This window comes from Arachis ipaensis, chromosome B10 (assembly GCF_059453495.1).
Source record: "Arachis ipaensis isolate K30076 ecotype BB chromosome B10, ASM5945349v1, whole genome shotgun sequence".
Classification (NCBI taxonomy): Eukaryota; Viridiplantae; Streptophyta; class Magnoliopsida; order Fabales; family Fabaceae; genus Arachis; species Arachis ipaensis.
In genome coordinates, this window is record NC_142435.1 from 11,874,069 (window position 1) to 12,018,247 (window position 144,179).

The following is a 144,179-nucleotide window of genomic DNA, read 5'->3' on the forward strand; positions in this document are numbered from 1 at the left end:
GAAAATAATCTTCTTTCACTAAGAACCACTTCCACCATGCTATTCCCCTGTACGTTTATTGAAGATTTCATGTTATAAGCTTCAGAAACTTTACTTTTGTGTGTAGTATCAGTTAGTTTTAGCTGTTCTTAAGTAGAAAGAACTAGTTATTTGGACACTCTAAACATGCAAAATGCAAAGGGTAAGTGTTTGTATCTTTTATATTAAAAATCAAATTAAGATAGTATGACAATCATATATAAGACATTTTATATATATAGTTTAATTTTCATATATTTACACAAGTTCCATCACATATTATGTTTCTCTAAGTAGGAAAAAATAGAAAGAAACTGTCCAGTCATTTATTTCTTAACTCCAATATTAAAATGGTATTAAAATTCTTCCGAATCAAATCTAACACATTTATTCCAGGTAGGTTTTAACTAACTGATGCATGCGCATCATGTGTGTTTTTGTATGTTTTTTCATGTTAAAAACTAATTCTTAATGTCTAATTATTAAGTATTTGTTGTGCTTAAGTCATATATTACTTTAATCTCTTTGATTTGATGAATTTTGTAGAAAATAATAGAAAAAGAACAAAAAGTACAAAACATGCTTAAAAGAAGAAAGAAAAAGTTTGAACATACTTTAGAATCCCATAAAACATGCAAATAAATGTATGAAGTGTTCATATGATAAGCCAAAGAAAACGTGCATTTGATACATTGAGTAATAAATCCATGAAGCACGCAGTGTGAATATGTTATTAGCATGGATCCATAAAGGCAAGCATGAATGGAATAAGCAATGAAGAAAGGAAGGCACTGGAACTGGCGTTCAGAAACCAAGCGCCCGTAATGAAGTGAGGGCAGCGCACAAAGTGGCGCTCATTCACTCAATGCCAGAAGCAAATCTGGAGCATGTCTTGGCGCTCGAAGTAGCGCTCGTTTGCACGCTCAGTTACTCAACGCCAACGAAAGTGGTCACGCGTACGCGTGAAGATGAAGATTTATGCCCCTGGGAGTAAAGACCTGGTGCTGAGTTTGGCGTTCATTTGCACGCTCGTTTACTCAGCACCCGCAACGAAGGCCACGTGTACGCGTGAGGAAGAGGATTTTTGCCCCTGGGAGTGACCTCCTGGCGCTCGAACTAGCGTTGAGTTTGGCGCTCGTTTACTCAGTGCCTGCGATAAGGGTCACGCGTACGCGTGGGCGACGCGTACGCGTGACATGTGAAACCAGCGCCAGGATTAAAAGGGCGCTCAATTACTCAATGCCAGCAATGAGGGTCACGCGTACGCGTAGACGACGCGTACACATGACAAACGAAAACTAGCACCCAATATAAAGGGAAACCAGCGCCCAAATCAGCGCCCATACATGCTAAGTGACCCCTAGAGCTTCATTTTGGTTCAATTAAATTCACTCAAAGTCCACTCAAACTTCAAGCAAATAAGCCCACAATTGACAACCAATCAAGGCCACAAGAATCATCTAGAATAGTTAATTTTCATTTGATTGTAATTCCATTTGAATTTATAATCTAGGATGGCTTATAAATAAGCCTTAGTTTTCTCATTAGGACATATTAGGGAGGGGGTCTTCGAACTCCTCTCTTCTCACCCACACTTCTCTTCCATTTTCTTTCATACCAACTCTTATAAATATTTAGTTATGAGTCACTAACTCTTTCATTTGGGAAAGAGAGCTCTATTGCAATTTAATGGATTGATTTAATTTCATTCTTCATCTTCAATTCTTCTTTCATTGTTTCTTTAGAGAGAGTCTTTGTGCTTCAAAGATCTAATTATTATCGAGAGAGGGATTAGATCTATTTGAATTCTATGATGAACTTGAGAAAGGAGTCATAGAATTCAGTTTGAGACTCTTCTCTCATAATTCTCTTGATTGATAATTCTTATTCTGGTATGTGACATGTAACCACTTTGATTTGATATCTTGAGGGTTGTGTGGCATTTGAATCAGATATTAAACTTATCTCTTCTCATGAGCAATTAGATCAAGAGATTGACAATTGATCAAGTTAAGAGAAATTAAATCACCAAGAGATTCGGGTTTGATTACTTATGATTTGCCAATAGATCAATGATTGCATGATTGAAGAGGAGATGAGAATTGTTGATCCTGAGAATGTAATATCTCTTAATCCCAATGTTCTTTTTTATTCTTAATTCTAGCTATTTATTTTCTTGCACTTTACTTTCTAGCATTTTACCTTTCCGTTATTTACTTTCTTGCACTTTATTTTTTTTGCACTTTACTTTCTTGTACTCTACATTTATGTCATTTACTTTTTAGCCATTTATTGCTTTCTTTTAATTTCTAGTCATTTACATTTCTTATTTACTCATCATTCCAATATGAACCGTCTAACTAGAATAATCAATTAACTATTACTTGTTTAATCCTTTAATCCTTGTGGGATCGACCTCACTCTAAGTGAGTTTTATTACTTGATATGACCCGATATACTTGTCGGTAGTTATGCAGAATTAATTTTCCGTATCAAGTTTTTGGTGTAACACCCTAACTATCAAAATGTCATGCTTCCAGTTGCGTCACTCTGATAGCTCGGGTATTACGATGACTCTTAAAATATTTAATACTAAAATATGAACCTGTTTAAAATTAAACCGTATTTTTTAAAAGACCGTTTAAAACAAAACATAATTCATACTTACAACCATATACATACATATACATAGTATTAACTTACAAGCTTTACATAAAATAAAATCTATCCCTCTTACAAATTGTGAAAAGTTAAAGGCGAGGGAAACATAATATCTAAAACAATACATGTTAATCATGTAAACAGAAAAGTAACAAGCTCTTCCGAATTTCGTCGTCCATATCCTGAAAAAGAAAAGTCCTGTAGGGGAGTGAGAACATTGTCCTCGCTGATTCTCACTATGAGGTTAGAGAATTTCTATAATAAAATACGTAAAAATAAAACTTTTTAAAGTACAGTGATCGATAGCCGCCTTATGTATCTTTTCAAAACCAAAGATTTATATTCAAAAATCCAAAATCCATTTTAAAAGAGAAATATGTTAATTCTTCAGAAATCCAAGACCTTTTTAAAAGTTTTTCCTATACAGCATGAATAACCAAGCTGTTCCAAGCATAGGTTCATTAAGTCTATGCTGAACCAGTTTAGTTTTTCATACTTTACTAAAGCAGAAACACAAACCAAACACGTCCCTTTGCCCAAACAATTCAATCAACGTCCAATTTATCACAATCCACTCAATTTCAGTCACAAACACAATCAAGCAGTTACATCAAGTAGAGCAATTAGCAGTTAAACATAATTATTCAGATAGGTAAACCAATTACAATATACACACCCAAATAATGTAACGTAAATACATATGATGAATGCCTACCCTATGGCTGATGAGTCTCATCTGTCGGTTATAAAACCAAACCTGACATGTCCGGTAGCTAACCCTGGACAGAACACCAAACACGGAGTAAGTGGGACAACGTTGCAACCCTTGCATCTTACCCGCGTACTCGGAGCAGGGGACAACTTCACCCTGCCTCTTACCCAGGTGGTGTTAAAGTTCTCGACCACAGTTCCTTACTGCTTCCGCAACAACAGCCGCAACCTCAGCAACTCTAATCATGGCACGCAACAACCGAAACATAATCCTAAAGCATAACGTTGCAAGGACCTTAGAAACATATAACAGAATAGCAACTATAGAGGTTCGGGATGAGGAAGAACTTACTATACTTATGAATAAGCCAGAGAACAAAGCAGTGGTAACTCCGGTGATGACGCAGCAGCTTGATGTCGCAAACGACAATCATAGAACTCAGCATGCAAGACCCGTAATTCGATCCTATGACACCAAAACCTCAGATCCTTAAACAACTTAAAACAGAAATACCGATTCAAAGGTTCTGGAACAAAATGCTTACCCAGACAAGACAGAACGGCTGAACTGAAATAGCGGTAACTCCGATGGTGGTTTCGGTGACCACAACCACGTTCCCAGTGACCCGAACGGCGGCAAAGGAGTTCAACAGCGACGGCGCATGCAGATCGGCGATGGCAGCAACTTCTGACGGCGACAGGAGCTTCGGTGACGACTACGGTTCTTCCCGGCGGCTCCCTCTCGCGCATCCCCTCTTCTTCGTCAGTGACGTCGATGACTTCTCGGTGGCTTCCCCACGGCTCTGCTCGACGATGACGAACCCAGAAGTGGCGGCGATGACGTGCAGCAGCAGCCCGCAATGATGACGATGGCGGCGGCTCTGCACAGTGACGACGGAGGCTTCGAGGATGGCGACGCCTCCTTCTCCTCGTGCGGCTCTCTCCCTTGGTTCTGGCCTTCCTCGCGAGGGCGACGAGTGGTGCGGTGGTGGCTCGAGTTGGACGATGGTGGCACAAGCAACAGGACGTGGTGGTGGTGTCCCTCCTCCTTCCTGTTTGGATCACAGCTCCCTCTCTTCTCTCCTTCCCCTGCTTCCGTCTCTCCTTTCTTTCTTCTTTCTCTTCTTCTTTCTTTTTCAGCAACCTTGCTGTGTGTCTTGGTGAGGTGAGGGCTGATGGGGGAAAAGTGCGGCTAAGATTTCACTTGGGATAAAGGAAAAATTGTGGTTTAATTAGGATTAGGGTTTGTATATGGAATTGGGGATTTTGAGGTTTAATTTGAAACTAATTGAATTCTTAAAATAATTTTAAAATATTATTTATTGTATTAAATTGCTATTTAGTTTTCACTCAAATAATCTAATTGAAAATATAGTACAATATAACTAATTTTCTTTATTAACGAAACCTAAAGTATTTATTTATAAAAATATTATCATTTAAAAATCTTATTATTTTACAATTAATTTTATAATTTAAATATAGGAAATAATTCAATAATTGTAAAATTAAATAAAATTCTAATTTAAATAGTCAAGCATAATTATTTTTGAATTTCTAAGACTTTAAATTATAAATAGAAAAATAATCCATAATTATAAAGTTTTTATAAAAACTTTAATTTATTTCAAATCCAATTAATTAAAACTGCCTTTAACTATCTTTAATAAAATAATCTTTGAAATTAAAACTGTAATTAAATATATAATACGACATTAGTTCATAATAAGACTTTTCAAAAGTTTCGGGTCTTACATTCCACCCACCTTATAAAAATTTTTGTCTTTGAAAATTAAAGTAATACATATAGCAATACATAGTCTTAGCACTCTACTTTTTAAATACCTTTTAGAAAAGTAAGAAATTTTGGCATATATATATATATATATATATATATATATATATATATATATATATATATATATATATATATATATATATATATCAAATACCGAATTACCATAAGATTTAAATATAAGGGTAAAGTATGGTGTAAGGCAGAAGATACAAGATAAGCTCGATGTAAAAAGTTATATGGTTTCAAGACCTTACAAAAACTTGAAGGAACAAAATAGTGTGCAAGTTAAGATAGGCATTCACAAAACAAAACGGTAGTTAATGTGGCAAAAAGCTACAAAGCAGGCTGGTATCAAAACAATGGATATAACATTCTCTCACATATCTTTTACCCACTTCATAACTTCAACTTCTCAACTCCATCAATCACCTTATAACCCCATAACTGGTCATAAGCCTAACGCCTGAAAACTTTATTCGCGAGAAACGAAACTCCCACAACTTCTCATAACGTTGGACACTTACCGCTTCACCTTCCATATCCACAAACCACGTCCTAAAGAACTAACGCGTCACATTACTATACCTAAAGGTCGCACATGACATTAAAATAAATCTCGGGTTTACTCAGAAGAATACAAGATCTTAGAAAAGAAGGACAAGTGACAAGGACAGCACTCACAAGGATTTGAAGAACTGTTGAGATCTCAATAAACAAGGATATACAAGCAATGAAGAATGTGACGAAAATCAAATCACAAGTTTAAGAAAGGACCTCGAATTAAGGAAATTCAATAGGAACAATAAGAAGAAAACAGTGCAGCAGTTTGCAACAAAATCAACCCGTGTCAAAGAAGTATGAGATCGTAGGAGAAGAATAACTAAAGCCGCTGATAATGCTCACAAAATTTTAAAAGTATAATTAGAAACGCCTTCGAATACATTATTCATGAAGAATGAAAAACTTTGAGGAAATCATTTGACGTTCCGAAAGAAAAGTACGCAACAAACATTTTACAAAATAATAGTAAAAACATAAATGTTGCGCTGTTTTAGAACAAGTTCAAGTTGAAATAGATTATGCAACATTTGAAAATGAAAAACTAGTTTGGCTAAGAGCAAAACATTTTTCTCGAATATCTTAAAAGGTGTTTATGTGCATAACCAAACAAAAACATGCATAAAAACTGCAATTTAGTTGGGAGGGAATTAAGTTTCATTTTGAGAAGAAAACCTGAGATAAAGTTTTGCCCAAAGAGGAATGGGGGATGCATTACAAACAGGCAGGTTTTGAACTACATAAGGAAGCGTGTGCTGAATTAGAAATGATTTTATTAAAATTTGAAGGAATAGTTGTGGATACAGTCAAATAAGTGAAAAATTGAATCAAAATCTTCTTTGAGAAGAAACTGAAAGAAGAACATTCAGAAAGAGACCACAAGGAATAATGTATCGCGCCAAAACGAGTTCAGGCAAAGGAATACAAAGTTAAGGACAACCTTGCACGAGAATAATCCGAAACTTCTTTAAAAGGTTTAAAACAATGCTCCGAGAGGATATTTTGGAGTCATAACCTCACGAGGATGTTCAGGAATATTGAGATGTACTAAGAAGAAAATTAATTCACATTTCGAAAAAGACACTCAAATCAAGGGAATTCAGACAGGATTTACAAAGCGGTCACATCAAACAAGTTTATAGATGATCCAAAAGAATATGAAACTCACAAGGAATTCAAACAACGGAAAATTCTCAAAGATTCCAATTGCTTTTATGTGTTAAACGAGTTCAAGGTGACATAAAAAACACACAAGTCAAGAAGAGGAACTCTAAATAACACAGGGAAAATGTCCAAAGAATTTAAACAGACACATGCAGTTAAAATCAACCGAGAATGCATGTGAACAAAAGAACAAGCTTGGAAAATAATCAGTTTACCTTTCAAGAAAGAAATCTTAAATAGAAATTTTAAAGCAAACCATTAAAGAACAAGATAAGTAAATGAGTAACCTCGAGAATTAACTCCCAACGTTCCCAAAACCCACGATTCGCGTTACCTACAACTCGTATATCGTCTATGATAATCTATTAGTGCTTTCATATACATAATCCACTAGTTATTAAGCCGGCCAAACTCAGGAATTATGCAATGCAAAACTAATGACATTAATGAATAGACCGTCATGTGTATAAAGCTCTAATTCTCGTTATCCGAACAAGACATATTACATGATAGACACTCAGAGTATGAAATTAAAGCATAGTCGGTCCATTCCTCAGGCTCTATAGGAAAGACCACTCTGATACCATAATGTAACACCCTAACTATCAAAATGTCACGCTTCCGGCAGCACCACTATGATAGCTCGGGTATTACGATGACTCTTAAAATATTTAATACTAAAATATGAGCCTGTTTAAAACTTCAACCGTATTTTTCAAAAGACCGTTTAAAACAAAACATAAATTCATACTTACAACCATATACATACATATACATAGTATTAACTTACAAGCTTTACATAAAACAAAATCATATCCCTCTTACAAATTGTGAAAAGTTAAATTCGAGGGAAACATAATATCTAAAACAATACAAGTTAATCGTGTAAACAGAAAAGTAACAGGCTCTTCGGAACTTTGTCGTCCATATCCTGAAAAAGAAAAGACGTTTAGGGGAGTGAGAACATCGTTCTCGCTGGTTCTTACTATGAGGTTAGAGAATTGCTACAATAAAATACGTAAAAATAAAACTTTTTAAAGTACAATGATCGATAGCTGCCTTATGTATCTTTTCAAAACCAAAGATTTATATTCAAAAATCTGAAATCCATTTTAAAAGTGAAATCTATTAATTCTTAAAAAATTCAAGACCTTTTTAAAAGTTTTTCCTAGACGGCATGAATAACCAAGATGTTCCAAGCATAGGTTCATTAAGTCTATACTGAATCAGTTTAGTTTTTCATACTTTACTAAACCAGAAACACAAACTAAACAAGGTCCTCGGCCCAAATAATTCAATCAACGTCCAATTCATCACAATCCACTCAATTTCAGTCACAAACACAAGTAAGAAGGTTCAAATACAATCAAGCAGTTACATCAAGTAGAGCAATTAGCAGTTAAACATAATTATTCACATAGGCAAACCAATTACAATATGCACACCCAAACAATGTCACATAGATGCACATGATGAATGCCTGCCCTATGGCTGATGAGTCTCATCTGTCGGTTATAAAGTCAAACCTGACATGTCCAGTAGCTAACCCTGGACAGAACACCAAATACGGAGCAAGTGGGACAACGCCGCAACCCTTGCATCTTACCCGCGTACCCGGAGCAGGGGACAACTTCACCCTGCCTCTTACCCAGCTGGTGTTATAGTTCTCAACCATAGTTCCTTACTGCTTCCGCAACAACAGCCGCAACCTCAGGAACTCTAATCATGGCACGCAAGAACCGAAACATAATCCTAAAGCATAACGTTGCAAGGACCTTAGAAACATATAACATAATTACAACTATAGAGGTTCGGGACGAGGAACAACTTACTATACATACGAATAAGCCACAGAACAGAGCAGTGGCAGCTATGGTGATGACGCAGCAGCTTGATGTCGCAAACAACAATCATAGAACTCAACATGCAAAACCTGTAATTCAATCCTATGACACCAAAACCTCAGATCCTTAAACAATTTAAAACAGAAATACTGATTCAAAGGTTCCGGAATGAAATGCTTACCCAGACAAGGAAGAACGGCTGAACTGAAACAGCGGTAACTCCGATGGTGGTTTCGGTGATCACAGCCCTGTTCCCAGTGACTCAAACAGCGGCAAAGGAGCTCAACGGCGACAGTGCATGCAAATCGGCGACGGCCGCAGCTTCTGACGGCGACAGGAGCTTCGGTGACGGCTACGGTTCTTCCTAGCGGCTCCCTCTCGCGCGTCCCCTCTTCTTCGTCAACAACGTCGATGGCTTCTGGGTGTCTTCCCCATGGCTCTGCTCGACGATGACTGACCGAGAAGTGGTGGCGATGACGCACAGAAGAAGCCCGCGATGATGACGACGGCGTCGGCTCTGCACAGTAACGACAGAGGCTTCAAGGACGGCGACGCCTCCTTCTCCTCCCATGGCTCTCTCCCTCAGTTCTGGCCTTCCTCGCGAGGGTGACGAGTGGCGCGGTGGTGGCTCGAGCTGGACGATGGCGGCGCAAGCAATAGGACGCGGTGGCAGTGGCGCAACTGCAGTGGCGGTGTCCCTCCTTCTTTCTCTTTGGATTGCAGCTCCCTCTCTTCTCTCCTTCCCCTGCATCCGTTTCCCCTTTCTTTCTTCTTTCTCTTCTTCTTTCTTTTTCAGCAACCCTGCTGTGTGTGTTGGGGAGGTGAGGGCTGAGGGGGGAAAAGTGCGGCTAGGGTTTCACTTGGGGTAAAGGAAAAATTATGGTTTAATTAGGGTTAGGGTTTGTGTATGAAATTGGGGATTTTAGAGTTTAATTTTAAAATAATTGAATCCTTAAAATTACTTTAAAATATTATTTATTGTATCAAATTGCTATTTGGTTTTCACTCAAATACTCAAATTGAAAATATAATACAATATAACTAATTTTTTTTATTAACAAAACCTAAAGTATTTATTTATAAAAATATTATCATATAAAAATCTTATTATTTTATAACTAATTTTATAATTTAAATATAGAAATATTTTAATAATTGTAAAATTAAATAAAATTCTAATTTAAATAACCAAACATCATTATTTTTGAATTTCTAATACTTTAAATTGTAAATAGAAAAATAATCCATAATTATAGAGTTTTTAGGCTTTTTTATTAAAATAAGTAAAGAAAAATCATTATTTCCTCAAATAAGTTGTATAGTAAACAGCAAACGAAAATTTTTTCATCTAACGAAACTTAACAGAATATGCAAAAATTACCACACCTTGTCGCTAATGGAAAAGTATGCGGCGTCGTCACATCTGGTGCCCAGAACGATAGCCTGTAATAAATCCACGACATTAACAACGTATGACAGCCGGCCATACCTTCAACGGTGTAGTCTGTTGCCAAGCACATGGCTCGATATAGCCAACAAAGACATGCGCTACCCTAACTATAAGTGCTGATGGCATCAAAATCAACCAGCAAAGGTAGGTAGCGAACGTGGACCGTGTTGTTAGCCTTGTCCGGTAGTAGTACGCCACCCAACAAATACAGAATGTAACAACGAGCATACTGAATCATGACATCATCTGCTGCGTCAAGGGGCATCTGTTGAAAATGAGTTCTGATCCACTTCAGCCTTATGTTGTACTTCGTTATCCCTACATGTCCGGGTGGAACATCACCAAGTAGCTCTTTGCACCATTGCCATATATCTCTCTGGTGAAATTTGCTCCATGACCTTAGAGTACTACTAACAGACTTGCCATCAATGGGTAACCCTAACTGCATTGCCACATCCTCTAGTGTTATGGTACACTCACCCCACGGGAGGTGAAATGTGTGCGTCTCAGGACGCCATCGTTCAACAAATGCACTTATCAGCGGATTGTCATACTCAAAACGCTTTATTAATGACACATAATAGAATCATGCTCGTTGTAAATATGGTTCAAGTCTCTGCCGCCTCAGATCCATGGTTGGATCCGCCGGCTCAGACGTGAAAACATCAACAAGTGTGCCATGCGGGGTCAGAACACGTGCGGGCTGCAACAATGAAACCAGAATACCACAATTATATTTACAGTAGCAAATATTAAACAATCATCGAGACTAATAACAAAATTAACCACACATGATCACTACAACTAACCTTATGAATCAAATGAGCGGCAATATGAACTTCGTCTAATCGATTAAAATTTTCTTCCACGTTCATACCACCACCGTTGCCCATGTTACACTCTTTTCTATTCACACCACAATACAAAAATATTAGGCAAAAGACATTTTTTTTTCCTTCTTCTTTTCCACGGTTTGTAACTCCTAACACTCCCTACCACTATTTTTCACTGCATGAAGTACTTGGTCCCCTTCCCATCTGCCCTTTATATACACACCAATGCATCAACCCCACGCTTGCCACCTCATGCACCCAATGCATGCATGTACGGGAACTGTTGCACTGGAGAGTTGCAGCCTTCACTAGACACCAATACCATTTCGTTGCTGCCGCCATTGTAGTGAGCATTTCGTGGCCGCCGCATAGGAGATAGTCCACTTCACGTGTGCCCAGCACGCCTTGGTCCAATTCGCGGTCGCCCAAGCTGAGATGCCCATCTCGCTGCCGCCGCCTTTGAAGTGTGCCATTTCATTCATGCCAGACTTGAGTTGGACTTCTAGGCAGCTATGTCAGATAAACTCTCCATTTCGTGGGTGGCTGGAGTGAATTGCAGGTCAAACCCATTTCGTGGCTGATTGGCTTGAAATGGACCTGCGTATTCCGGAAATTATTTTCATTCATGCGTATTTGAGGAAATAATGATTTTTCTTTACTTATTTTAATAAAAAAGCCGAGTTTTTATAAAAATTTTAATTTATTTCAAATTCAATTAATTAAAACTGCATTGAACTATCTTTAATAAAATAATCTCTGACATTAAAACTGTAATTAAATATATAATATGAAATTAGTTCATTATAAGACTTTTCAAAAGTTTCGGGTCTTACATTTGGCGCTGTTGCCGGGAATTAATTGTGATTAACAAACTACCGGTTGGTTGATTTTCTAGATTAGACATTTTTTTTAATTTTTTTTAACTTGCTTTTGCTTCTTTATTTTCTCTTGCCAATCAAGTGTTTGTGTTATTGCCTCACTAAAAATTTCTTATTTGTGACATAAGGAACTTCAATTTCTCTTGGTGATTGTATTTGATACAAAGTATTTTCAAGTAAGAATGGAGTTTACCTCACATTTTGATCAATCGTATTACATGCGATATTGCCCACCACCACAAAATGACTCATGTTACCATCCTAATGGTGGTTAAAAATATCAACAAGGAATGATGGAGTTTGAGCAATCAAATGAAATGGAACACTTTCCTGAGCCACAAAATAATTCACATGAATCTAACAACTACCCAAATTGTGGCTGGGGAGGAGATTTTAATGTCCCATATTCTATTCATCAAGAGTCATCATCACTTGATTGTGCCTTAAATACATTCATGCAAGATTATCCAACTACACCTCATGATATTTCATATCAAAACTCTTCATCACTTGAATATGCCTCAGCACAAAATTTCTTCCAAAACCCATACGATTTATTTCAGCATCCACAAAATTCATTTCACTATGCACAAACCTCATTCCAGAATCCACAAAACACATTTTGCTACCCACAAAACTCATTTCATACCCCTCAAAACAACTTCACCACAACACACACATATCCACAAAATCATCTCCAACCTTCTTCTCTTGAGCTAAAAGTAGAACAATTCCTTCAAAGGTCCAAAGACTCTAGGGAAGAACAAGAAATCACCATTAGGAAGATTGAAGTGCATTTAGACCATATTGCTAAACACTTAGCAAAACCCATTAATGTGTTCCAAAGTGATATTGAGAACATCCCAAAGGAAGGCAAGGTCATGAAGGGAGTGGTGCTTAGCAAGGAGGATGAAGACCACATGGTGAGTGCAAAGGAAGAATTGGAAGAACAAGGAAAATAGGCACCGGTATCAAGTGAAATTCCAATGAAGAAGGAGGTGGTGGAGGCATATAAGCCTAGGATTCTATATCCACAAAGGCTACTTGAGGTGACAAAGCAACATGCAAATTCACTCCCAAAAGAATCAATGCAAAATCATGCAGAAGGAAGGGATGAATAAAATCAAGGAAGTCCACATTCCCATGAAACAGAGAGTTGCATAAAGGGTGAGTTCATTGAACCACCAATTCAAGAGGTTCTTGATGAAGAGGACACTCCAACCATCACACAATACCCAAGTTTTGAAAACAAAGAAGTGAAGGCAATCAACAAAAGTACTAAAAAGAGGATTGTGACCAAGAAATAAAAGACCATATCCATGAAGAAGAAAAGGTCAACAACAAGCAATCCCACCCCTAACCCAACAAGCAAAGCAAATCAATCCAATAACAAAAGAATGCTTCTGGGAGGAGATCAAAACAGGGGACTTCAGTTTTTTCCTCTTCTCCCTTGAAGTCATTTCTCTTAACCAACTAGAAGAAGAGGAAGAAATTTAAGAACCACATGTCAAGCTAATGACATTAAAAGAGCACTTGTTAGAAGGTAACCCAACCGTTGGTAACATTTTCTTTCTTTGCTTAGTTCATTTTCCATAATTTGACATGAGATTGCATAGAATAAGTTCGGTGTTTCCATGCAACAATTTGATTTCAAAATCTTCACTGGGTACTTGCTTCAATTTCAAATGAAAGTGTCACACTAATTTTGGTGTTGTCACTTATCCTTCATGCAAGTACCATGCACAACCCACTTATTAATGCAGTCACATTGTCTCTGTTTTCTTTCTTGTGCCTTTATTGTTATTCTTAATTTTGTTTGCTTAAACACATGCATTACTCACATTTCATTATTTAAGACATTCATGACCCATCATAAATCTCATCACCACTGTTTTATTTGTTTCTTGAGGACAAGCAATCATTCTAAGTTTGGTGTGGGAGGGGAAGAATAGGAGGAAAATGACAACAACAATGATAAAGAACTACAAGGTGGTAAAGTTTCTTTTCCTCTCATTTATTTCCTGTACATTCAATTGCATGATTGTCTTCCATTTTTTTTATATGCATGTGTGTTACTCCTTGTGAATAAGCATAGTTTGATTTTTGAATTGTAATATGTTGCTATGATATCATGACTTCCATCTTGAAATTTGTGAGTTCAAAGCAATTAAGCATCATGATCATAAACAAATAAGGTAATTAAAGAAGAACCTAGCATGAGCATATGAGTATTGGAAGGCTCTAGCATGACTATTGTTGCTCAAATGCATTTGAATTTGTTTGATTGAAGTTTTCATCTAGGACATTTTATGAAATTTTTGAAATCTTGAAAACCTTGTAGAAGCAAATCAATTAAAGTCAAGTAAAGAAAAAGGGAAAGAATGAGAAAGTTGAAGGCTCTGAGTACTAATGACAATTGATTAGTTAAGTACTTGTGGTGTTTATGTATCAAGCAAAAAGCTTGAACAAAAAATACTTAGAGTCAAGGCTAGGCTCAAGTGCAAAGCACTCCCTTAAAACTCAAGGCTCTGAGCATCAATGATTAGAGAGTAAAAAAAAAGAAACAAATGAGCTTAAAGAGTTCTCTAGTTATATGCTTGTGGTGCTTATGTATCAAGTGGTAATACTTGAAAACAAAGCATGTAGAGTCGAAGTAAAAAACAAAATGGCGCAAAGCACCCAAGAAGCTAAAGATGAAAAGCTTGCTTCAAGGAAGGAATATAAAGAAAAGATTTCATAAAGCGAGCTAGATAGAAGCATTAATCATTTAAATTTCTTGTTTGTTTGTTGCAAGCATAATAAACTAGCCGACCATGAACATGAAATTGCTACTCTTCCCACCTTAGATTGTCAAAATTTATTGCATGATTCTTTATTTGCTTGAGGACAAGTAAAGTTTAAGTTTGGTGTTGTGATGCATGCGCATCATGTGTGTTTCTATGATTTTTCATGTCAAAAACTAATTCATAATGCCCAATTATTGAGTATTTGTTGTGCTTAAGTCATATATTGCTTTGATCTCTTTGATTTGATGAATTTTGTAAAAAATGGTAGAAAAAAGAACAAAAAGTACAAAACAAACTTAAAAGAAGAAAGGAGAAGTTTGGACACACTTTAAAATTCTATGAAGCATGCAAATAAATGCATGAGGTGTTCATATGATAAGCCAAAGAAAGCATGCATTTGCTACATCAAGTAATGAATCCATGAAACACGCAGTGTGAATCTGTTATTAACATGGATCCATAAAGGTAAGCATGAATGGAATAAGCAATAAAGAAAGGAAGGTGCTGGAAGTGGCGTTCAGAAACCAAGCGCCCGCGTAATGAAGTGAGGGCAGCGCTCAAAGTGGCGCTTGTTTTGGCGCTCATTTACTCAACGCCAGGAGCAAACCTGGAGCATGTCCTAGCGCTCGAAGTAGCGCTCGTTTGCACACTCAGTTACTCAACGCCAGCAAAGGTGGTCACGCGTACGCGTGAGGATGAAGATTTATACCCCTGGGAGTAAAGACCTGGCGCTGAGTTTGGCGCTCGTTTACTCAGCGTCCGCAACGAAGGCCATGCATATGCGTGGGCAACGGGAAGAGGATTTTTGCTCCTGGGAGTGACCTCTTGGCGCTCGAACTGGCACTGAGTTTGGCTCTCGTTTACTCAGCGCCTGCGATAAGGGTCACGCGTACACGTAGGCGATGCGTACGCGTGACAAGTGAAAGCAGCACTAGGATTAAAAGGGCACTCGATTACTCAACGCCAGCAATGAGGATCACGCGCACGCGTGGGCGACCTGTACGCGTGACAAATGAAAACCAGCACCCAATATAAAGGGCGCTCGATAAACCAACGCCCAAATTGGCTTCTATACATGCTAAGTGACCCCTAGAGCTTCATTTTGGTTCAATTAAATTCACTCAAAGTCCACTCAAATTTCAAGTAAGCAAGCCCACAATTGACAACTAATCAAGACCACAAGAATCATCTAAAATAGTTAATTTTCATTTGATTCTAATTCCATTTGAATTTGTAATTTAGGATGGCTTATAAATAGGCCTTAGTTTCATCATTAGGATGCATTCGGGAAGGGGGTCTTCGGACTCCTCTCTTCTCACCCACACTTCTCTTCCATTCTCTTTCATACCCACTCTTGTAAATATTTAGTAATGAGTCACTAACTCTTTCAATTGGGAAAGAGAGCTCTATTGCAATTTAATGGATTGATTTATTTTCATTCTTCATCTTCAATTCTTCTTTCATTGCTTTTTTAGAGAGAGTCTTTGTATTTCAAAGATCTAATTACTATCGAGAGAGGGATTAGATCTATTTGAATTCTATAATGAACTTGAGAAAGGAGTCATAGAATTCAGTTTGAGCCTATTCTCTCATGATTCTCTTGATTGATAATTCTTAGTCCGGTATGTGACAGGTAACCACTTTGAATTGATATCTTGAGAGTTGTGTGGTCTTTGAATCAGAAATTGAACTTTATCTCTTCTCATGAGCAATTAGATCAAGAGATTGGCATTTGTTCAAGTTAAGAGAAATCAAATCACCAAGAGATTGGGGTTTGATTACTTATGATTTGCCAAGAGATCAATGATTGCATGATTGAAGAGGAGATGAGAATTGTTGATCATGAGAATGCAATATCTCTTTATCTTGATCCCAATGTTTTTTTATTCTTAATTCTAGCTATTTATTTTCTTACACTTTACTTTCTAGCATTTTACCTTTCCTTTATTTACTTTCTTGCACTTTATTTCCTTTGCACTTTACTTTCTTGTACTCTACATTTATGTCATTTACTTTTTAGCTATTTATTGCTTTCTTTTAATTTCTAGTCATTTACATTTCTTATTTACTCATCATTCCAATATGAACCGTCTAACTAGAATAATCAATTAGCTATTGCTTGCTTAATCCTTTAATTCTCGTGGAATCAATCTCACTCTAAGTGAGTTTTATTACTTGATACGACTCGATATACTTGCCTTGCGAAATTAATCTTTCCGTATCACTAACCAACAATATATATTGTAGGGTATGAGAGTGACTTTAGAATTAATTCAATATAATGAGTCTTTATTCACAGAACTATATTCTTTTGTTATGTTTCATTAGCGATCAAGAAACTAAAAAGGATTTTATTTAGCTATTCTTTTATGAAATATATATAGGTTTAAATCTAGTTGTCACAGTTTGAAGACCTCGTAACCACACACGACACCCATTCCAATTGATTATTGATTACACATAAGCATAACATTCAGTCAAAACAGTATCTCATTTGATATGAATCTAAGGATTTCCTTCCACGATGAAGAATGATGAATACACTTGATAAATTTGCTCGTCGAATCTACTATTTCGGGTTTAAGGCAAGATCGAATTGCGAGGGTAGTGTTAAGTTTACAATGAACAAATAGTTAGGGAATTATCTTTAACGAGTAAATTCCCATAATAGTCTTTGAGATTCGTGTAAATACTCAATGTAGTCTTCAAAATCTTAATTTTTTCATAGTAGTCCTCCAAATAGAGTTCCGAGCATTCATAGTGGTCCCTGGGCATATTTCTAGTGATGAGTTATCACCGGAGCTTTACGTGGCGTCGTTTCGCCAAGCTAAATAGCTTAGCTGGTACGTTTCCAATTTATACTCATATTGGTCCCTCCCTCTCTATTTAACCCTAAATTCCAAAATCCAAATCCCTAACCTTCTTTTCCGACAGCTCCCAGTCTCTGACCCTGTCAAACACCGAACGACAGCCCACTTCTTTCTTCCAAGCTCCTTCGGGACATCACCATGAACGAATTCATATGCAAAGCAAGCAATTGCAGGTTACTAATGTTCCCAATCTCAGGAGGAATCTCCCTGGACAGTGAGTTTTGCCATAGAATCAAGTTGGTAAGGTTCTGAAGCTTTTGAAGCTCCCTTGGAATAGAACCTTCTAGCTAATTCTGCATCAAACCCAATGTCTCCAAGCTGTCACACTCACTAATCTCGGCTGGTATTAGTCCCGAGAGAGCATTTAGTCCCGCCCGAACAACTCTAAGCTTCTTCAACTTGCTAATTGATTTAGGAATTCTCCCTATTAAGTTGTTGCTATATATAACTAACTCCTCAAGTGAAGCTAAGTTCCCAAGATCTTCAAGTACCTTACATTGTATATAATTTTCACAAAGGTAAAGCTTCCTAAGTTTTGTTATATTCCAAATTGGGGTTAGAATTTCTCCATGGAGCCTGTTTGTACAAAGATCTAGAATCTCCAAACTATGGCAATTAGCAAAACCATCCGGAATTGGACCAGAAAGGAAATTCTTTGAGAGATTCAACTCAATTAGCCTTGGAAGGTCACAGATTCTAGGAGATAAAGTGCCAAATAGATTAAGGTGGTAGAGTTTAACGGAAGTTGCCAATGATGAATGGGTGCATTGCTCACCAGTCCAATTGTATGGTACTCTCAGTCTCAGTCACTTCCTCTGTACTCTCTCTCGCCGCCGATCAGATCTCTTTTCCGATCTCCTCTCTTCTAGTTTTGAACTTTTCATTGGTACTTGGTGATCAATGTTTGGTTGTTGAGGAAACTTAAAAAAATAGAAATATGGAATGTTTGCATTTGCTGTGATGTGTGAACTTTGAATTTGATCTCTGTCTTCTTTGCATTTGTAAAATATAAATGACTAATTGACTGAGTTACATTTTGGCAATTCATGTGATTTCAGTTCACACTGCAATTGCTTTCCTATGCCGTTGTTAGTGATATTGCCTAATGCAGTCCACAATTGGAAGCATTCTATATGAAAGTCTAGACCCTTTTTTTCTTGAAATATGTACTTTGGAATAATTGCATTGTGTATTTTTTGTGAACAGAATAAGGAAAGTATCTCGTCTCTGTTTGCTGCATTGAGAAGGTGTCGGAGAAGAAGATTAGGGATTTGGATTTTGGAATTTAGGATTAAATATAGAGGGAAGGACCAATATGGGTATAAATTGAAAACGTGTCAGCTAAACTAGCCGTTGAAGCCATTCAACGTGGCAAAACGACGCCACGTAAGTATTCCGGTGATGACTCATCACCAGAAATATGTCTCTAATATGCCCAAAGACCACTATGAGTGCTCGGAGCTCTATCTAGAGGACTACTATGGGAAAATTGAGATCTTAAGGACTACATTGTGTATTCATGCGAATCTCAGGACTATTACGGGAATTTACTCTATGATTAAGACTTGATGAGATTCCCAAATGTCATAAAATCTTGGGTTGAACCAAGACACACTCATGATCTTTTACAAACACCATTTCCCATCAATAACCTTTTTCTTTTTATTTTTATTTTTTTTCATGGTACAGAGTTACCCTTCAATTCTGCCAAACATACAAGTATGAAATACCCATCTGAATCTCACATCCCTAAATATGTTAAACTGATTTTAAAAAAACGTCGATTCTGGCTTCCAGGGGGGTGGCAATTGGCAAAACATTCAATATAAAAGGACCTCGCAATGTCCACACTCAACTCATCCATGGGTCAAGTCAACCAAGCAAGAACTGCTAATACTTGCGTGAATTCAAGCGCTTCTGAAACATGTTTCATTAATTGTAAAGTATCATCAAGCTATTTCTTTTTTGTGTGAAAATAATTTACTTATAAAAGAATAATTATGAAAGGGGTACAAAGCAATCACATATTTACCACAATAACCCTATATATTTAACAATTAACACGGCACGGTATTCTGATTGACATCGGTACAAAAATTATCCCACAGAAGGGTAAATTCTGCAAGAACGAAAGTAAATATAGCTTTCAGCATCAAAAAGCAGGCAAAAGAATTCAAGGCATCTAACCTTTATCAAATAAATTATTTTCTGCAGATTCACCAGGCAAGAATTCTGTACGCAGGACGTTTGATCAAGGATCCCAGTTCCAGCCTCTAATGGCCAACTTGCTGCAATCAGCAGTGGTGGTGCACCGTTCATTGAGGCGGGAATGGGATGCTTGATTACCAAAAGAAACCTCAAAAGCAGTACACTCTTGTGTACTGTGCTGTACTGTACCATATTGCAGCTCACTGCAACATGTGAAAACATGAAGACACTGTATAAGGCAACGAGGACATGACTTCGACAACAAAATATATTGCAGTCCAAGATGAGTCGCTTTTGCAGCAATCGGGCAGGGCAACTCACTCCTATAGCATATATGAACAATTAATAATGGCAGACCACCAGCCACATCATCTTCAAATGTCAAAACCAGGCATTGCAAATTGAGTTGCAAAAGCTTCAACCCGAGCCCGGAGATCAACAACATCCCTACTGCTATCAAGCCCCTTCAAAACTGTCTTCTGCATTTTCCCATGCTCCCTCTGCAATACGTTTGCAAGTTGCGCGGCTCTAAACAGAAATTCAGCCATTGTCTCAAAATCAGCTTCTAAACATCCTCTTGAAGTCATGGCAGGGGTACCTGAGTAATAGAAAATAAAATTCGTCCGCAGGGTAAGTATATCAGATCAAGCATGCCAAGCAAACAAAACATTCAAGATTGAGATGTAATGAACCATCACTTACCTATTCTTACACCTCCGGGAATAATAACTCCATTGTCACCAAAAATAGCAATCTTATTCAAAGTAATATGACATGCCTCACAGACCTTCTCATAAAATTTACCTGCAAACCAAAGAGAACAAAAAAATAAATAAATAAAAATTAACCTGAAATTTACAAACTCTACAAGCAAAACTTTGAGATTGTAAAGTACTTAAGAAAGTCATCCAAGAAAGAAAAACTGTCATAAAAGTAGAAGTTCAACAATGCAAACTAGCTAATTGAGTCTAGTTGAGATGTAATGTAAGCATTATCAAACAAAGAAGCAACCAACATTAGATCATAATATGAGACAGTCATACAATACCTGTCAATCCAAGAGGCCTTAAATCCCAAAGCACTAAGTGGTTGTCTGTACCCCCAGTTACTAGGCGGCATTTCCTTCTCAATAAAGCAGATGCTAAGGCCTGAGCATTTTTCTTCACTTGATGCATGTATGCCTTATACTCAGGAGTAGCCACTTGTTTTAAAGCTATAGCAAGAGCAGCAATATGGTTATTGTGTGGGCCCCCTTGCAACGATGGAAAAACAGCAAAATTTATCTTTTCCTCAAAGTCATACTGATCACTTTCATTTCCCTGACTTAGCAGAATCCCTCTCTTCCTTGGTTTTGCACCCTTCCGATAAAAAATTATGCCTCCCCTTGGACCACGAAGACTCTTGTGAGTTGTTGAAGTAACAATATCACAATAGTCAAAAGGGTTTGAACATTCCTGTGGAGATAACAAAACCATAAAAATAAAGCAAGCCAAAGATAAGTGTTTCTTCAAAACAACAGATAGGGGCCATAAATGCAAGCTAAGCTACCATAAATAATGCATTAAGTAAAACAACTACTTAAAAGCAACAGAAGGATGATTTTTTCACACCTTGGCTGCAATTAGCCCACTTATTTGTGCCATATCACACATCAAAACAGCTCCACATTTATCCGCAATGTGCCTAAACCTTGAGTAATCCCATTCTCGAGGGTACGAACTCCCACCGCAAATAAGTATCTTGGGACGAAAATCAAGCGCCCTCTCCTCAAGCTTCTCATAATCAACATACCCAGTTTGTGGGTTCACCTTATAAGGCAAGCTCTCAAAGAAAATCGAGGCACCGGAAACTTTCTTCCCATTGGGAGTATAGTAACCATGGCTAGTGTTCCCTCCAGAGGGTGTATCCAACCCCATGATACGATCACCGGGCAATAGCAACCCGGTGTAAACTGCGAAATTCGCAGAGGTACACGAATATGGCTGAACATTGACACCCCAACACTTGGGGTCAAGATTAAACGCAAGCAAAGCACGCTCACAACACAAGGTTTCAATCTCATCGATATATTGGTTACCTCCATAGTAGCGAGCACCGGGCATTCCCTCGGAGTACTTGTTAGTCAAATGGCTCCCAAGAGCTTCCATAACGGCTTTGCATACAAAATTCTCGGAGGCGATCAATTCAATCCCTCTGTACTGCCTTCTCTTCTCCTTCTCCATTATGTCGAAGACGTCGGGGTCCGCAAGCTGCAAGGATTGGTTCCCCCATGAGCGAACCAAAGCTCTCCGTGCCTCGAGATCAGATTCGTGGGAAACGGAAACCCTCTTGGAGGAAGAGATTGAGGAAGAGGATGAGGAATCGCAATCTCTTCGCCTCTTGAGGCACATTGAGTGGCCTAGGATGCGAAATTCCTCGACGTCCCTGTCGTCTTCATCGTCGGCGGCGTCGTTGAACTCGGAATCGTGGTTGCCGTTATCGGTGGCTGTTTGGGGCTCGAGGAGCTGGAGGGGAACCGGAGGGAGAGGGTGGGAAGGGTCACGGAGGCTGGATTCGAGCTGGAGGGTGATAGATTCGTCGGGGATTGGAGGGCGGCGTGGCGGCGACGCGTGAGAGGATGAGAAGCCGAGCGACAAATTGGAGTGGGGATGAGACAAGTCCATGGATGAAAGTAAAATTGAGATTGATATGAAGTATGAACTAGGAGTGAGAGGCTAGGGTCATTGATTGAAGTGTTTGGGGGAAGATGGAGATTGAAATTGAAAACCCAAACCCTAACCCTATTGAGAGGGGAAGGGAACAAAACGGATGAATAGAGGGAGAGGGGGTGGATTTGACAGAGAAGGATGGTCGATGCCTGTCTTCGCCCTTCGGGGGATGTACCTGGACGCTGCTGCTTCTGCCTTCTATTTTAGATTTTTTTTTTTTTTTTTAGTTAAAAATGATAGTTTAATACTTGATAGTTTATTTATTTAACTTGATACATCAGCTAATATATTGTTTTGCAAAAATTTATACTAATAATAGAAATTTCTTATATATTTATACATATTTATTCTTATACATGCATGGCTATCTAATTTTATCTAATTCGATCAAATCCGTAGCAAATTTGAAATAAGGCGTGCGATCAATCTGCAATATATATATATATATTATAAAAAGATATTATAAGTGAGTGTTAAACTAATGGCCTCTCACTTAATACAAAAATTTTTATTATTGAGTCAAAATCATCAATTAATAATTTTACACTTTTATTTATATAAAACTAATTCTATTTTAGGCTCAATTTTATAGAAATGGATCCTATATGAGCGCTTTTCTTCGATATGAAATCAAGGGGGACTAGACATGTATGTGGGGCAGATTTTTGGCAGCTTTTGGGAGAAGAACACGGACCGTCCGAGTTCTTTGTTACTGAATTTTTCTCAACCAAATCGCATGGTCCGATTTGGGAGGGTGTAGGAAACAAATTTTGGTGCGTATAAATCGGACCCTGCGTGTTGCTTGAGTTGGAAGAACAAGTCGAACGGTCCGAGTTGCATGTTGAGAGTGTGAGTTAAAGAAGACTGAAGTCGGACCATCCGTTTTGGCTAGGGGTGGCTATGTTTTTTATGAACTGGGAAATGAAAACGCATGGTCCGATTTGGTTGTTTAATATTTTTTTCAATGAAGTTAACCTAGTCGAAGGGTCCGAGTTGAGTATAGAGGGCTATATAAAAGTGTGTAGCGAGTTAGTGGTAGGTTACCCGTCTTCTTCCCCTCCTTCAGCGGCTGCTTCCTCTGTTTCATTTTTTTGGGTCTCTTTCATACTTGTTTTAAACCAAAGAAGTTAGTAGTTAAGATTATGCTCTTTTTTTGGTGATTGAGAGAAATGAGTGACAAAGTATTACTAAAGGTGTATTATTTTGGTCAGATCTTATTACAAACGTCTGAAGGAGTAAAGTTTATTTGTGAAAATCCACTAGATGTTGTTATTCCTTTTATCATCTCATTTGAAGAGCTCAAATGTGTGATCTGTGAGAAGATTGATTCTGAGAGGGCAAAAAAAATATCATGTATTCTATATAGATATCCCATACCGGTATTTGGTGGGTTCGTCCAATTCCAAACCAGATATGTGACGGACGAAGCGAGCATGCAGGAGATGTTTTCAATGTATATTGAAAATCGGGCTCAGATCTCGTTCATCGAGTTGTATGTTGAGTTTGAACAATCTGAGGCCGACCGAAATATTCTACAGGAAGATTATAATAGTGACAGTGAAGAAGAGTTCGAAAGCAACTATGAATGTGTTGGTCCAGATGGAGATGAAGATCAAGGTGACGGAACTATGGATCCAGATGTGACAGAGGTGGCAAATGCACTCGCAAACGATATGCCGTTTGGGGAGCCATCATTCATGCGAGCTCTGGACTTGGAAGCCATGCATGTTCCGAAGTTTCCGGAATATATGACTGCAGGTACGTAATTCGTCGGATTAGTTTTTTTTATTTAGTTATTGAATTATTTATGAATGAATTAGTATTTATTAACCTTTATTTAAGCATGCGTTGATGTCATGTATGTGTTAGAGGTTGAACCGGTTGACCCGATCCTATGTAAATAAAAAATAAAAAATACTAAGAAGTTTAAAAAATAAAAGTGAAAGGCCTGTGTTTACTAACATTTGAAGAATATCATGTTATTTTAAACCAATATGGAACATAGAAGTAAATATTTTATTATTATTCATGTTATACACTACAAGTATTTGTTAGAAAATAATAACATAATTCTCTGCATTATGAATATGAAACATAACGTGAGTTTGTAAATATTATTTAGAGAACCGGACCGATTAGTATTTGGTTCATCGGACATCGGGGTGACGGTCGAACTGGCTGGTCTGGTCCGGTTTTTTACATCTGACGTTCATGTCCTTATTTTGTGAAAAAAGTGACATATGTAACATGATGTTAGGGTTAGATTTATATCATACTTGATGCAGTGAATATTGATTTATCTCGGTTTTGAAATATCTATGTATTTATTTAATTTTTTCCCATGCTGGTTGTCCCGGCAGAAGTTCCTATTGTCGCAGATGGTGAATTTGCTGTTGGGATGGAGTTCAGTTCCCAGGAAGCTGTTATTAAGGCGATAAAAGAGTATACCATACGACGAAGCGTAAACTACCGGGTGTATGAGTCTGAGCCGTTGACATTTTACGCCAAGTGTACACAGTATGGGTCAGGGTGTGATTGGCTTATCAGGGTTAGTCTGATCAGCAGGAAGTATTGTTGGGTTGTAAGGAGGTATAATGGTAGTCACACCTGTACCAGAGCCACCATTTCACAGGACCATTCGAAGCTGGACTCCATCACAATTGCAGAAGCAATAAAGCCATTGGTTGAGGCTGACCCCTCCTTAAAGGTAAAATCGGTTATAGCAGAAGTGCAATCGAAGTTCAACTACACCGTTAGTTATCGGAAAGCATGGTTGGCTAAGCAAAGGGCAGTAGAAAAAATATTTGGAGGTTGGAAAGTATCGTACGAAGCGTTGCCTATATGGTTTGAGGCCATGGGTCATAAGGAGCCATCAGCTGTTGTCCATTTTGAGACTATGCCTGCATATCAAGGCAATGACTTGGTCAGTGATATTCGGGTACTGCATAGAGTATTTTGGAGTTATTACCCCTGCATCAGGGCATTCAGATATTGTAAGCCAGTTGTCCAGGTGGATGGGACTCACTTGTACCGAAAGTATAAGGGTTGTCTACTAGTCGCCGTTTCATAGGATGGCAACAACAATATCGTCCCAATTGCGTTTGCTATTGTCGAGGGAGAGACTTCTGATGCATGGCACTTTTTCCTTAGTAACTTGCGTCAACATGTTGTCACTCGGGATGGTGTTGAACTAATATCCGACCGACACGAATCCATCAATGCAACTGTGGAATGCAGTAACGGAGCTTGGTCACCTCCTAGAGCTTTTCATATGTTTTGCATCAGGCATATAGAGTCGAATTTTTTGAGAAAGTTCAAGGCACCGTACCTCCAAAAATTGATCGTCAACATTGGTAACCTTTAATTTTTGTTTTATTAAGTTAATAACATAGTTACCTTCAAAAGTTTATTTGACGTATGTTTTTGTCCCTTTTATATGTTGTTATCGTTCAGGATATTCAAGGACGGTGCGGGAGTATGAAGTGCGTTACCAGCGGTTACGGGAACGGGGTGAGGCGTATACAAACTGGTTAAACCGAATTCCTCGCGAACAGTACGCGTTGGCATTTGATGGTGGCTACCGATGGGGTCACATGACGACGAATCTAGTGGAATGCATCAATTCAGTATTGAAGGGTGCACGCAATCTCCCCATCACCGCTCTTGTGAAGGCAACATTCTACAGGCTTAATGAGTTGTTCACCCGAAAAAGAACGGAAGCAGAAGCCCGAATTAATGCTGGCCATATGTTTTCTGATGTGGTGACGTCAAAGTTGCATGCAAACCAACTTGCATCAGGAAACATTCAGGTTAGTTGCTTTGACCGGCAAAACGAGGTCTTCGAGGTGCGTGAGATGCCAAGTGGATTGGAATTTGCAGTCGACCTACAAGGCCTTAGATGTGACTGTGGTGAGTTCCAGGTGAACCAGATTCCCTGTAGACATGTGTTCGCATGTTGTGCCAACCAGCGACTGGATTGGCAAGTGTATGTGCATGATGTTTACAAGATGGACCAAGTTCGGCGGGTGTAGCGAGCAAGGTTTAGGCCACTAGGTAATCCTACTACATGGCCTGCTTACAACGGACCTCGGTTCGTACCGAATCCGTACATGAGACGTGTTACGAAAGGTCGCCCCAGGATGACGCGCTTCCTGAATGAGATGGACACGCGAATGTTGTGTCGTCCTAGGCGATGCAGGCTATGTGGGGCTGAGAGACACAGCCGTAGCAGATGCCGTCAGTCAGCGGGCGCAAATACCAATAGAGATGCTCAGTAGATTCTTATTCTAATATGATATTATATATGTAGCATCATATAATATGATAAGACTTGTTCCATCTGACTTAACAACGTATGTTATATGTAACATTGTATAATGTATCATGAATTCTCCTATTGAGTTAACATCACCTGAGATATGACATTATAATAAATTATGACGACCTAGCATTATAAGATATCTGTAGCAGTATATAGTACGACATCACTTGTCCACCTGTGTTAATTTGATATGATAACAATAGTAATATATTCACTTCATTAATACGTAAAATACTCTCAGCATACAAAGTAACCAGACCATAGTCCAACTAAATAATACATAAGGACCACCACATACAAAGATCTTTAAACATAGTCCAGTTCATTAATACGTACATAAGTTAATTACACCACAACTATTTTCTCATTGACCACTTTACATCCTTCACAAAGTCTTTGCATTTCTTGGCGGCCTTTTTGAACACAGATGGAGTGTAGCGATTAGCGCTACGACGTGGAGGATCAATCGTCAGATTGTAACCTTTGGCGTTGTCATCCGGAGTGCGTGCCTGACCTGGATACAATTTGATAAACACAATTAAATATAGTCCATTGTTTCCTCAAGGCAACATAGATACCACATATCATTCAAGAAAAACCAAACAGAGATACCATTTATGACCACAAAATAAATAAGTAATCTATCATGTAAAGCAAAATACTCAATATAAATACCATCATTACGGGACTCTTCGTCCTCATCGAACTCCTCTATTTCATCATCCTCATCATCCGGGTTGTCCACTAGATACGCATCGGTCTCGTGCCCGAGTGTATTAGCATTCTCTCCAATTCTCCCCATGGATACACGGTTCGGATTTTAACTATTAAGAACTCCGCGTCCACCGTCACTCCTACTAGAGTCAACAGATACGAATCCTCCGGAAGCAACCGATGAGGTATGGTCCGGATACCTCGCATCCAACGAATACCTCCCTGGCAGTAACTCAGTTTGATGGCCATATTGTGACTGTCCTGCATCTCCAGCCATAAGCCCAAGCAACTGGCTAAAAGAACCACCCTCGCCTGGTTCAAACTGTGACATACCCCAATATTGTTGATGCTGTGGAAATGAAGGGTTGAAATATGTTTGAGGTTCATACTGGCCTGAGAACTGAGGTTGTTCCTATGGAAGCGGATTTGGAGGTGGTATCTGAGGCGAATTTGGCTCCTGTTCTTCATTGTCATCATCCATATCCTGAACACCCTCATCCATATCCTGATTTCCCTCATCCGTATCCTGATTACCCTCATCCAAATCCTGACTACCCTCATCATTCTCTTCACCCACAAGATTCGACAAATTCAACCGGTCCCCAAATTTTCCTCGGTACCAATGCATGTAAGTATCCAACGGATGCTGTGAAGGCACGGGAAGCTCAGAAAGAACGTGGTGATACCTGTTTGTCCAATGCATCACCCAACTGTAATGAGTCGGTGTCGTGGCCCAGTTAAGATTCTTAGGACCAGTCAGGACTTCTCCATGCGCCTTGTCCAGATTCCGCTCCTCATGAGGTACTCCCTGAACGAAACCTAATTGTCACCTAATCCTATCGGTAGCATGCCACTCGACACATCCAAATGACACCAAAGGAACTGTAGCGCTCCAGACAACCGAGTGCATATAGATTTCAGCAGAAATTATGTTCGAATCCACGCGATCCACACCATACGCAACCCACACAAACTGAAAAGAATAAAGGAAACTCATGATTACAACCCACATAACAATCACATTAACAATGGTTCATAAGATTTACGCAGGCACTAAACAGGAAACTAAAACTATTTTAATGAAAATTCATCTGGCTTTCCTGAAGTTCATCAAAGGCCTTCCTAAAGTCAGCTAGCTTCATATATTTATATCGTCGGTCACTACGCTCCCAGTTCCGCCACCTAACACGATACATTTAATATTGTCAACTGAGTTATAAATATTAAGATAGGGGTACATTTAATCATAATATTACCTGTTTGCTAGCGAAAAACTGCGGGGCTCCCTAGGTACCGGCGATAGATACGGCAGTCAGATCCAAGCCCAACCGAGCAGAAGTGTTAGTGGACCATCTATTTCCTTAAAGTCAACTCGAGATGCCCGGCATAACGCCCTGTAGAGGTGTGCTAGGCATGCGGATCCCCAACTGTATTGTATAATGCTACCAAATTCACGAAGCAAGGGTAGAAACTTCCAGTGCACACCTGCCCCTGATTTATCCCCAAACAAGATCGTCCCGATAAGCAACATAATGTGGCACTTGACATACCTCTGTATACCAATTTCATCAGTCAACTATAAATTTTCTTTAAGATCCCGCAGCGATGTCAATTTTATGCAGCTGCCTCTACAGTCCGACTTACGAGGTGCAACCCCGAACTGATGCAAACACTCCGCCTCCAAGGCTTCGAAACTACTCATTGTCATCTCCGTAACTGGAAGTCCATCAGTCGGAAGACCAAGAATTAGAGCCACATCTTCAAGAGTCACGGCACATTCACCAATGGGAAGATGAAACGTATGTGTGTCGGGGTGCCACCGCTCGATTAGAGCATTCACCAGTGCCTTTTGACATTGGACTACCCCAATCTGTGATGCATGATAAAAGTCGGTAACTCGTAAGTGCTCCTCCACCCTATCATTGTACCGATCCGGAGGAACTGGGTGGTCACATGTCAACATTCTCAGCTTCTACAAAAAAACATAACAAAGTATGCGTCAACTTCTTAACAGTTACTAACTCACTACTAAAATAAAATAATTTTTTAACGACAACAACTAAAACAATAAATAAACCCCTACCAAAATAAAATAAATATCATGGTTACAAAATTTGCACAAATAACTCAACAAGAAACAAGTTACTACCATAAATTCATCTTCTAAATCCTTATAAAATAGATAATTCTAATTTCTAAAATTAATTATTAACCCTAATTATTCATAACTTACTACTAATAATAATAATAACCAATACATAAATACATAATCAAAACTCTTTGCAATAACACATTTATCCTGAATAATATCTAATATTAATTAGTCATGTACTATTATTTAAACATATTTTCTCCAATTATAAATAATAATAATAATCACGCTATGCCTAAATTCTTTTTCTAACAACATTCATAACAACTAACTAACTTGCTAACAATAAAAATTACAATTAAAAATTTTAAATTATTCCTAAAGTAAGACCAACAGTTTCTCACAACAACAATAACATTTACCTTCATTCATTACAATTATAATTAATTATGTTAAAAAGATTTTAAAAAAAATTAACCCTATTTTCAATAATGATTATAAAAAAAATTGAGCTATTGGGCTCTCCTTTTTAATTTGGTTATATTTATACTAAATAATAATTATAATACAAAAAATTAAAAAATCCCAAAAAAAAAAATTTACGTCCTCTATTAAACTAAAACCCTAACATTCATCTGTGTACATTTTAAAATGTAGCAACTAACAAAATAATAATGATTAACTTACTAACAATAATATTTACCACTAAAAATTAATTAAAAATTGTCTAAAAAATTTAAAAAGATCATATAAATGCTGGAAAATACTAATAATCATTTTATTTATATTTCTAATTTGCACTTCTAATAATAATAACAACCATAAGAAGTAAATAGTTTACAATATAAAATATTAAAAAATTCCAAAAAAAATTTACGTCCTCTATTAAACTAATCACCTAACAGTCATTTATTTACATTTTAAAATGTACCAACTAACAAAATAATAATAATTAATTTACTAACAATAATATCTACCACTAAAAATTAATTAAAAAATGTCTAAAAAATTAAAAAAATTCATATAAATATTAGAAAATACTAATAATCATTTTATTTATATTTCTAATTTGCACTTCTAATAATAACAACCATAAGAAGTAAATATTTTACAATAATAATTTTAAATAAAAAAATTTAAAATATTAAAAAACAACTTACATAATCAGAATGACTGAGATAATGCATAACATGAAGCTCAGGTCGATCAACATCCTTAATTTTATTCTTCTTTGGCATGCTTTTAACTCTTCAACCATGCACAGCTGAGAGGTGGGAGAAGAAGAACAATGGGGCTTCAAGCTGAAAATGAAATGTGAGAGAGTGATATTTTCGGATGGTGAGATGGGTGAATGCATGAGTAAGTGTTTGGTTTCAGAGCACCGTTTGGGGAGCTGCTGCAACGCGACGCGTGTCCTTCCCGATATGAAATCAGACCGTGCGTGTGCTAGTCCTGAAATCGGACGGTCCGTGAGGTTCTTAGAACTCGGAGGGTCCAAGTTGTGAGAAGCCTGACACCACAACCTCGTGCAGCCCCTATCTCCCCCATAATGGTGTCCAACTCCACTCCATCTCCAATATTGAAAATAAAAAACGTCTATTTTAGTGATATATAAATACAACATTATATCACAATATTTTATTTGTGTTATTAATTTAAACAAAAAATTTTATATATAATTGAACATTTAATAGTTATATTGTGTATGAAACGATTGTGTTGTTTGTAAGATGATTATGTTGTTTATATTAAAACATTTAATTTACATACTCATTAGGTTATATAAGATATTGAGAATGAATGAGACAATAAGATGCTGGGTTGAGAAGAGAGAGAGGATGAAAATGATGCCGGGAGAGAATCTGAAACCGACAGCGAATGCTTGATGCACGACAACAACAGAAAACAGATAATTGATTAATCGTACAGTAAGTTGTGCCGTTGTGATGATTCAGTAGATAGATAGAAAAATGAAGGCTACAGATTAAAAAAATTGGGTTATCCATCATGAATTTTAAAAATATTTGTGGTAAATATAAAAAAAGAATAATTATTATTGAACCATATAAGTTATATTCATAAATTATTTACTGTGTATATCTAAAAAGCTCAAAAGAATTGAATTTATTAAAAACACTCATATAATAATATTATATATTTGTAAAAAACTCGCAAAAAAATTAAATATTCATAAATTACATGTGAAGTAAAATTAGAATTAAATTATTCTCAACCTACCAATAAAATTAAATTTTAATAACAAATTTCATTTAAATCTTATCCTATCCTATCTCACCTCTAAATAGAATCACTGGCTTCTTCCAACTACTCAAATTTACTATTTGGATATACGAGACAAAACTTTACTTGCGTAAAGGATATAATAATCCTTGTAAACTCCCTCAATCCTAAATATATTACAGGTCAGCAAATTTCAGATGGATCTGACCTACACCATTGTCGTCTATTTAGTATTTACAATTTTACATGAATAATGGAAATCCATTGCACAAGTCAATTACTAGTAACATTGATCTTATCACGTTTGTCTTTTTAAATGCAATCCATAAATTGTTTACCTTTCTTCTTGGGTCGTGCATGCCCAAGACTCCAAGCCTTCAGAGTAGTGAGAGTACGAAGGATCCGACTTTGTGGATTAACAAAGGCCCATTAATTAAGGCCCAATTGTAAGTTTGTAACGCACAAAAACTGAAACATAAGGCCTAATGGAAGCATCTAAAGTTTTCCCAAAAAAACGAAAACCATAAGCAACTGAAGATTTATCCAAACCAGAAGAAAAAGGGGAAAAAGTTGAACGAGGTGTCCCAAATCCAATTTCCAACTTCCAAAACGAAAAGAAGCGACAATTACGTGACAACACTCCACACTTTATGACGTTATGCTTGTTTTACCTTTGTTTACAAAAGTAGAATTAGTTCATGTTCACGTCATTTACCACCACAAATATAAGTGGTTTATTCTTTTTTTATTGCCATCTACCATAAGAAATTAAGAATGTGTGCGCGTAGAATGCAGTCCAACATTCTCTTAGCGTGCGTTTGGTTACTGGGTGTGTTTACTCAAAGACATAAACATAGAAACACACGTTTTTTATTTAGTTAGTAAGACACAAAATTCTAATGAATACGAGAAGACACAAAGACATACAAAGACATAAAATTTGTGTATAACAAGGGGATAATGCTAGGTAAAAAAAAAAAAAACAGTCAGAATTTGTCTTATTTAGCATTAATTAATTGTCACAACAATTAATGAATGCTAAATAAGGCAAGTTATGCCTGTTTTTGGCTAATTTTCTTTGGTTACCAAACATGGAGGGTGGAATACTAAACTTGAGCACACTATTTTTAACATTTAATTTTCATAATTATATTTCAAATTCTTTTCCTCTCTTTTTATATATTTTCCCTCCCACTTCCAAAATACAGAGAGTTTAACCTCTCATCTTCTCTTCTTGTCACTTCGACCACCACCGCTTCTCCTCCCGTCATACCACTAGTCTGCCGCCGCATCTCTTCCTCCTTTTCTTCCACCCAAATCACTGCCGCCTCTCTTCTTCCTTTCCTTCCACTACCTTTCTTCCACCGCCTCTCCTCCCTTTCTTCCACCCAGACCCCGCTACCACCCCATCCCTTCCTCCCTTTTCTCCTCCCTCACTTTTTTTGTCTCTTCACGGTTATCTCTTCACTGTGTTGTTGCTTCTGCTTCACTTCTCGTCAACAATTCAGATCTGCACACCGTTCTCTCGTCTGTTAGCATCTTTTCAGATTCGTTATCCGTTCTTCCGCACACTGTGTTTTTAGATCCGTACTTTGTAACTATGTTCCAGATCCGTTCTCCCTACTGGCACTATTTTTTTGTTTTTGTATAATTTAATTTTTTATTTGTTTAAATTTTTGTGAAAATAATTTTGTATTAATTTTGTTAGATTGAATTTTTTGGTTGATATTTGTTGGATTAAATTTGTTATTTAGTTTTAGATTATTATTGGTAGTTATTTTTTGTTGAAATGGTGGCTAATTGTTAATGGTGATAGTTTGGTTGAGATAGTAGTTGTGTAGCGGTGGTACTGATAAGATTTGCAATAAGCGTAATATTGAAATTTAACGTGATTGTGATTTGTGTCTTCTGTTTTGTATTTGTATACCAAACAAGTTTAAAAAATTTGTGTCTTGTTGTGTCTGTGTCTTCAGTGTCTATATCTCTATGTCTATGTATTGAAAGATACACAAAACAAACGTAGCCATAGAGCCTGAGGGACGAACTAATTATGCTTTTGTGCATTCTCTGTGTATGTGTCTATGTGCTATAAGGATATCTAACTGATATATGTGGCATAAACGTTCATGAGCATGCATTTGGAACTTAAAGCATTAAACTTGCGATATTGAGATTGATCAACTTGATATCACTTGTTTGGTGTGTATAGGGACCAGATGTCGACTCGCGGACTCGGTCATAGGCGAGATAGAGGCAGAATAGGAAATGCTATTCCCGAACTAAGAAGGGAATAACCCTGTAGATTTCATGGCTGCGATGGAAAACATGGCTGTGGCTATGCAGGCGACAGCCGAAGCGCTGGGACACCAGATGAACAATGGGAACAATGGAAATAATGGCGAAGACGGCCTTATGACGCTTTCCTCTTTTCTAAAGGTTCACCCTCCGACCTTCAGGGGAACCTCAAATCCCACCGAAGCGGATAATTGGATTCAGGCAATGGAACGGGCGCTGCAGGCTCAGCAGGTTTTCGAAGAGCAGTGGGTTGAATTTGGAACTTATCAGCTGCAAGGCGAGGCTCAGTTTTGGTGGCAGGGAACGTGGCGTATCCTGCAGCCAAACGATGTTGTAATCTCTTGGGAAGTGTTCCGCACATAATTTTATAGAAAGTATTTTCCAAGCTCAGTCAGAAACGCCAAAGAACTTGAAACATTTCAATTAAAACAAGGCCAAGTGACTGTTGCTGAGTATAATAACAGATTCTAAGAACTGTGCCGATTTTCTCGCATTTGCCAAGGTGCGCCTGAGGATTTTGCAGAATGGAAGTGCATTAAGTGCGAGGGGGGCTTCGGAGTGATATTCTGAGCTTTGTGGCACTAATAGAGATCAGGGTGTTTTCTAAACTTGTGAACAAGAGCCGAATAGCTGAAGAATGTGTGAGGAACGCAGCCATGGAAAAGAATGATAACCGGGAGTCTCGCCGAAGAGACCACCATCAGAACTTGGCACCAAGGAGTCAAGAATTCAAGAAGACTGAGAACTACCGACCAAATAGGCAGCATAAAAACAAGCAAGGTCTGTGTTACCGGTGCGGATCACCAGGGCATCTAGTTAAAGACTGTCCTAATCCATGTGGGGAAAACTCATGATACAGATCGAGCACAATCACAAGGTTAAGGTAATTGCAATCCCCACATTTAGGGAGCAATGTAACATCCTGGGGTATCATAATTACTCATAGCCTAAGATAAGGAAGAAAAATCTAACAGTAAAATGTCAAGCTTAGTGTAGGACTTAGAACCAAACCAAATCGTTCCGAGTAGGGTATTACCGTCAAAGCTTGCAGAGTTTAGTGAAGTTTCTGGTTGGCGTTGGGCGAATGATCAAGACTCTTAGAGATAAGTGAATCAGAGGCATAGGGCAATAGTTTATCCACGTAGGAGGGCCCAAGGTGACGGTGGGTCACAACGAGGAGGATGTAGGCTGAAACTGATTTCTGAAATTTATTTGCGTTATCGGAAGTGAGACATCGCACTTATCCATACTTAAGATAAACCAGAACTGTAGGTGTCAATCCTAACAACCCAAAACCGCGAGGAAAAGGCATGACATAGATTTAGCTTTTAGCTGCAAATTGATCAGGTGGCGAGAGAGAGAGAGAGAGAGAGAGAGAGAGAGAGAGAGAGAGAGAGAGAGAGAGAGAGAGAGAGAGAGAGAGAGAGAGAGAGAGAGAGAGAGAGAGAGAGAGAGAGAGTAGAGATAAAGATTAGAGCCGAGGGCCGAATCATTCATAGTTACCTTGTGTACCATAACACCGTTAAAATCGGCAGAGCTTAGAGAGTCAGATGAGATGGGTAATAGAAACGAAGTCCGTTCAATTAAGCGTTCCCAGTGTGAAATACCGGTGATGTCAAAGGAAGAGGAAGAAAACAACAGAAAGACTTTCGATAATCAACTTACTGTAGTTTAATCTAAAAGCCAATTACAATATCACATTTGTCAAATCCTCCGTATACCATGGTTACATCACAAGTCAGCAGCCCAAACATTTCCATACTCATTACTTGAGCTTATTTCAACACTATAGTTGGCTATTTAGTATCTCTCCCGATCCTACTTCTTAGTTCATAGCTTGTCTACTTTTGGAAGCCCTTTTAACATTTAAAGCTGATTATTCTTTTAAAATTATTCAACTCCTCTATGCCTCAGCTTCACTTTCTATCTTGAAAATGTGCACTTGTTCTCAACTCACACGCAATCAACTTTCACCACAATCAACCACAAATTCACCCCTTACAATGCCATTAAACAAACTAGAACCGATCTTACCACAAGCCTACTCACTAATTCCCAACCTTATCAGCTCTCGTCATTTAGCCATACAAGACAAATATAAGTAACCCGCGAGTACCCGATAAATGTTGCAACACTCGTAATGAATTGGCCATCTTCCGAATTTTTACTCCTTACTTGCACGAACCTTGTCTGGACATACTTATGTCAATTCTGAACTTGAGAAATTTGTTGTGAGCGGAGTTGCTCACCTTTGCAATTTTTATTCTTCAGAATTCAGTTGAGACTTACTTGACTCAAAATTCCTTGATTTTCTCTCTCACGATTTTAAGATCGAATTCCTCTCTTACTATGAATCTTGATTTTTCTTCTTGTGCGTTTTGTTTATCATCTTGAGACATAGTACGGTCATCATACCAGATGTCCTTTTTCATTACTTATGAACTATGGTCGTGTGATGTGAACGTCTCTCAGCTTGATGTTTTTCAGAAGTTGCCTCGAGCTCGGTAAACATCTTGTATAGTTTCTAAAAATAGCCATCAGGAAGATAACTCATTAAGAGCAAAACTTTTAAAATATGGAAGATGGAATGCGTAGTATACCACAACAAGAAAAGATCTTTAGCTTTAATTTTGTCGACCGTGTTGTATGCGGTTCAATCGACGCATATGCACTGATTATTTAGATGCTCCAATATAGCAAGTTTTCGAACTTTGAGAGGAGAAAGCAACCTTTGTGTCGAGATTCATCACATCTAAACCTAATGATACATTAACCAAGGACTTAGGACATGGGTGGATGCAACCTTATGATGCCATGACGACGCCCCGGTAGAAAAAACTTCTAGCAGTAATCGAAGAATTTAATACCATTAGGTATTGTGAATTGAATGACAAAAATCCATCCACCTTTCACCTATCGGAGGAAAAATGACCAGGGTATATATTAAGGTGGCGTGATACGTTAGTCACTTGGGTATCGATCTAATCATGAGGAATTTGACACCTAAGTCTTAGATTGACAACAGAAACAACGGAGAAGGGATCACTGAATTCGAACAAAGATTTTAACTGCGTGAAGCTAGCAGGTAAAGAGAGAGGGAAGGCCTAGATAGTTGAAAAAGGGAAGTTGTACCTTCTTGGAAGATATCTCAACAAATTAGGAACGGTGAGCAGTTGAGACCAAGTGATTAAGACCGAGAAGTATTGAATCCGAAACGAGACTACTACCCACACTTCTTTTCAAATAACTGAATTTGAATTTTGAGGACAAAATTCTTAATTAGGTGGGTAGGATGCAAACCCCACAAAATTAGCGAATAATTAGCCAATAAATTAATTTTTAATAAAAAATTATAAATGTGAATATTATATTAAATTAGGATAGAGCTCATTAAAACGAGAATTTTGACACCAATTTCAAAGAATTTGGCCCAAGATTGGGCCGAACGGGCCAAATCGGTTGAACCGGGCCTAAAATGGGCCTAAGGCCCAACCTATTGGCCCAATAGCTTAAAGAGGAGAGTTCTCCTCTTCTCCCATTCAGCAAGCCACGCTGAAACACACAAGGGGGAGGAAGAACATAGCAAATTTCCCTAACCCTTGTTCCAAGTTCAAATCTCCAAATCTTCTCGCTCCGAGCTCCGATCGCCGCACAGTTTGCGGCCACCACGTCGAGCTCTACGAAGCCCGGTGCCCAATTTTGGTAAGAAACCTTGACTTCCATCTGAGCCTCTCATTCTCTTGGATTTTTGAAATTTTGGGGCTTTGGTTATTGAAATTCAATGTCTTGATGTTTAGGTTCAAATTAGCTTGAGGGGAACATACACTCTTGCTTGTGTGACGCTTGGATAAGGTGAGGATTTGAGAACCATAGTAAATTTCTTGAATTTACGTATTGGGTATTGAATTTGTATATGGATATGTGAACAATGTGAACTTAGGTGTTTATGCATATATTGGAACTTGATTTTGGACATTTTAGGCTTGGTGGAGGATTGGTGTTAATGCTTTGGTAATTTTTGGACTTGTGGGGATGTGTGGCTTCGGTGATTTGCCTTGGACAATACATGGAAATCAGCCAAGGTATAGTTTAGGTTTCACGTATGTAATATATAATGTCGTGTGAAAACTTAGGCTAGAGAACTATAGGATAGGTTGGAATGTAAATGAATGTTTGTTGCTTAGTATCTTTGTGGTAAATTGTGATACGTGTTGTGTAATTAATTAGATGACTATTACTAATGATAATGTCAAATTGTAAATTGATGAATTGATGGTTAATGGCTTGAGAATATGAATATATGAGTTGATGAATTGATGGTTAATGGCTTGAGAATATGAATATATGAGTTTAGGATAGTGAATTATGATTTTGTTGATGTATTTGGAAAGGGAATGTATGGTATTGGTGATTATGATATGGTAAAGTATGGTGGCTGTTGTGGTGTTGAGGAATGTGTGTTGTGCTGAGGATTTAGGAGTGTGGTAGGTTGGATTGAAGTTGCTTATTTTAAGAAAATTGAGGTTTTGAACTTGGTATGAAATTGGTTTTTGGCCAAACATCGGCGAGCCATAACTTGGCTTCCGGTCCCCCAAATGATTTCAAACTTATTTTATGTGAAAATTGGGTTCGTGAAGCTTACACCGTTCAAAGAACGGATGAAAAATGATTTAAAACGAAAAAGTTATGCGTGTCGGAAGTTTGAGGTTAAAAACTAAAATTCTGCAGCTTTTGAAACTTAGTGAAATTTTTGGAAAAACGCATGTCCATGTGTATGCGTGACATGGAATTTTTGCGTACGCATATACCTCCTTCGCGGATAAACGCTACTGCTTGGTTTGCATGCGTACACGTAAAGTGGGATGCGTACGCAAAATGGCCTAAATGCACCCCCACGCGTATGCGTGACATTTCAGTAGTGCACTTCCACATGTACACATGGCCCACGTGTACACGTGGCCCCTGTTTCAGCAAAATTGTATTTTGTGTTTTCAAGCCTAATTTCAAAATTTTAAACCTCCGTTTTCATTCTTTTAGCCCTAAACTATAGTAGTAAGTCTAGTAATGAGCTGAAGTTAGGAAAATGTGATAACATGAGAGTGAAGTAATAATCTTAAATGATGAATTAGGTATAATTTGCAATGATATGAGGTGTATGTATGAGACCATGCTAAACTATGGTTATAAAGAATGAATGTAAGGAAATGATGATGATAAATGATGAGATTTGGGATGATTGTGTGTGGATGGAAAGGTCGAGATGTGTATGTGGCCGAAATGATCGATATGACAAGGTCTGGGTGTGATCCCGCTTGCGTATTAACTTGGAAATATGTTTGAATGGCAAGTTGAGGACGGAAGTTCCCTCTCTTATCGTGACGAGGATGTGGAGAAGGTGGAAAGGCACTCTCCTTTGTATTGTTTCCCCCATATTCTTCTCTGGTTGCAAGGTGGAAAGGCACACTCCTTCGATGTGGAAGGGCACTCTCCTTTGTGAAACCTCTAGGAGAAGGTGGAAATGCACTCTCCTTCGTTTATGATCCTCCTGAAGATGTGCAACCTAGAGACCAATGTCTGGGTTAGCTACCAGATGTGTCAGATTCTGGCAAAGTAATCGACACGTGAGCTCACGGCCAGTAGGATAGACATTCATCATATGTATTTTGTTTGTTTGTTTGCTATGCCTTATTTGGGATTGACTAAATGAATATATATTGATAATTGTGATAATTGCTACTTGCACTACTTGTCTCCTACCTGTGCTTGCAATTGCATGTTTGTCTGTATTTGTAAACTCACTGGAGATGGAGGAATGCAGGAAAGGTGGATAGGATGAGTGTTAAGATAAAGTTTAAGTTGAGTTTAGAATTCCCTAGACACCTACCCCTTTTATGGTTTCTGTTTAGTAATTTTAAGCTTTATAATCTGAGTGTCGGCATTCTAGGATTGCCTTTCGCATTTCCAGGACCTTATATCTTATATGCATGGCACCTTTACCATGCTGAGAACCTCCGGTTCTCACCCCATACTGTGTTGTTGTTTTTCAGATGCAGGTCGAGAGGCTCCTCGGTAGGCGTCTGAACTTCTGTAATGGAGCAGTTTCTGGGTTTTATTTTGATGTATAGCTTATGTTTATATATGTACTTAACTCTCCAAACAGCTACTATATTCTATACCTCTTAGAGGTTTATGGATATTTAGGGTTTATTTTGTATTTTGGATTTGTGGATTATATATATATATGTATGTAAATATTCTCCGACCAGCCTTAGCTTCGCAGGCTGAGTTAGGGGCTTGTTATTTTGTCTCCTTGATCCTCTTATATTAACCTTTGTGTAACACCCTAACTACCAAAGCTCGCACTTCCGGCTGCGCGACTATGATAGTTCGGACATTACGACGACACTTATATTAATTAATACTAAAATATGAGCCTGTTTAAAACTTTAAACCGCAATACCGCTCCCAAAGATACTTTCGTTCGATAACGTACATCCATAAATATATACATAAATATATATAAATAATATTACAAACATAATCCAATACAATTCCTATCCCTCTTACAGATTATATCAAGATAAAGGCGAGGGTGCAGTAAACCATAACTAAAACAATACAGAGCATCACAACAACAATTAAATAAGCTCTTCGTAACTTCTGCGCCCATATCCTGAAAGGGGAAAAAATGTAGGGGGTGAGAACATCATCCTCGAAAGGGTTCTCAGTAGAGGGTTTTTGGGAATTACTGTAATAGGATACATGAAGATAAACCATACCAATGATTAATAACCATCTTATGCCTCTTTTAAAAAACAACCGTTTATAATAAAAGAGAAATCTGAAATCCTTTTTCTGAAAGAAGAAACTGTTCATTTAAAACAATATTCAAAAGCATTTCAGAAGGTTTATCTATGCTGAACCAAATTAGCCTTTCACGCATTTCCAAACCATAACCACAATACCGAAACCAACCATCGGTCCATCTCAATTCAACCACGGCCCTAGGCCCAAACAATCCAACCAACAACCAATCACCACAATCCAACAGAGTCCCAGATGCAAACACAGGAAGGAAGTTCAAGCACAAACAAACAGTTATTACAAGTAGAACAGTTAGCAATTAATCACATAGGCAAACCAAGTATAATATGCACACCCAACCAATGTCACACAAATGCATATGATGCATGCCTGTCCTTAGTGGCTGATGATATCATCTGTCGGTTATAGAGCCAACCTGACAAGTCCTGGTAGCTAACCATTGGACTGTCCCTCTGTCGTGCATCCCCAACTAGAGTTATACTCATCATAAACTTGATCATAATCATGATCCATATCCATCACCCTCACTGGTGAATATTTATCCATCACCATCACTGGTGAATATTTATGGGGGCGAGCTCATCCGGGCCTTTCACAGTGCCCGGCCACACTTACGACATTGGGTTAACAGAGCTTCGAGTCTCAACCTGGAGCACATGGTGGCTAGCCATTGCTACTACCCAGGGAAACCCTCATCTCCAATAGTGGAAGTGCAAAAATCACAATTATCAATAATTCAGCATATACATGCATTCATTCTCATCCATGGATCAACATCCATCTTAGCCATCCGGCTTACGGTTTAGTCCAGAACCAGCCAATATTGATAATCACACACAGCCATTCCGGCTCACGGTTCAATCCAGAACCAGTCAATATTCATAATCATATATAGCCATTCCGGCTCATAATAAAACAGCACTTCCACATTCAAAATCATCAAATTCATGAAATCAGCATTTAAGCCATAAATCATTTTCTCAATTCATTTCACTTTGAAATCAAGTTTCAACTTTTTTCAGCCTTGGCTTTAAAGATCTCATTTCTCAAATTATCTCAGGCTCATAAGCCAATTTTACTCAAGGAAAATTCCCTTTTTGAAATAAGCCACTCTCGGCTTCCTCTTTCCAAAACTTCCACAACCATGGAAAGTTAAAGATTTATTTCAAAGTATTCAAAATCACCCATACAACAATGGGATTTCATAACAAAAGTTTCTCGGCAGAGTCCCAAGTCTTTAGGGAAGGTCAACTTATATAAATTTCTTAAAATCTATTGAAACTTTTAAAATCATAGATTCCCGGTTCAAGTAAATAAAACTGAATTTATTATGAAACCGATCATACAAAATCACAAGTTCCAACCCGGTCCAAAAATCAACTCATTTGAAACGGAACCGGTTCATTTGAATCAAACCACTTTCAGGTTTCTTTTTGGAACCCATTTTTCTAACTCTTCCAAAATGCCTCAAACTTGATTACTCAATCAAAAGTCTAAATTCCTTTAAAATCACTAAAAGCTCCTTTTTATATTGAAATCAATATTAGAGCCTCATTCTTTCCTTCAGTGATTCAAACTGTACAAATAGTTCGTTTCTAAATAAGCTGAACTCAACGCATAAAGTTCATTAAATAAATTAAGCTTGAAAACATAAATATTCTCTTAATAAATCAATTAATACAATTTCTCAAATCCAACCCTTTTTAAATAACTTTACAAACAAGAGTAGGATTTTGTAGAAATTTCGGCAGCACCTCCCCTAAAACTTGGACTTTTGCCACCCGGTTCGGGTCCCAACTAAACCGATTCTCATTCCTTTTTAACAGCCCAAAACCAGAAATCAATTCAAAAGCAAGCTAAATCCAACAGTCGCCTCAGTGGCATATCTCAAGGAAACTATTTCAGAAATCAACTCAATATCAATCAATTTAACTCATTCCCAAAGCTTTAAAGAATCGGTTCAGCAACAAATCATTTATCAAAACCAAATCAGTGAAAGCAAACCAGGCTGAATTTCAAAGAGTATTCTATCTTTCACATCATCAAAACAATTGACTCAATTCAAACCAATCCTCAACGGATTAAACTCAGATTTCAAATATTTAAAGAATCAGCTTCAAAACATTACATTTCACAAAGCCGCACAACAATTCAGCCAAACAAACATTCATAATCATTCGATACAATCAAATTATACATAAGGCCGATACAATCACCAAATACACAATATCTCACACCAGTATCCATATGTAATAATTCCAATACACAAAACATAGTTTTTGGAAAGCGCCCCTACCTCAAAACGCAAATCCATAACCCAAATGCCTCACAGGGTCCTTTCCGCCTCAACCCGAACTGACGGCAACCAAGACCTCAGCTCCCAGCCACGTTCGCAATAACCATAGCAACACTAATCGCAACATACAATAATCAGGACTCGACCCCATGTTATTAAAACTCATATTCATTAACCGAACACAACAGAATACTAACGCGAGGCTTTTCGAAACATGATTTCTTACCAAACAGAGAACTCGGTGGCTGTTTCCAGCAACAGAGGCAACGAAGGCCAGGTGCGGCGACACCCAGTGACTCGTCCTCCCTCTACGCGACTCAGATGACCGCTGCAGCAACAAGCCGTGACTATGGTATTCTCGAAATTCAAAAGAAACAGAATCCATTAACAAGACCTTACCGGCAGTGTATTCCGGTGACGGTAAATGGCGTTTTCCGGCGGCCAGGCACGGCGGCACGACTGACTTCTCCTCCAGGAATGGCTGTGACAGAACCAGAAACAGGGGAAAGGCTCACCAAATCAGTAAGGGTTCTAATGGCGGCTTTTTCCGACAGAGGAAGCGTTAGCCTCGCGCAGCACGGCGGTTCCAACAGAGGCGGCGCCGGTGACGCAAGCACGGTCGGGTGCGGTGGCTGGACTCCCAGCTCAGCCCCAGATCTCTCGCATCTGCTCTGCTCCCAAGCTCTCCCTCTCTGCTCTACCATAAATGACGGCGACTGTCTCGGTGGCAAAGGTGATGGCGGCACGGTGAGGACGACGGCGTTAGCACACGGCGGCGCAACGGGTCGTGCTCCTCGCGTCACTGGCCCGCGCTTTCCTCCCTCAAAGTCGCGCAGTTTCTCTCCTCTGGGATCCCTCGACATTGACGACTCCTCGGCGACGGCGCGGCTAGGAGTGATGGTGTGACGAGCAGAGGCGGCGGCACGGCGTGGACGCGGTGGTGATGAAGGCTGGAAGGTGGGGTGAGGCTGGACGGCAACCCAGCAGTTGCGGCTCTGCCTCGCGTGCCCTGTCTCGCGCTCTCTCTTCCGCCCGTGACTTTGGTTCACGGCTTCCTCTCCTTCGACGGCGACACGACGGCGACACGACGGCGCGGTGGCAGTGATGCCCGCCGGCGCCGTCCTTCCTCTTCCCCTCTCCACTTCTCTGATCTCCTGTTTCCCTCCTCCCTTTCTTCGTTTCTTTCTTTCAGGGAATCAAAGGAAACTTTGTGTGCTGTTGCTTTGGGGGGAAGGGTTTCGGCTGCTGAGGGCTAGGGAGCTAAGTGTGGGCAAAAAGGGAACCGGGTCGGTTAACGGGTTACTGGGTTAGAGTTTCCTTATTTTGAAAATTAGGGTTAGGGGTAATTTGGTAGTTTCGAATAAAATTGGGAATAATATAATAATTGAAACCCAAATTAAATCCAACACTAATTATATATAGAAAATACTATTTGTTCATCAATTTCACAAATTATTTTCAACAAAATGTCTCCACCAAATAATTAGAAATAATATACTTATTTTCTTCATTTTCCAAAATAGTAATATCAATATTCTAAAATATTAATTATTTAGTCCAAAATCATATAAAAATCCTTTTTATTTCACAACTACTAACTATATGATTTACATATAGAAAATAATCCAATAATTATAAAATTGGATAATAATCATAACTCGTCTCAAATTCAATAAATCAAAACTTGCCTTAATTACCTTTAATAAAATAATTTCTGAAATTAAGGCTATAAATAACCATATGATTTGAGACTTGATCATAAAAAAACTTTTCAAAGGTTCTGGGTCTTACACTTTGTATAAACTTGCTAGTGAACTTAGTTTTCTTCGCGCACAAGTAATCACGTTTTCTGAGTGTTGCGCTAATGCGCTTTTTATTTAGCGATTTTTCTTTATCCGTTATTCAAGGCTCCTCGTATATTGTATTCTCTTCAATATTATTATGTATATATTTTATTTTTAGAGGTCGTAATACCACACTACCTCTACTTTATGGCTTAAGCGTAAAACTCTGTGTGGTAGGGTGTTACAGTGTGGTTAGGTTCTCACCCCCTACAGCTTTATCTTTTCAGGAGACGAACGAAAAGGCTTACGAAGAGTTTAATTGCTACTTTGCTTATACGATTTTGTTGTGAAATTAGTTTAATTGTTATTTATTTTTCCCTCGCCATCAATATTATATTTTAAAAGAGGGACATGAATTGTATGTTCTGTATGTATATTATATTCATAAGCTACTTATGTAAGAATCTTTGTTCATATGTATATGCTTGTCTGTTTTTAAGATAAAGTATTTTTCCAGTTTTTCAAAGAAAACAGCGATATGGTTTCGAGTCAAAGGTTCCTATTTTATTATTAAGTATATAAAGTTGTTGTAATACTTTTTGCTATCAGAATGGCGCAGCCGAAAGCGTGACATTCTGATAGTGAGGGTGTTACATGAAGTATGCAATAATGCATGCTTTTTGGAAAGTAAGCAAAAGCAAAAGCTGAAAAAAAAAACTTGAACCGCAAGAATTTTGGTGGAGGAATTTGTCTCTTTGATCCAGTAAATGCATTCCAAACTATTATCTTTGCTTCATATTGCAACAGGTTGTAAGAAAGACATATATTTCCATTCTCTATGCCTATTACCATTACTTTGTCAGCATCACCCAACTCTGCTAGCAGTGAGAAAAATAGTCAATTATCTCGTTTTGGATCGAGTCTAATGAAGCAATTTTTCCCCTCTCCAGGTTGGAAAGAAAACATGAATTAGAATGGAAGGATGAGCCTGTGAAAACAATTGATAATACTTTGAGACAAACTCTAAACCTGATTGCGTTTCTCTCCAATCATGTGACAAGAATTTGCACTTGCAAACGGTAGCAGGGTCAGTTTGGATAAAATATAGAAGATTAAATCTTTAGGTAATGAAGGTATTGCATGTTTGTGAGCTGCAGCATAGTTTTCCATGTTACAAAAAAGGATATGATAAGTTTTCTCTTCCAACTGTGAAAGGGCTGAGTTTAACGAAATAACTAAAAAGAGAGGGGTTGAGGTCAATTGGAAGGAAACCATTAGAACGGCTGGGGTGGATGTAGCTTATTTTGGCCTTATTTTATCATGTAAGTCCTATATGAAAACCGATATTAATAATATACATGTTAGTAAATCATTTTTGATAAAAGTTGCATTTAAAGATATCCAGTCGGTGAAGTGATTGTTCTCTGAGCAGATAAGGTCACTGTTTTGTGAAAACATGATGTCATGAGTTATATAGGTCTTAGTGGGTAATATCCAATACAATCACTCATTAATTAGTCTAATTCAGTTTTGCAAAGGAGATGGAAAAGATGGAACTTAGTTACTTTATCTGTTTCCATATAACTAAAATTTGTTTAGCTATACTAAACTAAGTCTTCTACTATTTCAAACTAAGTTAGTTGAAGTAGTTAATATTTAGTGTAATATATATATATGGATATAAAAAGATAACTTTACAACTAAAAAATATTAAACATTTAAAATAAAGATTGACAATAAATTAAACAATAAATATTTAGTAATAATTTTATTTTTTATATCATTTTTATATAGTTTTTGTGTAAGTATTTTTGAAAAGCTTTTTTTTTTTTTTTTTTTTTAGCAGATTACTTATCAGAATATTGATCATATTTGTATATACCTTAATAGTGTACAATAAATATTTAGTAATAATTTTATTTTTTGTATCATTTTTATATAGTTTTTGTGCAGCTATTTTTGAAATTCTTTTTGTTATCAAACAACAGATTAATTATCGGAAGATTCATGATATTTGTATATATCTTAATAGTGTTGGATGTCTTGGGAGTTTTGAATTTTATTATTTATAATTTTTTTTAAGTTAAATATATTTTATATCTTATATTGTATTAAGGTTTACTTTTGTTTAAATCACGTAAATCAAATGTTTTATTATAATAATAATGAAAGCTTTTTTTAATTAAGCTACACATATCATGACTTAAAATCTTTTTTTTTTTATCTTTTTTACTTCATTGGTATACCAAAAGTTTTGAACTTTATAATCCTATCAACCATTTGTATTTTGTTCTGAAGTAGTGATTAATGCATTAACTATGTTTCTACTTTAAATTGTAAGTTGTCATAGCTAGTTGATTTATTTTATTAATCAAATAGTACCTTAAATTTTTTTGAAAAAAAAAGTTTAAAATAGTGACATTACTTATTTTTCTACATTTACTCTTATAAAGCATAAAAAACTGAGTACAAATTAATTTTAACTTGAAAAGATGAATTGTTAACTTCCTAATAATTTTCATGTATAATTTATAATATTTTAAAAATATTGATTAATTAATACTTGATTTAAATGAAAAAAGAATAATTTTTTCTGATATCCTACTCAGCCTTATTTATCTTTAATTTAGTTAAACTCTTCTTGTATTACAATGGTAAAGAAAGTTTTTATAAAACTTCGTTGATTACCAAAGATGTTGAAATTAATATTTTATACTAAAACAATTTTAACATGTAGCTTATTTTCTATATATGCTCATATGAAGCATATAAATAGTTGAGTACAAAATAAGTTTTTTTTTTAATAGATTTTGTAATCCTTGCTTCTTTCTTAAGGCCACAGTTTTTATTATGAATTTGGCTTATTTCTTGTAGGTAACTCCTTTTTTCTAAGTTGAAAGTTTGAAAAATAATATTATCATTTGTTATGAAAGCTTTGAGCTCAGTTAACTCACATGTTGACTACTTAATTGTGCTGACAAACATCACACGATGACTATACTTAATATGCTTACTAAAGAGCAAAAGCATAAACATAAAATACATAGGTAGAAATGTCTAAAAACATCTCACACAAACAACATGACATAGGAACAATAGACACACATTCCATTACAAAGCTAAAAAGGAAGAAAAAATTTAGGGTAAAGTATTAAATTGGTCCCCTACGTTTGGGCGTAATCCTGTTTTGGTCCTTAAGGTTTAAAGTGTCCTATTTGAATTCAAAAAAGTTTTATTTAGCTTCAATATAGTCCCATCGTGAGGTCAAAGTTAAATAATTAACGGAATGTCCTACATGACAGCAGTATAAGAACAATATCGATAATCGGGAGAACAAGTACAAGCTCCAGAGTCACAAAATCAACCGTAGATGCATCAATACATTTATTTATCATTTTTTTATAATTTAAATGAAATATTTTCTATAAAACTTAAGAGAATGATAAATAAATGTATTGATGCATCTATGGTTGATTTTGTTCCTTTGGAGTTTGTACTTGTTCTCCAAATTATCGACCTTGTTCTTGTACTGTTGTAATGTAAGATATTTCGTAAATTATTTAATTTTGACCTTATAGTGGGACTAAATTGAAGCTAAATAAATTTTTTTTGGATTCAAATAGGACACTTTAAACCTTAAAGACCAAAACACGATTACGCTCAAACGTAGGGGACCAATTTAGTACTTTATCCAAAAACTTAATTAGAAGGACACCAGATGCATACACCTAACACAAAACTATCATTAAGGAACCAAACTTGCATATCACACAGGGAATAGTCCTGGGTAGAATTTGTGTAGTGTCTATAGTTTGACTACATTGTCATAATTAACCCATTGAAGGGTCTTCTTTGAGCCAATAGCTGGACTATAGCAGCGTATATGAAAGTGAGTGAATCTGAAGTCATGTATATCTTCAACTTCTAGATGCCTTTCCTTAATCTAAATAATATCATCATCAACAATAGTAGCAGGTATGTAAGACGGTCCAATACCGTTGTAGAAAAATAGTTTAGTCCAGTTAAAGCTAGAACTATTCTGGTCAAGCTGCCAAATGACTGAGTTATATGAGTAATCATCACCATTATTAGCAACAACACATAGGTGCCCACTTCGGACTAAAAGAGTATGGGAACGTTGAAGTCTTTCTTCTGGAAGTAAAATCTGATCAAAGGAGTAAGTGATAATGTTGAAAGAAACTATATAAGGAAGATGAACATCATCTTCATCAGTAATGACAATAACCCAATAAACGACACTATTAAATGACACATAGGTTGGATTCAACCTACGTGCATTCTCTAGGTATGGAACTGTAACATTCCAATTTCTTCTAAAACTTGTATACATGGTTAAAACACATGTAGAGCTATCTGGATTTTCCATGTACACGTGCAGCAGAGCATAATCAAGCGTGTTTGGATAGTACATAAAAGAGTAAAGAAATGCACAACCCTCACAATAGCGTTTATGAAGGTCAGAAATGATTTTAGAGTAACTGAAAATGGGATTCCAGGTGAGCAAGTAGCTTCTGTTACCCATAGAAGAGTAGCGTATACAAATAATGCTATTCTCAACTCCAACTATCTGGAACCAACCTTCAGCAGTTAACATGAATGGGAAGTGAAGTGGAAAAGTCTCACTAGTTAAGGCACTCATATGACTTTGTCCAATCAGAAGAGTAGCAAAAGTGAGCAAAGAGGGAACAACTCTTGCTCTTCCACCTTCTTGCAATCTCTTCTAAAAAAACATATGAGCTGAGATTTTTTCTCCAAAATCTGCATGTTACTCGAGTATTGAGAATGGTAGAAACATCACATAGATAAAAAATTTTCAGAATAAACTCCATCGGAAGATCTGGAATGTTAACCCTTTTAGGAGGAACATCACTCATGGTGGTATTATTGGTAATGAAATACTGGCTTATTGTAGAGACGGGAGGAAGGGTCAGTAGAAGACTTATTTGAGTGTTTTAGTTTAACTGTGAAGACTTATTTGAGTTTTGATATAGTATTTATAGAAGGATGTATATATCACTTGTAGGATAACAATATTAAGGTCACCCGCCTAATGCCTTTGAATAAACTAAATATGGAAAAAAAGCAATGCTGTCAAGAAATAGAAAAAAAATATATTCATTAATTCTCAGTTTAATGTTACCAATTAATAAATGAAAAAGAGAATGCTTGGTCTTATTTGGTGAAGACATGTCAACGTTGGATACTGTTTTTACCTCAAATTATTTTTTGAAGTGTAATTAAGTTGTCAAATAGACTATATAAGTTAAAGCATTGCATGTGTGTTCCTTGACTTAATTCTACTTATATCCTCTGTTGTAGGTATATATTGCATTTTATCTTTTTTTTAGTAAATAGAAAAGTTTTTTTATTCATTTATATAACTACAATATTATACAATATTACAACAGATTCATCTATTATTAAATTAGACCAACAATATATGAAGTGGGTAATTGTTTGGCCAGTCAAATCATTGGGTTTCATCAGCTGTTAATATATAATCTAAATTGAGAAAATTCCTGATGCAATTTTCATCGATTATTGGATTTACTTCAATAAACTTCAAACAATTGACACATACTGAAGGAAATAATGCCTCTCATGTTGATACGAAACCACTCATTAATTAGTTTTGTAGAAGATAGAAAAGAAATCATTTTCTAGATACTTTATTTCATTTTTTTAACTAAGGTTTGTTTCATTCTATTGCTTAAGATATCTTTTCCAAGGTGATACTATTTCAAACTAAGATATCTAGAATAGTTAATATTTAACTTAGTAGGGGAAAATAATTTTGTCTTATTTGTATGAGATTTACTATAACAATGTAACTTTATATTCAAACTGACAGGAAATAGAGAACTTGATATTAATAGTAAGAGATATTAATTAGACAACATCTCGTTAAATAAATAGAATAATATTGATTAGGTGGTATACAGAATTGATTGCCTAAGATGATATGACCTCAATTTAAAGGTTACTATAGCAAAGCTCCAGAGATATATTTTACCAACTGTATTTTATTTAGCATAATTAGCCTAATTTCTTGCTTGTAAAAGTCATTGGTACTCCAGTAATGATGATAGTTCCTATGTAGACAAATTTGAATATGCTCACTTAAATATTTGATGTGGGAAAAATGGTTTGATTAGGTGTGTATATATATATATATACCCAAATAGAAATAATTGTATCTTTTTTTTTCTCAATTATCATGTTAATATCAATTTAAACATTTTTGGTCATACACATGTTAAATTTATTTAGAGTTTTTTATTGTCTTTTATAATATGCATGAAATTACTGTGTGTGCAAAATTTTTTAATATCACAGTAGACACTACCTTCATATAAGTCTCGTAATATTAAAGTAAGTGTTTAAGAAAAATCCATTACAGGGCATCTTTTTTTTGGCATTGTAAATATATATGGATATTGTATACCTTTATAGTTCCAATTCTAATTGTTACAATGCTTCTCATTGGATTTTTTTATAGTGAAAAGTTTTGTTTACACTCATCTTTTCATAGGTAATTAGACTTAACTATATTAGACACTCAAAAGACTAAGTAATATGTTATTAGTAAGCATGGAGATGCGGTTGCAAACATGTTCAACATAAACTTCCAAATCATGATACAAGAACTCTCAAGACATTAAAATGTCAAAGCATTAGAATGTATAGGAATTATATACCTGTATTCTTGCTTATCGATCTGATTAGAAAGTGTTCTAAATAAATGCTTTGAAAGTAAGTTTGTGAAACATATAAATTTCAAGTAAAAAAAAAATGTTAGATTCGTGTTGAGCTTTATTCATTAATAAAGAGACTTCCATATCATAGAGCATAGCTACATTAAGCAAGAAAATTAACATTAAGTTGGCAATAAAGATGTCAGCCAAGTTAAGATATCTATTAACCCGATAAGTTTATACCACTAAGCAAATATGTTAGTTTCTTTTACAACTTACTGCAGTACTTCATAGTATATATAAAAAGGCACTTAATTAGATTACAATATCACAAAAATAGTAGAAAATGACAAACACAAAGAAAACATTAAGGACGTTAACTATAGCATTGCTGATACAAATGGATCCCACTTATTAAAGCTAATTTCAGCATATATGCTATATCAGTTAGACAATACATATAAATAATGATATATAGTTTCCCTAGAGACTTTAGAATAGCATACAATAATTGTTAGACCATGTATATATACTAATCTAGGACAATGGTGGTGAAATTCACATTCAGTGATTTAATATACGTAGAAAGTGGGAATTCCACCACTTGAAGTGTTCTTCTTTGCTGATTTTTTTGTATCTAACTTGGTGATGGTGAACTGAGTTCATCTAGTTGGTTGAAAAGTATCTTTAACTGTTATCAAATAATCATGAGTCAAATACTTTGGATATTCTGCTGATCCATGACCCCGAAACTGAGACCACAACTCCCAAGAGTAGCCTTGATTGCCTTCTTTAATTTTCCAGATGAGCCACCTATAACTGCCTGATTTAGCATGAACAGCAGCATAATATAAACAACCTTGACAGATTAAAAGCTGCTGAATTATAGCTCTAACTTCCACAGGGATCAAAATGAATCTAAACTGATTGGTAAAAATTGAAAAGTGAATAATACACTATGGGCTTGTCACTATATGATTGTTCCAATTCAACCAATAAACGATGCCATGGTTAACAACATACTTAGAATCAACACCCTGAACATATGGAGGGCAGGGGAAATTACTATTCCAATGGCTAGTCACTGATGAGTATGAAGTCAACCATGATTGTGAGTTAAGAATTTTCTTATAAATATTTATCCACACATACCCAACCAAATCAGGAAAGTACAGGAATGCATAAATGGAGGCACAAATACAACAATGATGTTGCATAGGGTCCGAAATTGGTGTTACCTGATCAGTATTAGGATTCCACACGATGAGATTACTTGGGTGACTAATGCATGAATACCTAATGGTCATGCAGCCATTATCAGTATTGATCACTTCGAATTGGCCCTGAAAGTTCCTCAAGAATGGAATGTGCAGGTGTTCATTCTCCCCAATATCCACATTAAATCTAAAAACCCAACTCCCTAATGATCTTCGTCCCGTGAGACCAAAGTGAACATAAATGGAAGCTGGCATCTTCTTAGCAGCATGCAGATGCTTGAAGACAAACTCCTCGGTCCCCAGCTCCCAGTTCCAAAAGCTGCACAGGGTTATGCTGCGACCAACCGTATTGACATCGGCTCCAGCAAAAATCTCCAATATGAGGTCGTCTGAAAGAAGTAACAATGTCTGAGGTTTGGAAGGTGGATTAGTCATTCTAAAATTTGGTTTGCTTGAATGAAGAAAAGAAGCTAATTACCACTATCAATTATATGTATAACTCCAATATAGTAGGATGTATATGGCTACTTGTCATATTAAGAAAGAGATGCTAACCTTATATAAACTACATAAGTGGTATGAGTTATACAGGGCCATAATTACTTGGGGTTATAGTTTTCAGTTTTTTTTTCATATCCAAATGTTATGAGTTAGGTAACATTAATGGTTGCAGAAAAAAAAATTTCATTACTAATCAGCTGTTAAAGTTTAGTTATAGCAATACTAACCTGGTTTGGTTATTTCAACTTAGTACTTATGTTTAATAAAGAGATTGAGAAGTATATATGATATATATATATATATACAACAACTTTCGAAAAATCATAAGAAATCAGGTTCACTTAGTTGATATTAATGCATGGTTTAAGTACGGGTAAGATAAAGCAACAATAATGAAAAGGGAAAGTATGAGGAGCCAATGAAATATTTATACAATATGTACAATGGAGGTTTAGGGAGTATTAGAGATATAATCATTAGTGTTACATTTTCCCATCAGCTGAAGCTTTTGGGATGAGTGGTATCATGACATGGTATTAGAGCGCTAGATTTGAAAGGTTAAGAGTTCGATCCTTGGTGAACCCCAAAATCAGTTTAAGCTTTTGGGAAGATGTTTATTATCGCTAGTACTCGGATGGTTATTCTAGATAGTATGGGGGATGTTCATTTTGTAATTCAATAACTCATTGTACATATTGTACAAATAGTCCATTGTCTCCCTAGCGGGATCCGAATGAAAATGGCAGTTCTTTCTTTCAGTCTGGGTTCTAACTTGGCTTAAAATTAGCCAGGCAAAATTCAACTACAAAAGGCACACTTCTGGTAAACTACTGCGGCTTTTTTTTATTGGACAAAAGCTTCTCATATCTGATAACAATAAATACACACATAGGAATTGCTGCTCCCTGTTTATTAGACATAAAGGGGTACCCTATCTCATTTTTTGGAGTTGGATATCACATACATAAATACTTCCCAATTTAAGAGCAACCTGCTTCTTTTTTCCCATCAAATCATAAGCAAAGCTGCTATATATCTATCTTTTCGCCAATTTTTTTGTCTGAATTCATTCATAAATTAAAGATTTGGGCTAATTCTTTTTTAGGAACTTGATCTCATCCCTTGTAATTAGGATTTGCTTAGTTCGAGCGAAATAAATCTTCCCGAAAGTGACAGTACTTCCAAACTAAATTAGCTGAAATACTAAATATTTAGTTTAGTAGGTAAAAATTATGTTTTCATATATATATATATAGGAGACTGAATATAAAAAAGATAACTTCATAAAAAAATCAAGTAAAAAGAATTAAACATTTTTTTATAAAGAATCATAAAAAATGCTCACAATAAATATTGAATAATAATTTTTTTTTGGATAATTTTTATATTTTTTATGAAATGTATTCGAAATTCTTTTTTCTTGTCAAATAATAGACCAATTAGCCCAAGATTCATTAATATTTTTATACCCCTTAATTCTATATCATATCCTAAATGTTTGTATTCTAAACCAGTATATTTATTTTATTATCTAAACTTGCACTTTATATTTTGTACTTTAAAAAGTAGCTTATTTTGTATGTTTCCTGTTTAGCAAATATAAATAATTGAGCATAAAATATTTTTTTCTTTAAAAAGTGAATTAATAAATTTTTTTTCTTTTCATGTATTATTGATCATGTTTATATAAAGGTTGGTTAAATAATATTATGTCAAAAAGTAAAAATATATTATATTTTTTGTATGTTTATGAGATTTGGTACACAAAATTTAATTCCGTACATTACCAATAAAAATAAAATAGTTAAATCAAGCTTCATAATAATGGTAGTTCAAATCGTTTGTACTTAAAAAAAGTAGCTAATTTTGTATATTTTCTTGATAATAAACATAAATAATTGAGTACAAAATAAATTGAACTTTTAAATAATGAATTACATACGAAAGTTATTTTTGTTTTCATGTATTATTTATAATATTTTTAAAAATTTGATTAAAAAATATTAAATTTAAAAGTCAAATAAAATGATTTTTTTTTCAATTTTTGAGATTTGGTATACAAAAGTTAACTTCAAAAAGAAATTGATAAAAAGTATTAAACATTTAAAATAAAGCACCATAACAATAGTAGTTGGCACTTATTAATCCAACTAAACAAAAATTACCCAGTAATAATTTTTTTTTGTATTTAATCTGTGTATGATTTTTTATATAAGTAGTTTCAAAATCCTTTTTTCTTATCATACTGTAGAACCATAACATGAAGATTCATAACATTTCTATTTTATTATATAAAATTTCACCTTATATTTTGTATTTTAAAAAGTAGATTATTTTGTATATTTTAATCATAACAAACACAAATAATTGAGTATAAAATAAATTTGACTTTAAGAAGTGATTCATTAAGTGTATTCTTGTTGTCATCTATTATTTATAATAGTTCTAAAAAGATTGATTAAGTAACATTCAATTTAGAAGTAATATTTTCTTTTATATTTCTGATATTTGATATACAAAAGTTGACTCCGTAAGGAAATTGGAAAAAAACTTTTAAATATTTAAAATCAAGCTTCATAATAATGATAGTTGGCACCTATTAACTCCATCGAAAAAAATTTACTACAAATTTTACTTTTTCTAATGACCAATGTAGTGTAATTAGAAAGAATGTATAATTTGTAGTGATATTATTTTGTTACATAGTTCTATTCTATTTTTAACGAAAAACACTAAATGGATAAAAGTCAGGGTACATGTAAGGGTTTTCAAAATCCGTTATTCTTTTATATAAGGGTTTATGTATGTGTTTTCAAAATTCCCTTTTCTTATCAAATAGCATAGCAATTATCCGGATATTCATCCCATTTTTATATAGCTTAATAACGTATTGTCTTAAGAGTCTTGGGTATTTTTTTATTTTGTTATTGGTAAATTAGTTTACTTAAATATATGTTATGGCTTATATTCTATTAAGTTTTACAATACTTAAGGTTATGGTTACATAAATGAGTACTTTTTTCTTATAATAATACAAACGAATAATTTTTTAAGTAGATTGTAAATATCATTACTTTAAAATCTTGTAATTTATTCAGTTCATTCATATAGCACAAATGTTAAAATTAATAAGTATAGCAATTATTTGTATTTGACTCAAATAGTCATTTTTAATTAAATGCATTAATTCTGTGTATACTCTTGTTATGGATTTGACTTGCGGATCCTCCACCCGGAATTCTTCGAACCTGAATTTTCGAGTCGGACCTCTTCCTCCTTCTGGAAGGTCCAAAATCGGCCTACTAAATCCTCTAATCAATATTCAAATTCAAATATCTCTCCTATCTTGGCCAAACAAGATAAGATAAGATGAACTACATCCACCTATATAAAGGAAGCCCCAGGCCCCCTCAGGTACGTCACTCATTCCACTCACCTCATACCTCTTAGATCCATTCTGACTTGAGCGTCAGAGTGTCTTTGCAGGTACCACCCCCATTGTTCCAGTCAGATAATCCGGTGACCGCCTCGACTCGTAAGTCCCCGATCCATCTCGCAACCCCTACCAGAGACATCTTGTACATTGGCGCCATCTGTGGGGAATGCAACGTCGTGACAGCATGGCGGATAACCAAGAGGAGCAATCACCAAGCCATCATAACTCACGCACACAAAGCCCAACTCCCGAGCACCGGGAAACCTCCACCCCCTCACCCCCACCCCCACCCATAAAAAGATAACAAGCGTTGTTCGCCAATCAACCCCACAGCAACCAAAAGAAGACAATCTTCTACCCCCTAAGACCTGAGCCCCTGACAACCTGGGAGAAAAGGCAGTCCAGATAATCCAAGATCTCTGTCTCTGGGTGCAAGACCTCGAGGGCTGAGTCATGACCAAAGAGCGGTATCACGCAGAACATGGAAGCCATGCGACTTCCAGAACCCGATCCCACCGTGAAACCAGACACAACAGGTCACCTGAGCGGCGACACATCAAAAGACACGATCACATCGTTTCCCGAGACCCAAAACGCCGACGCGAAGAAGACGACCGACGATATCGGGAAGCCAAGCATACGAAAAACAAACACATAATAATTGGAGCCACCCTTTTCATCGAAAGGATCTTAAGAGCAAAGCTTCCCAAGGGCTTCGACAAGCCCACAGACATGAAATACGTCGAAACCAAGGATCCCCAGGAACATCTAACGGCCTTCGAAGCTAGGATGAATCTGGAAGGGGCCGCCGACTCGGTCTGATGCAGGCCTTCCCGGTTACCCTGGCTGGACCTGCGATCAAATGGTTCAACACCCTCCCAAATGGCTCCATAGCCAACTTTCATGATATTTCGATGAAATTTATGGCCCAGTTCACCACCAGAATCACCAAGGCCAAACACCCCATTAGTTTGCTGGGGTCACCCAAAGGCAGGATAAATCCTCGAGAAAATACCTGGACCAGTTCAATGATGAGTGCCTAACGGTCGATGGACTGACGGATTTAGTCGGAAGTCTCTATCTAACCAATGGACTCATGAACGAAGACTTCCAAAAACATCTCACCACCAAACCAGTTTGGACCATGCATGAAATTCAGAGCGTCGCAAGGGAATATATAAACGACAAGAAGGTGAGCCAAGTTGTAGCCGCCAACAAATGGCAGAACGATAATGTGGCACCTCATCAAACCGGCAAACACCAATCGACCCCCCAGAATCGGAAAGTTCTCAAACTACACCCCTTGCCAGCCCCCATCACAGAGATCTACCATCAAATAGCAGAACGAGGCATCCTCTCAAAGGCCCGACAGCTTAAGGAGAGGACAGGCGGCAACAAGATCCTATATTGCGACTACCACCGGGGATACGTACATAAAACCCAAGACTATTTCGACTTAAAGGATTCCCTCGAGCAAGCCATTCGAGATGGCAAAGTCCCCGAGTTCACCAAATTCATTAGAGAACCGAAATGTGCAGAGAGGGACAGATCACCAGAGTGCGAAGGACGCAACCCAAGGACGCAACGACAAGCACCTTGGGAGAGTCTAGAAACAGATCTCACCATAGTCGTAAACGTCATCACCGGAAAATATGCTCCAGGAAAATCGAAATCAGCATTGAAAAAAGACCACAAAATCCTGGCTGTTAGGAACCAAGCTCCAGCTCCCACCACCGCAAAAGCGATTACGTTCTTCCCCGAGGACTGCCAACACGGCACCTCGGCAGAAGACGCACCGTTTGTCATCTCTGCAAAAGTTGGGACAGGGTTGGTCAAAAGGATACTGGTTGACACCGGAGCAGATTCCAACATCCTCTTCAGGGGAGCTTTTGACAAAATCGGGCTTCGAAGTGAGAACCTACAAACCTACCGTAACGAGGTAACTGGGCTCAGGGATAACTTCGTTAAACCAGATGGCTCCATCATGCTTCCCCTCACCATCGGAACCGGAAGCCAAAGGAAGACCATCCTCTCCGAGTTCGTCGTCCTCAAGGACTCCACTGCCTACAACATCATCCTCGGGAGAAAAACCATTAATGACCTCTTCGCAGTCATCTTTACCAAATTCTTACTCATGAAGTTCCAAGTCGACGACAACACGATCGGCACAATCCACGAAAATCGGGAAATCGCAGTAGAATGCGACAATAAAAGCTTGGCTCTCCACAAAAGGTCCCGAGATGTGGCGGGCGTCCTTCTTGCCGACCTCAACGCCTGCCAGGGCCACCAACCCGGACCAGAACCAAAAGGAGACATGGAGAAACTACAGATAGGGCTCACCAAGGGGAGTACACGTTCATCAACAGGAACTTATGATACGACCTAAAGGAAGACCTGATAGACCTCCTAAAACAAAACAGGGACTTGTTCGCATTCACCCTTACTGACATGCTTGGCATAGATCCTGACCAGATGTCTCACAGATTAACTGTGGACCCGAAGGCCAAGCCTGTGACCCAAAGAAGACGAAAAATGTCCCCAGACCGAGTAGTCGAGGTCAAAAAACAAGTTAAAGCCCTCCTCGAGGCGGGCTTCATCTGAGAACTACCTTACACGACCTGGTTGGCCAACGTTGTATTAGTAAAACAAGCAAATGAAAAATGACGATTGTGTGTTGATTACACGGACTTGAACAAAGCTTGTCCCAAAGATGCCTTCCCCCTTCCAAACATTGACGGACTCGTCGACGTTCCCTCATTTTCATGGACGCTTACTCTAGGTATAATCAGATACCCATGCACCGGACCGATGAAGACAAACTGCGTTTATAACTCTCGACGGCACGTACTGTTACACAGTCATGCCTTTTGGACTAAAAAATGTAGGAGCCAGCTACCAGAGGCTCGTTAACAAAATATTCCAAGACTTATCTGGAACCAAGTTAGAAGTCTACATAGATGATATGCTCACCAAAACCCAATCTGGTGAACAGCTCATCAGCGATCTCGAACTAGTAATGAACACCCTAATGCACCTCAACCCGATAAAGTGCGCCTTCGGAATGGAAGCCGGAAAATTCCTAGGATTCATGATCACCTAGCGCGGAGTCGAAGAAAACCCCAGAAAATGCAAGGCCATCCTCGAGATGAACAGCTCAGGAAACCTCAAAGACATTCAAAAGCTGACCAGCCGGCTGGCCGCCCTTTCCCGCTTTCTCGGCGCTTCGGACCAGAAGGCCATCCCTTTCTTCAAACTCATGAAAAAGGGGATCCCCTTCAAATGGGAGACGGAATGCGAGGAAGCGTTCCAACACTTCAAAAGGGTACTAGCAGAACCCCTCCATTCTCTCCAAACCTAAAATAGGGGAAACTCTCTACCTATACCTATCCATAACAGAAGAAACTCTAGCCGCAGCACTCGTCCAAGAAGACGAACACAGGACCCAAAGACCTATCTATTTCATAAGAAAAGTCCTCTAAAACACATAGACACGTTACTCCCGGCCCGAAAAACTTGCTTTCACACTACTCACGGCCTTCCGGTGCCTTCGACAGTACTTTCAGGCTCACCCCATTACGGTCTGAACCGACCAAGCGATCAAACAAGTACTGCAAAAACCGGACCTAGCAGGAAGGATGCTGGCGTGGTCAGTCAAACTGTCCTAATTCCAGATCGGTTTCAAGCCCCGAAACGCAATCAAAGTACAAGCCATGGCAGACTTTATTGCTGAAATGACCCTAGGAAATACCGCTACAGAAATCTGGAAACTACACGTGGACGGCTCATCCAACACCAACTCAGGAGGGGCCGGAGTGATACTGGAAAATAAGAACAGAATCGTCATCAAACAATCCATTCGATATGAGTTCCTGATATCAAACAACCAAGCCAAATATAAGGCCCTCCTAGCCGAACTAACATTAGCCAAAGAAGTCGGAGTAAAAGAACTCGAGATCTGCAGCGATTCCTAGGTAGTCAGCTCCCAAATCAATGGGGACTACCAAGCACGAGACCCCCTGCTACAACAATACCTAACCAAGGTAAAAGAATTGACAAAAGAATTCGAGCAGGTAACCATCTAACACATTCCCAGGGAACGAAACACAAGGGCAGACCTACTCTCAAAACTAGCCAACACCAAACCAGGCCAAGAGAACCAATCGTTGATCTAGGAAGTTGTCAGAACACCATCCATATCAGTCTTGACCACGGTCGACCTCCCTATCTCAAACCAAAACTCATGGACCGCCCCCATCCTTCAATACCTCCTAAACGCAGCATTACCTGAGGACCCCAGGGAAGCAAAACGGTTAAAACGGGAGGCCACCAATTACACTACAATAGCGGGACAGGCTTACAAGCGAGGATTCTCACAACCCCTCCTCAAATGCGTCGAACCCGGCGACACGGACTATATACTTTGTGAGATTCACGAAGGATGTTGTGGCCACGGCATTGGAGGCAAAATCCTTGCCCAGGAAGTCATCCTAGCAGGATACTTCTGGCCCTCTATCATCAGAGACTCCTTGCAATTGGTCAAAACCTGTAGCAAATGCCAGATGCATTCCAACTTCCACCAAGCCGCCCCACACCAGCTCAACACCATAACAGCAGACCGACTCTTCGGGACATGGGGCATTGACCTCGTCGGCCCTTTTCCCATGGCTCCCGTGCAACTCCGATCCTTCATCGTCGCAATCGACTACTACACCAAGTAGATTGAGGCCGAACCCTTGGCCTCCATCACGGCAACCCAATGCCGGAAGTTCTTCTGGAAACACATAGTAACCTGGTTTGGGATCCCCGAGGTTGTAATCTTGGATAACGGAACCCAATTCTCCGACAAACAATTCCAAGAATTTCTAGCGGGACTTCACATATCTCACCGCTTCAGCTTGGTAAAACCCTCACAAACAAACGAACGGGTCGAATCGGCCAACAAGATAATAGTAAAGGGCCTCAAGAAACGGCTCGACGAAGCCAAAGGACTCTGGTCTAATGAGCTCGGATTGGTCCTTTGGTCATACCGAACCACTCCCCAGACCTCTATGTGGGAAACCCCGTTCCGTCTAACCTACGAATTTTCTAAGCCGTAGGTTAGCCGACGGGACTTCGGATCTGACGTTCTCGTCTTACGATGAAACGACGTCGAAGCCCCTACCCTGGGGAAGGGAAACTCACCCCTAATTGGGAATGCCTATACATAATCAAAGCGGTAATCGAGAAAGAAGCCTGCAAGCTCGAATGACTTAACGAAGTTGAGATACCGAGAACCTAGAATGCCACCAACCTATGACGATACTAGACTTAGGAGCATTTCCTCTCTTAAGATAAACCATCACAATTATCTATGTTTTTTTTCCTTATTTGTTTAGTGTTATTTTCGGGTACTCTTTCCTGCCTATGCCGAAGGGTTTAATGAGACCCAATATTTTAATAAAGTCTCATTTTCAATCTTTTTTCCTATCTTAAAAACTATTGCCCTTCCTAAACGGCAAGAAACGCACGGCCACCACCGGGGACCGATCACCCCCGAGGTCCAAACATATGGATATCTACGAATACACGATTACACGACCCAACAAAAGACCCTAATGGTCCACATATAAAAACCTCGAGTCAAGAAACGACTCAGGCCTAACGGTACAAACAAAATGATAAAACACTTGGACGGCCCGATCACAAAACAAAATCATCAAATACATAAATATATAAGTCAGTAACACGGCCAAGAGGCCAACCACAAGCAAAAGCAAGTTTTATAAAGAAAGTCATAAAAAAGGCCCAAACGACGAATCAACTAGGAAGAAATAACAAGCACCCTACGCTATATCTACGATCTGGCCATCTCGGACAGTCTTGAACGCCCCCATGACGGACACATCCACATCCGGTCCAAGAACCAGAGTCTGAGCCCTCATCGTCTCCTCAGTTGCAGAGATCTCATTCTTTACATCGGCCAATAACACCCCCTTCTCCTGCTTCAGCCCTTCGGCTTCAACCTTCAGAGAGGCCACCTCGGCCTTCAAGGTATCCACCTCAGCTAGAAGCACGGCAGCCCGAGATTTGGCATCCGACGCCCGCCTTCACTCCCTCCCAGCTAGGACAAAAGTGAAGTCTCAACCTCGGATAAACGGAGCAGCTCAACTCCAGCATCCTCAGAGGCCTTGACGGCCTTCTCCGTAGCCGTTTCTGCCGCCCCTAGCTACTCCTTCATCTTGGTCACCTCGGCCTGGGATTGATGCAGCTTCTTGTCCAGAAGACCCACCTGGGCCATCACAGGCTCAACCTTCCGAACTATCACAGCAGAATGGAAGAGGGCACGATACACCGACTTAGCCTGGAAAGCCACGTCGCAGTCATGGAAAAAATTCTCAGTACCAGGCATAAGGTGCTGATCAATGAAAGCTAGAGCGTCAAATCTCCGGTCCATCACAAAAGGCACCGTATCCTCCTTTTCCAAATTTTCGCTGCTAACCTCCTCCGACCTCCTTTGCTTTCGGGAGGCACCAGCAGTCGAGACCACAACTACCTCTTCATCACCACCCGAAATCACCAGACCTAGAGAAGCAGGGGCCCTACCGCCAACCCCAGCCGAGGCCAGCTTCTGAGAAACGGCCCGAGAATCCTCGGCAGGAAGGGATAAAGGAGGAGAAAGAGAGGTTGCCAACGCTACCTCCCGATCCATGGCGGCTTTCAACCTCGCCAAAGTACTCAAACCACTGGCCATTTCAACTGGAAAAAGGAAAAAGAAGCATAAGTCCCCAAATCGAAAAGACAAGAAAAATAAAAGAATAACAAAACACACACCAATAAAAGTACAACAAACCTCTGGGTCTCCCATGACATCCCGGGGATTCAAAGGACGCTTCCCAAAAAGGTGCCAAAGGACGCCAGCCTGAAAACTTAATAAAGCCATAAATGGCAGACAATAAAAACCTCTAGCGACAAAGACCGACCACGCTTGCTCTTCCGCTGCGGGAGCAACTATTACGGATCCGACTTGCGAATCCTCCACCCGGAAGTCTCTGAACTCGGATTTCTGGGTCGGCCCTCTTCCTCCTTCTGGAAGGCCCAAAATTGGCCTACTAAATCCTCTAACCAACATTCAAATTCAAATATCTCCCCTATCTTGGCCAAACAAGATAAGATAAGATGAACTACCTCCACCTATATAAAGGGAGCCTCAGGTCCCCTCAGGTACGTCACTCATTCCACTCACCTCATACCTCTTAGATCCATTCTGACTTGAGCATCGGAGTGTCTTTGCAGGTACTACTCCCCATTGCTCCAGTCAGATAATCCGGTGACCGCCTCAACTCGCAAGTCCCTGATCCATCTCACAATCAACCTGTAGCCAAGACATCTTGTACAACTCTAAATCTTATTGTCATAGGAAATTATTTTATTTTTTTAACCAAATTTTACTTTATATTTTGTACTTCCTTAATAGTGTATCATATCCTAGTTGTGCTTACTATAAATCTGTGTGTTATACACAGTATGTTTACTTCATATCTAAAAGTTCAATTCAAATCATAGTTATAAAAATCAAATCAGACCGATCGGTTCAATAAAAAAACTAGAGAATCGGATCCCTATCCAATTCGGTTTGATGTTCTGACCGTTTAAGGTAACAAACCGGTCAAACTCGTTTGAACCGATCAAAACTGGTGTGAATCACAGCTAAACTGGTCAAACTCGTTTTGGACCGGTCAATTGCAGCTAATATGCAAAAATGGACCGGTCAATTACAGATAATATGCAAAAATGCTGAAAGCAAAATTCAAACCTGGAACCTCAGCATTGCTTGCACAAAATTCCACCACTAGGCCAACTATCTTCCTACTACATAATGTGTTTATAATTATATATAATCAATATCTAGTGCAACTTACATTACAATATAATTCTATATAATTCTATATCTTCTTACTTTTAATATGTTTATATATTTGTTCATATAATATATATATATATATATATATATATATATATATATAATTTAATTAAATCAAATTTAATTTATATCAAATATTAATTTTATATTTCAATAATAATATTGTATTTTTAATTTTTATTATTAATATTTTTGTTTTCTTATAATTTTAAATATATATTTAAATATTAAAATATTAGTAAATATATGTATTTCAAATTTTAATTTTACGCTTTTTTACTATTTTATATTTTTTATTTACGTACGATCGGTTCTATCGGTTCAACCAATAATTTTTTGGTTGAACTAATAAATCAGTAAATCAGTAACTTGACGGATTCAGTTCTGACAACTATGATTCAAATAGTTTTGACTTTTAAAAAGTAGCTAATTTTGTATAATTTTGTTATAATAAACATAAATAATTGAGTACAAAATTAATTGAACTTTAAAGAGTGAATTACTAAAATTTTTTTTATTTTCATGTATTATGTATAATATTTTTAAAAAGATTGATTAAGAGATATTAAATTTAAAAGTGAAACAAAATAATTTTTTTTATATTTTTGAGATTTGGTATACGAAAGATAACTCCGAAAAAAATTAATAAAAGAAGCATTAAATATTTAAAATAAAGCACCATAAAATTGCAATTTATATTTGGTATTATATAAAATTGCACTTTATATTTTGTATTTTAAAAAGTAGATTATTTTGTATATTTTAATCTTAACAGACATAAATAATTGAGTACAAAATAAAATTGACTTTAAAAAGTGATTCACTGAATGTGTTCTTGTAGTCATGTATTATTTATAATATTTTTAAAAAGATTGATTAAGTAATATTTAATTTAGAAGTGAATTTTTTTTATATTTTTGATATTTGATATGCCGAAGTTGACTCCGTAAAAAAATTGAAAAAAGTTTAAATATTTAAAATCGAGGTTCATAACAATGCTAGTTGACACTTATTAACAACAAAAATTATTTAGTAATAATTTTGTTTTCTTTTTCTTGTTTTATATAAAGGATTAGGTAGGTGCTCTTAGATTTCACATTTTTCTTTATCAAACAGCAGAACAATTATCCGAAGATTTATCACATTTTTGTATCCCTTAATAATGTATTATGTCTTAAGAGTCTTGAGATTTTTTTTTTTATATCTGTAATTTTGTGTACTTAAAAATATGTTATGACTTAAAAAAAATGAGTAGTTTTTTTATAATAATGCAAACAAATAAATTTTTAAGTAGACTGCAAATATCATTACTTTAAAACATTTTGATTTATTCAGTTGATTGATATAGCGAAAAAGTATAAAATTAATAATTATATCAATCATTCGTAGTTGACTATAAAATAGTCAGTTTTTATCAAATGCATTAATTCTGTTTATACTCTATATCTTATTGTTATAGATAATTGTTTTATTTTGTTAAACAAATTTCACCTAATATCTTAATTATAATTATTTAAAAATAGATATAAGATGACATTTACAGAATGTAAGAACTGGAGTTTTCACAAAAAAATCATTTAAGTAGAACAGAATAATTTAATTACCCAAAATTGGTTCGAAATATAAAAATATTTTTTTTAATATATATGTGAGATTCTGATTCAGTGGATTTTTCTGAGTGGAAAAAAAATTATCTTTTGAAAATTTTCGCGTAAAAATGCGTACCGATAGATTAGCCGACAGTACCGGCTTAAGTCTGTCTAGTAAGAGAATAAAATAGTAGAAAAACTTAGAGAGTTTTTGAAATAGCAAACCGGACGCTTATTCTAAAGGTTTTGGCCCAAAGTTGGGCCAAACGAACTAAAAACGCTATGCAGTTGGACCGGACCTAAGTTCGGTCCAAGCACAACTTATATAAAGTAAAAAATAAGCCAAGAAAGCTTATTTTCAGTACAAGAGGGAGAGAGGGTCGTGAGATTGAGAGATAAGAGTGTCCACCATTGACACTATTCATCATCTCCTTCTTTGAGCCATAACTTGAGCTACGGTGATTGACGAGCTGTTTGCGGCCACGCGAAGCTCTCACCGAGCTCTTCCTTTCTAACCGATCAAAGTGGTAAGAAACTCACTCTTTCTTTCCCAGTTTCTTTGCCCTATGTAATTTTTGAAAATAGCTTTTGGGTTGTTGAGTTTCTTTGTGTTCTTGTTGTTTATATGTAATCTAACTTGGGTGAGTAGTGAGTTTTACCCCAAGACTCGTTGGGCAAGGTAAGATATCACTAAACCCTTGTGTTTAGTTGTATGTCATAAACCATAGCTTTGATTCTTGTTGTTTTTCATGATATAGAGTGTTCTTGTTGTTGCGTGGTGTTGAGCGAAGGCTTGAAAGCTTGTGGTGAAGTGGTTTCGTACGAGGAGGATAATCGGCCAAGGTATAATTTCGGTTTTCTTTATGTAATATATAATATTTCGTGAACCTTAGGCTAGTGGACCTTAAGATAGGATTGAAATGGTTGTTGATGATTGTGGATTTGATGATGTATGATGAATTTGATGATTGTGATGATTTTGATGATTGATATTGATTAATGAGGTGATTGAGAATTGTTGATGATCTTTGAGTTTGATGAGTATCGAGGAGGATATATATATATATATATATATATATATATATATATATATATATATATATATGTTGGTCATTAATGCTTAGGAGGGATTGAAATTATGGAAATTGTTGGAGTTGTATGTTTGAAATTGAGATTTTATTGCATATATGGATTTTGTTGAGTGGATAGGAGGTAATTTTTTTAGTGAAATGGTAAGAAAGTGATTGAGGGACTTTGGGTCTAGCTTTAGTATGTTTTGGTATTGAATTGGTTGCGTTTGGAATGTTTGGGTATGTTTTGGTTGATTTGGTTTTGAAATTTGAAATTTAGAGAACTTTGATATTTTTGTGTAAAACTTGATTTTTGGTGAACTTTGGTGGATCATAACTTGAGCCTCAGACATTGAAATTGAATGATTTTTCATTTAAATTAAATATGATTTCAAGAGCTTTAAAATGATATAAATTTTGAGGAAAATAGATTTTTGTAGAAGAAGTTATGAACGTTTAAAAATTTGATGTTTAAGACTGAAATTTCTGTAACTTGACATTTTTCTGCAATCTGAGGGACTTGCATACGCGGACATGCATCTCTGCCAAGTCTTCTCGCATCGCAGCCCATGCATGTGTACGCGTAATGGTCCAAATTTTGGAGTGTTCGTACGCACACTTGGGCGTGCGTACGCACAGCGCCTGTTTTGCTGAAAAATAGTTTTTCTTCACTTTTCAAGGGTTCTCTTGCTTTCCAGACTTCTTTATCTACTGTTTAAGATTGCTAACTAGTAATTAGGCCTTAAGATTAATAGAGATAGGTTAGTTAATTAAATTGGTAATTTCTGTGTGAGTTTAGAAGACGGAGACTTAGGTTTCAATATTAAATTGGTAATTTTTGTGGGTGAGCGGGAGGAGTATTATATTGGTGATGACTCAGAGAACTTAAGAGGTGACGATAGTGGATAATAAATTTGAGAAATTGGGAGCTGATGATGGTTATGATGAGTTGAGAACTCAGAAGGGAATGATGAACTTGTTGAGTAATGATGGTGTGCCGGGCACTATATCCTCGGAATAATTTATGATAAAATAAATGTTGTTGTTTTCCTTCTCTGCCGCAAGAGTGTGTTAGGCACTATATCCTCGGAATGAGCATGCAAGTGTGCCAGACACTATATCCTCGGAACAAAAGCGTGCCAGGCGCTATATCGTGGCAAAAAGGCGACATCCAAAAGGATGTGTCGGGTTCGCATTTATGGACCGACAAGTGATATCACGAGCCAATAGGATAGACATTCATCATGTGCATCTTCTATGTGTTTTGTTTCCTTTGCCTAATTTTATCTTTTGTCTAAATATAAAATATGCTTACTTGCTAGTTGTACTACTTATTGTACATGTATACTACTTGTGTTTTACTTGCTTGGATTATCTGTGATAGTCTGGTGCTGAGGAGGGTAGGTAGGCGGTGGTGATGGGATTGCAAGGAGGTTAGGATGGTGAAGGTTGTGGGATACAGCGGAGTAATTAGTATTAGTTAGAAATTCCCTAATTAGGTTGATTGCTTGATCAGCTTGACAATATTTATTAAGGACAACCAGAGTGGTTCTGAGATCACAAAAGTTCAGAAGATTATGTTGTATGGTTCAACGGTAGTTTTAAGCTTAAGGTAATTAATCAACCTTCAAGGAATATATAGATAGATATAGTGACATGGTAGGTTAGCTTCTATTCTTGTTGCTTATGATCTTTATTTGTCCATCTGCCAAGAACATTTGAAGCCTAATTTACTATATTAAATTCTACAATTTTCTCATCCTAGATATGTGTTCTCTGTTTTGATTTTCTCTTCTAAGTTTGTTTAATTTTTCTTATCCCAATTAAAATTTTACATTTGTTGTTGTTGTTGTTGTTACAGTGCTTCAGTTTTCTTTGTGACTCAGACACTACGTTCATTGACAAGAGATGGAAGAACAGTGAAAGCTTCCATTCATCAACCAAGCAGCTAAGTGTTTGAACTCTTTGATCAGTTGTACTTGCTCTCTGGTGGCAAAACTATTTACTTTGGCCAAGCTTCTGAGGCATACGGTACCAATCTACAAATAGTAATACTATTTCTAAATTCTTAAAATTATTCATTGTTATGTGATTGATTGTGAGCATTATTATGCTGCATGGTTTCAACAGTTCTTTGCACAAGCTGGTTTTCCATGCCCAGCTTTGAGGAATCTATCAGATCATTTCCTTAGATGCATCAACTCTGACTTTGACAAAGTCAAATCAACTCTTAAGGGGTTTATGAAACTCAAGGTACTATTATTCTACTCATCTTTATGCATGTCATAATCTTTACTATTGCAACATTTTACTTTTATTCTTTTTAAAATTGTTGTTCTGATTAGTCCATATTTATGACAATTATGAGTTTATATAACTATATGTTCCTTTGCTAAAATGTTTTAACTTTGGTATCTCAGTTTGAGGGAAGTGATGATCCCTTGGATAAGATCACTACTGCTGAAGCTATCAGAACTCTTATTGATTACTATCGCACTTCTCAGCATTCTTATGCTGTAATACAGAAAGTGAATGAGATATCCAAAGTTGTAAGTACAGAAAGTACATAAATTTTGTTTTTTAAAATAGTATCCAAACACAAGCCTTATTTCTATTGATATCAACTGCACCAAACTTAGCATTATGCAAATGAGTAATCTCCTTTATTTTCTTTATAATTTTTTGCAGAAAGGAACAGAGCTTAATGCAGGAGGAAGCCAAGCTAGCTTCTTCATGCAGTCTTACACATTAACAAAGCTCTCCTTCATCAACATGTCTAGGGACTTTGTTTACTATTGGCTTAGGCTTGTGATCTACATTGTGGTTATTATCTGCATTAGAACCATTTATTTGAACGTGGGAACATGCTACAATTCAATTTTGGTACTTGGTTTCTTTAGATTTGAAGCAAATTCAAAGTTGGTTGCAGTGAATAAATGATGCATGTGGATTATTTTGGCAAAGAGAACTGGGTCATTGGTGTCAAGTTGAAAAACATTGACAAGCTATCAATTCTAGGGGTGTAAGTTACCGAACCGGACCGAAAATTATCGCAGAACCGAACCGAATTTTACAACAACCGATTGAGAAACCGAAAAAACCGGTTTTTTTTGTTTTTTTCGAACTAAACCAATCGATTCGGTTCGATTTTCAGTTGCCTTCGCTAAAACCAAACCGAACCGGACCGAACTGAAGAATGAGGGTTCAGTGGAGTGTGATTTTACTAAGTTGCCCCTTAACCTAGGTATAAAAGGGCAACTCAGCCACATAACCTAGCTTTCTTCTTCCCCTTTCTTCTTCAGCCGCGAACCCTACCCTATACCCAATCTGCCAGTCACCCACACTTCTCTCTCCCATTCTTCGAAGGTTCCACGGTTCCACCTCTGACCTCCATACTTGAGAGAAGGAGAGGCTGAGGGAGACAGAAAACTCGCCAGTCATCGCTCGAAGCCTCGAAGTCGTTCATCATCGCCGTCAAAGGGTCGCCATCGCAGGGTCGCCGTCGCAGGGTCACCGAGCAACAAAGCCAAAGCCGAACACTCGAGCAGCACTCCAACGTCCAACCAGTCCAGCCGCCGAGCAAGACTCCAGTGGCCGAGCCACCGAACAACCAGTCCCTCTCCTGTAAAAACCCAAAACAAAACAGAATGATGTCTTCGTCGGAGGTTAGATTTTGTGTTCGGTTATTTGTATTGTTATGTGAGTTTCTGATTGTATGTTTAGTGATTTGGAAGACTTATTTAAAAATATACATAGTTAATGAACAGAAAAAATGAAGTTCTGGAGTTGTTAGATCTGAGAAAAACTTTGCAACTTTTGTTTTTTAATTAATGTTGCTGTGTTGTTTTTGTTAACTACTAGTGAGTCTCTTTGATTGCTCTTTCTTGTTCTTGTGATACTGATAATTGCTGAAGCTTTAGAAAAATTTATGTAAAAGTAACTCCTTGCTGAACAACACAAATATTACTTCTATTGGAAATGCTATAAAAATCTCGAATTAGATGGAAAAATAAAGCAATATTCGTGGATGGTTTTCTTCAAAGAATTTGGGAGATTGATCATAATCATGATGCGCACGTTAGGGGATCCAGAAATCTATGTGCTCTTGATCTTATGAATATGCTCTCTTGATCTAAACTATTAATCTTTTGTAGCCTTCTAGAATATTTCAAAAATGTGTTTTCATCCACTTACATTTTGATATGACCCCAACTCTTAATACCTAATTCTTATTTTCCACCTCTTGATTGAATTGAGTACATGCAAACATGTCAGTTTTGCATATACAAATAGTAACACATCTCAGAAAGTAACATACTGATCCAAAAGGAACTCAATTGTCACTTTCACTAATCTTGGAGTAAGGTCTACAACAAAATTTCCTATTCAGATTTCTTTTTCTTTTCCCATTATTTTTTGTTGTTTAAAGTTGATGATGGAACCGGGGAAAATTCTTGGACATGAATCAGGATAGAAAATTCTTGTTTTGGTGGAAAGTATTGGTTTATTTTATATAGAGGTTGTCTGCACCTTTTTCATAGAAGTCTAGTTTCATCTTTGTTTATTAATGAACATGCTTACTTTGAAAAAAAAAACACTATGCCTATACTCTTATAACAAATATCATTTTGACTTCAGTATTGTTATCAACCAAATTTATTTTATTTGTTAATATATAATTAATTGTTGATTGGCTGCTTATGAGCTATTGTGGTTTTGTTGATGGAAACAAAACTGTTGGTTCTGTTCATGAGTTAAAAATGCTACTTTTTCATTGTTCTGTTTATATGTATGCAGCCAACAAGCAATGAGGTGCCCAATGAACGTACCCCTGAAGTTGGGGGTGAAAATGTCGAGTCCGTGGTACGTTCCTCAATGGACAGCGGCGCGCTTACCAAACCCCCGCCCCATCCTAGATCAAAGAAGAGGAAGGTTGATTCAACTAATATGGGTGCAACTTCGGGAGCAACTCCTACAAATCCAGCTCCAAGCAATGTGGACACTGGTGAAGAGGATGGCAAGGATAAAGCCAATGAAGGTAACAGAAAACCTTCTAGACCTAGATCTTGGACTTGGGAACACTTTACAAAGAATCCTAAGTCCAAGCCATCACATCCTAGGGCTAAATGTAATTGGTGTGGTGCATCATATGCATGTGACTCTCAAAAAAATGGTACAACTAATATGCGTTATCATTTGTTGAATCAATGTAAAAAATTTCCTAGGGACTCGGGTGACCCTAGTCAAACAATCCTTACCTTTCAACAAAAAAGAGGGTGAAGGGGTATTTACTGCAGTTACTTTTGATGCTGAAATGTGTAGAAAAGCCCTTGCTAGGATGATAATTGTTGATGAGCTACCGTTCAAGTTTGTTGAGGGGGAGGGATTCAGATTCTATATGAGTATTGTGCAACCAAGATTTCCACTTCCAGGAAGGATTACTGTTGTTAAGGATTGTTGGAATCTTTATATTAGTGAGAAGAATATGTTGAAAACTGTGTTCAAATAACTGAATCAATCTGTTTGTTTAACTACTGATTGTTGGACTTCTGTGCAAAATCTGAATTATATGTGTCTCACTGCTCATTACATTGATCATGATTGGAAATTGCAAAAGAGGATTATCAATTTTTGTCTTATTAAAAACCACAAGGGAGAAACAATTGGTAGAAAAATTGAGAGATGTCTTTTGGGGTGGGGGATATCTAGAGTATTCACAATTACTGTTGATAATGCTAGTTCTAATGATACTGCAATATCTTATCTAAGAACTAGAATGGAGGATTGGAATTTACATCCTTTGAAAGGAGAACATTTGCATGTTAGGTGTTGTGCACATATTCTTAATCTTGTTGTTAAAGATGGATTGAAAGAGATGCATGAATCTATTAGTAAGATAAGAAATGCTATTAGATATGTGCGTGCTTCCCCTAGTCGCATGAATAGGTTCAAAAATTTCATAAAGGAAGCTAGGATACAAGACAAGTGTACTGTTCAACTCGATGTTCTCACTAGATGGAACTCTACATACACTATGCTTGAAAGTGGTTTGAAGTTTCAAAAGGCGTTTAAGAGGCTAGGGGAGAGAGATACAGAATATGCTCTAATGCAAGGTGGTATTCCGAAGAATATTGATTGGGACAATGCAAAACACTTTGTGGAATTCTTGAAAATTTTTCATGATGTTACAAAGAGTGTGTCTGGTAGTTTTCTTGTGACTTCTTCTCAATATTTTCATGAGTTTTGTAAGATTTTGCGAGTGTTCAAGGCTTCTTGTGATAGTCGAGATCCATTACTTGGGAGTATGGTTGAGAGGATGAAGCTTAAGTATGACAAGTACTGGGGTAACATAAAAAATATCAATATGATGATTTTTGTTGCTGTGGTTCTTGATCCTAGATACAAGTTGAAGTTTGTGAACTTTAGCTTTGAAAAGCTATATGATAAGGATGATGCTGATTTTTTGGGTGCAAAAGTGAAAGAGACATTCTCCAAGATGTTTGATTGCTATGTGAGTGCAAATAATGGGGGTAGATCTTTTACTTTAGCAATAATGGATGGTGCATCAGATGTGGGAGTACCTGATGGCGACATGGCTGGTGATTTTTTCAAGGAGGTACATTTTCATGAGATCATCAACAAGAATGAGGTGGATTTGTATTTGATGGATGGTTTAGAGAAGCCTCGTGATCAAAATACTTTTGACATATTGAATTGGTGGAAGATAAATTCTAGCAAGTATCCTATCTTATCCCAAATAGCTAGAGATGTCTTAGCAATGCCGGTCTCGACTGTTGCTTCAGAATCAGCTTTTAGCACTGGTGGAAGAGTGCTTAACAACTATAGGAGTTCTTTAACTCCAAAGACAGTTGAGGCATTGATATGCACACAAAATTGGCTTCGTGCTTCTCCAATGACAACTGATTTTAAGGAGCTTATTGAAGAGTTTGAGAAACTTGAATTAGGTATGCAAAAAAGAAATTTGTAGTTTCTTTTATGGTTTATGTTTATAATTTATAATCTATATTATGTTTAGAATCTATATTGATTTTCTTGTTTTATTTTTATAGAAATTGCACCAACCGGAGAAGATGAAGATGAGTCTGGTGTGGTTTCTGATTAAACATGGTGGCTGTTTGGTTTTTATTTGTTTAAAGTGAATGTTTCGGTTTAAACTGTGTTTATTTTTGTTGTTTTGCTAGATATTTTTAATTGTCTTTGTTTTATGTTTAATTAAGTTGAATTTGTATTGGATTTGGATGTGATAAACTCTTGTTATTCTAGTTTATTGAAGGTTTTAAATTCAGATAAGTAGGTGTAAAAAAACCGAAAAAACCGACCGAACCAAACCGCTGTTGGTTCGGTTAAGTTCGGTTGCTCAAACAGCAGCCAACCGAACGGTTGGCCTCTTTGAAGAATCGATCAGGTCGGTTCGGTTGGTTTTCAGTCCAAAATCGAACCGAACCGAACCGAGCCGATTACACCCCTAATCAATTCCTTGAAGAGCAGTCAAAGGTTTATAGTTTTGGATTCTTTAGTATATTCATGATTCATGATTTTCCTTCCTCATCTACTTTTAAATTCTTAGATTAATTGCTAAAAATGAAAGTTAGTAGGTTATTTTTAAAGGTACAATTTTAGATCATTGCTAACACTTGTATTGCTACATTGATGTAACATAGTTATAGGCTTGTAGTATTTTTTGTTGCTTAAATTTGTAACATGGTTTATTAATTTTCAAGAGAAATTTGTGTATCAATATTTTAAGTTTAATGAAATATCTCATTTTGTAGTAATTAATTTTAGTGTATTTATATTATGCATAATAATAACTATTGTTGGCAAAAATATATTTGATTCTAGAAAAAAGATAGTTAGTTGCTTCTAAGAAAATGAGTATAATATAACTAAAAATAGTCTTAAGATTTTAGCGACAATAGTAATGGCAACTAAGAGTGAATAATATTACAATTTTAGAATTATTTTTAGTGGCCATATAAATTGCCGGTAAAATGGATTTTGGCGGCAATAGTAATGGCCATTAAAAGTGAATAACATTGCAATCTTAGAATTACTTTTGATGGCCATATAAATTGCCAAGAAAATGGCCGCTAAAAGTTATATACTTTTTGTGGCCATTAAAATGGTCTTTACCGGCAAATGTAATAATTGCCGCTAAAACCTTTTAGCTAAAAAGTATAAGACGACTAATGTCTAATTGTCGGTAAATGTATTAGTGACTATTTTTATTGCCGCTAAAAGCAAAATAAATGGCCGCTAAAAGTGGTTTTTCTTGTAGTAAGTTTAAATACCCATGTTTATGGTTTATGGTTTAAGTTATTTATTTTGTTAAGTTTGAATATTCTGTAATCGATGAGAAGTTCTAGGATTGCCTTTGGCGTTCCGAAACCTTATATCTTACATATTAAGCACTGTTACCATACTGAGAACCTTCGGTTCTCATACCATATGTTGTTGTTGTTTTTTAGATGCAGGTCGTAGCCCACCTCGGTGAGTTTGTGAATGGTGACAGAGCGGAGGATCTTTTGTTATCTTTGGTTTTTGGTTAATATGTTGTAGTACTCTCACTTTTGGTTATTAAATTCTGTTGCCTTAGAAGCTTAATTTGAGAGATAAGTTGTATAAGCTGTTTTAACTTGAAAACTCTGTATTTTTTGTATATAACTAGTCGGCCTAAACTCCGCGGGCTACGACTGGAGTTCTTTGTTTATCATACTTATATATATCTATCTTGACTATTATTAGTAAGTCTCATGTTGTATCTTGTGCCTTACGCTTTTAGTTATCGTGTGTGAATATTTCACGTTTTGTAAATCCACTTTATGCAATTTTGAACTTTATCTCTTCATCAGGCTCCTAGTATTAGTATTTCTTCCTATATTTATTAATGTATGAGCTTTAGAACTGTCGTGATACCTTGTTATCCTTCACTTTACGGCTAGAGGTAAGGCTTAGGGTAATGAGGTGTTACACAGAATGTCTAAACTTTCTAAAACTTGTAGAACATATGAGATATTAAACCTTTTATATCTTAAATCATGTGTGTGTGAACCTATATATCATGTTTAAAGAAGGAAAAACCTTAGATGGAAAATAAACCAAACAAAAAAATTCGAAGATCTCCACCTAAAGGTAGGACATACAATAACCAAAAAAAGATATATTTAATGGAACCAAAAGATCTGGCCAGAAATATGCATCAAGAAATAAATAGCTATTGAATTTTGTTTGCATTCTCATTTAGGGAAATCAAATGTAAGTGTTGGGAGAACAAAATAGTGTAATTGCCCACATATATAATAAGCACATAGGCATCTTTTCCTTTAGTGACTTACCCATTAGAAGAAAACTAAACGGTGAAAATATAAGATAGAACGAAAAGTTCATCAGAGGTAGACACTAAGAAGTTGCCCCAGCAGCATCTTTCCTCAAATCCATCTGAAGATCCAACTAAGGTTAGAACCATCCAAAATATTCATCCCCATTTGCAGCAGTAACACTTTATCTTTAGACCAAAAGAACAAAAAAAATTAATTTTCTTAAATATTCTAATACACTCCATTTTCCAAAAAGAGGGAAAAGCTTGGGTTTCTTCTCCAGTGCTGATAAGAAGATTATCAATACCATACACCTGAATGACGATGCATGTAGATAGAGATGATGCCAACAGGTAAAATACTGAATACCTGTTGATCCTTACTTTGCATGTGTATAAGAACCGTAAACCTGTAGTGACACTAAATAGGCAGATGACATAGGAATAGATAAATGTAATTGGTGAAATTGCCGGTCCCGTCATCCTACATTTATCAGAAAAATTCTTCAAATCGGACAAACTTAATTAGGTTTCATACATTACTGTTTTAACCCTTTTTAACCAATATATAAAGTCGTCGAAACTGGATATAATATGCATTCGGAGCAAATCTTTTTATCAAACAGAATAGTTTTCATAAATTTTCTTTTAACGGTTTCCACTCATCATTAAATTAGCACAGTAACTTTTGAGTTCAGTAGAACTTATTTTTTATGCAAGTATTTTGAAATTTATTTTGTCATCAAATAGTAGATCAATTAGTTCAACATGCCTGAGATTTCATAAGCCTTAATAATTTATCATGTCCTAGGAGTTTTTGTAACACCCTCACTACCAGAATGCCACGCTTTCGGCTGCGCCACTCTGATAGCAAGAAGTATTACTACTACTTTATATACTTAATATTAAAATAGGAGCCTGTGACTCGACACCGTATCGCTGATTTCTTCGAAAACCGGAAATAAATACTTTATCTAAAAAAAACAAACAGGCATAGGTTCATATACAAGATTTCTTACCTAATAGCTTATAATATACATATAAAACACAAAACTCCTATCCCTCTTATAAAAATTGTAATAACAAAGATGAGGGAAAAAAATAATCTAATTAATACAACATCATGCAAACCAAAACGCAGTATAACTCTTCATAATGCTTCTTTATCCGATTCCTGAAAAGGTAAAGCTGTAGGGGGTGAGAACCTAACCACATGGTCTCACCACGGAGTTTCAGAATTGTCATAAGAAGATATTTAATAAGAAAACTGTTTTCAAGCTCAGTGATTATTATTGCCTTATGAATCCTTTTAAAAACCAATCGCTAATCGCTTAAAACCTTTTCAAAGAAACAGTGTTTAATCTTTCAGAAATCCAAAACCTTTCTTTTCTTATAAGAAGATCTCAATTAGAAACTAACTACGCAATTAATCAATACAATCATCAATTCAGCACCAAATTTTATTCTCAAATGTAGCACACCAGGACAAACACATGCAAGACAGACAAGGAAAGCACAAGTTTATGTAACAGTTACAGCAAATAGTTCAGGTAGCAGTTAAGAACAGTTTAACAATTAGGCAAACCAAAACAAGTTCAAACCCAAGCAAAACATACAAATGCATATGATTCATGCCTGTCCTATGGCTAACGAGCTCATCTGTTGGTTATCCAGCCAACCCGACAAGTCCAAAAACCTCAGACTGTCCCCCGACGCGCATCCCCATGAGTCTATGCATAGCTTTTTCTCATATATATATCAAATTGCTCAATGGGGGTACCATTTCCAGAAATTTATACGTGCCCGGTCACCCTTACGTCGTAGGGTCAACAGAGTATCGAGTTTCAACCTGGAGCAAGTGGTGGCAAGCCACTACATCTACCCAGGAAAACCTGTGTCTCAGATAATTCAAATCCATAAGCCACATGAATAATTCATTCATCATTCATCGATATCTAAGCCATTCTCAATATCATCATCATTCGTCAATCCATATCTCATTTCCAAATTCATTCAAAAATCATATTTCAAATCAATCCTCATCATCCTTCTTTCCATTAATCAACAATCTCAATTCAAAACATCATTCTTTCTTTTCTAAATAAATCAATCTTAAAACATATAACGTTTAAAAACTAAATCTTTTTAAATAATTACTTCAAACGAAACTTCTAATTTTATAAAAATTTCGATAGCATCTCCTCTAAAACTCGGATTCTACCATCCTTATCGGGTCCCAACTAAACCAAACCAAACACATGTTAATCAGTCAAATCACTTCCAATAACCATTATCACAACAACAACGCTCAACCCAAGGAAGTTACAAAATCCAGAATTCAATCAACCAATCCTATAAATTGCAATTTTAACCAACTTCAACCAACAACATTAATCAATAATTAAGAATTCTTAGTCTTCTCTAAACAGTTTCAAACCAAACCGTTCCTCAAATCCTTTTCAATTCATTTCCAAAATAGCAAATCATTCTCAATAAACAAACCGTTTTCAAATATTAAGTCTTTTCCAATTTTTTTTTAAATAAAATTCCGATATTAAATCAGGTTCAATATCAAATCAAGTTTCAATACTAAATCTTTTCTAAAACCAAATCGTTTCCAAAATTAAACTAAATGCCAATATTAAATATCTTCCAATTCTTCAAGGAAAACCACTTTAACAACATCAGTCAACTAGTTAGAATATTCAACTTTCTCATTTGATCAATCAATCAATCGAACTAACAATCTCATTCATCCAAAACAAATCAATTCAATTCATAAGACTCACGAAATCACAAAAATGTATTTTACGCATTAATATCGATTTATAACAACTCTGGAAAGTTAAACAAGTTTAAGAAAAACGCCCCTACCTCAGTTAGTCGAATCCGTCAAATTTAAACGCGATGATCCCTTTTTTGTTAATTTCAGCAGCAGCAGCAACTCTAATAGCTCGTTAGTACCATTAATACTATCACCTATGATAATTTCATCAGCAAACAGGGAAGGCAGAGCAGCAGTGTTAAACAAAAACATAGATTTTTCTTACTCAGGATAGGAAAAGACTAAGAAACAAAATGGAAGCAGAGTAAGGATTAAAACTTACAGGTGCAAGAATAGGAGAATCAAAACTAGAAGAAGGTTGGTGCTACCTTCGGCTCTGATGGCGGTGCATGATTCACCGGCGACCGTGGCAGCAACGGCAAGGACGGTGATGAACCTTCTGCGGCAGCAAGTAGAACGGCGGCAGAGAAAGATGCGACAGAGAGAGAGGGTCCGCGGATGGACGGCGTAGGTGGCGGGTGCGGCGGCAACCAGCTGGCAGCAGTTCCCTCACTCTTCTCTTCTCTCTCTCTCTCTCTCTCTCTCTCTCTCTCTCTCTCTCTCTCTCTCTCTCTCTCTCTCTCTCCTCTTCTCAGATCCTTATCTCTTTCTCTTTTTGTTTATTCACAGCCAGTGATGTGTTGTATTTGGGGCTGAGGGGGGGAGTTGAGTGGTGAGTGGCGGTGAGGTGGGGTTAGGTTAGGGTAGAAAATTAGGGTTTCTGCTTGGAAATTTAAGATTTGATTTTGGGGTAAATTGGGGTTTTGTTTAATTTTAATAAAATTAAGAGATATTATTCTAAATTAATTTTTTAAAATTATTTTTAAAAATATTATTTAATTATTAATTTGTTAATTGACTTTTAATTAAATATTCTAATTTAAAATATAAAATAATATAATTAATTTTTTTTGTTTATAAAAATTAAAGTATTTAATTTTAAAATCTAAATTATTTAATTAACTCGTATGAAATTTTTATTTTTTTTACAACGGTTAAATTGTATAATTTAAATATATAAAATTATTCAATAATTATAAAATTAAGTAAAATTTTTAATTTAATTATCAAAACTTGATTTAATTACTTTTAATAAAATAATTTTTAAAAATAAAGTCTTTAATAAATAAATAAATTAAAATTAACTCATAATAATATTTTTTTCGAAAATTATGGGTCTTACAATTTTCATCTTCGTTTTATTAGTTTGGTGATTTGTAAATTTGTTATATTAAATATAATGTATATCTTATACTATATTAAGCTATACTTTTGTTTAGTTTACTTAAATGATTGCTCTATTATATTGCCAAGGACAACCCTTTTTACTTCTTCATTTATATAAAAACAGAGCTGAAGTTAATAATAATAACAATCTTTTGTATTTTGCTCTTAAGTAGTCATGACTTTATCAGAATCCGTTAACTCTCTTTCTATTCTAAAGCTTAGTGTCATAGGTAGTTGTTTTATTTTGCTAACCAAAGCACACCTTATATTTTATACTCCGCTTAAATTTAAAAAAAAAAAAAAGCTTATTTTCTATCTTTGCTGCTATAAAGCATAAATAATGAAATACAAAATAATTTTTACTTTGAAAGACAAATAACTAAATTTCTTATGATTTTCATGTAAATAACATTTGTAAAAACGTTTTCTTAAGTAACATTTCTTATGATTTACAGTAAGATTCATGAAATTATTATATACCTTAATAATGTATTATGTCCTAGAAGTTTTGTAACTTTCTATTATTTGATTAATTGTAATTCTGGTTAACTAAAATATTATTGATATCTTATATTTGATTAAGCTTGACTCCTATTTAACTTACTTAATTGATTGTTTGATTCTAATTCATACTCAAAAATATTTTTACTACTTCATCCATATACCAAAGCTCTTGAAATTAATTATTATATAGATCATTTGTATTTCACTCTGAAATAATAATCTTTTAATGACATGGCATAAGTTATGTTTCAATTACAAATCTTAGTGTCATAGCTAATTCTTTTATTTTATGATCTAAAATTTGACCTTGTATTTTATAGGTTTAATTACTCTGTTGGTCCCTATAGTTTTGTGAAATTTTCAATTAGGTCCCTATACTTTTTTTCTTTTTAATTGGGTCCTTGCACCAAATTTTTTTTCAATTAAGTCCTTCTTAGTAGTAATTGGCTTAATTTTATAGGGACCTAACTAAAAAAAAAAAAAATTGGTACAGAGACCTAAATAAAAGGAAAAAAAAATGTAGGGACCCAATTAAAAAAAAATTTTGGTGCAAGGACTCAATTAAAAGAAAAAAAAGTATAGGGACCAAATTGAAAATTTTGCGAAACTATAGGGACCAGCAGAGTAATTAAACCTATTTTATAAGTAATCAAATTTAAAGTACATCTTAACACTTCTTTTTCCTCCTATACGGCACAAATATTCGAGTGCAAAATAAAGCTTGACTTTAAACAGTGATTTACATGTTCATTTTTTATAAGGTAAATGTCCAAAGTCTCTCTAACCTATAATGATGCTATTCTATGCTATCAGGAGGTTTATAGCAACCCGACGACACTGGATCGAAAGGAAAGAAAGGATCTTTAGGTTTCGGCTATTCAACGGGCAAGTAATCAAATAGATGTAATATTATCTGATGTATTTTAAACAGGTTGTGCTAGACATGCATTAATTTTAGCTGTAACATCCAATATAGGGTGAGAGAGCTTTTCTACTGGGTTTTGTAGCAACTTGTGGAAACAGATTAGGGTCATCATACTACGTGATTGATGAATCAGATAATTGCCTGGTGTTGGACCTAAAAGGCAAAGATAAACAGTTACTTATAACTAAGGGGTCATTTGAGCTACTCAGAGATTTCTATCTCGTCAGTAAAGGGACAACGGTTCAATTTAGGTACGTGGATTTTAGGATCTTTTTCATTTCAATATGGAACCGAATGAACCAACCAACCCCACGGTTCCCGATCCCAACTTTTATGTGGGGGACCGAATGGACCAAAATACACTTGACAATATAGAAAGAGTATTCCATCTAAAGTATAGCAATAATAGTGAAGCTTCATCATCTGACGTGGTAGTACTATCTGGATTTGAACCATCTGATCTTGAGCTCTCCTCAGACGAAAATGAAGATACAACAATGGAAGGTGTTGATCCTAATAACCTAATACATATGTTTGCTGCAAGCGATTCATCAGTAGACTTGAGTGAACAAAGTGATGAAATAAAAGAAATGTCTGACAACGAGTAATGTTACACAATTTATCTATTCTCCTTTAAATTTTGATTTCTGAGAACATTGAAGTATATTTTACTATGGTGACTAACATTTTTAAGTATCTAAAAGTAGATACACTCCATATGCTTACTATAAGAAGGCCTTGACACGCTCAGACTTGAGTGCAAGTAGATTGGCAAGTTGATCCTAAAGAATTCATTTCATTTTTAGTAAAGTTGTGAAATATTGGTTATGTATTTCTCGTTGAAAACATTGATAAATTCTCCCTAAACACTAACTATGGTTCATTCACTACAGTACCTACCCGTTAATTTTGTTGTATACCTTAAACCATCTGGACAAGGTTCGGTTTGGCAGATTACTGAACCACCTTCCCGTAGAGGCAAGAATGTATTTTTTTTCCACCTACTGGGGAATGAAGGGAGAAGCTTAGAGTGGAAGTTTGGGGTTGAATAGACAGAGTGCTATCAAGTGTATAAGTTAAAGGTAAGGGACAACATTATACTGAGGCTGGATTCCCTGCAGAACTGCCGTATGAAGTTTTTTATTGAAATATTTTAAACTATAAACTGTATTGGATTGTTATCTGCTACTCTGTGATAACATATATTTTGCACTATATGGGGAATAGTAGTGTACATGTTTTGACGTGTGATCTATAAGTATGTCATATGTTTATTTTGAATGTCATAAACAATAATGGAAACCTAAAAATGTATTATACATAAAGTATCTATTATAATTAGTAAACCACCTTTTATGTCTCAGCATATCTGTTGATTTTTCACTCACTGCGGTATAATGCATTATCTGCTTTAATTTGAACACTCTTTAGAAAATGAAGAGTGGAGTTTGCTTATGTTGGGAAACGGCATAAATTGTGAATCAAGGATTTGTTGCTGACTTCTATATAGTGCAATGATGTCAATATAAAGACTAGACATAAGAATGGTAGTTGGCACCTATTAACTCCATCAAAGAAAACTTACTACAAATCTTACTTTTTCTAGTTACCAATGTAGTGTAATTAGAAAGGGTGTGTAATTTGTAGTGATGATATTATTTTGTTACAGAGTTCTATTCTATTTTTAAGGAAAAATACTAAATGGATAAAACTCACAGTATATATAAGGGTTTTCAGAATCCCTTATTCTTTTATATAAGGGTTTATGTATATGTTTTCAAAATTCCTTTTTCTTATCAAATAGCAGAGCAATTACCCAGATATTCACCACATTTTTATATAGCTTAATAACGTATTATGTCTTAAGAGTCTATACAGATTCAGTTGAAATGTATTCAAAATTCTTTTTTCTTATCAAATAATAGACCAATTAGCCCAAGATTCATTATATTTCTATACACCTTATTTAATTATCTAAAGTTGCACTTTATATTTTGTATAACACCCTACCACACAGAGCTTTACGCTTAAGCCGTAAAACAGAGGTGGTGTGGTATTACGACCTCTAAAATGAGATATATAATAATAATAATAATAATAATAATAATAAAAAGGAGATAGTATACTAGGAGTCTTGAAAAACGGGTAATTCAAAATCGCAAAATAAACGGCGCAACACTCAGAAATACGGATTACTTGCGTGCGAAGAAAACTAAAGATCATAGGTATAAACAAACAAAAAGTGGGAATAGGGGGGCCAAAAATACAAAATAACGAGCTCCTGACTCAACCTGCGAAGCTAAGGCTTGCCGGAGAATATTTACATATATATATACATACCCCAAAATCCAAAATACAAAGATAAATCCTAATTCTCCATAAACTTCTAAGAGGTACAAAATAAAGTAGCTGTTCGGAGAGTTAAGTACATATATAAACATAAACTATACATCAAAAGAAAACCAAGAAACCGCTCTGCTACAGAAGTCCAGACGCCTACTGAGGAGTCTCTCGACCTGCATCTGAAAGACAACAACACAGTATGGGGTGAGAACCGGAGGTTCTCAGCATGGTAAAGGTGCCACACATATAAGATATATGGTCCTGGGAATGCTAGAGGCAATCCTAGAACACCGACACTCAGATTACAAAGCTTAAAGTACTAAATAGAAACCATAAAAGGGTAGTTATCTAGGGAAAACCAAACTCAGCTTAAACTTAATCTTAACACTAAACATGTTCCCCTTTTTCTCCATTCCTCCATCTTCGGTGAGTTCGCAAAGATAGACAAACAGACAATTTGCAAGCACAGGTAAGAGACAAGTAGTGCAAGTAGCAAATATAGCAATTATCATAATATATTCAGTTAGGCATTTCCAAGTAATGCATAGCAAACAAACAAACAAAATGCACATGATGTATGCCTGTCCTATGGCTGATGAGGCTCATTTGTCGGTTATCAAGCCAACCTGACAAGTCCGAAACCCTTGGACTATCCCCCGTTGGGCATTCCCATGAATCTATGCATAGCTTTTTCTCATTTCATTCATAATTCATACAATTATATATAACTTTACTCAATGGGGGTTACCATTCCCGGGAATTTATACGTGTCCGGTCACTCTTACGACGTAGGGTCAACAGAGTATCAAGTTTCAACTTGGTATACGTGGTGGCAAGCCACGGTACTTTACCCAGGGAAACTCGTATCTCAGATCATTTGAGTGCATAAGCCAAATAATATTCATAATCATTTATAAACATTTCATATTCATACCATCAAAGTCACAGCACCAACTGCACTCCAATACATATTTCCAAACTTAGTTCATCACTTTTTCAGCTTTACTTCACCCTCAAGTTATCTCTATTTCCTATCTTTAGCTAATTACTAGGCTTACTACTTTATTTTATGACTAAAAGAATAAAAATAAAGGTTTAGAAGTTTAAAATTAGGTTTAAAATTCAAAAGCCAGGATTTGCTAAAACAGGGGCCACGCGTATGCGTGGCCGGCGTGAGAAAAACATTGCTCGCGTACGCAAGCTCCCTGCTCACATACGCGAGTATCCCAACCTGAAAGAGTTGGTTGCATCGCGAGCAGCTGGACACGTACATAAATCTCAGGTTACGCGTACGCGTGAGCAACGCGTACACGTGGAAGTACGTTTTTCCAAAAATTTTGTTGAATCTGAAAAAGCTGCAGAATTTTATTTTGGGACCCTAAACTTTCGACGCGCATAACTTTTTCATTTCAAATAATTTTTCTTCCATTCTTTGAACGACGTAAACTTCACGGACCCAATTTTCATATAAAACAAAATTGAAATCATTTGGGGGTCCAGAAACCAAGTTAGCCTTCACCGAAATTCGGCCAAAAATCAGTGTTACTCAAAAAGCTTCCAACCTCAATTTTCATTAAACCAAACACAAGTTATACTTCCATTACATACATTCAACATAGCCACATACCATTTGCTTTACCAAAGTCATCTATAACCTGCTTCAATCAATTATACATCAATATGTACATAATCTCATACCTAAATTTCATAACTTTTGTCACAACATTCACAATACACCACCACAACTCATTCATTTCTTTTCCCAATTTACAAGAATCAATAATTCATCATTCAGCAATCCAACATCCAAACTTCAATATCAACAATTAAGCCAAACCTCAAACATTTATCATTAAGCACTAATCAATTTACATGATCATACATTCATTCCTATCTTAAAGTCAACTAGCCTAAGTCTTCACAGAATATTATATATTATATACGTGAAACCTAAACTATACCTTGGCCGATTTCACGTATTTTCCAAGGCACCCACTTAAGTGGAGAGCAATCACTGAATACCAAAATCCAACTCTAGCACCAACCAAGTTCCAATCAAGCTTCCAATAGCTCCAAGGACTCCATATCATACATACTTACATACCTAACACATATATATACATACATATACCCAAAAACTCAATATCCAATATAATCAAAACAAGAAATAGCTGAGACTAAGGATCCTTACCGCACCCACGGACTAAACGAACTAAATCCAACAAGTTTTGCAAGCTAAACCGAACCTAGAGAACCAAATTCAACAAAATCTCAACTTGGGTTCTCATAAATTTCAAAAATTTGAGGGATAGAGAGGCTGGGGTGATAGAGTAACTTACCTATAAAATTGTTCCGTTAGATTCGTAGTGCTCGACGCAATGAACGCGTGGCCGCAAACGGTGCGGCGATTGGAGCTTGGATGGAAGAGATATAGTGGTTTGTATGTGGTGTTAAGGTTTGAGAAGCTTTCCCCCTTCTCCTCTTGTTGTGCAGCGTGAATGAAGAGGAAGAAGGAAGGGGGAAGCTGGGTTCTTTAATGGTAAGTGGGCTGAGTTGGGCCTTGGGCCCATTTCGGTTAGCCCGGTTCGGTCTAATCTTGGGTCAAATTCTTTGACATTAGTGTCAAAATTCTTATTTTAATTAGTTTTATCCTACTTTACTATAAAATTTGTATTTCTAAATTTTCTTCATTAAAATTTAATTTATTAGTTAATTATCGCTAATTTTTAGGGTTTACATTTTGTACTTTAAAAAATAGCTTATTTTGTATATTTTCGTTTAGCAAACATAAATAATTGAGCACAAAATATTTTTTTCTTTAAAAAGTGAATAAATAATTTTTTTTCTTTTCATGTATTATTGATAATGTTTATAAAAAGGTTGATTAAATAATATTATGTTAAAACGTAAAAAAATATTATATTTTTTGTATGTTTTTGAGATTTGGTATACAGAATTTAACTCCATACATTACCAAAAAAGATTAAATAGTTAAAATCAAGCTTCATAATAATAGTAGTTCAAATAGTTTGTACTTTAAAAAAGTAGCTGATTTTGTATATTTTGTTGATCATAAACATAAATAATTGAGTACAAAATAAATTAAACTTTAAAAAGTGAATTACTAAAGTTATTTTTGTTTTTTTGTATTATTTGTAATATTTCTAAAAAGTTTGACTAAGAAATATTAAATTTAGAAGTCAAACAAAATGATTTTGTTTTTCAATTTTTAAGATTTGGTATACAAAAGTTAACTCCGAAAAGAAATTGATAAAAAGCACTGAACATTTAAAATAAAGCATCATGACAATGGTAGTTGGCACTTATTAATCCCACTGAACAAAAATTACATAGTAATAATTTTTTGAGTAAAGTATCGTTTTTGTCCCCAACGTTTGGGGTAAGTCTTAAAATTGTCCCTAACATTTCAATCGTCCTATTTAAGTTCCTAACGTTTCAAAATTGACTTAATGTTGTCCTGCCGTTAAGGATCCGTTAATAAAATTGACGGCGGGACAAAATTGAGACGATTTTGAAACGTTAGAGACTTAAATAGGACGAAAACGTTGGGACAAAAATAATACATAGAAATAAATTTTAATTTTATCCTTCAATAATATTCAATTATTTTTTAAATTACAGTTAATCACATTACTTTCATTCTAAATAAATTAATTTTTTTATAATTTTATTCTTAAAGTAATGTAACTTTTTTATAAATAAATAAATTTTACACTTTCATTCTAAATAATGTAATTTTACTTTCATTTCTTAATCACATTACTTATAATTTTTTTTAATATTTTTACGCTTTCATTCAAAATAAATTATTTTTTTATAATTTTATATTTAAAGTAATGTAATTTTTTTTATAAATAAATAACTTTTACACTTTCATTCTAAATAATGTAATTTTACTTTCGTTACTTAATCACATTATTTATATTTTTTTTTATAATTTTACGCTTAAGTAATGTAATTTTTTTATAAATAAATAAATTTCATACTTTCATTCTAAATAATGTAATTTTACTTTCATGACTTAATCACATTATTTATATTTTTTTATAATTTTACACCTTCATTATAAATAAATTAATTTTTTTTTGTAATTTTACATTTAAAGTAATATAATTTTTTATAAATAAATAAATTTTAAACTTTCATTCTAAATAAATAATGTAATTTTACTTTTACTATTTAATCACATTACTTATTTTTTTTTATAATTTTACACTTTCATTCTAATCACATTACATTATTTATTTAGAATGAAAGTATAAAATTTATTTATTTATAAAAAAATTACATTACTTTAAGTGTAAAATTAAAAAAAAAATTATTTAAAATGAAAGTAATGTGATTAAGTGTAAATGAGATTAAAAATAATTGAATATTATGTACAGTAAAAAATTGATATTATTAAAGAATAAAATTAAAATTTATTTCTATGTTTCGTTTTTATCCCCAACGTTTTCGTTCTATTTAAGTCCCTAACGTTTCAAAATCGTCTCAATTTTGTCCTGCCGTCAATTTTATTAATGGATCCCTAACGGCAGGACAACATTGAGTCAATTTTGAAACGTTAGGGACTTAAATAGGACGATTGAAACGTTAGGGATAACTTTGGGACTTACCCCAAACGTTGGGGACAAAAACGATACTTTACTCTAATTTTTTTTTGTATTTAATCTATGTATAATTTTTTATGTAAATAGTTCCAAAATCCTTTTTTCTTATCAAACTACAATACCATAACATCAAGATTCATAACATTTCTATTTTAATTTTCCTTTTTACTTCAACTACACTCCAAATTGCAGGTTTTTTTTTAATGTGCAAAACAGTTTGCAAAAGGCATAAGCAAATAAAATAGTATTAGCAAAGGATAACAAAAAAAAAAGGTGAAGCGACATCTAGTATAAGAGGTGAAGGGTTAGTTCTGATCAGCAAGGTAGACATTCACTAAACCCAAAATAATATTTAGAGAGTTAATGTTTTAGAATAGAAAACACAAAAACTTATATAAACAAATGAGTCCAACTGCATATTTTAATTAGAGCATGGAGTTACATTTTGTTTACTGTCTTATGAAACTTGATTAAAAAAAGAAAAATTAGAGTAAAAGTAAGCTACAAAACGTTAAAACATTGATATTACATCGTTTATGGACATCCAAGGTCATTACAGCAATATACATAAGTTGATAACATCGAGTTTGATAAGGGTAAGTACCCATAGCAACTAAACTGCAACCAACAATTGTGTACAATCACATTACATATTCCAAATTTAGTGAATCGCTCAATTTTCCTCTTGGTAGAACCATGTCTGAAAGTCTTGTTACTGGACCCCTGGCCTTCCGGATTGGTAAGTCCACTAACACCCTATCTTGGAGCAGAATCTGCTATAACACATTTACCAGGAGTATCTAAGCCGCTCTCAAAGATGCTCTCAGTGTCAGAATCCTGCATGAGTGCAACAGAATTTTCAATATCAATTATTGGGTTCTACAATGCAACATGAGTGATAAAGAACATCTAATGGAATCCTGACCTTTGACAGAGAAACAACAGCAGCTCCATTCCTATTTGAGTCGAGGTCATTATTTCCATTTGTAAGCACTACGTTTGAAAGGCCTTATTCAACACCCTGAACCACATGAATTCCAAATTTAGTTACGAATACACCCTTTAAGAATGTGGAAACTGCAATAGACAGTTTAATAATGAGTCATAATTTAAATACGAACTCCAATATCTATGGAAGAATTGTGGGATGAATAGAGACTAATCAGTGCCACATCATCACTAATCTTAACAGCATTATAAGCTTGGTCAATAGAGGTCACATTTTTGTGTGAAATAGACAATTTAAAAAGGAAATTCCTATCAATTATAGGTTCAAAAGCTTTTAGGCAGGCATTCTCATTAGCATCTTTCTGCACATGAAAAAAAAGGCTTCATTAGTTGGTTAACACACTGACAGTCCTCATATTGATAAATAACCAAATACACTTCGTAAAATGCATAATAGTTTACCATTAGATCCCTTATGTCATTAGCAGATTTTCCAAGAATGATTTTTGCCTCTTGATTCCAAAGCATTATATTAATGCATCTAGTCTCATCCATAACTATAACATTAAGTCGATACTTGAGGAAAAACAAACCAAACTAAACTAAAAGTGTTTAGAGGAGAGATAAGTATGGATACGAAACTTATAGTGTAAATAAATCTTGAAATTAACGCATTAACAGAAGTTACATTTTGAGCATTTACTCCATTCCAACAGCCAAGGAAACACACTTTGAAAGAAAATGTGCATACCTTAGTTGGCCACATGACTTATTTGAAATAGATAAAAGAATTCAATTATTGGAAAACTTATTCAAGTTCTATTATCAGTAAGAATACTGTTCATACCCTGAGTCGAGCTGCCCGACCTAGGATGTTTAGCGACAAAGTGACCGACCTCTTCAGGTCAGACTATCCGACCTCTTCTCAAAGAGCTCGGCCAAATTACCAGGAAAGCCCAAAAAAGGCCCAGATAGAGGAACACGGCCCGAGTCCAAAGGCCGCCCAAGCCTATAGAGATAAGGGCGGTTCCTTTGAAGATAAGATGACCTCACTCAAAGATAAAGATAAAGATAAGATAACTAACTTATCTTATCTAAAAAGGTCACTCCACACTACTATAAATACACTGGAGCGCCCAGGTATAACTCATACTCTGATTCTACAAAAAACCTGCTTAATACCCTTACTAACTTAAGCATCGGAGTCCCTTGCAGGTACCACCACCCTCCGGTGACAAAGAATCAGCAGCATTGCCAGTCCAGCAAGTCAGACACGACAGCTCCGGCCGCCATCCACCAGCCGGACACGTCATCTCCGATCAGCACAGAAGATCTTGTCCGAGATCGACCTACAGTTTCAGGTAACCTTCGGAACATTGGCGCCGTTGCCGGAGAATCTGGAAGTCATCCCACCACCATGGTGGACGACCATGACAACGACCACGATTCGGATCTAGAAGATAGAACGTCGCACAAGAACGTGGACACTACACCAAAAGACACTCCTCAACCTAACAAAAACAACGATTCACCAAATGTGGGAGCCATGGAGGCACTTCAAGATCACTTAAAGCAACTCAAAAAAGAGGTGGAGCATCAACGAGAAGATGGGAGAGACCTACGAAGGGAAGTCAGGCGATGCCGTGAGTTAGAGGACAAGCTCCTAAAACTCGAAGCAGATCTCAAGACCAAGACTACCCGATCAGATCACAAAGATGACTCCCGTAAAGACCAAGATCTATTCACCAAAGAGATCATGAGGACCAAAATCCCCAAAAGACTTCAAAATTCCCGACATGACCTTGTATGATGGCACTGTAGATCTCGGCCATCATCTCATTAATTTCAGAAGTAGAATGTACCTCACCGACACCTCGGATGCAGTTCGCTGCAAAGCCTTCCTGACTACCTTAACAAAGATAGCAATTAGATGGTTCGACAATCTACCTCCTAGGTCCATCTCAAGCTTCAACGACTTAGCCAAGAAGTTTCTGGCCAGATTCTCCATCCAAAAAGATAAGGCTAAGCACGCCCCAAGTCTATTAGGAATCAAGCAAGGAGATCAGGAAAGTCTCCGCAGCTACATGGAAAGATTCAACAAAGCGTGTTTGGACATACAAAGCCTACCAACAGAGGCCGCCATTATGGGCCTTATCAACGATTTGCGAGAGGGACCCTTTAGCCAATCTATATCGACCCATATCTCTAAATGAGGTGCAAGAACGAGCAGAGAAGTACATCAATATGGAAGAAAACTCTCGACTAGGAGAGACCTCAAAATCTGGATTCTCCTACTCCTCCCGAGATAAGGATAAAGAGTCCAAAAAGAAAGAAGATCGACATGGGGAAAAAATAAAAAATACCACAATTACACCCCTCTTCGGGTGTCCCTTGTGGATGTCTACAGAGAAGTTTGCCATACTGAAAAATACCCCAGCTCGACCACTCAAAAGCAAAAAAGTGGGAGGAAATCGAACTGAATATTGTGAATACCATCGAATCCGTGGACATTCCACCAACGAATGCTTTGACTTAAAAAATGTCATAGAAAAACTGGTAAGAGAAGGGAAATTAGATCGATACTTAGCCAACCAGCTTGATGAGCAAAGAAAACGAAGATGTCGGACGAGCTGAGTGATCACCTCGTACACCAGAGAGACACATCCACATGATACACGGAGGATTTGCGGGAGGAGGAATCTCCAAATCATCTCGTAAAAGATATCTTAAAGAAGTATATCATGTCGAGGGAAAAGAGGAAACACCCGACATCCCCACAATTACTTTTACTAAGGAGGACGCAGTTGGCATCATCTCAGGACACGATGATCCCATGGTCATCACCATCATATTGGCCAATGCAAATCAAAACCGCACACTGATCGACCAGGGAAGCTCCGCCGACATCTTGTTCAAAACTTCCTTCGACAAACTCGGCCTGGAAGAAAAAGAACTCAGAGCATATCCGAACAGCCTGTTCAGACTGGGAGACACTCCAATTCAGCCACTTGGATACATCTCACTACACACAATCTTCGGAAAAGGAAACCAGTCAAGAACACTCAAAATAGACTATATTGTGGTCGACGTGAGTTCAGCCTACAATGCCTTAATAGGTCGGACAACATTAAATCAACTCGGCGCAGTAGTCTCGACTCCACATCTATGCATGAAGTTCCCAACTACAGAAGAGATAGCTACAATAAAAGCAGACCAGAAGACGGCGCAGCGCTGTTACAACGAAAGTCTAAACCTCAGAGGCAGAGGAGAAGAATTCCACACCATCGAACTCGGAGGAGTTCAGAAGCGGGAAGAACTCCGCCCACAACCCGAAGGTGAAGTAGAAAAAGTCCAGATCGGAGATATCCCAGACAAGACAACCAATATCAGTACAATCCTAAAAGGAGACACAAAGGAATTGTTCATTCCCTGGGTCGAGCTATCCGACCCGGGATGTTTAGCGACAAGACGACCGACCTCTTTAGGTCCGACTATCCGACCTCTTCTCAAAGAGCTCGGCCAAACTGCCAGGAAAGCCCAGTAAATGGCCCAAATAGAGGAACACGACCCAAGTCCAAAGGCAGTCCAAGCCTATAGAGATAAAGGCGGTTCCCTTGAAGATAAGCTGACCTCACCCAAAGATAAGATAAAGATAAGATAAGATAACTAACTTATCTTATCTAAGAAGGTCAGCCCATGCTATTATAAATACACTGGAGCACCCAGATATAACTCATACTCTGATTCTACTAAAAACCTGCTTAATACCCTTGCTAACTTAAGCATCAGAGTCCCTTGCAGGTACCCCCATCCTCTGGTGACGAAGGATCAGCAGTGCAGCCAGTCCAACAAGTTGGACACGACAGCTCTGGCCGCCACTCACCAGTCGGACACGTCAGCACCGACCAGTACGGAAGATCTCATCCGAGATCGACCTCCAGTTTCAGGTAACCCTCGGAACAGGAATCACTCGTACAGTTATTACGAGATAACGTCGACCTCTTTGCATGGAAAGCTGTAGAGATGCCAGGCATAGACCCCAAGTTAATGTGCCATAAGCTAGTGGTCTACCCAGGATCTCGACCAATACAACAGAGACATAGAAAGCTCAGACCAGAATGATCCCAAGCTGTGGAAGAGCAGGTACAAGCTCTACTAGAGGCAGGATTCATAAGAGAAGTCAAGTACCCACTATGGCTAGCTAACGTCGTCTTGTTGAAGAAATCAAATTGGAAGTGGTGGATGTGCACCGACTACACTGATCTCAACAAAGCCTGCCCAAAAGATCCTTACCCACTCCCAAATATCGACGCTCTAGTGGATACCTCCTCCGGATACAAATACCTCTCGTTTATGGACGCATATTCGAGATACAATCAAATCCCGATGTACCCACCCAACCAAGAAAAAACGTCATTCATAACCCCAAAAGCAAACTACTGCTACATCATCATGCCTTTTGGACTTAAAAACGCAGGAGCTACTTACCAGAGATTAATGAATAAGGTCTTTACAGATCACATCGGAAAAATCATGGAAGTCTATGTGGACAACATGTTAATAAAGACACAAAGTAAAGAGACGATACTGTCTGACCTCACCCAAGTTTTTGACACTATAAGAAGACATGGCATGCGACTTAATCCTGTAAAATGCACCTTCGCAGTAGAAGCTGGCAAATTCTTGGGTTTTATGCTCACACAAAGAGGAATCGAGGCAAACCTGGATAAATGCTATGCCATACTCGATATGAAGAGTCTGACTTGCGTCAAAGAGGTACAACAGCTCAATGGAAGATTGGAAGCCTTGTCCAGATTTCTAGCGGGATCAGCAATAAGATCTCTCCCCTTCTATGCTACTCTCAGGAAGGGAAAGAGGTTCGAATGGATAACGGAGTGCGAACAGGCCTTCCAAGACTTCAAAAAGTTCCTGGGACAACCTCATATCCTAATTCGGCCACGGGAAGGAGAACCCCTTGTATTATACCTTGCAGTAGGAAGTCGAGCAGTAGCCTCAGCATTGGTATGAGAAAACGATAGTGGGCAACAACCTGTATACTTCATTAGCAAGGCACTACAAGGATCCAAGCTGAACTACCAAAAAATAGAAAAATTTGCCTATGCTCTCATATTAACATCTCGACGACTTCGTCCATATTTCCAAGCCCACAGCATAAGGGTTCGGACCAATCAGCCAATAAAAGGCATTCTGTAGAAAACAAATTTAGCAGGAAGAATCTTACAATGTGCAGTCGAGTTGTCTGAATTCGACCTTCAATACGAAGCTCGGACAGCCATCAAATCCCAATATTTGGCTGACTTTATTGCAGAATTTACAGATACCCCAGAAATCCCTACAGAATGGAATCTCTATGTAGATGGTTCCTCAAACAAAATTGGAAGCGGCGTGGGTGTGATAATCGAAAGCGATCAAGGAACCCAAATCGAACTTTCCCTCAAATTCGGGTTCCCTGCCTCAAACAACCAAGCTAAATATGAAGCACTACTAGCTGGTTTGAAGCTGGCTAAAGAGGTCAGAGCTCAAAAGCTCATCATCTTTAGCGACTCACAGGTGGTCACTTCACAAATAACAGGGAGCTACCAAGCCAAAAATCCCACCATGAAAAAATACTTGGACAAAACCAGGGAACAGCTCAGACAACTCGGGAAATATGAGGTCCGCCACATACCTCGAGAACAAAATGCCCGAGCTGATACACTCTCAAAGCTAGCCAGCACCAAACCAGGGGGCAATAATAGAAGCCTCATTCAGGAAATGCTGCAGAACCCGTCAATCTCGGAAGAAGAAAAAGTTCTAGCCATAACAAGCCTAGATCAAAGATGGATGACTCCCATAATTAACTACCTCAAAACAGAAACACTCCCCACATATGAGAAGGAGGCAAAGAGGCTAAAAAGGGAGGCACAATACTACACTATCATAAACAATACTCTATACAAAAGAGGGATTTCAATACCATTGCTAAAATGTGTACCGACTTCCAACACAAAGGAAGTTTTAGAAGAAGTACACAGTGGCATCTGTGGCAATCATCTCAGAGCGCAGGCACTTACCAAAAAAGTACTCCGGGCAGGATTTTATTGGCTAACTCTACAAAAGGAAGCCACAGTGTTCGTAAAAACGTGTCCACCATGTCAAAAACATGTCAACTTTCACATCGCCCCACCAGAGGAGCTCATTAGCGTAACCTCGCCCTGGCCATTCACAAAATGGGGACTCGACCTGCTTGGACCTTTCCCTCAGGGAATGGGACAAGTCAAATTTCTCATAGTAGGGGTAGACTACTTCACAAAATGGATCGAGGCAGAACCTCTAGCTAACGCCACTGCTCAAAGAAGTCAAAAATTCCCATATAGAAATATTGTCACAAGGTTTGGGGTTCCATGCTCCATCATCACAGACAATGGCACCCAATTCACAGATGCAGGCTTCAGAAAGTTAGTGGCCAACTTGAACATAAAACACCAATTCACCTCTGTAGAACATCCCCAGGCCAATAGACAAGCCAAAGCTGCCAACAAAGTCATATTGGCTGGGTTAAAACGGAGATTACAGGATGCAAAGGGAGCCTAGGCTGAAGAGCTTCCACAAGTCCTATGGGCATACCGAACAACGCCACATTCCACCACAAAGGAATCACCCTTCCAATTAGCTTATGGAATGGAGGCAATGATCCCAGTGGAGGTTGAAGAAGGGTCGCCCAAAGTGATCCACTATAATGAAGAAGCCAACTCCCAACTTCAAAGGGAAGAACTCGACCTACTTCCGGAAATCCAAGAAAGAGCTCGGATCAAGGAAGAGGCATTGAAACGTCGAATAGCTTCGAGATACAATCAAAAGGTAGTGCCACGAAGTTTTGCCGAGAACGACCTAATCATAATCCAAAATGATATCGGAACAACCCGACCTGGAGAAGGAAAGCTGGCAGCAAACTGGAAAGGACCCTACCGATTCATAGAAGTACTTGGAAAGGGCTACTACAGACTGTCCGAACTCGAAGGGCGAGAGCTCCCTAGGTCGTTGGTGCACGAATTGTGAATCACACTTTTCACAACTCGTACAACTAACCAGCAAGTGCACTGGGTCGTCCAAGTAATACCTTACGTGAGTAAGGGTCGAATCCCACGGAGATTGTTGGCTTGAAGCAATCTATGGTTATCTTGTAACTCTTAGTCATGATATCAATTATATTTATCAGTTTTAATTGCGAAAAATAAACGAGCATGAAATAAATACTTGTTCTGCAGTAATGGAGAATATGTTGGAGTTTTGGAGATGCCTTGTCTTCTGAATCTCTGCTTTCCCTCTGTCTTCTTCTTCACGCACGCAAGGTTCCTCCTATGGCAAGCTGTATGTTGGTAGATCACCGTTGTCAATGGCTACCATCCGTCCTCTCAGTGGAAATGGTCCAGGTGCGCTGTCACCGCCCGGCTAATCATCTGTCGGTTCTCACTCATGCTGGAATAGGATCCGTTGGTCCTTTTGCGTCTGTCACTACGCCCAACCTTTGTAAGTTTGAAGCTCGTCACAGTCATTCAATCCTTGAATCCTACTCAGAATACCACAGACAAGGCTTAGACTTTTCGGATTCTCAAGAATGCTGCCAATGGATTCTAGCTTATATCACGAAGATTCTGATTAAGGAACCCAAGAGATACTTATTTAATCTAATGTAGAACGGAGGTGGTTGTCAGGCACGCGTTCATAGGTTGAGAATGGTGATGAGTGTCATGGATCATCACATTCATCATATTGAAGTGCGAATAAATATCTTAGATAGAAACAAGCGTGTTTGAATGGAAAACAGAGGTAATTGTGTTAATTCATCGAGACACAGCAGAGCTCCTCACCCCCAACAATGGAGTTTAGAGACTCATGCCGTCAAAGAGTACAAAGTTCGGACCTAAAATGTCATGAGGTACAAAATAAATCTCTAAAAGTTGTTTAAATACTAAACTAGTAACCTAGGTTTACAGAAAATGAGTAAACTAAGATAGATAGTGCAGAAATCGACTTCTGGGGCCCACTTGGTGTGTGCTGGGGCTGAGACTTAAGCTTTACACGTGCCTAGGCTGTTTCTGGAGTTAAACGCCAGGTTGTTACCTGTTTTGGGCGTTTAACTCCAACTTGTAACTTGTTTCTGGCGTTTAACGCCAGACTGCAACATGGAACTGGCGTTGAACGCCAGTTTACATCGTCTATCCTTGAGCAAAGTATGGACTATTATATATTGCTGGAAAGCCCTGGATGTCTACTTTTCAACTCAATTGGGAGCGCGCCAATTGAACTCCTGTAGCTCCAGAAAATCCATTCCGAGTGTAGAGAGGTCAGAATCCAACAGCATCAGCAGTCCTTTTTCAGCCTGAATCAGATTTTTGCTCAGCTCCCTCAATTTCAGCCAGAAAATACATGAAATTATAGAAAAACACACAAACTCATAGTAAAGTCCAGAAATATGAATTTTTCCTAAAAACTAATAAAAATATACTAAAAACTAACTAAAACATACTAAAATCTATATGAAATTAACCCCAAAAAGCGTATAAAATATCCGCTCATCAGTCGTGGCACGCCTGCAACCTGAGAAGGTACTATAGTTAGGGGTAATAAAGGATCTTAGGATAAGGCGCACTCTTTTTCCTTTAAAGGTTTTTTAATGAGGTGCCAAGCCAAAGACCTACAAATTGCCCGACTTAGAGAGATAAAACTCCCACATGTATATATCTGCATTTTCTTTTGAATAAAATTTGTTTAGATCTTCGACAAATTCTCAAGATGCATTAATCTGAAATGCTCATCGTCCGATTATAAAGCCACAGATCGGCAGAAAGTGAAAACCGAATTCACTACACGATCACGATAAAGACCAAAAAAGATGAAAACCAAATTCGTCAAAAGGTCGACCAAACGGGGATTAAACCCGATTTCTACAAAATCGGCAAAGATGAAAACAGAATAATGCAAGAAGTTATCGAAAGTGATCCATAGAAAGGACCTGACGAGGTCTTAATAAAATGGATTGCTAAAAAATAACTTAAAGACTGGTCGACGTAAAGAAGTCGGATCAGTCACAAAACCAAAGTTATAAAAAGTAAATCCTGGAAAGAGGTCTGGCCAGCCTTATAAAAGAAGATTACTAAAATAACTTAGAAGGGCTCGACATGAGGAAGTCGGCCCAAAATATAAAGTTATAAAAGTAATCCCTGAAAGAGACCTTGCTCTAAAAGTAATCCCTGAAAGAGACCTGAGCAAGATCCAAAAAAAGAGGATTACTAAAATAACTTAGAAGGGCCCGACATGATGAAGTCAGCCCAAAACATAAAGTTATAAAAGTAATCCTGAAAGAGATCTGAGCAAGGTCCAAAAAAGAGGATTACTAAAATAACTTAGAAGGGCTCGACATGACGAAGTCGGCCCAAAACATAAAGTTATAAAAGTAATCCCTGAAAGAGACCTGAGCAAGGTCCAAAAAAGAGGATTACTAAAATAACTTAGAAGGGCCCGACATGATGAAGTCGGCCCAAAATATAAAGTTATAAAAGTAATCCCTGAAAGAGACCTGAGCAAGGTCCAAAAAAGAGGATTATTAAAATAACTTAGAATGGCTAGACATGACGAACTTGGCCCAAAACATAAAGTTATAAAAGTAATCCCTGAAAGAGACCTGAGAAAGGTCCAAAAAAGAGGATTACTAAAATAACTTAGAAGGGCCCGACATGATGAAGTTGGCCCAAAACATAAAGTTATAAAAGTAATCCCTGAAAGAGACCTGAGCAAGGTCCAAAAAAGAGGATTACTAAAATAAATTAGAAGGGCTCGATATGACGAAGTCGGCCCAAAACATAAAGTTATAAAAGTAATCCCTGAAAGAGAAAGATGATTACTAAAATAACTTAGAAGGGCCCGACATGATGAAGTCGGCCCAGAACATAAAGTTATAAAAGTAATCCCTGAAAGAGAAAGAGGATTACTAAAATAACTTAGAAGGGCCCGACATGATGAAGTCGGCCCAGAACATAAAGTTATGAAAGTAATCCCTGAAAGAGACCTGAACAAAGGTCCACACAAAACGGATTACTAGAAATAACTTCAGGCCGAAGTGAGGAAGTCAACATACAAGTTGGACCCAAACGTCCACAACCTCAAAAGAATCAAGCCACAAGTATGAAAATACAAAGGCAATCCAAAGAGGTCAGACAATAAGGCTCCAACACTCCCAAACAGATGCAGACAAACATGTTATGAAAAAGCACAAGTTATAATAATAACAAACTCAAGAGGCTATCAAAAGTCAGCCCCAAGAGCTTGACAAACCACTTTATTTTTCAAAATAAAGTTGCTAAACAAGCAACTAAGAGAGTATCAAAAAGTCAGAGATTCAAAGCCCACAAGCCGGGCTATCTACACAAATGTCTAGGATAATCATTGAGGATCTGAAGGCTTCTCAGCAGCATCAACACAGGGTGAAGGAGGGCGAGTCTGAAGAGGCACTGCATCCACTGTCCCATCATCCCGGTTCAAGATTTGGCAATCAGGATCCGACCGGGGATGACCAGCCTCAGTTGAAGGAATTGAAGAAGTCGGCACAACAGAAGTCTTGATGGCAGGCACAGGAGGAGGTTCGACATCATCATCATCATCAGGGTCATCAGGGACAATCTTACCGTCCCTCACAACATTGTCCAAACTGAAGAGAGTAAGATCGAGCTCGGGTGCAAGAACCCGAACCTGCTCCTTCAGGTTCTCATAAGCATCATTTACGCTGCCTACAAGGTGACCTTGGAGCTCGGTATAATCAGCTCGGGCAGACTCTAGATCATCCCTGAGACACATCATTTCTGTATAGGTCGTGACATAACTCTCCTTGTACCTCAACGCCGTGTCTTCAGCCAACTTCACAGAAGCCGCCAAGGCAACAGAACTAGCCTTCTCACCCTCCAACTCTTTCTCTAGCTTGGTCACCTTCACCTCGAGCTCCTCCTTTAAACCTTTCATCCGATCGAACTCCAACTTGGCCTCCTCCATAAAGGCTTTCGTAGCATGAAGAGGAAGATCTTGGGCAGTCCGATATAAGGCCGCCCCCATGTGTGCCATCTTGATTCTACTTCGAGTAATAAAATCCAGATGGCGAAGAAGAGAAACATCATCAGTAGGCATGGTACCATAAGGACCGATCTGTTGGTTGACAAACTCAACAGCATCGAAGTCAGGGGCATCAAGGTTAAAAGGCTCGGCCGTTTTTTGCTTTTTTAAAGGAGGAGCGCCAGTGGGAGAAGAGTTAGCAGCAGAAGACTGAGGAGGATCAACTAAACGAGTTGAAGGGGTAGGGATTATCCTTCCCGGCCCTGAAGCAACTGAGACCGGTTTCCTAGGAGGAACCTGGGAAGATCCCTCACCAGCAGCCTTGGACGAAGCAAGCTGAGCTGCGGTAGCCTTCTTGGCCTTCTTAAAGGCCTTCATGGAATCTGAAGTCTTGGCCATCTCTGAAACAAACAGAAGACCAGCAAAGCCAAGTTACAAATCAGAAAAGAAGACAAATTTGAAAAGAAGTAAAAACAGATAGAAAATAAAGAAGTCGACCACTACCCAGCTCAGTTCGGAGAAGCGAAGGGTCCCCTAAAAACCTCTTAGTGTCAAGGTAAGGAGGTTGCCCCCAATTCTCCTCCAACACACTCACAAAGGCCTGCTCGACCTCGTCCAACATCTTCCACGAATACTTTGACACAACAACATTCTTTTGCCACTCTAAGGGAAAAGTAGGTTCATCATTTTCATCCAGGAAAAAGGGGCGAGCTCCTTCAACAGCTCGGACCTTGAAAAAATAGTTTTTAAAATCACAGAAAGATTCGTCGTACATGGAAAAAACTTTCTTTCCCTGAGAAGCTCGAAAAGAAACCCAGGCAGCCTTCTTCTTAACCACCCCAGGTTTTGTTAAAACAAAAAAAATAAAAGAAGAGGGATTGGGAAGGATGGACACCAAGTTCACGACACAGCAATTGAAAGATTTTTATAAAGCCCCAGGAGTTGGGGTGGAGTTGGGATGGAGCTACATTACAAGACCATAACAGGTTGGTCTCAAAAGGAGTGAAAGGAAGAGTAATATTCATCTGACTAAAAAATAAGTCATACGCATAGAAAAAGGGACGGTCTCCAACAACCCGAGTAGAAAAACAAACTCTCTCTTCAGAAGTAGGAGATACAAGCTCATAATTCTTTTACTCACTACTATTACTACAAACCCTATGAAACTTCCTAAGCTGCTCACAAAATTCAGAATCAACCAGTGAAATACACAGAAGAACCATAGAATCCACCCAGTCGGCCATGCCATCAGCGACTTTGGAGAAGACCTCAACAATATTTTTGCGAGAGGAAGACATGGTCAACTAATCCTACAACAAAGAAAAAGAGAGGAATCACTAAATAAACAACTCGACCATAACGAAGAAATCAACTTGGACAAAAATGACTAAGAGCAACACAAACAGCAAAAAGGACACCCCAGGATCCACACCAAAGACCCAGGGGCATCCTTTGGAGGCAATCAGGGGACAAGGGCTCAGGAAAAATCTACAAGCCTACATCTCTATACAGGAAGATAATAACCCTTTTTCAACTAAAGCAGCGACACGAAGAAAAATCAAAATAAACCACCAGAAAATCGCTATCTTCTACAAAGTTCATCAGCAAAGAAAACTACTAACATGGCGAAAGTCATCAAAGAAGCAATCTTTAAGAAAACAAACAGATTCATAAGCCCCAATAACAACATGCAGTTCATAAAAGAATAACACAAACCAGAAAGCAATAAACGGCACGAACCCTAGAAATACAGAAGAATCATTTCAAAATAAAAAAATACCCCCACAGCAGTAACCAGCAGATGCATGGCGAAACAAAAAAGGTTCAAACTTTACAAAGTCAAGCCAGAAATAGAACAATGCAAGCGACGAAGGAAGTAAAGAAGCGGAAGGAAGAACTAACCTGAAAAAGGAGAAAGCTCTGAAGAAGGTTGAAAGCCGGAGTGACAAAACCGGAAAACGCCTCTCAAGAAAAGCACCAACAAAGTACCAAACAAGCGTCGCAGAGAAAAAGCAAAAATGCAAAACAGAAAGACAGAGAGAAAATAGGGGAAGTTACAGAGAAGAGAAAACTATTTTTTGAGTGTAAAATTCAAAATAAAGGAAGAAGAGAAACAGGGCATTAAAATCAATTAATGAGGGTATTAAAACCTTGCGCATTCCCAAGGCCAGGACGCTAAATACAAAAAGGGCGCGCTTAAAAGAAAACGAAGAAAACGCTTCGCATTCGAAAGCTTCAATGAAGTCAACAAAATGCTCGAGTTCGGCCTCACCAGAAAAGGATCGAAGTCCTAAAACTAAGACTCGACCTCAAAAAAGGACCAAGCTCGAGCAGGGGCACTGTTCATACCCTGGGTCGACCTGCCCGACTGACGAATGGATTTTTGATGGTTTAGAATTTCTCAAGTGAATTCTCGTTGCAAGTATAGTTTATAAACCAAACAATAATCCTTTCATACAAAAGATTGTTTGTCACAAGTAACAAACCCCTAAAATTAATAACCGAAGTATTTAAACCTCGGGTCGTTCTCCTTAGGAATTACAATGAAGTGTCTTGTTGTTGGTTATGGATTGTATTTTGGGGTTTTGGGATAAGAGACATGAAATGTAAATGGCAATGAAAATAAACTAACAACTATAAAAGGCTCTTGGCAAGGGTTGGTGGTCAAAGATCTCTATCCTAATCACTAACCACAATATGAGAATTGGCAAGGATTAATCTCATTAAATCATCCTCTAACTAGTAGTAAAGGAAAGTCAAATGAGCTATATCAATCCTAGTCCATAAGTCCTAACTCTCCACTAATTCAATTAGTGAGAACTAGAGTCAATGAATCCCAATCATCAATTACTTGGACATTAGTAACTCAAGAGTTCCTAAGTTACCTTTCCAAGCCAAGAACATAAAACTCTACTCTAAAATCCAACCAAGCATTTCATCAAACACTTGGAAGGCATAAAAGGAAAGCATAGTAAAATTGCAAGAAAAGTAAATCTACACTACTCAATTGGCAAGGAATTAAACAACAACAAATCAAATGAACACAATTATTATGATTTACCTTGAATTGAATTGAAAGAGAAAGGAAGGAACAAAAGTAGATCTACAACAAAATGCAAGAACAACATAAAGGAAATTACAACAAAAGGATGGAAGAAGAATGAATGTAACAACAAGGAATTGAGAAGATAGAAGTAGAAGAAGATGAATTAAAATCTAGATCTAAGAACTAAACCTAATCATAATCCTAGAGAGAAGAGAGAGCTTCTCTCTCTAGAAACTAACTACAAAGCTAAACTAAACTAATTGGTAACTAACATATATTTCCCTCTTCACTCCTTGGGTTAAATAGCATCAGAAATAAGTTGGATTGGGCCCACAAGGCTTTAGAATTCGTTGGCCACGTTTTGCTTTAAGTGAACTAGGTGGCAGCAACGGCGCGTGCGCGTACTTTGCGCGTGCGCGCCACCATACGTGTAGCAACTATGACAAATCTTATATCGTTTCGAAGCCCCGGATGTTAGCTTTCTAACCCAACTGGAACCGCATCATTTGGATCTCTGTAGCTCAAGTTATGGCCGATTAAGTGCGAAGAGGTCGGCTTGACAGCTTTCCGGTTCTTCCATTTCTTCATGAGTTCTCCAACTTTTCATGCTTTCTTTCTTCATTCCCTTGATCCACTCTTTGCCTCCTAAACCTTAAATCACTTAACAAACATATCAAGGCATCTAATAGAATCAAGGTGAATTAAATTTAGCTATTTTGAGTCCTAAAAAGCATGTTTTCACATTCAAGCACAATTAAAGGAGAATATACAAAACCATGCTATTTCTTGAATAAATATGGGTAAAAGGTGATAAAATCCCCAAAAATCAATACAAAACAAACCGTCAAATTGGGGTTTGTCAACCTCCCCACACTTAAACCAAGCATGTCCTCATGCTTAAACCAAGAATGAAGTAAGGGTATGGCATTTATTCAATGGAAACTAACTAAATGCAATCTACCTATATGCAACTATCTAAATGAATGCAAGTGCTTGGTCAAAATAAATCAATTTCCAAGAAACATATATGCACAAGGGTTAAGGACTAGCAAGTCTAATCCACAATTGAATTGAGTTATTAAATATTTTTACAAACTTGCATGAAGAATGATGATCATAGGTGAAAACATGTAATTGAGCATCAAACCCTCACCGGATGTGTTTGCACTCTATTCGCTCAAGTGTTTAGGGTTGATTCACTCAATTCTCCTCTATTTCATGCTTTCCAAGATTTGTTTTTCTTCTAACAATCAACATTTATTTCATGCATGCATACAAGTATCATGAGGTCTTTTCATTGGTTGTAATGGGGCTAGGGTCAAGGTAGGATGCATATTTGGTCAAGTGAGCTTGAAATTTGAATCTTTGATAAGCTTAAACTTCCCACCTAACCTATGACATCCTATACAATTAAGTTCTAATCTAGCTACCCATTCTTCACTTTTTCACATACTCATGCATCCCTTTTTATTTCACAACACTTATGCATTAATCTTATTGAGCTTCGCTTTGGGGCATTTTGTCCCCTTTTTATTATTTTTTTTCTTCTTTTTTTGTTTTTTTCTTTTCTTTCTTTTTTCTATTTTTTCCTTTTCTTTTCCATATTGTTTTTTTTTCTTTTTATTTTTCTTTTGTTTCTCTTATTTATTTATTTTTTTTTATATACAAGAACCTCAATGCATAAGGTTTTACATTTGATCAATACATGAGTATGTACCCAATTCTCAATATTTACAATAATAATACAAAACTACCCTTTTATTCACCCAATGTCCCAAGGTTCCCACATTTGAATGATACACACACTCTAGCCTAAGCTAATCAAAGATCCAAATAAGGACTTTTATTGTTTTCCGCTTTAAGGCTTGTAATGTGCTAAATTAAGAACAAGTGGGTTAATCGTAGGCTCAAATTTGCTAACAATGGAAGATAAAAGGTAAGGCTATTTGGGTAAGTGAGCTAAATGAAATGATGGCCTCAATCATATAAATGCATGAATACACAAAATAATGGAAATAAAGAATCAAACAAATCAAAGATTACAATCATAGAAAGAGAATAATGCACACAAGAAGGAAAAATAAGTGGTCATAAGATGTAACCACACCATTAGGCTCAAATCTCACAAGCTTGTGTTCTTAGCTCATAAATCATGTTCCACAAAATATATAATTCAAGCAAGTTCTATGAAAAGTTTTCACTCAAATCAATTGAGATGCCCTATAGATAGAAATCTTGAAAAATTTCATTATTTTGACTAAGCTTATTGTGTATACATATGCAAAAATAAGAAAATGCAAGTAAAAATTCTAAAATCCTAGAATGAAATGCAAAAGTATTGGAGTTAGAAATTTGTCACCCAAGATTGCCGATCGGTCGGACGACTTCCCCACACTTAAAAGTTTGCACCGTCCTCGGGGCACTCAAAGATGAGCAAGGGGGTACGATGACTCTCCGAATTGCTATGTGTTCTTTTTTTCCGCTTCCATGGTTGCTTGTGGTGCATTCGTTATGAAAAACAAAAATATAACACCATAAGATGAGAAGATATAAAAGCAAGGAAGCATACATTGTTGGAATGAAGTAAATCACTAGAATGAGGTGAGTGAATTAGTGTGACATTAAGAAATATTAGGTGTGTGAATTCTAAATTGCGCGGTTTAGAATACACATTAGCATAAAAGCTATGTCACAAAAGAAGCATGCACTTCACTTATCCTAGTGTGCTTGAGATGCTTTAAGTAAGCTTGTAAGGTAAGACAAGCATTAGAGAAGCATGAAAGCATTCAAGTCAAACATATGGATGGATATGATCATGAAATACAATGCATTAAGGTAAATGCTCAACATTATCCATCAAGAGATTGCCTAATCAAAGAATACGGTTCAAATCACATGGTGGCTAGCTACAACATGCAATTCAAAAGAGTTATAAGCTCGAAGACAATTCTCATCACTTGGTATTTTTTCAAAAGATAAGCATGAAGAACTCAAAACCAAGTAACAAAATATAACCTCAATCATAGAATCCAACAAAGATTATCTAAAAACATTCATGCTAAAATAGCATTTAGGCAATAAGGGATATAGCAATGTATAGTAAACAAAGTCAATACTCCAACACTTATGATGAAAAGAGAAAAAATAAAATGAAAACTAAACTAAAACTAACTAATCAACTAACTAACTAACTAATTTGTTAACTAAAATAAATGGTTGTCAATGGTGTTTGGAAGTGTTGGATGAGGGGTAGGAGGAGGGAAGAAGAAAGGAAAAAGGGAGAAATGGAAGGAGGAGAAGAAAAGAAATGGATGGAAGAAAGGGCATCCACGCGCACGCACGCATGGCGCGCGCGCGTCATTGGCTTATTTCGAGAGTGGCGCGTACGCATCATGTGCGCGTGTGCGCAAATAGGTTTGTGCCAAAGGCACAACGTTGGCGCGGCGCAGGCACAACTCTCTGGAAAATGTATGGAGGTTGGAACTTCTCAATCCACGCGTACGCACGCATGGCGCGCGCGCGTGGATGGTCGAAAATGCTGTAAGTACGCGTACGCGCCATGTACGCGTACGCGTGGATGGTGCTCTGTTTTTTCAAAATATATTTTTTTTATTTATTTTTTTTCTATGTTTTTGCACCAATCCAAGCATTCTAAACCTCCAAACAGCTACCAAAATACCATAAAACCTTATTTAACCTACTAGACTACCAAATATACTCAACAAAATCAATCAAAACATGAATTTAAACTAATTTTACCAATATATACAAAAGAGAAAAAGGAAAGATATTACCATGGTGGGTTGTCTCCCACCTAGCACTTTTGTTTATTGTCCTTAAGTTGGACTTATGGGGAGCTCCTCTCAAGGTGGCTTGTGCTTGAAGCTATCCTTGAACATCCACCAATGCTTGAATCTCCAATAAGCTCCATTCTTCAATTTTAATATCTTCAAGCCTTGATGGAGTTCTTCACAAACCATGGGCTCCCAAAATTGATCCTCATATATTCCCGGATCCCATATCTTATTTCCATACCCATCTTCAAGTTGATTATCATTATTCCATTTGGGTGGCATGACTTTAGAATTCTCAATAAAGTGACCAAACATTCTTCTAGACCCAAACAATCTAGCTCTATACCAAACCGTGCAATTAAGCTTTGAACATGCAACCATAATGAGCCTAGAATAATGTTTCCAACCACTAGCCATTTCCTTTTTGCTTTTAAAGCCACAAATATGTCTAAGTTGACCATCCGTCTCAAGCAAACCATATTCAAGGGGAATAATAAAGCTTGAGTATAAGGAATTTACCCACTTGAATGAAAGAATGGATGGTGGTGGCTTGGGGAGAGGTATCTCCAATGTGCTAGCAAGCTTTACTCCCTTGTGTTCTTCCTTGTTAATCTCCACCTCTTCATAAGCTTCTTCACTTCCAATCCTTTGTTCATCAATTTCATCTAACTCTTCCCCATCACTCAAATCATAAATGGGAGGTTGAGAGGAATCTACCTCCACATTGCTTTCTATCTCATTGGGAGAAGGTTCTTCAAATTCAAAGGATTCACCACCAAGATGGTTGGATGCATGATCTTCATCACCAAGGGAACTCAATTCTTGCTTCATTCTTTCCAAGTCTTCATATAGAATATGCCTTGGAGGTTGTGCACTTTCCTCCTCGACATCAAATTCAATCTTCTTGGATGGATTTTCTATGATTTTAGCTTCCCATGGAAGTTCCGCATCTCCTAAGTCTTCAACCACTTCTTCCTCTTCTTCAATGGTCATAGGTTCCTCCAATTGTTCTAACACAAAGTAGCCTTCCTCCTTTTCCACCGGAGTTTCCAATCTCTCCTTCATGCTATGCTCTTCTTGAGCCATGGGAGTTCCTTGAGTGTCCAAAAGTTGGGATGCTAACCGGTTTACTACCGCATCCAAGGCGGTCATGAATTGTTGCACATCCCTTGTCATCTCCTCATGTCCTTGAAGAAGAACACCAAGGGTTCCATCCATTAGAGGTTGGAGTGGATAAGAAGGTTCATTGTCTTGGAGAAAGGGTTCATTATAGGAAGGTGGTTCTTCTTGGTGAGGTGGTGGTGTGTATTGAAGTGGTTCTTGGGAGTAGTAATCTTGGAATTGTGGTTCCATGTATGGCTCATATGGTTCAAAAGGAGGTTGGTATGGTGGGTAAGGATCATGGTCATATGGAGGTGTTTGTTGAAAATGAGCTTGTGAGTGTGGTTGAGGGTCATGTTGAGGATATGACTCATAGGCATATAGTGGTGGTTCTTGGAAATCACAAGGAGATCCACCATAGCCATTTGATTGATATGCATCAAAGAATGGCTCTTCCTCATAGTGCATTGGTGGGGGTTGTTGCCATGATGATTGATCATAAGCATATGGCTCTTCCCACCTTTGATTGTCCCATCCTTGATACACATCTCCATTATAGTCCTCATCACCTACAACATAGTTGTAATCACACTCATAGCCAAAATGAGAATTCATAATGGAAAGAGAAAACAAAAATCAAAAGATAATGGAAACTAAGAGAAATAAAATTCTACAACTAGCAAATAAAGTGAAAAGCAAGATATTCACACTATTCACATATGTACAATAACCAATAACATAACACCATTGCAATTCCCCGGCAACAGCGCCATTTTGACGAATGAATTTTTGATGGTTTAGAATTTCTCAAGTGAATTCTCGTTGCAAGTATAGTTTCTAAACCAAACAATAATCCTTTCATACAAAAGATTGTTTGTCACAAGTAACAAACCCCTAAAATTAATAACCGAAGTATTTAAACCTCGGGTCGTTCTCCCTAGGAATTACAATGAAGTGTCTTGTTGTTGGTTATGGATTGTATTTTGGGGTTTTGGGATAAGAGACATGAAATGTAAATGGCAATGAAAATAAACTAACAACTATAAAAGGCTCTTGGCAAGGGTTGGTGGTCAAAGATCTCTATCCTAATCACTAACCACAATATAAGAATTGGCAAGGATTAATCTCATTAAATCATCCTCTAACTAGTAGTAAAGGAAAGTCAAATGAGCTATATCAATCCTAGTCCATAAGTCCTAACTCTCCACTAATTCAATTAGTGAGAACTAGAGTCAATGAATCCCAATCATCAATTACTTGGACATTAGTAACTCAAGAGTTCCTAAGTTACCTTTCCAAGCCAAGAACATAAAACTCTACTCTAAAATCCAACCAAGCATTTCATCAAACACTTGGAAGGCATAAAAGGAAAGCATAGTAAAATTGCAAGAAAAGTAAATCTACACTACTCAATTGGCAAGGAATTAAACAACAACAAATCAAATGAACACAATTATTATGATTTACCATGAATTGAATTGAAAGAGAAAGGAAGGAACAAAAGTAGATCTACAACAAAATGCAAGAACAACATAAAGGAAATTACAACAAAAGGATGGAAGAAGAATGAATGTAACAACAAGGAATTGAGAAGATAGAAGTAGAAGAAGATGAATTAAAATCTAGATCTAAGAACTAAACCTAATCCTAATCCTAGAGAGAAGAGAGAGCTTCTCTCTCTAGAAACTAACTACAAAGCTAAACTAAACTAATTGGTAACTAACATATATTTCCCTCTTCACTCCTTGGGTTAAATAGCATCAGAAATAAGTTGGATTGGGCCCACAAGGCTTTAGAATTCGTTGGCCACGTTTTGCTTTAAGTGAACTAGGTGGCAGCAACGGCGCGTGCGCGTACTTTGTGCGTGCGCGCCACCATACGTGTAGCAACTATGGCAAATCTTATATTGTTTCGAAGCCCCGGATGTTAGCTTTCCAACCCAACTGGAACCGCATCATTTGGACCTCTGTAGCTCAAGTTATGGCCGATTAAGTGCGAAGAGGTCGGCTTGACAGCTTTCCGGTTCTTCCAGTTCTTCATGAGTTCTCCAACTTTTCATGCTTTCTTTCTTCATTCCCTTGATCCACTCTTTGCCTCCTAAACCTTAAATCACTTAACAAACATATCAAGGCATCTAATAGAATCAAGGTGAATTAAATTTAGCTATTTTGAGTCCTAAAAAGCATGTTTTCACATTCAAGCACAATTAAAGGAGAATATACAAAACCATGCTATTTCTTGAATAAATATGGGTAAAAGGTGATAAAATCTCCAAAAATCAATACAAAATAAACCGTCAAATTGGGGTTTGTCACCGACCCAGGATGTTTAGTGACAAAGCGACCGACCTCTTCAGGTCAGACTATCCGACCTCTGCTCAAAGAGCTCGGCCAAATTACCAGGAAAGCCCAAAAAAGGGCCCAGATAGAGGAACACGGCTCGAGTCCAAAGGCCGCCCAAGCCTATAGAGATAAGAGCGGTTCCCTTGAAGATAAGATGACCTCACTCAAAGATAAAGATAAAGATAAGATAACTAACTTATCTTATCTAAAAAGGTCACTCCACACTACTATAAATACACTGGAGAACCCAGGTATAACTCATACTCTGATTCTACAAAAAATCTGCTTAATACGCTTGCTAACTTAAGCATCAGAGTCCCTTGCATGTATCACCACCCTCCGGTGACAAAGGATCAGCAGCATTGCCAGTCTAGCAAGTCGGACATGACAGCTCCGGCCGCCACCCACCAGCCGGACACGTCATCTCCGATCAGCACAGAAGATCTCATCCGAGATCGACCTACAGTTTCAGGTAACCCTTGGAACAAATACAAAACGCTAAATAGTAACCTAAGTCAAATACCCTTATTCATGTAGTATACCCTGAGTTTTATTCATTTAGTTTTTTTTTCCTCAAAATAGAATTAGTTAAGTAGACTGACTCATGTTTATAGTTGTGTGTGAAATTTAGATAAAAGTAGAAACACATAGCTTTTATTTATATGGTATACCCAGAGTTGCCATTCAGTGTTTTTTCTTAAAAATAGAATAGAACTCTGTAACAAAATAATAACATCACCACAAATTACACATTCTTTTTAATTGCCCAACTGAACTTTTTGCTATAGGATCACCCTAATAAGTGAAACTTCATCTGCTCTAAGAACTTATGTCTTATATGTAATCAGCAAAGTGTAACAAATCAACATTGAGAAAATTGAGATTTAAGTATTGAACGTAGAAACCAAGGTCACATGAAGAAGTTTGCTGCTAAAAGGTTGTAGAAAATTCATCACAAAGAAATTGTTACCTCAACAGAGCATTAAATCCCACTTTTTGACAATAATCACAGAAATATCGACCCTTTCTAATTACACTACATTGCTTCACATTTAGTAAAACCCAACTGAGTGAAACTTCATTTGCTCTAAGAAGTGATGTGTTATTTGTAATCACCAAGGTGTTCCAAAATCAACAGTGATAAATTTGACATTTTAGCATTAAATGCAGAAAACATGGTCACATAAAGAAGTTTACTGTTAAGAGGTGGAATAAAATTCATAACAAAGAAATTGTTACCTTAACGGAGCATTAAATCCCACTTTTCGACAATGCTCACAGAAATATCGACCCTTATTCTCCACAACTTTTCTGTGACAACTCTTACACAAGGCATAATACCAATCGCGGGTGCCAACATCAATAGATACTATAGTGGCTAAAATCCAAGTGGAGCCTTCCTGCAACAACATGGACTCTCATCTTAATAACATTTAAAGGAATGTAATGAAATTAGTGTTAATATAAAAAGATGGGAAATGAACTCACATAAGTCATGTTCAAAACTTCTTCAATTGTATTGATTGGAAAGGAACCTCCTGAAAGTTCATCACTCACTGAATACCGAGGTTGGGTCTCTATATGATTAATTCGTTGCGAGCCAATGTCACCTTCTTTCAATAGGCTAACTCGAAGTAATTCGATAAAAAGAAAAAAAAATGTTGTCACTAATATACAACTGTGCCTAAACAGATATACAATCTTTCCCCCAAAAGTAACTTAACGTTCAGTGTTTACATACCCATTCTTGAATGCAACAACATCAGGGAAATCAGGATTCAGGAACACTCTTGAGGCATAAAGACTATTCTGAACATTAATCTGATTGAGGTACTAATTTGGCTTGAAGAGTTGAGCGACCAAAATTAGTAGCTCACCATCATCCTTATTGACAAACGGAGTTAACTTGCCAATCATTTCACCAAATATAGTGCACTTGATCTTGTTTTTCCTACAATATTGTAAAACATACAACAATAAGAATAGCCACAACTAAAACAACCACTTAATGATTCACCAATGAAGCCAGCCAAATGACTTACTAAAGATCCTCCAGGTATAATGCCATGCATTTACTTTCTTGACCTGATTTTGTAACCATTGGTCTAACATCCTCCTTTCCAACGTGACCAATGCAATCTATACCATAGTGGAGATAAAAACCAACAAAGACAGCATCAGTTATCCACAAACAAAATAACAAAACCAAATAAACCACCAAATGATTTTATGAATCATTTGATCAATATATTGCTTAAGAGGATGTTCAGATTGACAACATCAATTGCTTCAATTTCATAAAAGAGACGAATCGGAAAGGATTCAGTTGAAAGGTCTCACTGGATAGAGCACTGACAGAAGTTTTCATGTAAAAAGCTTAGCTTGAACTTGTGTGCATTTATCCTCACACCTTTCGAATTTGGTTGAACAATTTAATTTCTCATTGAGTAAATTCCAAACTCACGAATAACTGTCTTAAAGACCACCACATTTGCCTTTGGAATGAAGCAATGTATACGATCACCCTAAACATGCACACATACAAACACACACAAATTAACATGTATAAACTCCACAAATTAATATGATCATTCTTAAAATGAATAGTTGGATACACACCATTTCATCCTAGAGCACCAACTCTAAGCTGCATACATTTGTGGGATTCCATGAGCTAGGAATCTCGTACAAACGAACAACTCCAACAACCAAATTCCAAGCCAGTTTCATTGCATTGATGTTTGCAACACGATCAACCTTTTGAGTAAAAGCATTTGTTAGAGCCATACGGGGAACAGGAAGTAATCTAAGCTATGTGGATGGTACGATACCGGCTTCCAATATATAAAGACTATGTCATAGGAAAAGTTGTTATACTAGGTTTAAATTTCACAAAGTAGTGCCAAAATTAGATCATCCTTTAAACCAACGTACTAAATTTTTCAATCAACTAAAACATGTTGGGTACTGGGATTAAGCCCAATCAACTAATCAGAGAAAACTATTAGTGGTTAATCCCATCGTTTTGGGATTGCTGATGCTCTAACATGCACTAGGCACAATGGATAAAAGGGGTACCTTAGAATTTCGGGGAAATATTACTGCCTCTTTTCTTTTTCTCTATCAAACATGATGACTTCTAAATCAATTATTTACCTAATGATCCAATCAAAAGCTACCATTTCCACTTTCTCCCGCTAAATGGTGGTTTTGAGATTGCTGCTCCATTCACTCCTCCGAGAATTGTAAAATTCGTAAAATTTGTAAATAATTAGACAATAAATTAATTATTAATCCAAGAAATTAGAAAATAAATTTTATAGTTTAATGTAGTAGAATTAATTAAAATATAAATTTTGACACTAATTTTAAAGAATTTGGCCCAAGATTGGACCGAACAGGCCGAACCGGGCCCGTATTGGGCCCAACCCACTCAGCCCAATACACAAAGAAAACCCTCCTTCCTCCCTCATTCAGCTAAACACGCTAAATCATTCATGCAAAGAGAATAACAACCCTCACTCAAAGATTCAAATCCAAATAACCTTTGATCCGGAATTCTAATCACCACACCGTTTGCGGCCACGCGTCCACAGCGTTGAGCTCTACAAAACCCCAAACTTAGTTTGGTAAGAAAGCCACAGTTCCAGTTTCAATTCCCTCTTCTCTAATTCAAAAATTATGTGTTTTAAGTGTTGAAGTTTTTTGCTAATTTGATGTTTTAGGGTCAAATTAACTTGAAGAGTTAGCGGGCTTTTGTTTGATTGAGGCACATTCAAGATAAGGATCCTCAAACCCTAGTGAATCCCTTAATTAATTATGATTGGGTATTGAGTGTGTATGTATGGATATAATGATGTGAAATAGGTAGTATATATATGTGATGTGGAGCAAGATTGTGAAGATGGAAGATTGATTGGGTCCTTGAATGCTGAATTTTCGTGAGGAAGCTTTTAAACCTGTTTAGTTGGGTTATCTTTGGATTATACGAGTAAATCGGCCAAGGTATAATTTCGATTTCTCGTATCTAAAATATAGTGTATCGTGAAAACTTAGATTAGTGACCGTAAGATAGGAATTGAATTGTTGACGTTGTTTTTGGTTGAGATTGCGTAATATGTATATTGGTTAGTGATTTTAGAGGTTAAATTTGAGGCTTTTATGAATTATGATTGTGACCTTGTATATGACATTGGTTGGTATGTATAAGGATTAGTGAATTTTGAAGTTGTTATTGGTGCCATATTTGTTGTGTTGTTGAGATTACATTTGTTAGAGATAATTGATGACGCATATTGAAATACTGTCGTGAACTTGAATTATTGAACTAAAATTAATAGAAGTGGTGAATCGATGAGTTGTGGGAGGAATAAGGAGGATTGAAATATGATTAGGGAGTGCTTGATGCTGTTATGGTAAGGTTTGGTTTAGTTTTTGAAAGGTTTGAAATTCGGGTGTTTTGAAAGTTGAGGTTTGTAAAGTTTAATGAAAACTATGATTTTTTACCAATTTTGGCGGAGTATACCTTGGCTTTCGGACCTCCGATTTTTATCAAACTTATCTAGAAAGAAAAATAAGGTCCAAGAGGATTACACCGTTTGAAGAACAAATGAAAAATATTTTAAAACAAAAAAGTTATGCGCGTTGGAAGTTTGGTGTGTAAAGCTGAAATTCTGCAACATTTGAATATTTTGGCTACCCTGCATAACTCGCGTATGCAAGCCTCACACGTGAAGCGAGCTCTCATTTCGGGCTGCACTCCTCGCGTATGCAAGCAAGTGTACACGTACGCGAGAGGTTGAATTTTGCAGGGGCACGTACGCGAAGATTGGCACGCGACATGAGATCTCGTTTCAGGTTGCACTCCTCGCGTATGCGAGCAGGAGTTGCGTACGCGAGCCCCTGTTTTTTCAAAACATTGATTTTTATTTCTAAATGCATTCCTCCAGCTTTCAAAACCCTGTTAACTCTTGTTTAAAGCCTGGTATGTGGACTTTGAGTAGTGAAGTATAATTAGGATTGTGAGGAAGGTAACTTGTTAATGAAGAAAGAAGTAAAGTAAATGATGATGAATGAGGGAGTGCTGTAATATTATATATGTTGTAAGCGGTGGCTAAGTTCATGATGTATAATGATGTGATGATAAATGAATGAATGTATGGTTGAGATACCTAAGCATTAACAAGGATTGTGGTTTGTCTCACTTGCTCCAGGTCAATGCTTGAGATTTAATAATAATGATGATTGTTTTAGACTAAATGAATGTATGTTTGAGATACTTGGGCAGTAGCAAGGATTGTGGTTCGTCCCCTTGTTCCAGGTTAGTGATTGTGATGCCTGGGTAGAAGCAGCAGTAGTGGATTATTCAACTTGCTCCAGGTTGAGCTTTTAAACACCCACCTGAGTAGTAGCAACAGCAGTGGAGGAATGGAGGAAGGTGAGAAGCTAAAGGATCAAGTTAGGTTGAGTTAGAATTTTGAACCCTTAGCTACCCCACTTTGTTTATGGCTTATTTATGGTTTTAAAGAATAGTTTTGTGTTTGAATCTTTTGTCGGAAGTTCTAGGATCGCCTTCGGCTTTCCCGAGACATTATATGTTAGAGATGTGGGCACTGTTACCATGCTGAGAACCTCTGATTCTCACCCCATACATATTTTGTAGTTTTTAGATGCAGGACGTGAGGTACCTCATTGAGGCATACTAGGAGCTTCTTACAGCAAAGACTTTTTGTATTTTGGGACTTATTTTGGCTTAATGTATATATGTAGATACTTATTCTCTCCACTATATATGTATATGATGCTTCATCCCTCTTAGAGGTTGATTTGGAGAAACAGGTTCTGTAATCTGTATTTTGGATTTTTTTTTTTTTTGGAATTCTCATGTATATATATGTGTGTGTGTGTGTGTGGGTGTGTTTATATTCTTTGTCCAGTTTTAACTTCGCGAGCCAGGTCAGAAGCTTTGTTATCTATATATTGGAACTCCATTGTATATACCCATGTTTTGTTTTACTCTTACCTTGCTTCGGATACGCTAACGTTTACGTGAGTGTAGCGCTTTTCGGTTTAACGTTTTGTTTTAACTTTTCTTCAAAGGCTCCTCAATAAAATTTCCTTTCAACTATATGATATATAATTTTACTTTTAGAGGTCGTAATACCTCATCACCTCAGTTTTATGACTTAAGCATAAGATTAAGTGTGGTAGGGTGTTACATTATGGTATCAGAGCGGTTCGTTCCTGTAGAGCCTGAGGGATAGACTGACTATGCTTCTGTGCATACTCTGTGTGTGTGTGTGTGTGTGTGTGTGTGTGTGTGTGTGTCAATGTGCTATTAGGATATCTAACTGATATACGTGGCATAAACATTCATGAGCATGTATTTGGGACTTTGAAGCACTAAACTTGCGATATTAAGACTGATCACCTTGATATCGATTGTTTGGTGTGTATAGGAACCAGATGGCACCTCGTGCACGCGGTCGTAGCCTTGGGAGAGGTCGAACTAGTAATGAGGAACTTGAAACAAATACGAATAACCCAATTAACTTCATGGCTGCTTTGGAGAATATGGTTGCTGCGATGCAGGCCACTGCGGAAGCACTTGGGCAACAGATGAACAATGGTAATGGGAAATGGCAGAAATGAAAATCAGATCCCGATGACACTGGCAACTTTCTTGAAAGTCAATCCACCGATATTCAGAGGCACCACTAATGCGACTGAAGCTGATAATTGGTTTCAGGCAATGGAATGAGCATTACAAGCACAATTGGTGCCTGAAAATCAGTGCATTGAATTCACAACTTATCAGCTTACGAGGGGAAGCACTGCATTGGTGGCAGGGAACACGACGCCTTCTGCAGCAAGGCAATAATGTTATATCTTGGGAAGCTTTCCAGACTGAATTTTACAAGAAATACTTTGCTAATTCAGTCAGGACGGCTAAAGAACTCGAATTGCTACAGTTGAAGCAAGGCACAATGTCAGTGGCTGAATATACAAATAAATTTGAAGAATTGTGTCGGTTTTCTCAAATCTTCCAAGGTAATCTAAAAGATTTTGCTGAATGAAAATGTATAAAGTATGAGGGAGGACTTCAGAGTGACATTCTGAGCTCCGTCGGGCCGATGGAGATTAGGGTCTTTTCCGAGCTTGTGAATAAGAGCCAAATTGCTGAAGAATGTGTGATAAAGGTTGTTGTGGCAGATAGTGATAACCAGGAGTTCCACCAAAGAGACTATAATCAGAATTTAGCACCAAGGTGCTAAGGATTCCAGCGAAGAAAATATGCTCAACAATTTCCCCAAGGTCGAAACCAGGTTGGAACGAATGAGGATTGCCAAGGAGATGGTAGAGAAAAATAAACAAGAGCTACTGCAGAGGATCTGACTTGTCAGAGGTGCGGGCAGTACCATCCGGATAGGCCGTGCCGTTTCGGATTAGGCGTATGTTACAAGTGCGATTTACCAGGACATGTATCTAGGAATTGTCAACAAGTAGGAAGTCAAGATGCGGGCCGATTGCGATAGTAAGGTTGAGGTAATTGTAATAACTGGATTTAAAGAACAGTGCATGATTTTACAATACCACATTTAATCATAGCCTAAGATAAGGATGAAAACCTGAAACTGGGAATGTCAAACTTAATATTAGACTTAGAACCAAACTGAATTGTTCCGAGTAGGGTATTGCCGTTAGAGCTTGTAGAGTTTAGTGAGACTTTTGGTTGGCGTTGGACGAATCATCAAGACTCTTAGAGATAAATGAATCATAGTGCGACAGTGGAAGCGCGTAGATTAGGAAGACCTTAGGACTACTATACATCGAGTTTAAAGGAGGATTACGCTCATGAACTCACATGGCCGACGATATTTTCGAGGTCAAAAATTTCTGTTAGGAGGTAAGATGTAAAACCTGCAAAATTTGTAAATAATTAGACAATAAATTAATTATTAATCCAAGAAATTAGAAAATAAAATTTTGTAGTTTAATGTAGTAGAATTAATTAAAATATGAATTTTGACACTAATTTTGAAAAATTTTTCCCAAGATTGGGCCGAACCGAGAAAACCGGGCCCGTATTAGGCCCAGGGCCCAACCCACTCAGCCTAATACACATAAAGAAAACCCTCCTTCCTCCCTCATTCAGTGATAGAGCAAAACCGTTGGCTAAGAATTTCTTCTCGGTTAGGGGAAATAACTTTGTTGCAAGTATAGTTCCCAACCGACAAGCAATGCTCAATCAAAGTTTAAATTGGTTGTCACAAGTACAAACCCCAATGAAAATTAACCAAATTATTTAAACCTCAGGTCGTCTCAGAGGGAATTGCAATAAAGTGAATGATTATTGGCTATGAAGGAACACGGGGGGGGGTTTGATTTGATAAAAAGGGGCAAGAAAGTAAATGGCAAGAAAATAAAGAAAACAATTAAAGAAAGCAATTAATAAAGAGAGACATTCATGGCAAGGATTGAGAATATAGGCTTTCTATCCTAGTCACTAACAATAATTAACAAGAATTTATCTTATTTCGTCATCTCCAACAATGGAAGAAGGTATAATGTTATCTTCACATAGGGAGATAGTCAAATAAGACTAGCTAATCTCAATCCAAAAGTCCTAATCAACTCACTAATTGAATTAGCAAGAGATTAGAGTCAATGAAAATAATACTAGCCAACAACTCTAAATCACCAACATCGGTTGGGTCTTAATGACTCAAGATTGCCTAACCCCTCTTTCGAAGCCAAGAATGCTCAAAAATCTACTCTAACAACCAACCAAGCATTTTGTCAAATACTTGGAAGGTTTAAAAGGAAAGCATGGTAAAATTGCAAGAATTATAAATCTACAACTACCAATTACAAAGAAATTAACGACAACAACTCAAATCAACAACAAAGGAACATAAAATATAAATTGCATTAAAAGGAAATCAAAATCCAATAATATTGGATCAACATAAAAGAGGCATACAAAGAAAAATTAACAAGAGAAAATAGGAGAATTAAGACAATACAACAAGGAATTATAAAGAAGACAGGATAAAAACAAGGAATTAAACCTAGATCTAGGAGAATTTGACCTAATCCTAACCTAATTCTAGTGAGAAGAGGGAGCCTCTCTCTCTAGAAACTAACTACATGCTTCCTAGTTTAAAACTAATTGCTCCCCCCTTGCTCAATCTTCAATTCTACATGAAATACTCTCAGAAACGAGTTGGATTTGGGCCTGGGAAGCTCAGAAATCGCCCCCAGCGTTTTCACTTTAATGAGGTCACGTGATCAGCGTCACGCGTGCGCGTGGGTGACGCGTGCACGTCGCTGACCAAAATTCCTCCTCATGCGTACGCGTGGGTGACGTGTATGCGTGGCTTGCCAATCTTCAACTCACGCGTGCGTGTGGATGACGCGTGCACGTGGTCCTTAATTCTCCAAATGCTTATTTCTTCATGAATTCTCCACTTTGCATGCTTTTCTCTTCACTTCTTCCATTCAATACTTGCCTTATGAACCTGAAATCACTCAACAAATACATCAAGGCATCGAATGGAATTAAAGTGAATTAAAATCACCAATTTAAGGGCCTAAAAAGCATGTTTTTACACTTAAGCACAAATTAAGGGAGAATTACAAAATCATGCTATTTCATTGAATAAATGTGAGAAAATGTGATAAAATTCCCTAAATTAAGCACAAGATAAACCACAAAATTGGGGTTTATCATTCAGCTAAACACGCTGAATCATTCATGCAAAGAGAAGAACACAACCCTCACTCAAAGATTCAAATCCAAATAACTTTTGATCCGGAGCTCCGATAGCTGCACCGTTTGTGGCCACGCTTCCGTAGCGACGAGCTCTACAAAGCCCAGGACTTAATTTGGTAATGAAGCTACAGTTCCAGTTTCAATTTCCTCTTCTCTAATTCGAAAATTATGTACTTTAGGTGTTGAGGCTTTTGGTTAATTTGATGTTTTAGGGTTAAATTAACTTGAAGAATTAGTGGACTTTTGTTTGATTGAGGCACATTCAAGGTAAGGATCCTCAAACCCTAGTGAATCCCTTAATTAATTATGATTGGGTATTGAGTGTATATGTATGGATATAATGATGTGAAATAGTTAGTGTGTATATGTGATATGGAGCAAGATTGTGAAGATGGAAGCTTGATTGAGTCTTTGGACGCTGAATTTTTGTGGTGAAGCTTGTAAACTTGCTTAGTTGGGTTATCTTTGGATTATACGAGGAAATCGGCTAAGATATGGTTTCGGTTTCTCGTATCTAAAATATAATGTATCGTGAAAACTTAGATTAGTGACCGTAGATAGGAATTGAATTGTTGACGTTGTTGTTGGTTGAGATTGTGTAATATTTATGTTGGTTAGTGATTTTGGAGGTTAAATTTGAGGCTCTTATGAATTAGGTGTGTGACCTTGTATATGACATTGGTTGGTATGTATAAAGATTAGTGAATTTTGAAGTTGTTATTGGTGCCATATTTGTTGTATTGTTGAGATTACATTTGTTAGAGATAATTGATTAGGCATATTGAAATACTGTCGTGAACTTGAATTATTGAACTAAAATTGATGGAAGTGGTGAATTGATGAGTTGTGGGAGGAATAAGAAGGATTGAAATATGATTAGGCAGTGCTTGATGCTGTTATGGTAAGGTTTGGTTTGGTTTTTGAAAGGTTTGAAATTGGTGTGTTTTGAAAGTTGAGGTTTGTAAACTATCATTTTTTACCAATTTTGGCAGAGTATAACTTGGCTTCCGGACCTCCAATTTTTATCAAACTTATCTAGAAAGAAAATTTGGTTCGAGAGGTTTACACTGTTCGAAGAACGGATGAAAAATTTTTTAAAATGAAAAAGTTATGCGCGTCAGAACTTTAGTGTGCAAAGCTGAAATTCTGCAATATTTGAACATTTTAGCCACCCTGTATAACTCGCGTACGTAAGCTCTCATTTCGGGCTGCACTCCTCGCGTACGCGAACAAGTGTATGCGTACGTGAGAGGTCAAATTTTGTAGGGGTGCGTACGTGAAAATTGACAAACGACGCGAGCTCTCGTTTCGGGTTGCACTCCTCGCGTACGCGAGCAGAAGTCGCGTATGCGAGCCCCTATTTTACCAAAACATTGATTTTTATTTCTAAATGCATTCCTCCAGCTTTCAAAACCCTTTTAACTCTTGTTTAAAGCTTGGTAGGTCGACCTTGAGTAATGAAGTATAATTAGGGTTGTGAGGAAGGTAACTTGTTGATGAAGAAAGGGGTAAAGTAAATGATGATGAATGAGGAAGTGTTGTAATATTATATATGCTGTGAGGGGTGGCTAAGTTCATGATGTATAATGATGTGATGATAAATGAATGAATGTATGGTTGAGATACCTGGGTAGTAGCAAGGATTGTGGTTCGTCTCACTTGCTCCAAGTCAATGCTTGAGATTTGATAATAATGATGATTGTTTTAGACAGAATAAATGTATGTTTGAGATACCTGGGCAGTAACAAGGATTGTGGTTCATCCCGCTTGTTCCAAGTCAGTGATTGTGATGCCTGGGTAGTAGCAACAGTAGTGGATTATTTCACTTGCTCCAGGTTGAGCTTTTACACACCCGCCTGGGTAGTAGCAGCAGTAGTGGTTTAATTCCACTTGCTCTGGGTTAAGCGGGTAGTAGCAAGGGGGTTGTAGCTCATACCCACTTGCTCCGCAATGGGTGTTTCTATCCATGGTTAGCTACCAGAACGTGTCGGGTTGGCTATATAACCGACAGATGATATCATCAGCTATGGGACAGGCATGCATCATATGAATTTGTGTTTCTTGTTTGATTTTGCATTAATTGGGCTTGCTTATGTGATTATTATGCCTACTTGCTAAATTTGCTACTTGCTGTAATTGTATTCTACTTGTGTTTGCTTTGTCTGTATTTTGGTTGTCTGTACTATGGAGTTCTGGAGGAACGGAGGAAGGTGAGAAGCTAAAGGATCAAGTTAGGTTGAGTTAGAATTTTGAACCCTTAGCTACCCCACTTTGTTTATGGCGTATTTATGGTTTTAAAGAATAGTTTTAAGTTTGAATCTTTTGTCGAAAGTTCTAGGATTGCCTTTGGCTTTCTTGGAACATTATATGTTAGAGATGTGGGCAATGTTACCATGCTGAGAACCTCTGGTTCTCATCCCATACATATTTTGTGGTTTTCAGATGTAGGACATGAGGCACCTCGCTGAGGCATACTGGGAGCTTCTTACAGCGAAGACCTTTTGTATTTTGGGACTTATTTTGGATTGATGTATATATGTAGATACTTATTATCTCCACTATTTATGTATATGATGCTTTATCCCTCTTAGAAGTTGATTTGGAGAAACAGGTTATGTAATCTGTATTTTGGGTTCTTTTGAGATTCTCATGTATATATATGTGTATATATTTATATGCTCTGTCCGGTTTTAACTTCGCGAGCCAGGTCAGAAGCTTTGTTATCTATATCTTGGAACTCCATTGTATATACACATGTTTTGTTTTACTCTTACCTTGCTTCGGTTATGCTAACGTTTACGTGAGTGTTGCGCTTTTTGGTTTAACATTTTGTTTTAACTTTTCTTCAAAGGCTCCTTGATAAAATTTTCTTTCAACTATATTAAATATATACTTTTACTTTTAGAGGTCGTAATACCTCACCACCTCAGTTTTATGACTTAAGCATAAGATTAAGTGTGGTAGGGTATTACATTATGGTATCAAAGCGGTTCGTTCCTGTAGAGCCAGAGAGATGGACTGACTATGCTTCTGTGCATACACTATGAGTGTGTCTATGTGCTATTAGGATATCTAACTAATATATATGGCATAAACGTTCATGAGCATGCATTTGGGACTTTGAAGCACTAGACTTGCGATATTGAGACTGATCACCTTGATATCAATTGTTTGGTGTGTATAGGAACTAGATGGCACCTCGTGGACGCGGTCGTGGCCGTGGGAGAGGTCGAACTAATTGTGAAGAACTTGAAACCAATACGAATAAGCCAGTTAACTTCATGGCTGCTTTGGAGAATATGGCTGCTGCGATGCAGGCCACTGCCAAAGCACTTGGGCAACAGATGAACAATGGTAATGGGGGGAATGGCAGAAATCAAAATCAGGGCCCGATGACACTGGCAACTTTATTGAAAGTCAATCCACCGATATCCAGAGGGACCACTAATCCGACTGAAGCTGATAACTGGTTTCAGGCAATGGAATGAGCATTACAAGCATAATTGGTGCCTGAAGATCAGTGCATTGAATTCGCATCTTATCAGCTTATAAGGAAAGCACTGCATTGGTGGCGGGGAATGTGATGCCTTTTGCAGCAGGGCGATAATGTTATATCTTGGGAAGCTTTCTAGACGAAATTTTACAAGGAATACTTTCCTAATTCAAGTATGGACGACTAAAGAACTCGAATTGCTACAGTTGAAGCAAGGCGCAATGTCAGTGGCTGAATATAACTTCTCATTATCTTAATTTTCCAAATTTTAAAATTAAAATAAAAATTATTTTTCCACAAATTAACTCTAGGTTGACTAAATTCTAATTGATCCTCTAGAATCTCAAGCATTTCTTAAGTACTTTTTCCACACAACCTACACTTGGTGCGAACATCGAACTTTTACCCACTTGGACGTTCCTCCGACCAAACCACAAAAATATTTTCTTGTTAAAGAATAACTTAACGTATTTTTTGGCTAACAATAACAATTTCAATATACTTTTTATTAGAATTTCCCTTGTTTAACTAGAATATTCTAAAATGGTGTTAAACATATCTTAAAATATTTTTAAGGATTCACTGATAAAAATTTATTTCATTCATTAAAGTCTTCATTTCAACTAATTAAAAATACATATGCAGATTTTCTTCCTAATCTGCATAATATAAGTCAAAATAGGTTATTTTATTCATAAATGAAAATAAAATTATATGATCATCAAAGTAAATAATAGCAACAACTTCCTCAATTTATTCATAAATATTAGCAATTTATGAGGCAATTTGAAAATGTGGTTGACTTAGATCAATCCTCAACATGTCCAAGATACGTGTGATTTACTCATAGAAAATATATGAATAGTTATATATAAAAATAACTTTACTTGCAAACAAATTTCATCAAATTTTTTTCTCTACACATGATATTAAACAAAATGTTGATATAGACATTTAACAAATTCGTTCCAATGACAATTTGACAAACTTGTTCACAAAAGCTCTATCTACTTTGATTGTTCAGAAGTTAGGACACAAAATTAAAATGCATCAACTAAGAAATATCAAGTGATGTAGTTATCAGAAAAAGTAATACGAAATGTATTTTTTTTAACCGTAATTTTTGTCCTAAACTTGATTTTTTCTTGTAAAATTTTTGACGAGCTAACTTATGCAAATATATTACAAGATAGTGTATTCTTTTTTCTTTATTAATTTTTTTTCTTTAGAGCTTTTCTTTAGTAACATCTTAATGAAGCGTTAGTCTAATACTTGAGAATATCTAAGAAGTGTTACCGTTGAGTTTGAAAATTTAATTCTTGATTAAAGATGATGAATAAACATTATTGGATCATTATAATTTGTTTGGTTTAGTGTGTAGGAGAATAAGTTAAGCAAAAATGGTCCAAGAAGCTTAAGATGCAACCCAAACCAAATTTGGCCCATCTATGCACACAAGATGACCCAAACATTAAGCTAGTACACATATAACTTGGCCAAATATAATTTCAGCTACACAACTCCAATCTGATCCAAGAAAGGAATATGGATAAACTAAGAAAGAAAGAAAGAATTAAGTCCAAACCCTTCCAAGCCCATTCAGTGATCTCAAAACCAAATCCATACAAGTCACTAAGTCATCAATAGGGTAAACAAAATATTCAATTCATTTAAACCCTTTCTCAATTCCACCAAACTCTCTCTCTCTCTCTCTCTCTCTCTCTCTCTCTCTCTTCTTTTTCTACCTTTTCACATCAAAGCTCAGAAACAAGAAAGAAGAAAATGAAAAGAACTGAAGCTAGATTTTGGTGAAGAACAAAAAGTGTGTTACCAAGTTCAAGCAAGTTTTAGGGCTACAACAAAAGGGAGGATTGCATCCGATTAGAGCATCTTAGAAGCTATTGTTCTCATTCGTGCTACACCAAGGGACCATAAAGAAGTTTGTTGAGCCTCTAGCACAAATCAAGCAACCATGGAGAAAGTGAAGTCAAACATGCTCAAAAGCTCATCAACAACCATAAATCAAACTTGGAGCCAAAGAAAAGATTCACGGTCGAGATCAAAGGAACTTGAAGAAAAAGGATGAAAGAGAAGGTAAGTTTCATGTCAAAGATTTGGCCTTCTCTCTCTCTGTTCTGAGGACGCCGCTGCAAAGTTTGATACTGGAGAAGACGACAGCAAAAAGGTTGAAATTGCTTCAACTTTGGAAGCTTCACTCTTCTATAATAAGGGTGAACGACCAAAGGTGTTGAAAGCAAGAGAGAAAAACAGAGCACTGAGTTCGGTTCTCATAGCTACCTAAGCTATTCTAAGTTCTTCTCCTTCATGGGTCTCATGTTGTATTTTCTTTTTCTCAATTTAGTCTGTCTGAATCTCATTGAAAAAGGCAAACATGGTGAGGTTTGTTAGAAAAAGTCAATGAGAGAAAAAAGACAGTGAGTTAAACTTGGAGAAAAAGTCATAGTTATCTCAGAATTTTTGTATGTTTTTCTGTTTTATATCATGATCCTGTGGGAATTCTCTTACCGGTTGGGTTCGCACTTGGCTGTTGAAAGCTAGGTTGAGTCCTAGTCAAATTCAGATTGGGTTAGAATCTGGATTTGTCCCAAATAGGATTAGGTAGATCCTAGGAAAAATTGGTGAATGTAATCCATTGAAAAACAGTGAAATTTTGTCATAGTTGTGATGAAGACTGGATGTAGGCTACATTGCACTAGGTAGCTGAACCAGGATACATCTATGTACAATTCTCTATTCTCTACTCTATCTCTGTTTCTGTAATTTAGGAAACAAAAAGAAAATATCTCCTAATACGACAGGAGACAAAACAAAATATCTCCTCAAATTCCATTGGTAAAGCTAAGTTAAAAAGTCATCGAAAAAAGAAACCAATACTTAACTCCCCTTATTTTAGCCACTGATAACCATCAGTTACAAATCTATTTTTATAGATATCCTATTATGTAACTATATTATATGAGCATGGGGTGTAGAATTAAAAAACAAATTGTGTTATTATTGTTAAATTCATATAGGTTATTTGATAGATATTTCAGAAGTCTTTTAGTTATCTTTTTATGTTAGTTTTAATGTTTTAAGAGTTCATAAGTCATATATAGCCATTAGTGAGTCTTTAATTATATTTTCAATACTTAGTGGGTTTTATTGTTTAATGAATTAGGAAGAAGTTCCATTTAATTTTCCTAAAGAAGTTTTTAATGGTTAGTCATTGTTTTTAATATACTGGAGCAATAAATATTTAATAGATTATTTAATAGCATGTCATCTATTTAGCACTATATAAAGAGACTCTATTAGATATGTAAGAATCATATTATAAAATTATCAAATATAATTCTTGTGTTTTCTTTTGTTGTGAGAATTTCTTTTGTTCTCGTATAAAAAATAAATTATGATCTTATCAATTTATTTGTGGCGATCATATTGATCTTATCAAGATAATTTGTAGCGATCATGTAATTTTATCAAGAAATCTTGTGGCGATTGTTTTGATTTTATCAAGGCAACTTGTAACGATTAAAATCAAGATTTTTCGTTCACATTTTCATCTTGTTTTTAGTGTGGCATCTATATCATTTATTAATTAAAAATCTAAAAAAAAAAAACTTCGTTTTTTCGCTACAATACTTATCATTGTATTTATTATTTAAATTAAAAGAACAAATTAAAAATATAACTTAATTAAAATATTAAAAATTAAATCATTGACTATAAATAATCTCTTTAATTATTCTCTACATTTTTATTACTTAAAAACATCTCTTATTCTCATCGTTCTCTCCCATCTTCTCTTTTCCTTAAACCCACCCTTTGTTTTCGTAACAAACTTTTAATAAACGTTTATTACTTTATTTCAAGATTAAAAGAATATATTCCTAGAAATTATATTCTCAAAATTATTGTATTTGAAAATGTTATATCTGGGTCCCAAAACTTTTGTTTATTTAGTAGCACAATTGGTTGATAGTTGGTGTTTATATTCCGAAGAATAAATTATAAACATGTTCATTCATTATACATATACAGATTTCAAACTTCCAAATTATCCACAATATCAATAAAAGATAGAATTCTTTAATAATTATATAATAACAATTGAAATATATAATAATTATTTTATAATTAATTTTTATTTTGTCAACATAAGGCAAGGATCGGAACACCGAAATCTTTGAAGGGATGAAGACAATAGCACCCACAATTTTGGCGTTGGCTTCAAAGATCCACCATGGGATCTATGAGAGTAGAATCTGACAGCATTTTTGAGGAACCTTTCCCTAGTTTTTCTTTTCCTCTTGCTGTGTTTCATTTGGGAGAACCTCAATTCTTTTTCTTATTTCACTTTGGACATTATTGTATTTTAATTTTTTTTTACCAAGTAATGTAATTTTACCTTATCTTTGGAAAGAAAAAACATCTAAATATCAAATACCAACTTTTTGGTATGGGAATAAAAATTTCAACTCTTAACAAGGAACAAATTATTTATAAGAATTAGAATTTAAAACTTCAAACTGATATAAAAATAATATATTTCTATAAACAATTTCCATAAATAAATTAAAATCCTTTGAAACAGATGCCCACTTAACAATAAGATAAAAATTAATGAAAGAATAAAATTAAACTCAAAATTAAAATGTTTGAAAATATTAGGCTTAGAATTAAAACGAAGTACAAGAATTGGATAGTTGGTAAAATTGAGAGCCAGTTGAGAGTAAAAATATCATGATTATTGGAAAATTGATACCAAAAGCAAGCATGAGATTAGATTACGTGGTAATGGTTTCAAATTAGAGGGTCAAAATATCATGATTACCGGAAATTTTGGGCAAATAAAAGAACTTGAAAAATAGTAGGTCATCAAACAACCATCGAGCAAAATATTAATAGAGGAAAATTTTACCCCGCCTCTAATTATTTTGCTAATTATCATTTCGTCTTTTATCGATTGAAAAATGATATTACAACTCTTAACGATTAATTTTGTCAGACATTCTACCTCTTTTGTTAATATTTTTGTCCAAAACTAACGAATTTTTTTACGTGTCACGTTAACTGATGACGTGTCATCAAAAAACCATTTTTAAGGGACAAAACATTCATTGTCGTGTTAGCAATATGCTGCAATAAAATAGGACAATTAAACTTTTGAAAAATTTTTTAGGAGACACTTAAATCCCTAACTAATTTAATCATAAACTTATCATGAACTATGAAGTAGGACAAATATCCTTAAATTTCAACAAGTCATTGTACCTGTCATTGCACTTATTATTGACTGTGGTTGGTAATAACCTTAGTTCCTTGTTTCTTCTTCTTCTTATGTTGCAGAAATTTTGTTTGATGACATGTGCAAGAAAGAGTTGGTCTCGAATGGTATTACTTTTACCACTTTGATTGATGAACAATGCAAATATGAAAAATTGATTTGGTTTGGAAGAATTTTCAAGTAATGATCAATCCAGACATTAGGACAAACTTGATCTCGTACAATACACTAATCAAATAATCAATAGCCTTTGCTAGATCTGCGATTTGCAGGAAATTAGGAAACTTGTGAATAAGATGAGAAAGAGAGGTTTAAAATCTAATAAGATCACGTTCACAACACTAATAAATGAACATTGCAAAGATAGGGACATGAAATTCGTATTGGAGATAAAAAAGAAAATAATTGAAAGGTATTGAACTTGATGAGGTAGTTTTTACTGCGTTCATATCAGCACTTTATAAAGAAAAAGAAAGAGAAGGAGGAGCAAGGAGCTGAGGCTGCCGCCAATCAAGGCCAGCAACCAGTGCAGCAAATACAATGACTTGTTGAAATTTAGGGATACTTGTCCTACTTCATGGTTCATTATGAATTTATATCTCTATGTTTGAATTAGTTAGGGTTTTAAGTGTCTATGTTTAAATTAGTTAGGGGATATATTGCTGACACGATAAAAGTCTTTTTGTCCCTTGGAATGGTTCCTTGACACGTCATCAGCTAACGTGACATGTAGACAAATTTTGTTAGTTCTAAACAGAGACATTAACAGAAGTAATAAAATATCTGACGAAGTTAATCGTTAGGAGCTGCAATGTCATTTTTCAATTGATGAGGGGCGAAATGAAAGTTAGTGAAATAGTTAAGAGTTAGGGTAAAATTTTACTCAATATTAGTACCTATTACATTCAAAATTCATTAGTGGTCCATGAATTTCAATCCAATATTCAATTTCAATCTCAGGTGAATTTATATGATTAATGAAGCAAATTGGGATTAACTAGCAATGACATGAGAACCATTAAAAAATAAGAGAAAAAGATAAATAAGTTTTTAACTTTTTAATTCGAAGACACATAAGTTTTTAATTAATTGAAAATACAGAAATGTCTCTAACCTTCTAAAATACAATATATTTAAGTTCTTCCGTCTAAAATATACAAGGACAAATCGATCCTTCGGAAGAATTTAAATGTCTCACATTTTAGAAAAAAAAAATTATATTTTTAATTAGTCAAAAACTTATTTATTTTTGAGATAAAAAATCAATGACCTATTTATTATTTACTCTAAAAATAAAAATCACCAATCTTTTCTCAACACAATTAATCAGAATAACTAAAAAAATTATTATTTTACTTTTTTCGACAATGAGTTTACATGTTTAGGTAAATTGAAATAACTATAAAATAAATGGTGTATTCTAAAACGGCTATGCTACCATGATTACGATAATTATAGTATTTTAAAAAATATTACTAAAAATTAAAGTAATATTTTTTTATTATTTACTGACGCTTTTTAATTTAAAAAATAAAAAATATTATCAAAATATTAAAAAAAAAAACCCTTTAATTTTAACAATACTTGAGTACTCTCTTATCATTGAGTTCTATTGGCTCAAACCTGACAGGCAACTTCAAGATGGGTTAAGGTTCCTGAGGTCTGGTAGTGATATTGTTTGTATGTATGAAGCTGCCATTAGTAACGGTAGATGAGTGGATGTCTTCACTGAGCATTCAATTGATTTACCCGTTTTGGCTGAAGGAGAGCATAGTTGAGAAGAAGGGTGAAGCTGAGATGGAAGCCCAATTTCGAATCTGCCAACCCAATATATTCCACTCCCATCCCAAAAATCTATGCCCAAGTCTAATCAGTCACTTTCCCAGCCCACTAAACCCGTGTCCCATCCCACTGTACCCCTTTCTCAGCTCACTAAATTCCTTTTCTAACCCTCTAAAAGTCCTTTTCAAAATCAAACAAATCCAATAATGAGTAGACCCAATTCTAAAGAATCTACAGCAGCCCAGAATGATGCACCAATCACTGGTAGTGAAACTGGTGAGCTACTTACACAATATGTCCCTCAACCACTCATTGACCCACAACACCAACCTAGGTCTGCTTCAACTTCAGGTCAGATTCAGTGCCCCAAGTTCAGCCTCAAGCACAGCCAGACGAAACACAAGAAGAAGAGGAAATGGGTAGGAGCAAGAGAAGAGTGAGAAATGTCAAGAGATCTCCACCTACAGGTCAAAGCTTTATGCAAAACCCGGATCCAACCAAAACTCCCCGTATCTTTGTGCCGGTTGATGAGGAGGAATATTCAGATGATGATCCTGTAATCCACTATTATGAGTCTGAAGGTTGTGATAGTATTGGAAGTGAATCAGATGATGACCAGTCGACAGCATACCCACAAGGCAATTTCGATGCTCCTATTGGACAAGTGAGACAGGAGGTTGGAATGGAGTTTGAGATGTTGGCTTCATTTAAGAAAGCAGTTAGAAAGTATAACATTGCTATTGGAAGGAGTGTTTTCTTCCCATAAATTGATCCAAAGCATGCAAAAGCCATATGTTATGACGAAAACTGCCCATAGCAGGTTTATTGTGCACATAGAACTCATCCACAAAGCTACCAAGTGAAAACTTTATTGTGCAGTAGAGCCATAACACATCCCAGCACTAACGCAACAGACCACAGAACATGTATTGCATTTTCACCACACCCTAACACAAACTTACACAATTTAGCATTTTGGTTGAATTACTGTGATTTAAATTATACAATTTTTATTGCTTGAATTTAAATTCTTTGTAAACAGGTGGCACCCATTATTCCACCTCTAATGATGCAACCTCTAGGACAATTAACAACAATTAGGCTACTTCTAATTAGACCTCTAACATACATTAGGCTACCTAATATCAAGAAGTCCTCAAAAGAAACACAAAGAGACCTCCACCAACTCTTCTAAACAATATCAAGTTTTCTTAATGAGCAACTCCTTAATAAGGCCTAGTGTGAGCCAAGACACTATAATGGATGCTAGTGCTGGAACTACTATAAGGTTCATGCAATTTATGCCAACCTAAAAAACAAGAGCACCAGCAAATGGAACATCAAGTGACAGTAGCAATTCCATCTTTAATTAGGATCCAATTCATATTAATTTTCTCCTATTTTAAACATAGATTTGAGCAACAAGATTAAGATTTTTTGTGGTTTTGATAGATTACTATGGATATTATATAGACTATGTGTTGCTACACTATCTTATTACTTATTTTAATCTTTTGGTATTAGGATCCTGATGTATAAAGCATGTGATGATGCTGATATTGATACTTATGTGGTTATAATTAACTTAGTTGTACCTGTCAACAAGGACGAAGCTAGAACTTCTTTTAAGAGAAGACCAACATAGAAAACACAAGTAAATATAAGGTAAAAGATAAAATTAGGGAGGGGCCAAACCATTAAAATAAAAGATTTCGTAAGTAAAATTTATTAGTTTAGGGGCCATTGTCCCCCTTCAACTACACTAAACTACGCCCCTACCTGTCAAACTGATATATGCCCTTTGGCTTCTTGGTACTAACATTAGCTTAATGTTAAAATTTTATTTGAGAGAATTTTACTTGTGTTTTGTCTATTATATTCGAACAGTATCAAATTCTTATATGTTTTTAAGTTCATACATGGCTATAAAAGTGAGAAGTTCGAATCCATACTTTCTTGTAGGATTTGGAAATTTTTAACAAAAAAAAACTTCACATAGCAGTGAAATTAACACTTCATATACAATATTGCAAGAACAGAATTAACAACAACTTGATTTCATTACATCCAAAAGTTTGAAGTTAATAAATCCTAAACATCAGACCACTATTGTTACTCAATTCTACTTAATTTTACATACTTCAATAATGAGTATATAGTGAAAATGAAACATAATAATAGATAAACAACAATACACATAACCCACATTCTGATAGTTTTAATTTTTCCTTCAAGCTTCTCTATCTTTATAATGAATTTCAACTTGACTGCATGGTCATCTTCCATTCTGATTACATTTTTCACTACATCATGAGTAGAAAATGTTTAATCATTGTTCATTTCAATTAAAATTCTAGCCAAACCTTTCTACCTACCATCAATTTCATCTATCAAAACAAAATATTTGCAATCCTGACTTTGCAGTAAGAAAACCAAACAATACGCATCATTGTTGGACAACTTTTAAAATCAAAATTACAATTTTTAACAAATATTTTTTCTACTTACTGTCTATAATAGACAACGAATGAAACTTTTTTCAAAATTTATTAATGTGTCAGATGTTATCAACACCATATTTAATTTGTAAAAAATACCTCCGACCTTTTTCTCTTTTTTTTCCCTCGCAATTAAATTTTTGACAAAACTAAAATTCGCATTCGATGTTAGTGAATTCATCTTTCGACCGCTTGATATTCTCTCTTTGAAACTAACTATAGTCTCTCCAAATTTAGCTCGGTCTATCCTTACAAATTGAGACTTAGAATTTTAATTTTGTAACTAAGAAGAGAAAAAAATTTTGAGTGTTGAAAAAAAAATTAAATCTTTAGATTGACATTACTAACACCAATAACCAAGTATTCTGAAAATCGGTTCAAACCGGCTGATCGAACCGGTTGAACCGTGAACCGACACAAAAAACGAATCAATCAAATGCTAAAATTAATGTTCTAAAAATCGGACCAAATCGGCTGATCAGACCGATTCAACCGCAATCCGATAACATTAGCGATTCGGTCAGACATGTAAAACCGTCATTTAGAAAACCGATGAAAAACCGTTGAACCGAATAAGAACCGAAAAGTTGGACCGAACCGGAACCCGCCCGGTTTACACAAAACGGAAGCTCCTCCGTTTCTTTCTCCCTTCCCCCTTTCTTTCGTGTATTCAGATTTCAGAAAGAAATCAAATCACACAACCCCAGCCAAAAAACCCTAGCACTGTAAGCCTACACCACCGCCGCAAGGAGCGGCATACTGCCGCGTCCGTCGCACTCAAAGTTCGCCATCCGTCCGTCTATCTAGCTTCCCTCGTGATCCAAGTCTTCAACCCTGTTCGCTGTCACCGATCGCGGCTGCTTCCTCGAGCTCGCGTCCGTCGTCTTTGTCTGCTCAGCCGCGCTTCCGTCGCCGTTTGTTTGCCGTTCACGTTCGCGTCTTCGTTCAGCTGTCGTCTTCGTTAGCGTTCTTCGCCGTTCACGTTCGCTCGGCGTTCACTGTTCGCGTTCACTCCCCGTTCACCGTTCGAGTTCGCATTCGTGTTCGTTTGGAAGCCACGTTGCTCTGCTTCAAACACTGCGACCAACCCGCGCGCTCCACCTAGCCGTCGAACTGCTCTCTTTTGTCGCCGCCGTGAGTTCCCTAAACCCGCCACCAGACAATACACTCACACAACACCAATACTCTGCTTCAAACTCTGCAACTTCTGATTTCTATTACAATAAGTAACTATTTGATTTGGCAGTGGTTTGGATTATTTCATAGACTGAATTAAAGTTACAATAGTTATGTTCTCTTCTCTATCACATTGATATTAAGCTTTGAAATCTCTTATTTTGTTTTAATTTTACGGCACTGAACATGTTTGATGAAATGCTTTAACCATATTTCTGGTTGGTTTTATAATTTCTAGCTTTTAGAAACTTAGTAAGTTGATTGCATGTGAAATTAGAATAATTGGATCTTAGTAATTAGGAAATTTTAGCTGCACAAATAGCATCTTCGCAGAAAACATATTAGCATGATGATTCCACTTGCATTAGTGTTCTTCTGGTCAATTTTAACTGTTATTTTGAATTTGTTAATTTGCTAATTGTTCTTATGCTGTTGTTCTGTTGTTCTTCTGTTACTTTTAATTTTTTTTTTTGGTTGTGATTTTCTGATCTTGATTTAAGCTGTGATTGAAGGTTCTTTGGTTTTGGTATTCTTAACTTTCCTGTAAGCATAGCTTTTAATTCTTTGAGCATACACGGATCAAATCATTGTTTTCAGCAATGGTGATTTTTAGATTTTTTTTTTTTGGGTTTCTTTGTTTTAAATGTTCCTATTGTTGTTGTGTTTTTGCTGTGATTTAAATGTTCTTTTGATTTTTTTTTCCCGAATGCCCAGTCAGTACTTGGTTGATTGGTTTTGCTCACTAAATGTATTTGATGATAAATTTTAAATTGATAACTCTATTACTGCTTTACTGTCTGTTTCTGTAGTTAAATTTTATTAAAGTTTCTTGAATTTGTACTGCCTATGTTATTGATTCACTGTTCCTTCGTTGCTTTTTTTGTTGTTGTTAATCATTGTGATGAGCTTTGTTAAAATTGGGTTGAAAACTACTAATCTTTCTTCATTTTTCACTGTTCTAACTTCTGTTTTTATTAAAAGATTTGCAATTGGTGATCTTTTGATTTATTATATGCTTCATGTTTTCATTGTTCTGTTCTTATGAAGAAAAAATTTGCAATTAGTGATTGTATGATTCGTGTTTTGATTGTTTTGTTATATAAACAAAATTCTGTTTTCATTGTTTGGTTACACTGTCCCTGTTACTTGTTACCCCTCCCCTCCTCTGTGTTGGATTCTTTTTGTTTCAGGCATTGTTGTGTTTTTGTTTCCGCCTCTGTTGTGTTGTGTGTTTGTTTCGTGCTCTGTTGTGTGTTTATTGTACAACACTATTGTTACGGTGGGTAACCGGAGATTAATGGGCCTGGATGGCGTTGATTGGCCCAAACGTGTGAAGGAGGTGACTTTCGAGTGGATTTGTTATTCAGTGTTCCTCCGTCCGACCTGTACGTGTGAAAGAATGGGGGGTGGTACTTGCAAAGACACTCCAATGCCTAAGTTAGCAAGAGTGTGAGCAGGTTTAAGTGTATTGGGACTTAGAGATACCTGAGAAGTGTCAGTGTATTTATAGTGGTGAACCAATAACCACCGTTGGAGTAGTGCCACTTTTTTAAGGTGTTAACCGTCCCTTTATTTTAGGGAAGTTAAGATATGGCTTGTGGAAGTGGTTAGAGGGTTTCTAGGGGCAGTTACTCATTCGAATGAGTGTTATCTGCCAGCTAACCCTCGTATCCGACTTCTTTGGAACAGGTCGTGCTCAGTACCGACTTCTGGGATAAAGGCTGGTACTGGATGGAGGGCCAACCCTTTGGGTTGGGCGTCTTTGCTTGGATCCTGGGCCCTATTTATTGGGCCAGTTTTTTTGTTTTACTTTTTGACTTAGCTACATTAAGACAATATTCTTTATCTTCAACTTGTGCATTGCAATTCAATCCAGCTATTTTTAATGGAAGTATAATTATGTTAATTGTCAACAAATTTGCAGCAAGTTATTGCATATTTTGATAATTAATTACATTTAGTTGGTGATATTTTACGTAGGGTTTTAAATTTAAAAGATATTTAGGATGTTTATTTATAATTTATTTATTATTTTATTAGTTGGCTTCTGCTTTACATCTTAATTAGCATGCTCAGTTAAGAAAAGAAAATAATAAAGTACATACATATATTACAATTTTGAATTGATAACATTTTATATAGTGTTTTAAATTTGGAAGATATTTTAAGATTTATATTAAACTATAATTATATTTTAGAATGTTTTTATAATTTATTTATTATATTATTCTAAAACGATTTTTTCGATTAAATTACGGTTAGATCGGTTGGACCAGTAAACCAATGACTAAAACGGTTCGATGACTGGTTCGGTTTTCAGAACCTTGCGTAGAATTGAAGGTTAACTCCTGGAATATGGGAAGAATCTCTTGGGTGGTGGCGATAAAGAAAAAGATTGGAATGTTGTTTAGCTTGCTTTTGTAAAAAATAAAAATAACAAACTTTCCAATTTGACCTAACCCGCGAGAAATAAATAAAATAAGGATTTGTTAGAATCTTATGCTCTAATAGAAAAACATTATTTAGTTATATATTTAACTATATATAGGGGGGGCAATGTTATGCATAATGAGTAAAGGGACCTCAAAAAAATTCTCTTTTCGGCCTATCTTATGAACTTTAAGGTGTATAGGGTTTCATTTCTTGATAATTTCAATTTTTTTTAGTAGTTCGATAGAGACATATCCTTATTAAGAATATTAAATGAATATAATCTTTTATAATTACAAAATTTATTTAAATTAGTAATTAATTTTGTTAGATAGATAATGATTTTTGTAAATAATGTGAACAATAGGCTCTAGAATTGAGCCAATAAAGTAAAAAAATACTCCACTTCAAAATTACCTCCTAAACCTACCTTAACATTAGGATAACTATCGCGAATGGAACATCATTGAATAAAAAAAAATAACAATCCAATTAAAAGTAATATCATCTGTATATTTAGGGCTTGTTTGGGTGAGTTTCTAAAAAAAGATCTTTTTTTGAGTTATCTTTTTTTAAAAGATCTTATGAAAAAGTAAAAGTAATTTTATGTTTGGATATCTCATACAAAAAGATCTTTTTATCTATCAATTATATTTGGGTATAATAATATAAATATTTTTTTGTTTATTTATTACATGAAAAATATCTTTTTTTTTAAGAAAAAAGATCTTTTAAAAAAAAGATATAAATTATAGTTTCTTAAAATAGATTTTTTTTATTTTTCTAATGCTTTTACTTTTACTACTAGAAATTTGTCAAATTTGCTAAAAAATAAAAAAGATTTTTTTTTATCGAAAAAAGATTTTTTTTATCAAAATAATAACGCCCAAACAAACACTTATTGAATTGAACATCTAACTTATTCATTGTATTGTTTAATATTTTCATTGTCTATCTGTATTTTTCCAATTAGTAATAATCATTTTTCTCATCGTCTCAATCTTTTCGTGTTTGGCTGTTTACTCGGTTTCAAACGTTCGAAAATTCCTTCTCCGTTCCCTCTTTTTTCAAAACTCCCAAGTCCCAAACACAGCATTAAAGACCCTCCTTCGTTTTTTTCAGGTCAGGGAAGTCGTTGCTGTGAGAGAAATGGCAGAAGCAAGTGCCCTTCGCAGGTCTTTATTTCCCTGTGCCTGTATTCGCTTATTATTCTTTCTTCTCTCTCTCTCTCTCTCTCAACTTGTTATAGTTGGCTCCGCATTGTGTTTCAGTCGAATCGAAGAAATTCAAAAGCTTTCTAATGACGAGGAGTTAGATGATTCGAACTTATATCCTTTAATCGAAGAATGCGCTCTTCATGTTCAGGTATTGTTACTATTCTGCCCTTTCCTAATTCTCACTCTCAATTCACTTTCACATTTTCTTTTCTTTTCTGTTCGACTTTGCAGACCAGAGTACACCAGGCTCTTGCGGAGTCCTCGGATTTGGCTTTCTTGCCTCAACAAGATTTCGGTAATCTTTTATTTATTTATTTATTTTAATTATGGAATGTGTCTTGGTGGATTTCGATTTAGTTTAGTTTAAGTTATTCTTGTTATTGTTGGTTTTTTCTTATTTTTTATTTCTTCTTCTTCTGGTTTTTGGAGATGCTTGCATGGAGCATTTGAAAGATGAATTGAACAAGGTGGAGGCTGAAGGCACAAATGAAGCAAAAGAAATAGAGCTTCTAATTGAGAAACATAATTATGGTATGTTGAACCTTTTATTATGTGTCTGAGACAGGAACAGAAATAGAGAGACAATAGACATGAAAATCTTGTTTGGTTCTGGAGATAAGGACAGGATCAGAGACACAAAAATATGTTCCATACTTAGTAAAAGTGGGGACCGAAAATATCAGTATCTGGCTGATACAAGGATCGATGTAAAAAGAGATACTACTTAGGGTGTGTTTGTGAGTTCAGAATTTTGATAGAAGGGGTGGTGGAATAGAATTAAGCATAAAATTGACCCATGGATGCTCATTCACAGTTTAACATCTGGGTTGTCACAATTAAAATGTAGCAAAGGTGGAAACAACAGTTACACACAAATTTAATGTGTCTAGTTCTGAGTAGAACTGCGAATTAGTTTTTACTTATTTTAAGATCACTTAAGAATTTCTCATGCTAGAATTAGGCAAGTATTGACAGGGTTTTTGATCACATTACTCTTGTGGCAGTGACTGAGTATATCTTGGTCAAAGACTAAAATAAGATTTGGAGTTGATTTTCGCTATGCATCTCTTGTCTAAATGTCTAATGCACCACCAGAATTTAATTGTGTTCCTTTCTTCAGATTATAATCTCTTACAGGCCAAGTGTGAACAGATCAGATGTTCATTAGATTACGATACATCAAAGGTTGGTACATGCTTCTCCTTTAAAGAAGCAACTTGTTCGGTTTTGCACTTTGATCCTGGAGGTTATGGGATTTTATGTGCTGCAATAATAATTGTAGTTTGACATTGGCTTCTGTTGTGCTAATAATTATAGGATCAGACGACAGAAGAGAATAGTGAAGCTATTGATTCGTCTATGCTTGCAGATGATCATACAACTATAACTCTCGCAATTCTGGACAATTACTTAGAGGTCTTGATGACTAAGTGTCTAAGCCTCACTACTTTCTGTTTGTTTTCTTCTTGAGCAGTAGTGAGAATAGGATTAATTTCAAAGACTTGGCATTTCTATTATTATCAATTTTATTCTGTTTTTGGTGGTTCTTTAAGCTAGTTTTTAATTTTTATATTAATATATTAAAGAGCATAATCTTATTGTAGTGTTGTCTTTCCTATGTTACAGTATTTACAACTTGAGGATGAGATTCATGAAATGAAGTCAGTTGTAGAGTCATTGGAGGATCTTCAGTCTAAGTTCAAATGGTAAGTTCAGGTCTTTTGTTTAAATTAGATATCTGTATTGTGGATCATTCAGCTTCTTTCTTTGTTTAGGTTTGACGCTATCGACCAGATTGAGGATGCATTAACAGGTCTTAAAGTGCTTGCATTTGAGGACAACAGCATTAGGTTGTCGTTACGGACTTATATGCCAAAATTAGAGGATCTTTCATGCCTATCGAGAGTTCACGATACCTTTGATGTATCTGAGCTGAGTCATGAGTTATTAATTGAAGTTTTTGAGAAGACTTTGAAGTTAAAGAATGTTCAGGTATCAAAATAGGTCAATACTTCTTAATTTGATTTGTTTGTTCCCATCATTGTTCAATGTATTTTACAATTGGGTTCAGCACTGATATGGAGACAAAATGGTATGAACTATAACTATGTTAGCCAAAAGTAACAGTTTGAATGTCACCATTTACGTAAGAGCCTTTGAAATTATGAGATGCTTTAGTCTATCAAATAAATTTTTTTCAGGTTGTTTTCTGTGTCTTTGAAGTGGCCAATGACCAAGCAACTCTGGCTCAGTTACTTAAACATTTCCATACATCCATTGGCTTTGTAGTTATCATTGGTATCTTGTTAAGATTTAGATGGTGACTATTTTTTGGGGTGTGCTCAACTTTTACATTTATACCAGATTAGTGAGTAAATGTTATATTTTGCTGGATATTTAGTATGATTACATCAGTGGACTCACAATATCTCCTTTGACCACAAAAGAGACAAAATTCTACAACATTAGGTGTGCCCAATGATACGAATAAGTAGGTTACTCCGACTTGCTCTCTAATGCATTAATTTATAATCCTATGTTGTTTAACTTTGTCTACTTATTAAATGCAATACTTTAACTTTCGCTACACTCAGATTATTTTTTGTTACATTTAGGCCTAATCAACCTTATGTTTAAGTTTCTCATACGTGAGTGCTACTTTGTTGTCCCAAATATACTTTAAGTACTACTGTTCCATTTCGTCTACTCAACCGGAATCCTTGGTTTCCATATTCATCGAAGTCCCCATAATTTTTATACTGGATCTGAAATAATTAAACTGTGTGATTCTTAGTTGGTATTGGTGCTATTGTTATGTGAAAATCTGGTGTTATCTCACTCTGATCTTACACAAGTAACTAGTTTTGATGGCACCATGTTGACTTTTTATTGCTCAAATATAGGCAATCTAGACTCTTTTTCCCAGAACCTTCAACCTTCCATAAGTCACTCAATCATATGTATCTTCCAAATCTAAAAGCATCTTCAAAGTTATGGCTTATTATCTTAATCCGTGTTTGATTTGCACATTTTTGTATGCCTACCTTGTTTTTATTGTTGAGAACTAAGTTGCTTCTTTTCCACTCATTGGTTCCTTGGACATTGAACAACTTTGTGGACCAATTTTTATCTTTATTGCCAAGATAGATCTATCCCTTGACAAGTTATTATCAGGTCTCACTACCTTCCCATTATCAATATCCATTCTCTTCAAAACTTAGTATTCCTTTAAACTCTCACAGTTTATGATAGAAGGTAAAATTTGCCTGCCTCTCTAGTGGTCATCATATCCATTAGAAATTTGAACAATCTTGGGGCTGTTCTTCTGGTAGTTATATGGTAGATGAAGGAGCTCAATTCTAATATCATGATGTCTCATGTGTTGATTCCTAAAGATTCCTGTTTGGAGTAATATTGTTCTAAAGAGTCTGAAATTATTGATATGCTTCTGTTTGGTTTAAAACAACTAAAAAAAATATTAAGTAGGGCCATTCATCAATTTATTTATCATTTTAACAATCCTTGTAATCTTCGGATGATATAGTGATGTTTTTTGGAATTCATATACAGCTCTTTCCAAACAACGTACATGTGAGTGACATTGTTGATTATGCTAAGACTGTCAGGTTTGCCATTTACTGTTTTTCTTGTTTTTATCAATTTATTATCCCCATTCCTTTTTGGTTATAACTCATACTTCTTGACTATCATTTACCATGCAGTAAGTCGTCATTGCAATGCTTTATAACAAAATTGCAAGATAGAATAATACTGAGCACACTTAGGTCTCTTGTTGTAAAGGATGCTAATAAATCGAGGTTAGATTTTTATATTATCATCTTTTGTTTTTTATTTTCTTGAAGTTGGATTATGATTTGGTATTCTCTTTACCATTTTGTCTCAAAGTAGACACATGCTTGAATACTTGGACAAAGATGAGATGATTGTAGCTCACATTGCTGGTGGAATTGATGCATACATAAAGCTGCCTGATGGTTGGCCGATATTTGCTTCTCCGTTGACATTGATATCTGTCAAGAGATCAGATAGTTGGAACAGAACTTCTCTAAGTTTTCATGCAAATGTTGAGGTGAGAAATTTCATTCTTGACAGTAAGTATCTTTGCGATTTTTCTTATGGAATGTACAAACATTCCTAATGTGATGTTAAAACTCGAGTTTTCACCTCAGCTCTTACTAAATAATTTAGTTGACTCTAGATATTAGAGGGATGCTTAGAGCTGAATGTATTATACATATCTTTTGTTAATAACTACAAAATTCAGTTACTTGGCAAATAATTTAGTCTTAACTCTCAATAATGTTATTTCTCCCGACAAGTGTTCATATGACAACATTATGGTAGCGTTTGTTTTGAGGTATTGGGACAGAGACTGAGAGACTAAGATTCAATATCATGTTTGTTGGTTCAGAGACTGGTACTAAAATTTCTGTCTCTGTCTCTAAAATTTCAATATTTCAGTATCTCCAAAAAGTAGGGACACAGGGGACTAAAATTTTTAGAGATGGAGACTGAAACTTTAATAACATTTTATACCTAAAATATTCTCATTTCAATTAATTAATTCCAATTTTATCCTTTGTACAAATTAAATTAGAATTTTATTCTTGTTTCAATTTCTGTCTCCTACTTTGCACCAAACAGAATACTGAGATTTATTTCAATCTCTATCTCTTAGTCTCTGTCTCTCAGTCTTAGTCTTTTCGTCCCGTCTCTCCACCAAACGCTACCTATTATTGTATTTCAAGATGTCAGCTTGTCCAATTTGAGGGGGTTCAATTCTGAACTTCAACAGTCGATGTTCTGGCGTATGTTATCTTTTCTCTCTTTGAAACAATACCATGTTTGTAAATTTATATTTAATGATACTTAATACATTTTGATT

General features: G+C 36.4%; 7 protein-coding genes and 1 pseudogene across 8 annotated transcripts in view; 4 read left to right on the plus strand and 4 right to left on the minus strand.

Moving 5' to 3' along the window:
- Positions 1 to 19,598: 19,598 nt before the first annotated feature.
- On the minus strand, positions 19,599 to 22,721 carry LOC107622966 (serine hydroxymethyltransferase 6). The gene is made up of 4 exons (XM_016325050.3): positions 21,390 to 22,721; positions 20,828 to 21,233; positions 20,482 to 20,583; positions 19,599 to 20,377 (listed from the first exon to the last, which is right to left on the minus strand). The coding sequence occupies exons 1-4, from the start codon at positions 22,440 to 22,442 to the stop codon at positions 20,154 to 20,156; spliced, it is 1,785 nt and encodes a 594-aa protein (XP_016180536.1). The 5' UTR covers positions 22,443 to 22,721; the 3' UTR covers positions 19,599 to 20,153.
- A 935-nt stretch (positions 22,722 to 23,656) lies between these two features.
- On the plus strand, positions 23,657 to 25,543 carry LOC148579154 (uncharacterized). Its single transcript, XM_088488983.1, has 3 exons — positions 23,657 to 24,245; positions 24,848 to 25,239; positions 25,400 to 25,543. The coding sequence occupies exons 1-3, from the start codon at positions 23,657 to 23,659 to the stop codon at positions 25,541 to 25,543; spliced, it is 1,125 nt and encodes a 374-aa protein (XP_088345109.1).
- A 159-nt stretch (positions 25,544 to 25,702) lies between these two features.
- On the plus strand, positions 25,703 to 26,764 carry LOC148579155 (uncharacterized). Its single transcript, XM_088488989.1, has 3 exons — positions 25,703 to 25,772; positions 25,941 to 26,407; positions 26,519 to 26,764. The coding sequence occupies exons 1-3, from the start codon at positions 25,706 to 25,708 to the stop codon at positions 26,762 to 26,764; spliced, it is 780 nt and encodes a 259-aa protein (XP_088345115.1). The 5' UTR covers positions 25,703 to 25,705.
- Positions 26,765 to 43,493: 16,729 nt separating this feature from the next.
- LOC148579156 (uncharacterized) lies at positions 43,494 to 45,907 on the minus strand. The gene is made up of 3 exons (XM_088488995.1): positions 45,774 to 45,907; positions 43,671 to 44,456; positions 43,494 to 43,599 (listed from the first exon to the last, which is right to left on the minus strand). The coding sequence occupies exons 1-3, from the start codon at positions 45,905 to 45,907 to the stop codon at positions 43,494 to 43,496; spliced, it is 1,026 nt and encodes a 341-aa protein (XP_088345121.1).
- Positions 45,908 to 48,998: 3,091 nt separating this feature from the next.
- LOC148579157 (uncharacterized) lies at positions 48,999 to 49,715 on the minus strand. Its single transcript, XM_088488999.1, has one exon. The coding sequence runs from the start codon at positions 49,713 to 49,715 to the stop codon at positions 48,999 to 49,001; it is 717 nt and encodes a 238-aa protein (XP_088345125.1).
- Positions 49,716 to 62,747: 13,032 nt separating this feature from the next.
- LOC148579158 (uncharacterized) lies at positions 62,748 to 63,358 on the minus strand (annotated as a pseudogene).
- Positions 63,359 to 73,260: 9,902 nt separating this feature from the next.
- LOC107620127 (zinc finger BED domain-containing protein RICESLEEPER 2-like) lies at positions 73,261 to 74,607 on the plus strand. The gene is made up of 2 exons (XM_088510252.1): positions 73,261 to 74,449; positions 74,555 to 74,607. Exons 1-2 carry the CDS (start codon positions 73,261 to 73,263, stop codon positions 74,605 to 74,607), a joined length of 1,242 nt encoding a protein of 413 aa, XP_088366378.1.
- Positions 74,608 to 135,118: 60,511 nt separating this feature from the next.
- LOC107623727 (reverse transcriptase-like protein) overlaps positions 135,119 to 144,179 on the plus strand; it is an 11,274-nt gene continuing 2,213 nt past the window's right edge. The window contains exons 1-12 of one of the 2 annotated variants that reach the window (XM_088506025.1): positions 135,119 to 135,584; positions 139,179 to 139,231; positions 139,328 to 139,421; positions 139,505 to 139,568; positions 139,703 to 139,804; positions 140,394 to 140,458; positions 140,591 to 140,689; positions 140,900 to 140,979; positions 141,049 to 141,265; positions 142,844 to 142,899; positions 142,996 to 143,091; positions 143,180 to 143,363. In XM_088506025.1, the coding sequence (XP_088362151.1) occupies positions 139,206 to 139,231; positions 139,328 to 139,421; positions 139,505 to 139,568; positions 139,703 to 139,804; positions 140,394 to 140,458; positions 140,591 to 140,689; positions 140,900 to 140,979; positions 141,049 to 141,265; positions 142,844 to 142,899; positions 142,996 to 143,091; positions 143,180 to 143,363 (1,083 nt within the window). In that variant the 5' untranslated portion in view covers positions 135,119 to 135,584; positions 139,179 to 139,205. The remainder of the gene's footprint in view (positions 135,585 to 139,178; positions 139,232 to 139,327; positions 139,422 to 139,504; positions 139,569 to 139,702; positions 139,805 to 140,393; positions 140,459 to 140,590; positions 140,690 to 140,899; positions 140,980 to 141,048; positions 141,266 to 142,843; positions 142,900 to 142,995; positions 143,092 to 143,179; positions 143,364 to 144,179) is intronic. The other variant, XM_016326079.3, reaches the window with a different exon arrangement.

Coding starts and splice junctions, on each gene's coding strand:
- LOC148579155 (XM_088488989.1), top strand. CDS start 25,706: ATGCAACTGTGGAATGCAGTAACGGAGCTTGGTCACCTCCTAGAGCTT. Junction 25,773..25,940: donor TTTCATATGTTTTGCATCAG/GCATATAGAGTC, acceptor GTTATCGTTCAG/GATATTCAAGGACGGTGCGG. Junction 26,408..26,518: donor GTGACTGTGGTGAGTTCCAG/GTGAACCAGATT, acceptor CGGCGGGTGTAG/CGAGCAAGGTTTAGGCCACT.
- LOC107620127 (XM_088510252.1), top strand. CDS start 73,261: ATGGAGGATTGGAATTTACATCCTTTGAAAGGAGAACATTTGCATGTT. Junction 74,450..74,554: donor GTTTGAGAAACTTGAATTAG/GTATGCAAAAAA, acceptor TTATTTTTATAG/AAATTGCACCAACCGGAGAA.
- LOC148579154 (XM_088488983.1), top strand. CDS start 23,657: ATGAGTGACAAAGTATTACTAAAGGTGTATTATTTTGGTCAGATCTTA. Junction 24,246..24,847: donor TCCGGAATATATGACTGCAG/GTACGTAATTCG, acceptor TTGTCCCGGCAG/AAGTTCCTATTGTCGCAGAT. Junction 25,240..25,399: donor AATCGAAGTTCAACTACACC/GTTAGTTATCGG, acceptor CTGCATATCAAG/GCAATGACTTGGTCAGTGAT.
- LOC107622966 (XM_016325050.3), bottom strand. CDS start 22,442: ATGGACTTGTCTCATCCCCACTCCAATTTGTCGCTCGGCTTCTCATCC. Junction 21,234..21,389: donor GTGGGCTAATTGCAGCCAAG/GTGTGAAAAAAT, acceptor TTATCTCCACAG/GAATGTTCAAACCCTTTTGA. Junction 20,584..20,827: donor AAGGCCTCTTGGATTGACAG/GTATTGTATGAC, acceptor TTTGGTTTGCAG/GTAAATTTTATGAGAAGGTC.
- LOC148579157 (XM_088488999.1), bottom strand. CDS start 49,715: ATGAGTGCCTTAACTAGTGAGACTTTTCCACTTCACTTCCCATTCATG.
- LOC148579156 (XM_088488995.1), bottom strand. CDS start 45,907: ATGGTAATAGGCATAGAGAATGGAAATATATGTCTTTCTTACAACCTG. Junction 44,457..45,773: donor CCAAAATTCTTGCGGTTCAA/GTTTTTTTTTTC, acceptor ATTCCCTGAAAG/AAAGAAACGAAGAAAGGGAG. Junction 43,600..43,670: donor GTCACCGGAATACACTGCCG/GTAAGGTCTTGT, acceptor TTGTTGCTGCAG/CGGTCATCTGAGTCGCGTAG.